Here is a 131,720-nt window from a genome sequence, read left to right as displayed (position 1 = left end):
AGATAAGATTTGCCTCTTTCCGGATGATACAAAAATCTGCAATAGAATAGACACCCCGGATGGTGTGAATAACATGAAGAAAGATCTAGCAAAACTTGAAGAATGGTCTGAAATTTGTCAGCTAAAATTTAATGCTAAGAAATGCAAGGTCATGGAATGTTAGGAAAGATGTATTGCTTGAGTATTTTTCCTCTTATTTGATATTCAGTTAAACCTTGATTCCCACAAGGTGATTTCTTGATGCTTTTTCTCCCCCCACAGATGGACTATATTAAAGAATTCTCTTCTTTCTATGTTTCATATTCATTTATTATTTGATGAATTGAAGAGATATATTCAGTATTTCCTGTACAATTGTGCATGTAATTATTTGAAATGATAAAGAAAAAAAAAGAAATGCAAGGTCATGCATTTAGGCTGCAAAAACCAAAAGGAACATTATTGTTTAGAGAGTGAAGAACTTATGTGCACAACAGAAGAGTAGGACTTGGATGTGATTGTATATGATAATCTTAAGGTGACCAAACAGGTTGAAAAGGTGACGGCGAAAGCTAGAAGGATGCTAGGGTGCATAGGAAGAGGTATGGCCAGTAGGAAAAAGAGGTATTGATGCCCCTATATAAGACTCTGGTGAGATCCCATTTAGAATATTGTGTACAATTCTGGAGGCCGCACCTTCAAAAAGATATAAAAAGGATGGAGTCATTCTAGAGGAAGGCTAATAAAATGGTGTGTGGTCTTCGTCATAAGGTATATGGGAACAGACTTAAAGATCTCAATATGTATACTTTAGAGAAAAGAGAGGGAGAGGGGAGGGGAGATATAATAGAGATGTTTAATTACATGCGTGGCGTAAATGTGCATGAGTTGAGTCTCTTTCATTTGAAAGGAAGCTCTGGAATGAGAAGGCATAGGATGAAGTTAAGAGGTGATAGGCTCAGGAGTAATCTAAGGAAATACTTTTATACAGGAAGGGTGGTAGATGCCTAGAACAGTCTACTGGAAGAAGTGGTGGAGACAGAGACTGCGTCTGAATTCAAACAAGGCATGTGAGATCTCTTAGAGAGAGAGAGATAATGGTTACTGTTGATGGGCAGACTGGATGGGCCATTTGGCCTTTATCTGCCATCATAGTTCTATGTTTCTATATGCGCATGATTTGCAGCCCTTCTCTTTGGAATTCTGATATTCCTAAAAGCCAAGAAAAAGTTCCTTTTCTTTTACTTGTCTCTTTCTCAAGTTCCCCTCTCTCTTTTCTGCAAGCATTCTATGCAGGTCTATGGTTATGTTGTCATATTATGATGCAACAGCACATATACAGACAAAAAAATAAGCTAATGGAACTGCTTGGGGTCTCAAGGTGTGGAATCTCAAGACTGGACCAAAGGCCTCACTGCTTATGTTGATTCCTATTATATAAGTGGGTAATGAGCTTATTTATATCTTTCACCAAACTGGGCAGGATCCTATTACAGAGCATATGTCATACCTGCTTTGCGTATTACTCTTCAACCACCCTTAACTTACTCCAGAGTCAAACATGCTTCTGTAACATCCTGTTACTATAACTCATAAGACTGGGATTCATGAAGGTGGAAAGGTAGTCCAGTATACTATTCCCTGCAGCAGGGGACACCTTGTCCTTTAAAACTATTTGTAGACTCTCAAATGTTCTAGAATTGGCCTTTAATGAGACTCTGGAGGACCCAACTCTTAAAGTTAGAACTACACACATTATAATTGTGCTTTAGACTATGACTGTGCTTTAGCAGTCTCAAGAGGGAATCTATAGTCCTATCATCATCATATATAATAAAATGCTAGCCGTGCATGCGCACTCCTATCTGCGTGTTCTGTGATCAGTAGGTCTGTGGCCGCAGGAGTGCGCATGTGCGAGTCCCCAGCCTTCTTCCCAGCACCTACCTTGGCCGTCAGCAGCGGCGGCTCCTCTCACGAGCCCTCAGCACTGCTTTCAGCTCCTGCTGCATTGGGCCCATGCCAAGCCATCCGCCCTTTGCTCTGCCCCTAAACTCCCACGCAGCTGACCTTGGAATCGCTTTTAAAATCTTCAGGCGCAAGCGGCGGCTTGCCATACGCGCCCCAACTTCCCAACGCCAAGCGCCCTTTTAAAATCTTCAGGCGAGAGCAGCGGCTTGCCGCACACGCCCTGACCTCCAAACCCCCCTGCTGGCATCTATTTTTCCTCCTCCTCCCTCTCGCGTGCTCATAGCATTTAAATGAAAAGCGCTGCGCTGTGCTGCCACTGGCCTCACCATCTCCTCTCCACTGCGGCCCGCCCTCTCACAACTTCCTGTTTCCGCTAGGGTTGGCCGCACTGTAGAGAAGACACCGAGGCCAGCAACAGCGTGGTGCAGCGCTTTTCTGTGAGGCAAGTAGATTTCTGTGGTGCATATGCACAGGGGGAGCAGGAAATGAATGCTGTTGGACGGGGAAGGGAAAAGGAAGGGAACAGGGAGAGCAGGCAAGGGGTGGGTGCACACAGGGAAAGGGGGAATGCTGCTGCTGTACAGGGAAGTGTGGGTGAATGCTGCTGTACAGGGAAGGGGGGAATGCTGTTGCTGCTACACAGAGAAGGGGGAATGTTGCTGTTGCTGCACAGGGAAGTGGGGGAGGGGTGGAAAGGGAAAGGGGGCCAGGGAGCAATCTTGGTTTGCTTTGGGGGGAGACAAAAGGGGGCCATGGAGCGAGACAGAAAGATAGGCAGGCAGCGCACGAGAATGAAAAACAGACACACAGAAAGACAGCAGGCAGGGAGAGAGACAGAAAGAAAGATACACAGACAGGCAAAGGGGGCCAAGAAGAGAAACAGAAAGGAAGAAAGACAGACAGTGGGAGGGAGAGAGACAAAGAAAGGAAGAAAGAGACAGGGGCAGGGAGAGACACAGAAAGAAAGAAAGACAGATAGACATATTCTAGCACCCGTTAATGTAACGGGCTTAATGACTAGTACCACTATAAAAGGTCAAGAGAGTTGTACTTACATCCCTGATAAAACTTAAAGTATTGAATAACACATTGGTAAAGCTCAAGAAACTGTAAAAGCTCTACTTGCTGTACCTGAGAATTGGTCCCTGCCTGGCTGGGATCCCTGGGAAATTCAATATTGATGAGAATTGTTCAGATTGGATTTATAATCATTGTTATAGTTTGTATTATTCTCCTTCTCAAATACTCCCTCACTGTCTTGATTAGACTTCTGTGTAAATAATGGAACAAGGAATTGTATGCTCACGTGTATATTTCCCTATCTCCAGTATGCTCATTCTGTTCATGATGATTCAGTGTTAGAGAATGGAGATAATTTCTAACGAGGAATGGTAATACTGCAGGTGCATAGAAGGATGTGCATGTGTCAGATTATGTATGATTATGAAAACTAAGAGATGTATGTATGTAGATTTGTTTGGCATACAGTATCATTCTAGTAGGAATAGGTTTGGGACAGAATTGTTTTTTGTTTTTTTTTACAGGTATGAAAGTTGAAGTTTGGAATGTTACGCATCCTTAGCTTACATCTGCAGCCCTGACTGACCCTTAGGTCGGACCACCGGACCAAAAACCTACCATACTTCAATGACGTACAAACCTACAAAGCTATTTTACCTTATGTTAGGCTATGTCCATACGGAAAATGATGCAATTTAAACCACCATAGGCTATGTCTTTTCGGAAAATGCTGCAATTTTAAAACACCCTATGTCCACTATGTCTATGGGCTCCTTTTACTAAGCTGCAATAGCGTTCTTAGCGCATGCAGGATTTTAGCGTGCGCTAAACCCGTGCTACGCAGCTAGAATTAACGCCAGCTCAATGCTGGCGTTAAGGTCTAGCGCGCGCGCTAAAACCGCTATCGCCACTTAGTAAAAGGAGCCCTATATTTCCAAATCTGTATGTAGCTGAAACCAAGTTTGTTTTTCCCACCAAAGTTTGTCCCGCTTATACTGTGAATGTACTCTTGTCACCCGTTCTGGGCTCCTTTGGGAGGACGGGCTAAATAAATGAATTAATAAATCTTTTGCCCAATTTTCTTGTACTGTGCATGTGCATCACCTTTAGGTATTTACTGCCAAACCATTTGTAGCTGTAATGAGCGCAACATTTATTTATTCAATTTTCTATACCATTCTCCCAGGGGAGCTCAGAACGGTTTACATAAATTTATTCAGGCACTCATGCATTTTTCCCTATCTGTCCCAGAGGGCTCACAATCTATCTAATGTACCTAGGGCAATTTACAAGGGCTATGCAATTAACTAGTATCATACAGTACACTCGTATATGTACTAGTGAACCTTGTATGTATTATCCTGGACTGTGCTTTTGATAATAACAGTAATGTATCAGAATATAAGATGCACTGAAAAGCTATGCAAGATTGGGAGTCAGGAAATCAGATTCTCTATCGCACAGGGCTGCTATAATAAATAATTTTATGTAATATTATCAGAGACAGTTTTCTTCACACTCTGCTGCTGGGAAGTGAAGGTGATTTTCTAAAGAAGAAGTTGTTTATTGCAGAGGTGGAGATATTAGGGAAATTAACTCGAGTGGTTGAGAAGTAGGATGCTGAGTTTGTGCAAATGGTCTGAAGAGAGGATCCTCTTTTAGGAGGAGTTTCAAATTTCAAGTTTATTTTTATTTGATATACTGCCTATCAAAATATCTAAGCGGTTTACAAACAAGGTTAAAATAAGAATACAATAAGTGCAGGAGAAGAGGACAAAGACAGATGTGACCGACAAAGACTGTCACATGATACATAAGGGATGGCAGGGTAAAGATACATTTCTGTCATTAGGAAGAACAAATAAAGGGGAACACAGAAGGGAAAGAGATAGCACCATGCTGTTGTAACAAGATAGTTTATATATCTTTATTATTTTTCAATCACATACAAAATGCAAACCGAAAAAATAAACAATTAATTAATATAACAATCAGCACTTATATAGAATAAATAAAAAGAAGTACAGTAAAACCTTGGATTGCAAGTAACTTGGTTTGCAAGTGTTTTGCAAGACAAGCAAAACATTTTATTAAATTTTAACTTGATATACAAGCAATGTTTTGCAATACAAGTACATACAGTATACATGCGTCACATCATCACAACTGGTTCTTTTCTCTCTGACGCTGCAAGAGTGCAGTGACTGTTCTAAATGAGCGAGATCTTGCAATACCAGTACGTATAGTATTTTGTATTAAAGTTTTGGGGTTGTGGAACTAATCGTCTGAGTTTCCATTATTTCCTATGGGAAAATTTGCTTTGATATATGAATGCTTTGGATTACAAGCATGCTTCTGGAACGAATTATGCTCGCAAACCAAGGTTTTACTGTATATTTAATCTCTCCCTCCCTCCCTTTGGATATGCTAAGGAACCACAAAAATCAAAGGATTCATTCATTCAATCTAATTTTACAAATTCCCCTAATGGGCCCCAGATCTCTTTAAATAACTGATAATGACCTATTTGAGTAGAAAGCATCCATTCATATTTATAAGTTTGACATAGGGATGACCACCAAAAGTTGAAATTCAACCTATCTAATCTAATCTAATCCTTAGGTTTGTATACCGCATCATCTCCACGTTCGTAGATCTCGATGCGGTTTACAGTAGGAGAAATAGGAAGGAACTACAACAGAGGGTTAGAGGTAGAAGTGTGAAGAAAATTTAGAGGACTTGGGATGCCAAGATATAAGAGTTTCCTTGATTCCTAAGTTGGAGGGAGACTTACATTTTTGAGAAAAGCCAGGTTTTCAGATGTTTGCGGAAAACTTGGAGAGAGCTCAAGTTCCAAAGAGGGGAGGCAATGTTGTTCCAGAGCTCAGTGATTTTGAAGTGGAGGGAGGTCCCTAGCTTTCCTGTGTGGGAAATGCCTTTTAGCGAGGGGAAGGATAGTTTTAATTTGTGGGAGGATCTGGTGGTATTAGGGTTTGAGGAATTCCAAGAAAGAGGGATAAAGGGAGGGAGGATACCATATAGGATTTTGAAAGTTAAACAGGCGCATTTATAGTGGACCCTGGCGATTATCGGAAGCCAGTGGAGCTTGGCCAGGAGCGGGGAGACATGGTCAAATTTACTTTTAGCGAAGATGAGCTATCCCAACATTTCCAGTTTTTAGTGATTAACTGTATTGCTATACCTACCATAATAAGAAGTAATTTGTTCTTGCTTGCAGTAATTTGACTTTTTGGTTTGAATAACATCCCGAATAACACAATATCATATGTCAGTGGGATAGCAGATAGCGGATAGACTTCCAAAAATTTAGGGCTCCTTTTACGAAGTTGCGCTAAGCGTTTTAGCGCATGTACCAGATTAGCATGCGCTAGCTGAAAATCTACCGCCTGCTCAAAAGAAGGCAGTAGCGGCTAGCGTGCATGGCAATTTAGCGCACGCTATTCTGCGCGTTAAGGCCCTAACGTGCCTTCGTAAAAGAAGCCCTTAGTATCAAAGGACAATAAAACAACAAATGATCCAGTGTCCCTGCCTCAAGATGACAATGCCAACATCTATTAGACTTTGAATTATCTACCTTGTGTAACCTAATGTGGGTCCAAAAAATTCTATGTAACAGAAAAAAACAAGTTTGTCTCATAGATGCTTACATTGTACATCTCATTCTCCAAGTCCAAATTTGTAACCATTGAGAAGCAGAAATTTGCCGCTTAACTTCAATGCTCCAAATATCTTTTAGACCAGTTTTAGGTTTTTTATTCATATATTCCAATATTAATTTATACCACTTGGCTGCCTGATGTCCTAGCAAATCAGTCTGGAAACATAGGCCCGGCCAACTATATTGGGTTTTTTTTAATTTCGCCATTCAGTTAACCCCTTCCGAATAGCCTGTCTCAACTGCAACCACTTAAATCCTTGAGACTTTGAAATACCAAATGATTGTTGCAATTGTAATAAAGTAAGAAATTTTACATTTTGAATTACATCATCAAGAGTATGTATGCAACCAATGTTTCCAGAGGATCTTAGACTCGCCAATTTGAATCTTGGAGTTCAGCCATAAGGACTGACACGTGGATTGTTCTAGTGGTATAGATGTCAATTTATTAGTAAAATTTAAGGTTTTCCATGTAGCTGAAATAATACTATTGTCCTTGTGTCTTCTAGGTAGTTTGATACTCAAAATGTGGTTTAATCTTAATGGGAATGTGAGATGGCTTTCCAAAATTAACCAATCCAGGAAATCTTCCATGACTTCAGGAAGGATCCAATACATACCCTGATGCATAATAAAAGCTGGTGGTATCTGTAAAAATTTGGAAAATTTACACCATCCGCCGCAATTGGTTTTTGCAAAGATATTAAAGCTATTCTAGCAGTTTTACCCAACCAAATAAATTTAGTGAGAATTTGATTAAATTTTTTATAGAAGGACCCTTGAAAGTAAATTGGTAATGTATTTATTTGGTAGCAAACTACAGGCAAAATCATCATTTTAAGTCTGGACTCTCCCCCAGCAAGAAAGATGTAGTGGGTTCCAATGCTCACACATTTCTTTGATTTTCAGCAATAAAGTTTTTTTCATTTACTGTCATTGTGTCTTCCAATGTTTTCTGAATCATAATTCCCAAATATTTTATACCTTCTTCCTTCCAAAGAAAAGGAAATGGATCAAATAATCCTTTAACACAATGCACATTTAGTGGAAGAATCTCCAATTTACTCCAATTTATTTTGTATCCAGAGAATTTGCCAAATCTATCAATCGATTCCAGTAAATGTGGAATGGTAGATTCAGGATTCTTCAAATGAAGCAAAATATCATCTGCATAGGCCGAAACCTTATATTCTCGACTTGCATATGGAATTCCCTGTATCTCCTTTGCCTGCTGAATAGCCAATAACAAGGGTTCCAAAACAACATCAAAAAGCAAAGGAGATAGGGGACATCCTTGTCTAACTCCCCTCAGCAGACTGAAACGTTCAGAAAATGTATTATTAATATATAATCTAGCCGAAGGGGAACTATACAAAATTTGAACCATTTGAATAAATCCAGTTCCTATACCAAACCAATCCATTGCTTGATACATGAAAGTCCATTCAACACAATCAAAGGCCTTCTCTGCATCCAAAGAAACAGAGAAGGTCAGATCATTTGTTGTTTTTTTGGTTTTTTTTGCTAAATTTAGCATATGTAATACCAGTCTGGTGTTATTTGAAGAATGTCTTTTAGCAACAAAACCCGTTTGATGCATACCAATCATATAAGGAAGAGCCTTAGCTAATCTTAAAGCCAATAGTTTAGCTAAGAGTTTTTCGTCCACATTAATTAAAGAAATAGGTCTGTAGTTTATAACAAGATAAAAAATCTGCCTTATAGAGCCAAGGAGGGACTAGAGGGCAAAAGCAGAGAATTGATAGACAGAGACTGACACTGGGTCACAGTGAAGGCCTTGAGGGCAGCCCTTGATTGGATGGGGAGGATACAATGTACAGTATCTGCCAAGGATTGATCTATCAGAGCCTAGATTGCAAAGAGAATCAGGAAATGACAGTGGAGTGATGAGACTCAGGCTCAGCTTAATATCACCGTTTTATCACCGGCTGCTGCGGCAAAAGCTATGACACTCATAGATTTTGTATGAGTGTCGGAGCTTTTACCACAGCAGCCAGCGATAAAAACCCCTAACCCGGCTTGATAAAAGGGGGCTTAAATAATTTACTTAAATAAAAGTAAAAAAAAAACCTCCACTGTTCTTATAGGCTGTATTCACTAAACAGCAAAATTTAAGATGAGCTGATCCACTGTGTGACAAGGTTTGCAATAGCAAAATCCTGTCCTCTGTTTTGCTATTTAATTTGGTTTACTGAGGAACTATCACATACATCTCCCTTCCAATTTTACTTTTAACTGCAAGCATCAGGTGCAACTGAGTAAAAGTAATAAAACTGATGAAATGACAACTTCAGTAAAAGTAAAAGTTACAAAATGTTTATTTAAGTGCAATAACTAGTTACATTTACTTAGTAGTTGAAAATTACACACTAAGGGCTTCTTTTACTAAGCTGCGTTAGAGCATTAACGAGCGGAATAGCGCGCACTAAAATGCCGCATGCGCTAGATGCACGCGGCATTTTCCACGTAGCGCGGAGGTTAGCATGCTCTAATAACGCTACCGCAGCTTAGTAAAAGGAGCCCTTAATTTCATACTATGTTCTGGCCTCAAACACCTTCTAGGATGATCAATTAAAAAAAAATCCTTGCAAAACATTAGGGGATGCATGAAGCAGTATGTGATTATGCTATGATCCCTATTGACAAGTGGCCTCAGCACTGTTACATCTTCCACCAAGTCTTGCATTCAAATAAGGACTATTGTGGCAATTCAATAAGCTGGCATTTCATGAAGACTGTGCCTGTAACATGAATCAAAGGCACCATTAACTGACAGACATCTATGTGCACCAAAGGCTATGGGCTCCTTTTACGAAGCCGTGTTAGCATTTTAATGCACGTAATAGCGCGCGCTAATTTGCCGGCCGTACTAGCCACTACCGCCTCCTCATGAGCGGGCGGTAATTTTTCGGCTAGCGCGAGAGGTTAGCATGTGCTAAAAATGTGCATGCGATAAAGCCGCTATCGCGGCTTCGTAAAAGGAGCCCTATATTCTATAAATTATACTATAAGGTAGGCGCTGGTAAGCACCTTATTTGCGCCTACCAGTACCTAATGTAATTGCTTTAATTACATAACATACCATAAATGTTTATTTGTATACCGCATTAGCCTTTTGGTTCAAGGCAATGTACAGGGACAGTAATTTTTAACAAATTAGAATAATACTGTTTTACAAATGCATAAAAAACAATAAACGAAAAATTGAGGTTTGTGATGGGGTAAGATGATGAGTGAAAGTTGTCTAGTCTTGGTTCAACAAGTGTTAATTCATAAATGGGTTGTCAGTTTTGGGGAAGAGGTGTGTTTTCAGGAGCTTCCTAAAATGCATGTATGATGTAGAAGAACAGACCAGATGTTTCCATTCTAGATCTTTAGAAGCTGCTTGGTAGGATAAGAATTTATTGTGGAATCTCTTATGCAAGAAACCTTTAACTGATGGAAAAGAAAGGAAAAGAGTGACTGGGGTCGAGAGGTCCACCCAGGTCTGGAAAATAAGAAATGATTGGTGAGTTAATCAAGCAATAAACCATATAGGGCCTTATAGAAGAGACAACCAAATTTAAAAAATACCCAATTCTCAATTTTTAACCAGTAGAGTTTGTTGTATAAAGGGATTAAGAGATCAAATTTTTTCAAGTTAAATATCAGCCTTACTGCAGTGTTTTGAATTATGCTTAAATGATTTTGCTCGCCATTCTCATTTAATAATTTCTGCTTTATTCTTGGTCCATGCTCACTCCAGGCGACGTACTTGGTGTTTTAGCATAAGTAACTCAGGGTCGAACCATTTGTCGGATTTTCTCTAGTGTTTCAGTTTGAGTCGCTGAGGTGCAAGGTGGTTTAAGGTGGAGATACGGAAGGAGTCCCAGTCAGTTCAAAAGTCTTTTGACTAATGGTTGGCAAAGTTGGCGTCATAGCTAGACCAGAAGGCAATCTATAGATCTGCTGGATAATAGGGAGGTAGTAGGTGAGGATTTTTTGATGCTAAACTTGAGCCAGTTGAGATTAAATATGAATTTGTAAAGGTTTGATAAAAGTGATTGATGCCAAGAGTCATCTGATGAGTATATCGGAGAATAGAAAGGGTCTTTTAAGGAAGTGGCTATCAGGTCTAGATGGTGTCCTTTTACATGTGTGGAACAAAAGGGGAGCCATGAATAGTCTAAGTTTTTCAGGAAAGAGAGTAGTTTGATGACCAAATTGTCAGTGCTAATTGGCTCTAATCAGCATTTTTAAAATAAAAAACCTGTAAAAAAAAATATAAAAAAATAGGTGCCACTAGACACCTCCTGGAGTAGTTTGCCTGAATTGTGCCTACACCATGGCAGCTAGCAGCACCTAATGTCAAAGTAGGTGTGGTTAGGGGCAAAGATGACCTTAGGCGCAGCTAGGCCCGATTCTCAAAAAAACTTAGGAGCTTGTAATGTAGGCCTTTAAAACCCTGGCCTACATCACTGGTGCCTACGTTTTTTTCTTAGGTGCCGGTAGTCGCGATTCTGGTCATGGCGTCTAAGTGTGATTGATGTACAGCCGGTGCCATTTTTGTAGGTGCCGGCTGATTTAGGTGCTGATAACAGAATCCAGGCCTAAGTGCTATTCTATGAGGTGTGGACGAAACACAGTGTTCTTGACTTTCCTTTATTTCTTCAATCAGTGGTAAGAAAATGTCCACATCAACCGTATTAAAAACTAACGGACCGACATGGGCCGTGTTTCAGCGAACAAAGCCTTTCTGAAAGGTCCTAAGGCATGAAATGAAACAAAACATAAACAAAAATGTAACATTGGACATTAATGGAGAATGTACAAATGTGAACGGGAAACATATATATATATATATAAAATATAAAGTCTTTAACGTCATGCCTAAAGGCTTTTTATTTTAATTCACCTTGAGTACTGAGTTATCCTAGGTATATATTCACATTGATTTTATATAATAGTTGTATATTTTATTTTGCTTTTTCCCATTTTTAGAAATTTGTTATTGGGAAACCCACTCCAACACATCAGCGTATTATTCTACGACTGGCATGTTCTGTTAGACTTCACTTTTATTTCCTATTCTTTCATTTCTCCTTCATCAGAACCCTTTGCTCATATTATGGGTTTGGGATCCATCTTTCCTTTTAGGGAATCTCAAACTGGCCTTTGGTCTTCACATCTACACTTCATATCACACCCTATGTATAGGCAAGTCCTCTGCTGCCCCAGGTATATTAGTTTGTGAGTCTACCAGGACAGATAGGGAAAATGCTTGAAGTACCTGTATGTAAACTGCTTTGAGTGTGGTTGTAAAACTACAAAAAAGCGGTGTACAAGTTCCAATCCCCTCCCCCCCATATTCTTCATATGTTGTACAGTATCAGTTATTTTACTTATAGGATTATGATGTATTTTATTATTTATTATTTCTATTTTGTAGACTACATTGGACTCCTGATACAGGCTTGTTAGATGAAACATTGTCCATGTATAGTCCTTTTTAGTGTCTCACACATAAGCTTCATTAAAGGTTTTAACCAGCTTGGAGTTTTTGGGTCATCTGATCTCTGCATGAACTGAGCATGTGCAGAACAGAGCATGCAGAGGGGTACCAGTGTGGGAATTCTGCTGCTGATTTTCTAGTAGACTAATCACAAAATATTTAAGGTGCTTTACTAATACATCCTGACTTCTATCTATTCTAACCCATCTACCGTTCTAGTTCTAATTTGTAAAACATTAGTTAAAAATATATCCAATCAATGGTGTGAACATTACATCATCAATGAAATAATAAGCGAGCCTTATTGCTTCGGGGGGGGGGGGGGTTCTTTTCTTTACGTATTAGTTTGAAAAAAGAAAAATCAAATTTGCTATAGACTTTTTTTGCCCCTCTTCCCATTCTTTTGCAGGAAGAGAGCAATAATGCCTGTGAAATCCCACCTTTCAGGGCAGTATGATATCTACGCCTGTAGATGGCGCAACAGGGGACGCTGTTAGGAGCGGTGAAGCAGAAACCCTCTTTCCCCTCCCTGCTACCCTTTCTGGGGGGGCAGTGTCAGGCTTCGGCCCTTCAGCAGCTGTGGCGGGGCGGGGAGAGGGGGTGTATGTGGGATTGTGACAGGACCTAAATGCAAAATGTTATTGGAGGAAGAGCCACAAATGACGAGGCAGCGGTGAGGTGGAGAAGTGTAAGGCCTGAAAGAGCAAATGAGAGAACGAGGCTGCCGAAGCGTTGAATAATGTTCTCTCGTCCTGCACGTGCTGCCTAAGTTTCTTGGTGTGAAGCAGCGGTTTTTAATTTTTAGATTCTCAAGAGCGACCAGGTATGCCAAGGACCTTATTTATGTTCAACTGTTGACTCCTTTAATATAAATTTAAAAGGATGATGTATGAACGGTGCTATGGCCAGCGCAGCAATTTACTTCTGATATAGCGCTATTTTGGGGCGTTGTAATTAGTGCTGATGTAGCAAGTATAGTAACACAGAAAAAAAAATGTTGTTCAAAATGGGGAAATAAACTGCTTTGCTAATCTTAGCATGTATTTCCATGGTAATTTTAGTAATGAGTACACATAAAATTACTTCTGATGCGGGTGGCAAAAGAGGAGGCCTGACATTTCCTTCTTTTTTTTTGTTTATGTATTTATTGTACTTGATACTTGATATACCGCAATGAGTCTGGAAGACATTTGTGGTTTACATGAAAAAATATGGGATAGAGAAAGTGGAGGGGCAGAGGGGAGAGAAATGATGGAAATAGTGGGGAGAGACGGGTCATAGAGCTTATGGTAAAATAACCCATTTTAACAGTAGCTCTAAGTCCCATTTTATACAGTGAGACCTAGTTATTAATAATCTAGGTTTGAAGGAGTCTGGGGTTGGTTTTCCTAAGTGTTGAACTAAGTTTTCTCTTCAATAAAATGCTGAATTATGTTTAGCTGCAGACCTAACTTATCTCATGTTCTTGCCTGCCTGCACTGGGTGTTTTAGCTTGGGCATTCTAGCTTCTTATGGCTATCTCAGCATAAACATATGTAACAGAAAGACTGCAGGGCTTAGATAAGTGACCTACTAGTAATCTGCTAGTGTGAGCTTAGGACCAATGATTGTTAAGAAAAGTAACACGTGAAAAGTTTTTTTCTAGAATTCAGTTGTATATCCAGAAGAATGTATAAATACCTCAGTAACTTCCTGGTTTCAGGACTTCTGAAGCCAGCTTGGGGCTCAGGGGTCCGCATATGCTGAATAAACATCTGTGCTTTCTTCAAGTCTCTAAGTTTTTGTGGCTGCCCAAAGTGACCTTTCAGATTGACTGTAAAATAATTTGTTTTAGCAGTACCACAGGATGATTACTTGCCCCCTAAATGTTTTATAAAAGTTGCTGATATTCATTATATATTTTGTTACAATACAATTATTTTCTGGAGATTACTCCAGAGTAATGTGAATTGGATGGTGTCTAACCCTCCCCCCCCCAATTTTATGAAGCTGCGCTAGAGATTTTTAGCACAGGCCAGTGAGGTAAGTGCTTCAACGCTCATTGGTGTTCTTTGAACATTGGAGCATTTACTGCGCTGGCTTGCGCTAAAAACCTGTAGCACAGTTTGTTAAAAGGATTAAAAGTTTTTGGTGTCCTGTATTGGATTTTTCCTACTTTGTGATATTTCTTGGGTCCCCTCATAACTGTGGGCTTAATAGAGGGTTAATTATACTGAAATTTTTTTATTAGTGATTTGGTTGTCTTTTTGCTTCTCATATACAATGTATGAATAATTTGTGAACTATTTACCAATGTGTGATTTCCCCAATTCTGTCTAAAAATTGATTTTTCTAATGTTCATTAAAATGCAATAAATATTGCATTGGACAAAATGAAAGTAAAAGTTATTTTGAAGGGGGTATTAACAACAACAACAATTTATTTTTCTATAGTGCTACCAGGCACACGCAGCGCTGTACATAGGACATGTAAGAGATGGTCCCAGCTCAAAAGAGCTTACAATCTAATTATGACAAACATACAGGACAAAATGGGGAGTAGGGAATTAGAGGGTGCTGAGGAGGTGGTAGGAGACTATAGAAAGGATGACGGACAGATACGTTGGTAGGGTTAGGATTTAAACGCAGCTTCAAATAAGTGGGCTTTCAGCCTGGATTTGAATACCGCCAGAGACAGAGCCTGACGTAACAAGCCAGGCAGGTTGTTCCAGGCATGCAGTGCAGCAAGGTAGAAGGGACAGAGATGAGAGTTGGCAGTAGAGGAGAAGGGTACCAAAAGGAAGAACTTGTCTAACGAACAGAGTTCCTGGGGGGGGGGGTATAGGGAGTAATAAGAGAGGACAGATATTGAGGAGCTGCATAGCCAAGTACACTTGAATGTCAGTAAGAGGAGTTTGAATTATATATGGAGATAGATAGGGAGCCAGTGAAGCGACCTGAGGACAGGAGTAATGTGGGTACAGTATAACAACCCTGGTGGAATACTAGGTGCACAGCAGCATTTTGAATGGATTGAAGGGAAGAGATATGGCTTAGCGGAAGACCCGCAAAAAAGCACATTGCAGTAATCCAGACGAGAGGTGACGAGAGCGCGGATGAGGGTTTTGGAAGCATGCTCAGAAAGGAAAAAATGGATTTTTAACAATATTATAGAGAAAGAAACGACCTCTCCTTCTGCAGCACCCCCCACTGGCGGTAATAGTAGGCTCAGGGCCGTGACTGGAGGACATCTGTTCATTTCTGGGTGCCCTCCAGCCGCTGCTCCGAGATTAGTGTGCCAGCAGCTTAAAAAGTTTGTGACACACTGTTATATAAGCACTTACAACATTAGACATTACTCTACCCATAAAGGCTTACTAAAAAATTTAAACATTGCATGAATATGCAGCCTCATGCTACATAATTAAAAACTAATCCTTATTTCATGATGAATAACTTTTGGACAATATAAGTTTTCTATTTAAGATACATATCTTTGGATAGTTTTTTCTTCAAAAAAGCATCTTATAAAAAAAAAAAAATCCAATTTAAATTTTTTTAAAAATCCAGTTTACATTAAAGAAATGTTTTTTTATTTATTTGTATACCGCTATTCGATACAACATCAGTGTTTTTTTATCCAGACTGTTTTTAATTACGCTTTACTGCAGATTTTTTACTTTGCTGCTTTGTGCATATGATTATCTTATCACATTAGAAGTAAAGTAAAAACAACAACAAAAAATTAGCAGGGACTGTTACTGCTTTGGCCTGTGCCACATGTCAGTTTATATTTACATTATAGGTGGCTTTACTTTGGATTTTTTTTGTGATACTTTGTATGGTAGCTAAAGAGCCTGTCCTTATCCAAACCCTTGTTTCAAATGATTGTGAATCACACAAAGGCTGATTAAGGAAAACGGTGGGCTTAAAATAAACTGAATCGTGTTCCAAGTTTTTATTGCTAAATAAAGCATTGTCTTTTTGTTTAGTCTGCATGATTCTTTTTTTCTGTGACAATGAGGGAAAAAGGAAAGGAAGTGAAAGATTACATTTTGAACTGCAGGAAGTTGGGCGTGCAAGAGATAATGTGAACGGTCCTCATGAGATATTAATTTTTTGTGGCATGCCTGCATTTTTTGTCCTGGAGCTACTACGAAGTTGTGCCTGGTTGAAAGATATCCTGAAATCAATATGCAATTGGGTGTTCATCACTTAAAAATATGTGAATTATATATTTTTATATGGATTTTAAGCCAATCTATCTGTTTGAGCTACTTCCGTGGAGATGATGCGGTATATAAACTTAAGGCTTAGTTTAGTTTAGTTTAGAAGTTATCAGTTTGACTTAATCTGTATTCTTACTCTTCATTCAGTATGATCATATCAAATTGACTTTGAATTTGGAATCAGAAATAGAATAATTCTAGTTGAATTTGCTGCAGAGAACTTGCTTCTTCCTGTTCAGCCCAGCAGCAGGCCACTTGTAGAGAGGTTCTTGGAAAGTATAACTTTACATTTGCCATGCCAAAGAGATCTGTGGTTGCCTTAAGATTGAAAAATGCTTCATATGGGTAAAAATATTTTTATGAAGTTGGCAAGTTGGCTGAATATTAAAACTGTTTAATATGGCTAATGTGAAACTGTAATTGTGAGGCCTGTTTACTACTGTTTGCACTTATTGGGCATTAAATGCAAAAATTAATGCACAATAGCTACAAAGGTTGAGTGCGCAGTTAGACTTATCAATTAGGAACAATAGGCACACTGCCAAGGGCCCATGGAAATATTTTGATGTCTTTTTTTTTTTCCCCAGAAAGAATAGAAATGAAGATGTTACTTGTAATTTCATGTCTTGCTCGTCAGTCTTGAAAATATACACAATAAATAGAAAACAAATATATAAATACAAATCATATTAAATATATATACAATTCAAATTAAAAGTTCAGTTATATATTAAATGCTAATGAGGAAGGGGCTCATGAAGACAAAAGTGCTTAGGGACCTGTGTGTGCTAACTTTTAGGAGTGTTCCCATCATGATACCATATATACTGTACAGTTACTGCACAGAAAAGTTCTTTACCTTGCATTAAAAGAGAGATTAAAGAAAGAGTGCCAAAATTTAGGCTTCTGGATGATGCACAATAAGTGTGAATACTATAATAGCAGTTTCCCATGGAATTGCTGTTATAGAATACTAGTTCGAGTTTGCAGTTTCACCCTTAACTTTAGGCACAAGCATTTATACTATGTCAAAGGCTGGTGCAACTGCTTGCCCCTAACTGTACAATTAGGCACCTACTCCTGGATTCTATATATGACACCAAAATTTGAGCATGTTTCCAAGATCCACACACACATTAATTGAATAATGAACTCAGAACGAATCAACTAGGTGCTAACAACTAATTCTAGTGCAATGTGTCTAATTGTCCTCAATGTTAGGGTTATGCGACTGAACCTGCAAGTTGCTTGCAAAATGTTGTCAGTTATCATTTGAACTCAGCTCCTGTACTTCAGTTGGTTTTTTTTTCTGCAAGCAAGTTGCCCAGAATTGTTTCTGCTCTGCTGTGAGGTTTTATTATTTCGGGTATTTTTTCTAAGTGTTCAGTTGGAGTCTCGGTGCCCAGCAGTTCCCACTGGTTGAAACTTCTGCCTGGGAGAAGATGCAGACTTGTGCTGTGAAAGCCTACTGCTAGCCAGATCAGCCCTCGGGAACACCTAGCCAGCCTACTTTTGTATTTTTTGAGCTCAGGCCATCCCCTGCATAGCTGCTCGCATCCCTGATTTATCAGGAGTTTGAATGCAGGTTGTTTGGCTTCTTCCTAGCTTGGCTGGGATTAATTGTGGGCTGGCTGCCTGGTCCTTTCTCCCTTCACAGTGCAAGGTTTTCCAGGGGTTGAGACTCGATCTGACTTCCATTCGACTGAAAGTCCAAAGACCAAGTTTGCCCGGCGAACCTGAGAGGCAGAGTTCTTCTTATTATCCCAGGACAAGCAGGCAGCATATTCCCACACATGGGTGACATCACCAACGGAGCCCGCAGCGGACAGCCTCGAAAGCAACTTGCTTGAAGATCTCGAGCTTTCGAGTGCTGCATCGCGCATGCGCGCGTGCCTTCCCGCCCGAACTAGGGGGCGCATCTCCTGTGAGGATCCTCAGTTCAATGTTTTCCACGGAGCTGAGAAGACTTGTCGACTTAGTTCCCGTAGCGTTGTGCCTTCTCTTCACCGCGGCTGAGTAGTATTTGTTACTCTGTTCGGTCGCTGTGTTTTTTGTTTTGTTTCTGATTGTAAAAGTTTAAAAAAAAACAAAACAATTTCTGTTTTTGTTTTTTTGCGTCGGGTTGGGAGATTGAGGCCTAGGCCTCTCTCCCTCGTTCTCGACACGGACTTTGTCCTTTCTATGTCCCGGCCTGTTACCGGGTTCAAACGGTGTTATCAGTGTGGCAGGACTATTTCCATAACTGATCCCCATAGTCGGTGTATGCTCTGCTTGGGGACGACCCATCGTCCAGAAGACTGCCTTCGCTGCCTCACTCTTCAACCTCGTGCCTTTAAGCGCCGCTGCAACAGGTTCTTCGAGCTTTTTCCTCGAATGGAGCCAGAAAAAGCGGTGGCCTCGGCCGAGGCATCTGTGAAACCCTCCACTTCAGGACAAGCCTCGAGTGCGAAGACTTCGACTTCGCCTCCTCTGCAGGCCTCGGCCTCGAAGACCTCCTCGGTGTCCTCGAAGCCTGGATTGGGGGGTAAGTCTCCTGCTTCCTTTTCAGGTACCATTCCTAAGAAGCCAACGGAGTCTAGTACCTCGCAACCTGGGGCTCCAGGTTCGGCTCCGTCTTTTAGACCGTCCTCCAAACGTGCTTCCAAATCGAGGGAATACTCTCCTCCGAGGTCACCCTCATTGGAACGCACGAGGCCTCTGGTGACTCAGAGTCCCTTGGTCTCTGTCCCCATGTTTGAGGACATGCTTAAGTCAATTTTAACGACGCAAATTTCCTCAATTGTGGCTCAGTTGGTCCCGACCTCGACCTTGCCTTCACAAGTCCAGCCTGAGCAGCAGTCTCTGCCTCGTTGGCGGTCTCCTCGTCGCAGGTCTCGGTGTCGGGTCTTTTCCTCGGACTCTTCACCTGACCGAGCTTCTAAGAAGTCTTTACCTCGATCGAAGCACCGCTCTAAGTCTTCGAAGATTCCTTCCTCGAGGAGCTCGAGGCCTTTGGATCTCCATTCGAAGCATGTGCCTCGCTCCCAGAGTACTGTTGCCTCCTCTGTTTCATCGAGGCATTCCAGGTCGAGGACTCCACCTTCGAGACTTTTGCCTCGGGATCTGTCTCCTCTTGCAAAGCCTCGCACTCCGCGTACTTCTCTGTCTCGGAGTCTTAAGCAGAAACATTCTACCACTCCGCCTCTGACTGGTAGTGCGGCGTCCTCCATTACTCTGCGTCTTGGTTCAGAGCCTGTTTCTCAGTATTCACGCGAGGCTTCCCCATCTTTTTCAGTGGCACCTCGTTCTCGTTCTGCCTCGCCTCAGGAAGCCTCTACATCGAAGTCTTCTTCCTTTGCGAAGTTTGTTTTCGATATGGGCCAGGCCCTCAATATCGATTTGTATTCGGATTCCAAGTACACACCTGAATACTTGGCAGATATGGAGCTTTCCCATCCTCCAAAGGAGACTTTGCGTCTGCCCATGACACCGGTGCTGAAGCAGACTTTCCTGCGGAATATGGAAACTCCTTATTCTGTGACGGCGATTCCGTCTAAATTGGAGTCTCGATATCGCACTGTGCCTTGCAAAGGTTTTGAGAAATCACAACTTTCTCACCAATCTTTAGTGGTGGAATCATCCCTGAAGAAGGCTCATCCTTCTAAGGTGTCTGCGACAGTTCTTTCAGGGCGCGAAGGTCGCACTATGGATAAGTTTGGGCGAAGACTTTATCAAAATTCGATGATGACTAACCGAATTCTAAATTACAACTATATCTTCACTTCTTATTTTAATTACTTTCTGAAGCAGTTGTCATCCTTTTGCCCAGACTGGCCCAGAGAACGCCTTGCTGAATATAAACAAATTCTTCAATCTCTCTCGCAATTGCGTCTCTTCATGTTGCAGGCATCTTATGATGTATTTGAGCTTTCTTTTCGGGTCTCGGCGTTTGCAGTGGCCATGCGCCGTCTCGCATGGCTCAGAATTGTGGACATGGATCCCAACTTACAGGATCGTTTGGCGAACCTGCCGTGCCAAGGTTCTGAGCTTTTTGATGACTCAATTGAGGCGGCTACTAAACGGCTCTCTGAGCATGAACGCTCCTTTGCCTCTCTTATTCGCCCTAAGCCGAAACCTCCTGCGACTAGGGCGTACAAGACTCCAGCTCGTCGCTACCCTATGAAGTCCACGCCAGCTTTCTCTAGGCCTCCACCTAGACGGCCCCAGCATCAACGTCCTCAGAAGTCTCAGACGCCTGCTCCATCCAAACCCGCTCCGTCTTTTTGACGGTCCAGTGGTGAGCATTCCAACCTCCTTGCATCCGAACTCCTCCCTACCCATCAGAGGTCGCCTTTCCCTTTTTACATCTGTCTGGGAAACCATTACATCGGACCTCTGGGTCCTCACAGTCATCCGCGAGGGATACTCTCTGCGCCTGCTTCAGGTGCCTTCAGATCACCCTCCAGGAGAGTGTCTTTCCAGTTTCTCGCAACTCCCCCTTCTTCTTCAGGAGGCTGAGGCGCTTCTTCGCCTTCGAGCGGTGGAGGAGATTCCTCCTTCCGAACACAACCTGGGGTTTTACTCCAGATACTTCCTGGTTCCAAAGAAGACGGGGGATTTGCGACCCATTCTGGATCTCCGAGCTCTCAACAAATTTCTAGTCAAAGAAAAATTTCGCATGCTCTCTCTTCCAGTCTTGTACTCTCTCATGGATCAGGGGGATTGGATGTGCTCACTGGACCTCAAAGAGGCTTATACTCACATTCCTGTCCATCCGAATTTTCGCAGATATCTCCGATTCAAGGTGGGGAACCTTCATCTTCAGTACAGGGTTCTTCCGTTTGGCTTGGCGACCTCTCCCAGGGTCTTCACCAAGTGTCTAGTCGTGGTGGCTACAGCCCTCCGTGCTCGGGAACTTCAGGTTTTTCCTTACCTCGACGATTGGCTTATCAAAGCCCCTTCTCTTCCAGGGGTTATTCAAGTGACCCTTCAGACTATTTCTTTTCTTCAAAGTCTGGGGTTCCATATCAATTTTCCAAAATCTCAGTTGGTTCCAACTCAATCTATCCAATTTATTGGCGCCGTGTTGGATTCTGTTCACATGAGAGCTTTTAATCCCCTCAATCGACAAGGAACTCTCTTTCGCCTTTGTCATTGCGTAGCTTCCTTGTCGACTCTCACGGCTCGCCAAATGATGGTCCTCCTCGGACATATGGCATCTACGGTTCATGTGACTCCCTTTGCAAGACTCCACCTTCGCATCCCTCAGTGGCAACAGGCCCTAGATCCGCCTTCTCGACGTATAGCGGTGATACCTTTATTGAAGAAGTCTCTCCGCTGGTGGATGCTCTCTTCCAATCTTTCCAGAGGTTTGCAGTTTCTCCATCTTCCTCATCAAAAAGTGCTCACAACAGATTCGTCCGAATACGCCTGGGGAGCCCACATAGATGGTCTCTGTACTCGAGGGTTGTGGACGACCACAGATCGTCGATGTCACATAAATCTGTTGGAACTCAGAGCTACACCTCCTTCACGACCAAGTAGTCCTGGTTCGGACAGACAATCAAGTAGCCATGTATTATGTCAACAAACAAGGCGGAACGGGATCTCTTTCCCTTTGTCAGGAAGCTCTGAGGTTGTGGCGTTGGGCGATTTCTCACAACATTCTTCTTCGCGCTGTCTATATTCAAATTCAACAGAATTGTCTTGCAGACAAACTGAGTCGTCTGCTTCAACCTCACGAATGGACGCTCAACTCCCCCACGCTTCGTCAAGTATTTCTTCGTTGGGGAACTCCTCGGGTGGACCTCTTTGCGTCACCCGACAACTTCAAACTGCCTCTGTTTTGCTCCCGCATTTTCTCGCCTCTTCGTCTCGAGGCGGATGCTTTTCTTCTGGACTGGAGGGGTCAGTTTCTTTATGCCTTCCCTCCGTTTCCTCTAATTCTCAAAACTCTTGTCAAACTAAAGTCGGACCATGCCACGATGATTCTCATAGCGCCTCGGTGGCCCCGACAACCTTGGTTCTCTCTTCTTCTTCAACTCAGCATCAGGGAACCTCTTCTTCTACCGGTTTTTCCTTCTCTGCTCACTCAGAGTCAGGGGTCTTTACTTCATCCCAACCTGCAGTCTCTTCACTTGACGGCATGGTTCCTTTCTGCATAACAGATCCTTCTCAAGTCTCTCAGTCTGTTCAAGATGGTTTTTCTGGCTTCCAGGAAGCCGTCCACTCGTCAATGTTATGGCCAGAAGTGGACTAGATTTTCGACTTGGTGTTCCGGTCGTCATCTTCAGCCGAAATCTTCTTCTTTGGCTTCAGTTCTGGATTATTTGCTTCATCTATCTCAGTCAAGGCTTCAATCCACATCTATTAGAGTTCATCTTAGTGCGATTGCTGCTTTTCATCAATCTTTGGATGGGAAACCGCTCTCGGCACATCCTCTGGTCTCTCGTTTTAGGAAGGGCCTTTTTAACCTTCATCCCCCTATCAAACCACCTCCTGTTGTATGGGATCTTAATGTTGTTCTAGCTCAACTGATGAAACCTCCATTTGAACCTATTGATTCAGCTCTTTTTAAATATCTCACTTGGAAAGCTGTATTCTTGATTGCCCTCACTTCTGCCCGTCGAGTCAGTGAGTTGCAAGCGTTAGTCTCGGACCCACCTTTCACAGTTTTTCACCATGATAAGGTGGTTCTCCGTACACATCCAAAATTCTTACCTAAAGTAGTATCAGATTTTCATATCAATCAATCTATTGTTCTACCGGTATTTTTTCCTAAGCCGCATTCTCATCCCGGTGAGGCGTCTCTGCATACTTTGGACTGTAAACGTGCGTTGGCGTTTTACCTTCAACGTACTCAACCGCACAGATCATCTCCTCAACTTTTCATCTCTTTTGATCCGAATAGGTTGGGACGCCCTGAATCTAAGCGTACCATCTCCAACTGGATGGCTGCTTGTATTTCTTTCTGCTATGCTCAGGCTGGTCTTCCTCTGCAGGGTCGAGTGACGGGCCACAAAGTTAGAGCTATGGCGGCATCTGTCGCTTTCCTCAGATCAACACCTATTGAGGAAATTTGCAAGGCTGCCACTTGGTCCTCGGTTCATACTTTCACCTCTCATTACTGTCTGGATACTTTATCCAGGAGGGATGGCCATTTTGGCCAATCTGTTTTGCAAAATCTTTTTTCGTAAATTGCCAACTTCCCTCCTCCCTTTTTATTTAGCTTGGAGGTCACCCATGTGTGGGAATATGCTGCCTGCTTGTCCTGGGATAAAGCACAGTTACTTACCGTAACATTTGTTATCCAGGGACAGCAGGCAGATATTCCCACAACCCACCCACCTCCCCTGGTTGGCTTCTTAGCTTGGTATCTGAACTGAGGATCCTCACAGGAGATGCGCCTCCTAGTTCGGGCGGGAAGGCACGCGCGCATGCACGATGCAGCACTCGAAAGCTCGAGATGTTCAAGCAAGTTGCTTTCGAGGCTGTCCGCTGCGGGCTCCGTTGGTGATGTCACCCATGTGTGGGAATATCTGCCTGCTGTCCCTGGATAACAACTATTACGGTAAGTAACTGTGCTATTTGTTCCTACTGAATTCTTATGCTGAAGCAGGTAGACACCACCACATGGCACAGTGAGTAAGGCTATTTATTCTAGCCTATGGGGAAAATTGGGGTAAGGGGTGGGAGTTGTCCTCCAAAACTGAAATTTAAAGGGTTTTGCAGCCAGAGCCAAGGTCCCCCACCTCTAAAATCCCTTTGCCTGCAATTTTTGTACTTCAGGGAAGTCCCCAATAGGCTGTTTTTAGCGTGATTTTACTGGTGGTGGCCATATTGGATCTTAAATTATCTCTCTTTTTTTTTTTTCCTAAAGCTTCCATCTGCCTAAAAAGCCTTCGATTTTGCTTAAAATTGATAGAGATAGGCCTCTCAGGCCTTCCTACCCCTATATCATGCCAGGTTTGTGCTGGATGGCTGGTTGAGGAACATCTGTGGCTCGTGTGGGGGAGGGTCAGGAGCCTTGGACTCAACCTCCTCCAAGTCCTCCAGGGCAGGAGGCATGTTCCCAAATGGAAGAGATCCTTTCCAGAGCCCTCCGAAGGTGCTTTGGCCAAGAACAGATGCGTGGTGACTGTGGAGTCCAGGAGGACTGGCAGGGGGTCCTCGAGACCCCCAGTACAAGGCTTCACCCTGGATTTCATGAGCCTTGTGTGGAATGCCTATTTGAACTGCTGAGGGTGCTCAGCATTTGCATTCAGTGTGACATAGGTGGTTATGCAGGGGCACTCCCCTCAGCATTTTTCCTGACCAGGCGAGTACACAGTTCTGGACCAGGAGGTTCAGTCTGACATAGACTGTGAGAATGAAAAGTTTGATTCCATATTGCTATTGTCCCAGGAGCAGTTTATCTGGCAGAGCCTGGTTCTCTGCATAAGAACAGCAGTCAAGAAGTAGTGGCCCTGGACCGGGGTAAGACCCCACGGTGCACCATTTGTTCAAAGGCTCTGATCTCTTGGGCCTTATTTCTACCTCTCTACAAGAACTGAAACCGGAAGTTCCTCCAGCCCCCTCATTGCAGTGCTCAATTATGAGCAGCTCAGTTGCTCTGACTGCATTCTTTCACTCATAATCCGGAAATTACAGTGCTGGTCACTGACCACTGGGAGTCACCAGAAGAGTCTCTGCGAGTGGCTAAGACTATGGCCAAGATTTACCTGATGGCTCCAGTTTCCATCAGCTGTTTGTAAAGCAGACGTGGTCCTCAAGAGGCAATTTGAAGCTTTGGCCCTAGGGATTAAGGCAGCAGCTGTGGCTTCCTTTGTGGCATGTTGTGATGGGGTAGAATCGCTATCACCCTAATCACCTCGGCGAGAAAGCTGCATGGTGAAGCCCCATGTTAAAACCTGCTGGGTATAGGTACTTCCCAGCAGGCCAAGTAAAGCAAGCTCATTTGCATGTTGTCAAGTTGGAATAGATCTCATCCCAAGAGAAGTGGGAGCTTACAATGAAGACCGGGAGCCCAGAAGAACAAGTGAGGGGGAATTCCCGGCAACAGGAATTCCTAAGAGCTCAAAGCCGAATTAACTGGGGACCAGCGGGTCCGCGGGAACCAAGATACCAGAAGAGCCAAATTGACCGGTGACCAGTGGGTCCATGGGGGCCCAATGTACCAGAAGTGACTGGTGGTTACCAGAAGAGATCCAACTGACCAGTAGTGACTGGAAGAAACCAAAGAGAGAGAGAGAGAGAGACCAGAGATGCCTGAGTGACCAGGCGGCAGTCTCTGCCAACAGCAATTACATTACATTGCATTAGTGATTTCTATTCTGCCGTTACCTTGCGGTTCAAGGCGGATTACATAAAGATATATCTGGCCATTTCCAGAGGAATTTGAGAATAGTGAGGTTGGTTCAAAGAGGTGAGGTGGTTCTTGTGGCGTTAGATTGTTTTGAGAATAGTGTTGGTGTTAGGTTGATTTCAAGAAATTGTTGGGTAGTAGGGTTTTTTTTGAATAGGATTGTTTTTTTTCTTTTCTGAAGCAATGAAGTGACTCTTGACGTATGCGTTTGCCACACCTGTCTGTCCCAAGGAAGACGAAGACCTCCAAATGCTCATAATCTGAAGTGAATTATATAGTGGATGCTCTGTATGATATCAGAATTATGAGCAAGGTATCAGCCTATGCTATCTCTGCCCAACGGATGCTCTGGATCAGACTGGGCAGGAGATTCAGCCTCTAAAGCCACTCTGAGCAGGATTCCCTTTCAAGGGCAGATAATTTGGCAGGGGTTTGGATGACCTGATGGCCAGCTTTATGGACTGTCGGCCTAAGACATTGCTGGACAGTGGACCCCGGATGACGGGTTCCAGGATGTGGCAATTTGAGGATGTCGAAGATTCTGTCCTTATTCAAATTCTGTCCTATTCAAATTCGCCTGCTTCTGTTACAAAACTGTTTTTGGCCTATTACCTAGATACCTCAATCACCATTTCACTCTGAACCTCACCAACAAGAAATCCCGCAGAATACAGCTGTTTGTCTTCCCATCCCTAAAATTATGTCATTTCAAAAGATTTCTCGACAAAACCTTTGCTTACCAGGCAGCCAAGCTGAACCCTTGGCTTGCCCAAATGATACTCGAGGCCCCCTCTTACCTTAGCTTCAGAAAACTTCTCAAAACGCACCTTTTCCGTGAACAGACCTTTTAATCCCCCTTGCCCCCTATTTTCTCCCCTTTCCCTCTCTACCCCGCCCCTTCGGCTGTCCCTCTCTCCCCCCCCTCCCGATTTTATCTCTCTCTCGCTATATCATATCTTACAACCCTCCCTTCTGTAATACCGTTACCTCGACCTAATCTCTTCAAAGAGTTCCCCCCCCCACACTTCATTGCCTGTATCTTTGTCAAAATTTTGTAAATCCGTGTGTTATCACGGACCTTAATTAATGGATGTGAACCGCCTAGAACTTTACGGGTATGGCGGTATACAAGAATAAAATTATTATTATTAAAATTATTATTATTATTATTATTATTATTCGGGAAGCAAAGCGACATAGAGTTCCTTTTCAGGGGTTATGGCAGAGGTTCATTGGGAACAGGAGACAGCAAGCTTTGAGCTCTTGCCCCCCCTTATTCTCCAAGAAAGCACAATGACTCCTGGATATGGGCAGTCTGTTGGCCTTTGGTTGATCTGAACTCAGATAGGTGTAGATTGTTAGGTCCTAGAAATTGTTTGAGAAGGTAACAAATCGATTTTTGTGCCTCCCTTCCAGATCTCTTTGTAGATTCTCCAGCTGGTTGACCGGAGAGAGTCCTCAGAGTCCAGGCAACAGAACAAAGGCTAGTGAATCTTCTTGCCATAGAGCTGGTACAGGATGAAGAATCGGGCTCAGGCAGATACTCCATATACTTCATCATATCAAAGAAATGCTCAGATGACTTGGAGACCAGTTGGTCAGTACTGCACTAAAAATGCTGCATTTCCACATGGAGACCATTCGGTTGGTCATTGCGGCAGCAGCACCGGGGGAGTTTCTTGCTTCCCTCAATTTCATGGAGGCCTATCTCTACATTCCCATTTTTCTGGCCTAGAGGAGGTACTTGCAGTTTCATGTGCTGGAACACCATTTCCAGTACTCTGTGCTCCCCTTCAGCCTTGTAATGGCATATCACACTTTTACCAAGGTGATGGTGGTGGTGGCAGTGTACCTTCGCAAGGCAGGGGTCCAGATATTTGGATGATTGGCTAATCAGAGCTCCATCCAAGGAGGAAGGCGAACTGGCAGTTTCAAGAGTGGTCCAACTTTTCTAGGATTTGAGATGGATCATGAACTTCAAGAAGAGCCAGCTGGAGCTGACCCAGCACCTGGAGTACCTGGGAATTTTGTTCGACATGGTCTTAAACCATGCATATCTTCCAGACTCGCACAGACTGAAGCTCTGTCAGCAGATTTCGGACCTGCTATAGAGTCCAACTCCCATGGCATGGCATCATCTTCAGGTCCTGTGGTCGATGGCGGCAGCCATAGAGGTGATTCCTTGGGCAAGAACGCATAGAGGCCTCCCCAAGACTTTCTCCTTTCTTGATGGTCTCCTCAGATGGACTCACACAGCAACTGCTTACCTGGTTATTGGAAGCGAAGAGCAGTCTGTGGTAGCGCTGCCCGATTTCCGATTCAAATCAATTCATCGATTCACTTTGGGTGAATCGATTACTTATTTTAAAAAAATCGGCCTCCCAATTCGGTACCCTGCTCCCTGTGCCTTCATGTAATTTTGCTTCAATCCCCCCTTTTTCTCTGCCTACAATTCGGCTGATAGTTTTGGCACAGTCCCTTACTCTCTCACACAGCTCATCACATGGTATTGTTCTCCTCCAATCATGTGCCTCCATGTCACATTCCCCTAGCATATCCTTGCTTTCTTTTTCCCGTGGCGTCTTTTTACACTGCATATCTTGTGCCCTTTTGCGGCTCTGTTTGGGTAAGTCCTATTTATTTATTCACTTTTTATTCGGTTTATATCTTCTCTTGTTTGGATAGTTTCTAGCATATCAGTGCTAACACTACCTTGTTTTACATTTATATTCATTGTTAGATTTCCAGCACGGTCCTTATTATCTTTCTAGCCTCTTGTGTGCATGCTGTGTCCTGCCTCCTTTCACATATCCGCCATTGTCAGTATGTATCCTAATTCTGCTTGTTAGGAGCGGCTTGTCACTTGAGTTCCTGTGCACACGTTTGTGCTTTTACTCTCTTGTGGCAGTGCCCTATATTATCGTGTTTCCTGCGCTCAGATTCTGTGCTACTTGGTGGCCAGATTAGGTTTAGACCATTTTTATTTAGGTTTCCCTTCATATCACTCAGATCGCTCTAGCACAGGGGTCTCAAAGTCTCTCCTTGAGGGCCTCAATCTAGTTGAGTTTTCAGGATTTCCCCAATGAATATGCATGAGATCTATGTGCATGCACTGCTTTCAATGCATATTCATTGGGGAAATCCTGAAAACCAGACTGGATTGCGGCCCTCAAGGAGGGACTTTGAGATCCCTGCTCTAGCACATTGGTGCTTGTATATAAAAATAAATTATTATTATTATATTTACAGGTTGATCTCTGCACGTCCATCTGTGGACTTTGTTTCTTTGCTGTCGTGTTTTTGCCCCTTAATTAATTCTCTATTCACTTATTCATAACTATTATTTTTCCATACAGCTCATCAGGAGCGTATTGTTCCGCACACATGTTTTTATAAGATTTTATTTTATATTTTATGCTATATTAGTACTGTTGTTTTAAACCATGCTAAGCTGTATACTATAATTACGTTTTAATGTCAGGGTATTTTATTTTTTAGTTATATGATTGGTTTTCCATTTATCTGGTTTAAATTGGGTTCATTTTGGTAATCCCTTGTGCTTGAGGCTCTTCCTTTTATCACTTTGTGGTAGTACGTGGTGCTCCACTTTTTTGAGTCACTGTTTTCTCACCTAATTTTTACTTTTATTGCACCATATATCTATTTCTATTTTTTACTTTTTAGTTATTTTTTACTTTTGTTTCCCTTTTTGATGCAGCCTTACACTTTTTTTTTTTAGTTTTTGTTAGCTTTCTAAAGGCTAACCTAGCCTTTGAGGTTATCCCACATTTGTAAGATCACGTTATCATCATTTCAGTAGGTTCATTTTATCTTGTCTAATTCCTCTTATAATCCTACATGATTAGCAATCTTTTACTGCACTATATCACGCATACACCCTTGTGATTACAATATGTCAGATTTGAAATGTGTATCCTGCCAGAGCTGGTGTTAGACTGCGAACATGAGCTAGGATTTAACAGAGAAAGAAGTATTTTTTGTTTATTTTGTTTACACCACAGTACCAGTGTGGGTAGGAGAGGGCAAAGTGTGTGAAGAGGCTATAAAGTAAACCCACCAGGATGTTTGAAAAAAACACCCAATTGGGCAGGAAAATCAAATCAAATAAAAAAATTGATTCAATAGGCTGAATCGAATCAAAAAATTTTTCCTGAATTGGACAGCACTAGTCTGCGGTGGTGGCTGCAGACGGCTGTCCTCTCAATGGGCATGCCTCTCTGAATTTGTTCTTGGGAGATTCTAATGACCGAAGGATTCCAACATTTTATGGTTTGGGGGGGAGGTCATTGCAGTGGACCCCCAGTTCAGGGTCATTGGACACTGGCTCAGCATAAGTGGTTCATAAATTGACTAGAACTTAGACTCGTTTGACTAGCGCTTCAGGCACTGGAGAAGTCTTTGGAAGGCAAAGCAGTCAGAGTCTTCTCGGAAAAATCAACAGCAATAGCCTACGTCTACAGGGAAGGAGGCACCAGAAGCACCCCTTACGCCAGTGGTCTCAAACTCAAACCCTTTGCAGGGCCACATTTTAGATTTGTAAGTACTTGGAGGGCCGCAGAAAAAATAGTTAATGTCTTATTAAAGAAATGGCAATTTTGCATAAGGTAAAACTCTTTATAGTTTTATAAATCTTCTCAACCCCCCTCCCCCTGAAGGCCTGCATGTTCCCCCCCAGCTTCCCCCCTGGCCTCCCGGTCTTAGTTTCAGCTAATTACCATGTTTTATGTTTTATTAAGAATTTTATATACCGCCTATCAAGGTTTTCTAAGCGGTTTTACAATCGGGTACTCAAGCATTATCCCTATCTGTCCCGGCAGGCTCACAGTCTATCTAACGTACCTGGGGCTATGGAGGACTGAGTGACTTTTCTAGGGTCACAAGGAGCAGCGCGGGGTTTGAACCCAGAACCCCAGGGTGCTGAGGCTGTAGCTTTAACCACCACGCCACACACTCCTCCTCCTCCACAGTCTGCAGAGAGGATCACCGGTGCTGTAGTGTTCCTTGCAGACTGCCATCGGCCTCCACAGCACATTCCCTCTGCCGTGGTCCCAACCCTCCTCTGACGTCAGGGGCAGGATCGTGGCAGAGTGAACGTGTTGCTGAGGACGATGGCAGCCTGCAAGGATTACTACAGCATTGGCAATCCTCTCTGCAGGCTGCGGTAATTAGCTGAAGGTAAGAGCGGGAGGCCAGGGGGTAGCCGGAGGACGCTGCAAAGAGCAGACAGCACTAGTAGAGACCGTGGGCCGCAAAATAGTACCTGGCGGGCCGCATGTGGCCCCTGGGCTGCGAGTTTGAGACCACTGCCTTACGCTTAGAAGCTTAACTCATCTTTTGGTTGGCAGAAGCTTATTTGTATGCACTCGGCCGTGCATGTTGCACGAGTGGAAAATGTGTAGGCCAACTTTCTCAGTCAGACTCTCGACCCAGTAAAATGGTCTCTGGCCCCCCCAGGTTCTCACTTCCATAGTTCGGCGGTGGGGGTGTTCACAGATGGATCTGATGGCTTTTACAGCCAAAGATACGAGCCTAGAAGCATGGGATTGGACACGGTTCAACCGTGGCCGGAGAAGGGGCTGTTGTACATGTTTCCCCTGTGCCCCATGCTAGGGTGAGTCATCCGGGCTTGGTAGTCCTAGTGGCGCCCTCTGGAAAAGGAAATAAGGACAAATGCTAATTGGTTCCAATTAGTGCCAGTTAACATTACTGTGAGATGATAACTGTTAAATCCAATTAAGTCAATTAAGTTGGCTGTGCAACTGTATTTATTCTTTAAACTTATAAATTTGGACATGCAAGTTTATAGAAGCTGAGAGTAAGTGTATTTTGCAATTAACAGTAATGCCTTTACCACCCTCTGCTTAGGAGGCAGTAAGTATACTTGTGTTAACTATACAGGTTACAGCACATGGTAAAATACAGTGTTCCAGCTGCAATAGGCAATCCATACCATTCTTCACCTGTAACGTACTCATTTCCTGCCCTATAAGATAGCATATACAGTAAGTTACATTCCTTGTTCATATGCTGTTGGCATGCTTTAGTACTGTATTGTATACAGACCCCTTATATCCAGTATGTCAAAATTTTAAAATTTCACTGTGATAATGTGTCAGCTGGCCATCTAATGTTTATTTAATGTTTTAGCATACAGAAATATTTTTAAAAGGACAGTTCCTTTAAAATATTTGGCATCACTTTGTATAATTGGTTGCAGATCAGATTTTCAAATAGTTATATGACTGATGTCTAAAGTTGATATCTGGATTAAATGGATGTTTTGTCACCTTTTCAAATAGGCTATTCCTGTATATAATCAAACATACAACTTTAAGAAGCCTTTTCCTAGAGACATTGCTATGCATTTAGATGTTTAAATCTGCCATTTGAATTGCAGGGCACGTAGTATAATTCCATAGCACATGTTAAAGCATGTAATTAGGAAGTATTTTGACTGGGAATGTTTTATCTTGTTTTTTCCATTATATGTGAACAGTTTACATCCATTTTGACTTGAGATAAATTAATAAAAATATTAGCATTTTTGACTGAATTTATTCCATGTGAAAATCATTTTTATTAAGAACCCAATACAATGCAACATTATAGCTTTCAAATATTTGAAAATAAATATAAACATCCACCCACATATTGACGCATACAATTTTTATGTGAATTTTTATCTCCTCACTCCCACCCAGATCCTCCTTCCTCTCCTAAATTAAACTTTAACATGTTAAGGAAAATGTTTCAAAGTAATTTAATCAGAGCCTAAAGAGGTTCCCACACAGCCAGAAATCACTTTTTCACCTTCTCTCCCACCCTCATCATTGTCAGTTGCTTTCTCCGCAGCAGTTCATTCAAGTATTTATTTAAAAATGTATATACCGTGTATACAGTTTGCATATTCACAATCATAAATGTTAGACAAACTATACCATAAAATTTGATCATTAATCAGGTAATATATTAGCAGGTACTTACTTTATGTAAGATCTCAGTTCAAAAAGGCACCTACAAACAATTGTGTCTTCAACATTTTCTTAAAACCCAATCTGGCAGTACAAGTAGATGTGGGCATCTCTGGTTGTATTCAAAGGAGCAACATACATTTCTTGGATAAAACACAAACTGTACCTACAAACAAATGCTGTGCAGGTGATTTTAGTTCCAGTTCATCTGTGATATCCAGTATGCACAGCTCTAAAGTTCTGGATATTGACTAACCTATCGTATGCATTTGGCCAATTCCTCACAGTATTGCTGGATCTTTGGACATTTCTACAGATAATGTACAGAGACTATGCCTTTTACACTAACACACTCTATACATACCTCTGCAATCTCCAGCCAAACTTTATGGGCCCATACAGAATGCAGTATTTTATAATACACCGCTTTTAAGTTGTGCACTATTTACCAATGTGTCTCCTCCTTGAATCCCTTCTCAACATTCTATTTCTGCATACTCCTCTCTAGTCACCTGCACCCATTTCTACTGTGTTTTCCCAAAAATAAGACACTGGCTTATATTAATTTTGGGCCCCAAAAAGGCACTAGGTCTTATTTTTGGGGCGATCTTATTTTTTCATATACAATGATTATCTCTCCCTTCCTCTCCTCCACCCTAATTCTTCCTATTTCCTTTCAATCCCCCACATGTGCAGCATTTTTCCTCCCCCTCGTACCTATCTCCTTGTGCGGTTTCTTTCTATCCCGCCCTCCTCCCTCCCATCCTCCTGTGCAGCAGAACCCTTGCAGCTTCTTTCCCTCCCATCCCCCTGTGGAGCTATTTTTAATCCCTCTCATTCCCCCCCCTGATGACATCATCAGCAACGTGGCAGAGGAACGCCCGGATGTGAGAAAGCCACGATGGGGCCTGTGCTGCCAACGATGCAATTTGTTATAAGGTGCTGTATCTTGGTCACGCGGTTGGGGTTCGGATGGGTGGAAGAGATGGAAGGGTTGCTGGGGGAGCGCTGCTGTCTCCAGCAACTAGGGCTTATTTTCAGGGGTAGGGCTTATATTAAGACTTACCCTGAAAATCATGCTAGGGCTTATTTTCAGGGTAGGTCTTATTTTCAGGGAAACAAGGTATATGGTTTTCTGATGGGAGTAGTGCTGCCCGATTCACGATTCAAATCGATTCATCGATTCAAAAACAAAAAAAATCAGCCTCCCAATTCGGTGACTGACCTTACCCCCTTGCCCCCGAAAGCAGGATTGGCAACGCTGCCTCTTGCTGGCCGGCTACTGCCGCTCCTGCTTTAGAGGGCGACGGGGGAGGGTCAGTCGGGAAGTGCTGCGGTGTCCAGCTTCCCCTATGGCCTCCCGCGCAGCCTGCAGAGAGGATCGCCAGTACTTTAGCAATCCTTGGAGGTTGCCATAGGCTTCAGGAGCTGTCTTCCCTCTGCCGTGATCCTGCCTTTGACGTCAGAAGAGGAGCGGGACCTCGGCAGAGGGACGACAGTTCCTGAGGCCTATGGAAACCTGCAAGGATCGCTAAAGAAACGGCGATCCTCTGCAGGCTGATCCACTGCTGGCATTAGGTAAATGGATGTGCGGGAGGTCAGGGAGGAACACGCAGGCCTTCCGGGGGGAACAGTCCTTCAGGAAGAGGTACAGGCCTTCGGGGTGGTGGTACAGGCCTTCAGGAAGGTGCAGTCCTTTGAGGGGGACAGGCCTTCAGGGGTGGTGGTACAGGCCTTTGGGGGGTAGTGTAGGCCTTTGGGGGACAGGCCTTCAGGGGGGGACAGGCCTTCGGGCGAGGGGGCCCTGGTATAGGAGTACACGGAGGGAGGGAGGGGGGTTCAAAGAGACGTGCATATGCCGAACTTTAGGGGGAGGAAATAATGGGTCTAAAAACAGAGGAGAAGGAGAGATATAGTGGACAATGGGATTTAGGGAGGGAAGGAACAGAAAGGGAGAGAAGTTGGACACAAGGGATGGTGTAGAGGCGGAAATAGAGATACTGGATAGAAGGGTAGTTGGGAAGAGAAAGGGAGAGATGGTGGACCTTGGGGTGGTGGGGAAAGAGGGAGACATGAAGGATGAAAGGGTAGTTCAGAAAAGGTGGATCTGAGGATGCAGGCGAAAAAAAGATGCTAGACTTCCGGAGGAGGGAAGGGAAACGGAAGGGAACGACAGAGATGGAAGAGGGATGGTTAGCATGGAGGAAGAAGAAAACGACAAATGGGCAGGAGACCCTGGTAAGCGAGTTATCAGAAGACAACCAGAGCCTGGGACCAAAATGATTTTAATAATGACCAGACAACAAAAGGTAGAAAAAATAAATTTATTTTCTATTTTTTGATTACAATATGTCAGATTTGAAATGTGTATCCTGCCAGAGGTGGTATTAGACTGCGAACATGAGCTAGGATTTAAGAGCGAGAGGAAAAGTCTTTTTTGTTTATTTTGTTTACACCACAGTGCCAGTGTGGGTAGGAGAGGGCAAAGGGGTGAAGAGGCTATAAAATAAACCCACCAGGATGTTTAAAAAAAACAACAAAACACCCACTTGGGTGGGAAAATCAAATCGAAAAATCGATTCAATAGGCTGAATTGAATCGAAATTTTTTTTCCTGAATCGGGCAGCAGTAGTGGGGAGGATTGATATTGATGCACAATATTCCCCGATAATAGTCACCTATAAGTCCTTTATCTACCCCTCCTGTGGTCCCACTCTATCTAAATCTGTTCATTCCCTTGCCCTCTGCTGCTGCCTTAGCAACCCTGCTACATAGTGATGAACATATGAATAGCGTTATCTAACTTCTTAACTCATTTCTGATTTTTACTACTACTACTATTAATTATTTTTAGAGTGCTACCAGATGTACGCAGCGCTGTGTAGAGTCATGAATGAGACATTTTCTTCTTGAAAAAACTTACAATCAAACAGACAAGACAGACAAACAGGATGGAGATACAGTTAGGGGGGGATGGTTAATCTGCTGGCTAGGTTGGTGAGCAGTGGACAGTGGGGAGTAGGGTCTTAATGTCTCAAATGAAAGTATCTCCTTTGATTCATTATCTGGCAAATGTATCCTTAGACTGCCCTTGTCTTGCCATTTGTGAAATCTGATACCTTCCATCTATGGCCTAAAGCCTCCATTCCCCACAATTGGTAGATAAAAGGAATAATGAGGTTGTGCCTTGAACCCTTTATGCCTCAGTTTCCATGCCCACTTGACTGAAGGTATTAATAAGTTCTATATCTTTGATGGCAGGTCAATTTCCTTGGCAGGTAGTATGTATAATAAATGATAGGGACTAGTAATCTGATTTTCCAGTTCTAAAATGCAATATATGTGTGTGAGGGTGTTGCCAGTGTTTGTGGTGTTGGGTGATTTGGGGGGTGTTGCCAGTACTGTCGGGGGTGTCGGGTGATGTGGGTTTGTGTGTGTTACAAGTCCTGTCGGGGGTGTCAGGTGATGGGGATGTCGAGGGATGTTGGGTAGAGGGGGGGGTAGTGTGGGGGACTCTGTGGAGGGGAGTGGGGGATCGGTGCCTATGAAGGAGGGAGGTAGGGAGGGAGAAAAGAATCTCCCTGCCAGTTCAGCTGATGGAGGAATTCCCAAAACTGACTCAGCTGATGGGGCAAGCCCTCAATATAGTGTTTTTCCCCCATCTCGGGGTAGTGTGAGGGGGGTCAGTGACCACTGGGGGAGTAAGGGGGATCATGCCTTAATCTCTCCAGTGGTCATCTGGTCAGTTTGGGCAGCTTTGCGGCACTTATGTGCAACTAAAATGGGTCTAACTGCCAGCATCTAAGTTCCCTCTAGAAAAGCTTTGATTATCGCTGCAGTATGTCCAAGTTTAAGCCCGCCTGATTCCCGCCCATAACACACCTCCCAACATGCCCCTTTGAGTTCTAGATGCACAGCAGCTTAGAAGTGCTGCTGCACATCCAGAAAGTTGGTTTTGATTATCGGCACTTGGACATCCCTGCTATTAGGATATCCAAGTGCCGATATAGGCTTGTTTTTGGATGTTTCAGATTTTTGAACATGAGCCTCATAGTGTATAAGAGACATTTTATGTCTCCCTCCATATTTGCGGATTCGACATTCACGACTCTCCCCCTGGAACTGCTTATGTGCAGGGTAGAAGCGCTTTAGAGGTCGCTGGGAGGAGTCTGGGTGGTTGATCAGCCTCTTCCTGCCATGGGTGACTGTCTCTCAGTAAACCTGAGAAAAGTCAGGAAGTGCCAGGCCCAGGGTTCACCACCAACATAAAGAGAAACCAGGATGGGAAAGGCGGGGGAGTGTTGTTTTTAGATACTGTAACTTTATTTTTTAGGATGTGCCTAGTTCCCCTTCAGCAGACCTTTACACATGAATTAGTTCTGGTTTCTACCTATTCCCTGATTTCTTCAGGGTAGATGTAAGATGTCGGTGCTCATAGTAAGGTTGGGGAGTATCTGTATAAAGTCTATTTGAAGAAACAGACTTTTCACCACTCTAATCCAAGCTGAATGCTCGTCCCATAGTGGAGCGTTTGTGCCTGTCAGCCAGCGGAGGGCAGGCCAGCTTGGGAGCTGCAGGGAAAGGAGAGGATTGCTGGGTCCTTCCCTCAGCAACCGGGCTTGTGCTCTGTGCCTGAAAGCAGAAGTAATAGAGAGAAGGAATGTGTATGTGAGGGGGTGGCAGCACTTGCTGCTCCGGCACTGCTGGAGTTGCTGCTGCACATGACAGCAGGGAATTAAGGTTGGGGGGGCTCTAAAGCTATTTGTAAATTTATTGTATTCGCAAGAGGACTGCGCCCCTAAATCCTTCAAATATGGAGGGTGACCTGTATTGTCACATACATGCTAAAATAGCTTTATAAAATTACATAAGAATTGCCACTGCTGGGTCAGACCAGTGGTCCATCGTGCCCAGCAGTCCGCTCATGCAGTGGCCCCTAGGTCAAAGACCAGTGCTCTAAATGAGCCCAGCCTCACCTGCGTACTTTCCAGTTTAGCAGGAACTTGTCCAACTTTGTCTTGAATCCCTGGAGGATGTTTTCCCCCTACGACAGACTCCGGAAGAGCGTTCCAGTTTTCTACCACTCTCTGGGTGAAGAACTTCCTTACGTTCGTACGGAATCTATCCCCTTTCAACTTTAGAGAGTGCCCTCTCGTTCTCCCTTCCTTGGAGAGGGTGAACAATCTGTCTTTATCTACTAAGTCTATTCCCTTCAGTATCTTGAATGTTTTGATTATGTCTCCTCTCAATCTCCTCTTTTTGAGGGAGAAGAGGCCCAGTTTCTCTAATCTCTCACTATACGGCAATTCCTCCAGCCCCTTAACCATTTTAGTCACTCTTTTCTGGACCCTTTCGAATAGTTCCGAGTCCTTCTTCATGTACGGCGACCAGTCCTGGATGCAGTACTCCAGGTAAGGGCGCACCATGGCCCGGTACAGCGGCATAATAACCTTTTCCGATCTGCTTGTGATCCCTTTCTTTATCATTCCTAGCATTCTGTTTGCCCTTTTTGCCGCTGCTGCGCTTTGCATGGACGGCTTCATCGACTTGTTGATCAGAACTCCCAAGTCTCTTTCCTGGGAGGTGTCCAAGTACTGCCCCGGACATCCTGTATTCGTGCATGAGATTTTTGTTACCGACATGCATCACTTTACACTTATCCACGTTGAACCTAATCTGCCATGTTGATGCCCATTCCTCGAGCCTGATTATGTCACGTTGCAGATCTTCGCAATCCTGTGTCTTCACTACTCTGAATAACTTCATATTGTCCTCAAATTTAATCACCTCACTCGTCATACCAGTGTCCAGATCGTTTATAAAGATGTTGAAGAGCACGGGTCCAAGCACCGAGCCCTGCGGCACTCCACTGGTGACGCTCTTCCAGTCTGAGTATTATCCATTTACCCCCACTCTCTGTTTCCTATGCTCCAGCCAGTTTTTAATCCACGTGAGTATTTCACCCTCGATTCCATGGCTCCCAGTTTTCCGAAGTAGTCATTCGTGTGGAACCTTGTCGCCCTTGTCTGTCTGTTTACTCCCTCAAAGAAGTGCAGCAAGTTCGTCAAACAAGATCTGTCTTTGCTGAAACCGTGCTGGTGGTCCTCATCAGCCCATGTCTGTCAAGGTGATCAATGATGCGGTCCTTTATCAGTGCCTCTACCATCTTTCCTGGTACTGAGGTCAGACTCACCGGTCTGTAGTTTCCCAGGTCCCCCTTCGAACCTTTTTTGAAGATCGGCGTAACATTCGCCACCTTCCAGTCCTCCGGAATCTTTCCCAATTTGATCGACAGGTTAGCTACTAGTTGAAGCAGTTCAGCTATAGTCCCTTTCAGTTCCTGGATGACCCTCTGATGGATGCCAGATTTCAGATACTTGTAATGGGTTCTAGAAGTGGTTATGGTCCATGGCTCCTGGCCAAGGACTATTGCTCTGGTTGACTTTCTGTCTTGTTTTAGCTCACATCTTTACAAGCACTCAGTTCTAGTAGTGTTATAGAGCAGGGGTGCCCACACTTTTTGGGCTTGCGAGCTACTTTTAAAATGACCAAGTCAAAATGATCTACCAACAATAAAAATGCTAAACATATATATATATATATATTTATTTATTTATTTATTTATTTATTTATTTATATATATATATATATATATATATATATATATATATATATATATATATATATATATATATATACACACATATATATATACACAGCGAGTGTACTTTGTATTTATGTTCAAATATTTTTTTATTATACAGCCCCCCTCCCCCGAAGGCCTGACCCCCCCTGAAGGTCTGCACATTCCCCCTCAAAGGTTGACTCCCCCCCTGAAGGCCTGCACTACCCCTTGAAGGACTGCACTCCCCCCCCCCCCCCCCCGAAGGCCTACCCTCCCCACATCCATTTACCTAATTCCAGCAGGGAGCAGTCTGCAGAGAGGATCGCTGGTACTTTAGCGATCCTTACAGGTTGCCATAGGCCTCAGGAGCTGTCTTCCCTCTGCCCCAAGCCTGTCTCTGAATTAGAGGAGGGGCAGGACCACGGCAGAGGGAAGACAGCTCCTGAGGCCTATGGCAACCTGTAAGAATTGCTAAAGTACCACCTGCCACCGGCCGTCTCCCATTCGTCCCCTTTGGAGATCCCCACAGGAATAAGGAAGTTAAATTAATAGAATACTTAGGCACAGAAAAACAAAGAAATACTTCCAAGAACTGCCCCATAAGAACTGCCTGTCACAATGCTCATTAGTGGAACTGAATAAAAGACAAGTACAATGGATTTAGAAGGGGGACGATCCGCCCGGGTGCACGGCTTGGAGGGGTGCACAGCCGGCCAGGTCCGGGTCATCCTGCCTTTCTTTTCCCCCGGTCCGCGCTCGGGGCTTGCGCCTGCCTGGTTCCGCGCCGATGCTCGAATGGTGCCGTCAACTCCCGCGAGTCTCGCGATAACCAACAGCAGCATTTGGGCGGTGGGTGCGAGCCCCGTGCGCAGACCGGTGGAAAGGAAGGGCAGGAGGACCCGGACGGCTGTGCATCCCTCCAAACCGTGAACCCAGGGCGGGGGCGGACCGCCCCACCTCGGTACGCCACTGATTGGGAGGCCGATTTTGGGGTTTTTAAAATTGTATATCGGGCAGCATTAGGTCTCGCTCTTACCTCAATCATTACAGGCGCTTCTATTTCTTGTGATGCGCTGAGCTCCGTCCCCCACCGACCTTCACCCCGCCCTTCCAGCACTCTGATTGGCCAGCGTTCTTTAAGAGGCGGGCCAGTCAGGAGGGGAAAAAAAGAGAAGGGAAGAAGGGAACCTGCTGTGCGATCGACTGGGGTCGCCTGAGCGAACGACCTGTCGATCGCGATCGACGCGTTGGGCACCCCTGTTATAGAGGGTAGGTTATTCAATACTACTTTTTTCACACACATCCCCTATGTATCTTCCAAGACCTCGGCGAATACCATTGTGCAAAACACAAGTTTTGTATACACAGGAGTTGGGACACAAATCGTCACTGAAGACGAGTGACGATTTGTTTTAGCTCAGACATATATACATGTGTAAGTATACAAAAGATCCATCCCCTTCCTCCTTATTTTTGTTTTTAATCAGTGTTGTAAGCCTATTCTTTTCTCCCATACTCTGAATTTACTTTGCATCCTCCACAATGCAAAAGGGGGGGAGGAATTCCATGTGTTTTTCACTGATAAGTCCCTCTTTTTAGAATAAACTCCCTCTCCCTATTCTGAAATCCAAAACAGTAACCTCTTCCCTTTTCATGTAAATAGAATTTTATCGCTTCTGCATTGCAAGTCCTAACTCCTTAGCCCTTATCTTTGACCATTTTTCTGTTTCCTCTGTATGTATCATTTTTAATTTTGTCCTACTTCTTGTAGAAACATGACAGCAGATAAAGGCCAAGTGGCCCATCCAGTCTGCCCATCCACAGCATCCACTATAGTAAGGCACCCTTACCCTAAGTAGAGTGCAGAATAAAACAGAAATGATTGTATATTTCCTAGGGCAGAGCACGGTACTGGGGTTCAAGAAAGGATTGGACAATTTCCTACTGGAAAAAGGGATAGAGGGGTATAGTTAGAGGATTACTACACAGGTCCTGGACCTGTTGGGCCGCCACGTGAGCGGACTGCTGGGCACGATGGACCTTAGGTCTGACCCAGCAGAGGCATTGCTTATGTTCTTATGTTCTTAGATGCTGTTTAGAAAGATGATGGCAGTGGTTTCTTTCTAGCTCACAGTTTGCATCAAACATAGTCCATTATTTCTCTGTCTTGCTGCATTTGGCATTAGCATGTAGGTACATCTTGGATGCTTACTTAAAAAGAAGAACAAAATCATAAATGAACATTAATAGGTAAAAAAACTACATGAACCACCTGATTTTATAACAGGTTGCTTATATGAGAAGTCTGAAAGGTGCCTATTTTATTAAAGGGGATGGGATTTTGGTTATATATTACAGTATATAGTATAAGTATTACGGTATATGAATTAAAATTATAGCAGATAAAAAGACCATCAGAGTGGGCATGAGGAAAATCATTCTTACTCAACTATTTTCCCACAATTCAGTTGCTCCCAACAACCATGTCATTCAATTGTGCAGGTTCATAATTTTTTTTTATTTTTTATTCGCTACTTAACTTGAGAGCTTTCAGCAACAAGCACTGATGCAATTATGTTTCAAGCCCCAAGTTCATGACACTCTCAAAGGAGTTTCAGGGTATGACACTCTCAAAGGAAATTCACTTGCATCAAAAATAATATACATGAGAAATTTAAAAAAAAAAATCACTTTTTTACTCATGCTATCAAATATTCAAATTTCTTCAGTAAAATATTTCAAACTCCACTCAGTTTGGAATAAAGAAATAAAACATAGGTTTGAGTTTGGTGATCTCCTCTGAAAGTTTTTGTATTTAATCAAATCACAAACATGTGACATGGCCATCCAATCAGATAACAGATTACCATTCAATGTTCCCAGTAGGTCAAACTGTATGAAGTCTATGTAATCAAAACTGTTCATGGCAGGCTAAATAAACGCTGCCTATAATTCCCATCCTGAATCCTTGGGGAGATCGTATCAATAATTCTCCATCTGAGTCATCAGGCGGGCTGCCAACATCCGTGAGATTACCAGTAAATATTATGTTCTTATGATCGTTAAACCACAGATCAGAGCGAAGGGAAATATAATAAATGCCAATTCACAGTTCATAATGAATTTAGAGCTTTATGGAATAGCATATTTTACTATTGAGCCAAATACAAATAATGAATATGATTCAGCTGAATATGAATACAGGGTATCGAGCTTTAATATAACAAATAATAAAAGAAACATTGTGAAATCAGAGACCAACCCTCTCGTTTACCAACACATAGTGCTGGTTTTAGTGCTGGCAGCAGCGGTAACTACTCCGATGCTCATAGGAATTCTATGAGCGTCGGAGCAGTTACTGCTACTGCCGGTGCAAAAACCCACATTATGCATTGGTAAAAGAGGGGGCAAATGTTTGTCAGTAGGATTTAGCACAATAGAGTCCTGGATTATTTCTGTTTGAATTTAAGGGCTCCTTTTACTAAGCTGCGTTGGTGTTTTTAGCACATGCTGCAGATTATCGCGCGCTAACCCCCGCACTATGTGGAAAAACTAACGCCAGCTCAATGGAGGCGTTGGTGTCTAGCGCGTGCTAAAACCGCTAGCGCAGCTTAGTAAAAGGAGCCCTAAATCATTATTTGGTTGAATATGAATAATTTATTAGGAGCACTATTCAGGGCTAAATCAAATTAAACAAGTATATTCGGTACATCCCTAATTGAATTTATCTGTAATCTGAAAATTCTATGAGGGAGGGGAACATTGCAAACCAATTTTATTTAGTATTTATATACCTCTTATAGCCTAAGTGATTTTACATTCAGGTACTTAAGCATTTTTCCCTGTCTGTCCTGGTGGGCTCACACTGTACCTAATGTACCTGTGCAATCCAATGATTGTAGAGTCCTACCAAGAGAAGTGAGAGCAGGGTGGATGTCCATGCATCCGTGTTTTCAACTTCTTCATTATGCCTTGGTCAATAGTTGGCATAAATTCCTTCCTTTTTGATATGTAATCATTGAAAACTTAGGAAAAAAGTCTGTTGTGACTCTTGTGAGGACAAAAGATGCCAAAACATCTTAAGAAATTATACCACTTGACATGTGGTATTCCCACTAGCCATTCTCTGAGTGAATTCAGAAACATAAACATAAGAATTGCCATACTGGGATAGACCAAAGGTCCATCAAGCCCAGAATCTTGTTTTCAACAGTGGCCAACCCAGGTCTCAAGCACCTAGATAGATCCCAAGTAGCAAAAAAGATTCTATGCTGCTTATCCTAGGAATAAGCAGTGAATTTCCCCAAGCCATCTCAATAATGGCTTATGGTCTTCTCTTTTAGGAAATTGTCCAAACCTTTTTAAAACCATGCTAAGCTAACTGATTTCACCACATTTCTCTGACAATGAATTCCAGAGTTTAATTATATGTTGTGTGAAGAAATATTTTCTCTAGTTTGTTTTAAATCTACTACTTTAGCTTCATCGGATGTCCCCTAGTCCTAGTATTTTTGGAAAGAGTGAACAAGTGATTAACATCTACTGTTTCCACTCCACTCATTATTTTATAGACCTCTATCATATCATCTCTGAGCCGGGTCTTTTCCAAGCTGAAGAGCCCTAGCCACTTTAACCTTTCCTCATAGGGAAGTTGTTCCATCCCTTTTATCATTTTTGTCTCCTTTCTCTGTTCCTTTTCTAATTCCGCTATATCTTTTTTGAGATATGGCGACCAGAACAGCACACAGTATTTGAGGCGCGGCCGTACCATAGAGCGATACAAGGGCATTATAACATTATCTCTGTTTTCTATTCCTTTCCTGATAATTCCTAAGAACATAAGAACATAAGCAGTGCCTCCGCCGGGTCAGACCATAGGTCCATCCTGCCCAGCAGTCCGCATCACCAGAAGGGGCCCCCTTGCCACCTTGGTTTCTCATTGAAGTCCTATCTTCCTATCAAAGTCCTAACCCTCCGGTCTTGCACATGCACGACCTGGTTGGCTTTCTATACTTATTACCTGGTTAGCTTTCTATACTTGTGTTACATCCCAGCACCTCTCTCAGTATCCCACGATCCCTTTATCCCTCAGGAATCCGTCCAATCCCTGTTTGAATCCCTGTACCGTACTCTGCCTGATCACTTCCTCCGGTAGCGCATTCCAAGTGTCCACGACCCTTTGGGTGAAGAAAAACTTCCTTGCATTTGTTTTGAACCTATCTCCTTTCAGTTTCTCCGAATGCCCCCTCGTACCTGTTGTCCCCCTCAGTCTGAATAATCTGTCCCTATCCACCCTCTCTATGCCCCTCATGATCTTGAAGGTCTCTATCATATCTCCCCTGAGCCGCCTCTTTTCCAGAGAGAAGAGCCCCAGCCTATCCAACCTCTCGGCGTATGGGCAGTGTTCCAGCCCTCTTACCAGTTTCGTTGTTCTCCTTTGGACTCTCTCAAGTACCGCCATGTCCTTCTTGAGGTTCGGCGACCAATACTGAACGCAGTATTCCAGATGTGGACGCACCATCGCTCGATACAATGGCATGATGACTTCCCGCGTCCTGGTTGTTATGCCCCTCTTTATGATGCCCAGCATCCTGTTGGCTTTTTTCGAGGCTGCTGCGCACTGTGCAGAAGGCTTCAGTGATGCATCCACCAGCACACCCAAGTCTCTCTCAAGTCTGCTGTCTCCCAACAATGCCCCCCCCAATTTGTAGTTGAACAACGGGTTCTTTTTCCCTATATGCATGACCTTGCATTTGTCCACGTTGAAGCGCATTTGCCATTTGTTTGCCCAGTCTTCCAGCTTGTCCAGGTCCCTTTGCAGGTCCTCACACTCCTCCCTGGACCTAACTCTGCCGCACAGTTTGGTATCGTCTGCAAATTTTATAACTTCGCATTTTGCCTCCTTTTCCAGGTCATTGATAAATATGTTGAAGAGTAACGGCCCCAGCACCGATCCCTGTGGCACACCGCTCGTGACTCCCCGCCAGTCAAAATATTGGCCCTTTACTCCGATCCTATGCAGTCTACCTGACAACCAGTGCTTGATCCATCTGTGCACATCCCCTCCCACCCCGTGGTTCCACAGCTTCCTAAGTAGCCTTTCATGTGGCACCTTGTCGAAAGCCTTTTGAAAATCAAGGTAAATGATGTATATGGGTTCCCCATTGTCTACCCGACTGCTTATTCCCTCAAAGAAGTACAGAAGGTTTGTTAGGCACGACCTTCCCTTACAGAATCCGTGCTGGCTTGTTCTCAGTAGGCCATTCCTCTCGATGTGCTCGCAAATGCCTTCTTTGATCATAGCTTCCACCATCTTCCCTATAATTGAAGTCAGGCTCACTGGCCTGTAGTTCCCGGGGTCACCCTTCGATCCCTTCTTGAAGATAGGTGTGACATTTGCCAATTTCCAGTCCTCTGGTACTTCTCCAGTTTTCAAGGATAGGTTGCAAACATGCTGGATTGTGCCCGCTATTTCTTGTCTTAGTTCCTTCAGAACCCTTGGGTGGATCCCGTACGGGCCCGGTGATTTGCCGCATTTTAACCTGTCTATCTGTTTGAGGACATCCTCCTTACTTACCTCTATGTGCTCCAATTTTTCGGCCTGTTCCCCACTCATGAGCTCCTCTGAGTCCGGTATATTAGATGTGTCTTCGCTCATGAAAACCGACGAGAAGAACGTGTTCAACCTCTCAGCTACCTCTTTATCCTCCTTAATTACTCCCTTCCTATCCCCATCGTCCAACGGCCCCACCTCCTCTCTCGCTGGTCGCTTCCCCTTTACGTAACTGAAGAATGCCTTGAAGTTTTTCGCCTCCCTGGCCAGCCCCTCTTCATATTCCCCTTTTGCTTTTCTAACCTCTCGGTGGCATTCCTTTTGGCATTTCCTGTGCGCCTGGTGATTTTCCTCCGTTGGGTCCTTTTTCCATCTCCGGAAGGATACTTTTTTGTCATTTATTGCCCTCTTTACTTCAGTTGACATCCAAACCGGGTCCTTTGACCGCTTGTTCTTGCAGCCTTTCCTGAAACTGGGGACGTACATTCTTTGTGCTTCCTGCAGGGTGTCCCTGAATAGGGTCCAGGCGCTTCCTACAGTCTCCATCCTAAAGATGTTTCTGAGCTTCCTCCCCACCATTTCCCTCATAGCAACATAGTTCCCTTTCCTGAAGTTGAGCGCAGTTGTTGCGGTCCTCCTTACTATGGGTATCCCCCTTTCTAATGTGAATCTGATCGCATTGTGATCACTGTTGCCTAGTGGTCCTCCCACTTCTACCCCTCTTGCAGGCCCCCCTAATCCGTTTAGGATGAGGTCAAGAGTAGCACCCCCTCGCGTCGGTTCCTTGACTAGTTGCTCCATGAAGCAGTCCCTCACAGCTTCTACAAATCCTGTTTCCCTAGTGCAGTTGGAGTGACCCGTACTCCAGTCTATCCCCGGATAGTTGAAGTCCGCCATCACTGTTATACTTCCAGTCCTGCATTCCTGTCTCAGTTCAGCTTCCAAGTCGTGTCCGACTCCTTCTGGCGTACCAGGTGGGCGATAGTACAGCCCCAGTTTTATGTCTGCACCCTTGTTTCTCGGCAATTTGACCCATAGCGATTCCAGCCCCTCTGCCTTCGTTGCCATATCCATCCCGACCGCACTTAGCAGCCACCGCACTTTGAGCTGAGGGTTTCAATGTATCCTCAACAATGACACCTAGATCCTTTTCCTGGGCAGTGACTCCTAACACAAACCCAGAATCACATAGCTATAGTTCGGGTTCCTCTTTCTCACATGCATCACTTTGCACTTGCTCACATTCAACATCATGTGGCATTTTGATGCCCAGTCTTCCAGTTTCAGAAGGTCCTCGTGATTTTTCACAATCCTCTTGTGATTGAACAACTTTGTGTCATCAGCAAATTTAATTATCTCACTAGTTATTCCCATTTCTAAATCATTGATAAATATATTAATAAGCAGCAGTCCCAGCACAGACCTCTGGGGAGCTCCACTATTTATACCAATTCAATTCTTAAACACTTTAATAAATGTCATCTAATGAAGCACTCCAGCTGCAAATGCTAAAGCAAGGAGGAAAAAGCCTCAGAACCCCGTCTTCAGACAGATGAAATCTTGCTGAGAGACTAGATAGGGTAAGCCAATGTCAGACTCGGTGGTCTATAATTTCCCAGATCACCTCTGGAACCCTTTTTAAAAATCGGCGTCATGTTGGCCTCTCTCTAATCTGGTTTTTAAAGAAAAATTGCAAATTACTAACAATAGCTCTGCAAGTTCATTTTTCAATTCAATCAGCATAGATGAATATTCAAAGTTGTTAAAATACATGCGGACCATGAAAAAGTGCAGGAAGACCTTAAGAAATTTGAAGACTTGGCATCCAAATGACAGATGAAATTTAAAGTGGGCAAATGCAAAGTGATGCACATTGGGAAGAATAATCCAAATCATAGTTACTGGATGGTAGGGTCTACCTTAAGTGTCATCACCCAATAAAAAGATCTAGGTTTCTTCATAAACGATAATGCTGAAATCCTCCACCCAATGTGCAGGGGTGGCCAATAAAACAAACAGGATGCTAGGAATTAGTAAGAAAGGGATGACAAATAAAACCAAGAATATTATAATGCCTCTTTAGCGTTCTATGATACAACCTTACCTTTAGTATTGTGTTCAATTCTGGTCAACTTATCTCAGAAAAAGATTTAGCAGAATCAGAAAAGGTTCAAAGAAGAGCAACCAAAATGATAAACTCCTCTCGTGAGGAAATACTAAAGAGGTTGGGGCTCTTCAGCTTGAAAAAGAGACAGCTGAAGGGGGATGTGATTGAGGTCTGCAAAATCCTTAGTGGTGTAGAATGGGTAAAAGTGAATTGATATTTTACTTTTTCAAAAATTATAAAGACTAAGGGACACTAAGGGCTCCTTTTACTAAGCTGCGATAGTGTTTTTAGCGCACACAGAATTTTAGTGTGCGCTAAACCCACGCTATGCTGGCGTTAGCATCTAGCACAAGCGACAATTTAGTGCATGCTAAGCGTGCGCTATAATCGCTATCGCGGCTTAGTAAAAGTAGACCTAAATGAAGTTACATGGACATACCTTTAAAACAAATAGAAGGGAATATTTTTTTTTCACTCAGCAAATAGTTAAGCTCTGGAATGCATTGCCAGAGGTTGTGGTAAGAGCGGATAGAGTAGCTGGTTTTAAGAAGGGTTTGGATAATTTCCTGGAAGAAAAGTGCATAGTCTGTTATTGAGAAAGATATGGGGCAAGCCACTGCTTGCACTGGATCGGTACCATGGAATGCTGCTACTCTTTAGGTTTTGGCCAGGTACTAGTGACCTGGATTGGCCACCGTGAGAACAGGGTACTGGGCTTTATGGACCTTTGATCTGACCCAGTAAGGCTATTCTTATGTTCTTATGATTTAAGAAAGGTTTGGACAAGTTCCTGGAGGAGAAGTCCATAGTCTGTTGAGACAGACATAAGGGAAGCCACTGCTTGCCCTGGGGTTGGTAGCATAGAATGTGCTACTATTTGGGTTTCTGCCAGGTACTTTGTGATCTGAAGTGGCCACTGTTGATTTTTCTTGTTACATAGAGCGTGTTGGACTCCAGTTAGTCTAATAGATGCTGGCACTGTCATCTTGAACCTGGGACATTGGATCATTTATTATATTATTGTCCCTTGATACATCAATTTTGGAGTTCCATTTGGGATCAGGTAAACAAAGTAATGGAAAATCCAGTGGCACTAACATATGACACTGTGCTATTTGGCACTATGATGAGAGCTAAAAGCCAAATATCATCTTAGAATAATAAACTTATTTTTATTATGACAGGGGTTGCCATACAGATTATTTTAAGGAATTGGAAAAACTGGGATAGATTGAACTATATCTTTTGGTGGGAGTCACTTTTTCACATTTTAAAAATGGAGCATATTATGGCTATACAACAGGAACATTACAAAAAGTTTCTGAAGATTTGGGAGCCATTGACAAAATTTTGCAAAGAGTAATGGTTGAGTTTGCTCTTTGGTCATACACATCCAGGGTGGGTGGGAACATATTTTTTAATTTTTTAATTTAAGTGTACTTTTTGAATATAATTATGGGGTGGGGTGATATATCTACTTGTCATAGATTACAATTTTAATTGTATTTAAGTGCTTATATAGTGTAATATGATTGTATTATATATTGCACTTACTTATGGCTTCAAAATGAATAAAGATATTTAAAATAAATAAATAAATAAATAAATAAATAATACAAGAGATTAGAACAGAAAAAAAAAGAAAACAGGATACTGGTCTAGATGGACTATTGATCTGACCCAGTATGGCTATTCTTATGTTCTCAATTATGATCAGTAGGTTTCCATAGAGGGAAGTAGTAATCATAGCTATACTTCTTCCAGAGCTGTAAATCCAAAAATGAAATCAATGATTGACTACATTGTATAGTAAATTTCAATTTCTGTTTAATCCTATTTGGGGAAAATACTTGAAGTACCTGTATGTAAACCACTTTCAGTGTGGTTGTAAAACTACAAAAAGGCGGTATACAAGTCCCAATCCCTTTCCCTAAATATGCTAGAAACCCAGGTAACATTTCAAAAGAATCCAGCCAAAAAAAAAAAAATCATCCAAAAATTCATAACAGTGTGTACATAAATTATTCTTCAAAATGCTCCATGTACAGTAAAGCCACAGAAGGAGCACCCTGTATCTTATAGTAAAACATATCCTCAAAAGTGAAATAATTCTGCTAATGATATGAAAAACCCATGAGAGAATCCTGAGGCTTGTACACTGTAAAACGTGCCAGTAATGAAGTATTACAAACCAAGACTGTAAAAATATTTTTTAATCTGGCCCATGGTGATGCAAGTGAGATCTTTACTATATGATCTCACTTGCATCACCATGGGTCTCTAAAGGTAGTCAAATTTAGATAATGGCTCCTAAATAGATACTCTTAGGGGGGGGGAGACAGTGGGTCTACTTGGAGGTTGATACAAATCTTTGTGTACTTTAGGCAAAAACCAAATTGAAGGAATTTTAAGATGAGTTTCAATCAAAAATTATTTTGGGACCAATGACTGAATTGTAGAAAAATAGTTGAGAGTAAGACTCTGATTCTCCTCATGCTTGTTTTGATGGACAGTAATCACGAAGCTGGGAGCCATTGTGGTTGCCGGGGGGGGGAGGGGCGGCGGCATCCTGGCTTTCTCCTCACTCTCCCTCATTGGCTCCCAGTGTTGTGATGTACTGGGTTACTTGGCATTTGTATATCATCAGGCTGGGGTGAATAAGGGAGGGTGCTGGCCACCTGCACTTTCCTTTCCACCTGAGGGATTAACAGTGTTTGACACACAAAAAGACACAGGGTGGGCTGGTTGATTGATAGACTGTGCACCTAAGCAGAGTGATGTTGCCGATGGAGCCAATCAATAGATTGCATTTAAACAGAGCATGTGATTCAAGTTTCAAGTTTAAGTAAATTTTGATTTGATCGCAAAATCTTACTTCAATGCGATTTGCAAAAAGATTCTCGTAGATGGTGCACCAAAAGTCATCATTGAAATTAATGGGGAAAAAAATTGGGACTGGAGCATGATCATGCAGGTAATTGTTTAAAATGGAGTGTACTGTATTCAGCCCATGGCAGTAAATGGCTGGTAAGCTGCTTCTGGCCATGAGTGAACTAACATCATATATTCAATACTGGGGCAAGCACAACTCTTGGTATTAAATATCTGGGTATAATCTCTGACTTGGTAGTTAATCAGGCACACGCTGATAATCAGGCACCGATCTGAATAACTTGTTACTTAAAGGTAGGACAGCGGCTGTGCTGTCCTAACTTTATGCAGTTACTTAGCTGGTTAGCAGACTGAAAATTGCTGCTAACTGGAAATTTCTGCACTACTTTAACTCTGTTTCCAGACCAGCCACAAACTAAGTGCCATTGAATATCCCTGGGTAGCCCTGCACAAGCTTTGTAGATTGACCCCTTTATTGACCCCTTCTTTTCTTTCCTGTATCTAGACTGAATTTGTGCACTGAGCTGTGACTTTTTCCTTATAACAGAGGGGGGTCCACCAGCTCCATAGGACAATACAGGCTTCCAGGACTATCAGCCTTATAGATAGCCACCTCAACTGCAGATGTGGAGTGTTAATGAGTGGGTTCAGGTAAGTTGCATGCATTTTGCAGTGACATTCAAATGCTCATGTGCTCATGAGTTTATAGCATTTTTGGAATCTAGTCATAGTTAGAATAATTAACTTCATTGTGTTTGCATTTAAGGAATGTATTTCCTGCAGACAAGCTGAGAAATATATAAAGCCGGCTTTGCACGTAAGAAATAATTTTTAACCTGAGAAAAACAATAGCTTTGGCCATTTCCCCAAAGCCAACCCTTCCATGATGGGAGATTAGTATCATTATGCATTCATTAGGAGTATTAGAACTAGATCTCTTAATCTATTACACAATTGGGCAGCCATTTATTCTTTCAGAATTTTCTCATACATCTTATTTTTTAGCAGCCGAGAGGTTTCTGTTGGGTATATTATCAGATTTGGTTTTGACTTTGTGGTGTGTGTCACTATATGACAGGTGCCTTAGGTTGTGTAAGATGGGGAAGGGAACAGATTTCAGACTGTGTTAAATATAGAGTTCTGTCTGTGACTGACTAATTGTAGTTGCCTAATGTACCCAAATACTTAAATAATGGTAATGGCAAATTGCTTTTTTCTTGAGAAATAATGTGTTTTCATCTTTTTTTTCTAGCAAGAAAGAGCACCAGCACAAGCTCCATCTCTGCCACAAGCAGCATCACCACTGCCATTTCTGTCCCACCTCCCACTATCTCCCTTCTAGTTCAACAGCTCCAGGGAGATGAGCACACAGATCCTATCATGGACATCTCCCAGGGATTGTTGGGATTTTCTCCAGGCCAAGCCGAGAGGAGCAGCGTCCAGAACTGGTTGCACTGATGGGGGAGCAAGGCTTCCACCTACAATGCCTCAGGGCAGAAAGTGGCAATCTGTTCTACATTCAAAACATGGTGTGTATGTATATGGGTATGTGTAGGTGGGTGAGGCATACATGAAAAAGGCACATCTTGTTTAGAGGCAGAAAAGACAGGGCAGCGGCATGGTATCTTATCAGTTCTCATACCACTGACATAGTTTCAGGCAAACCCAAAAGAGGAAGGTTAATTTTAAGGAACATTACTTGTTCTATCATCTCAGTTGCCATCCGTGAATGATACAGATTAAGGATGCCCCCCACCCCGCCATAGAAAAAAAACCTCATTCACTTGGAACACTAGTTGGTGGACATGAATCATACCATGGCCTTCTGTGTCTGATATGTTAAGGAGTCTGTGTGCTCAGAAAGGGAATGCCTGGCCACTTTATACTACTATCTTATCTGGGTGATGCTGATGTTGGCGTGTCAACAAATTGAAGAAGCAATGACCTTGGTCAAAATTGTATGTCCTGTGTTAGCAAAGGTAAAGTGGTAGCTGAATGAGATAAAGAGGAAGTAGCTGACATTGTTGGGGATAGGATACAACTCTTGATTCTGCTACTGACAGCTAAGAAGGCTAGCATTTTCTCTTGTTCATTCTTGCACCTCTTTTCCCATTCCTGTCTTAACACAAACAGTAGGCTTCCTTTTCCAGGAAGAAAACTTATTCAACTGGAGTGCAATACTCCTTTCAGCATTGGATCAAATATGGTAGCCAATTTGTACCATTCTAGCTAAGTGAGAGATTGTAGACAACTTTCGCATGCCCCTTTAAGCACTCTACTAATATCAGCACCATCTCTAACAAGTCCTACTTCTGCAGAAATTCCAACACTGTCTTTTCCAGAAAGTGCACTAAAGCAATAAGCTTACCCAAGATAGTAGTCACTGAACTAAGGGCCTCTGCAGCTTTCTTAAATGGCTGCAGCACATATACACCATTTGTGCTATGGGATCCAGTCCTGATGCCCAAGGGGGCAATCTAGTAAATTGGTAGCCTGCAGATACAGTTCATGCAGAGCAGTCTGCTGCTCAACTAAGCTATGCATTTGGTACGTTGAGTTTCACCTTGAAATTGCATTTTGCAGCAGTTTATGCTGAGGTTCACCAACTGATTGGCTGCATGCCCCTTAGCTGCTTTCTTGCTTTCACTCTCTTGAAGGAATCTATGGTAAAACTTCAACAGAATGTGAGTTTGAGCAGAAAGGCACAATATTTCCGAAAGGGCCTCCTGGCTTTTGTTAGTAAGACCGGTCCTTGGAACAGACCGCATGTAGGAAGCCATCTGATAATACGCCAACCAGTCAGTAGGATTCCAGTTGTAATCAGTTTGCATCACTGCAAAGGACAGCAGGGAGCCCAGGGAAGTAACCACCTGGAATAGATATTGCTTATTTGTAGTTCTCCACACTGAAAAAGGAAATTTTGAAGTCTCCGGTGGAAAGTCCTTGTTATCCAAAAAGGGCAAATAAGCCGTTGCTGTAGGTGGTATGTGCAATTGTTTACATAATCTCCTCCAGACCTGACGGAGTGGTTTAAAAAGTAGATCTCCCACAGGTGATGGGTGGCCGGGAAGATGCTGCGTATATAAAAGGTAGCTGAAATGGTACGGGTCACAAAGAGTAAGTTCAGAAGTAGTGGCTGAAAAATGGTGTGTTACTTAGAACCTGTGATAAGCAAATTAATGTAAACGCTTTTAAACCAGAGAATGGTAAAGTTTCTGGAATCCAGTGAATTACAGGACCAGAGGCAAAATGGATTCACAAGAAAAATCTGATCAATTTCTTTTTTTTAAATTGATTTATTTGTTTTCATTATTTATCAAGTATTTAACATCTTGTACTGAAAAGATAATAAAGTCAAACAGCTTAAAGACTTACAATAATAAACAAAAATAGGAAAAAAAAATTTGACTTATCCCTCTCAAGTCCTCAATTTAGGATCCAGATTAACACTAAGCAGTTTAAAGAAATTATGAAAGATTTAAAATAAGAGGAAACATATTGTCTGAAGTCTGAACAAGAAAGTCATAATCTATTCATAAGAGCTTTAACATTCATTCTCCCTCAAGGCACTTCAAAGATAGGAAATCTGTCAGTTGAGCTGGTTCAAAGAAAACATTTTACAGAACAATACTTTACTATGCATTTACAAGGGTATCTAAGGAAAAAAAAGTTCCACCTATCAAAGTGACTCCAGATTTTAACAACAAAAATTGACGCCTCCACTTCTGAGTTTCATGGGACACATCATGAAATATTTGAGTCTTTAGTCCCCAAAATCCTTTATGTTTTTTTTTTTTTTTAATAGTTTCAAAATCCACTGTTTGTCCAGTAACAATGCCACCATTGCCATTAGGATTGCCAGCTACAACCCATTGGTTCACACAGTGAAAACCAATTGCGCACAATTAGCCACTATTCTCAATCACCAAACCCCAAGCCTGTTTCCTTCCATGATCCTACACCCACTTTTATACTCCTAATCCAAACCACATCTGTTATACTTACACAGTCATGAATATCAGTCACATGAAAACAGTGACATTCATTTGATCAGATCCAGGTAAGTTCAGAATGCTTTATTCACCTCTGAGTTGTAGCAACTGCGCTAGGCAAACAAAAAAAAAAAAATTTTATGGCCTCTTTCAGAGAGCTGTGCTAGCAGTTGCCACGCGGCAACAGCCCCGAAGCCCTTTAAATCTCTATGGGCTTCGGGGCTGTTAGCACAGCACAGCCGCTAATGTGGCTTTGTAAAAGAGGCCGTTAGTCATTGTAGGGCCTGTCATTTGAGTATCCGTCCTCTCTTGTGTACCCAATGTCATCTCAGAGTAAGTGCTGGGGTCAGTGGCTCCCCTTGATCCACTTAACCAACCTCCTTCCATAGTTCCAAATTTTTTCATGGCAAAGCATGCTTCATGTAGAGTCTTAAACCTATAATTGGTGCTAATTATCTTAAAAAAAAAAATCCAAATGGCTAAAACCACCTATACCAGACTATGGGCTATATTCACTAAGCAAACCGATCGTGTACCGATCGGTTTGCAACCACTTAACTATCAAATTTCCATCCGGCCTGATCCACTCACCTCCCCTGCAAAAACCGTGCATGCAAATTGGACAGCAACCCAATTCACTTCCCAAAATTTCAGATCCGACTGGGCTGGCTGCTCAACCCAAGAACGACTGCTGGAGACCAGTTGAAAACGTCTTTTTGACTCTCCAGCTCCATAGAAGCCCTGCTCTGTCCCGTGTCTGCTGCCTTCTCGCTAGAGGTCTGCACAGGAACAGGGATAGCGGGAATCCCCCCATAACCCACGGGACTCCCATGGGGACCCCCCTCTAGCCAATGGGACTCCCACGGGGATGGAAGGCTTTGGAAGAAGGGTTCGTCCTTATAATATAATGGACACATCAGTCTTAGTAAAAGAGGGGGTTTATAAGTTAATTATCTGAACAGAAAACAAAAAAAGGGTTCCACCAAAGAGATTCCACAAGGCCTCGGTGCAGCCCCACTTTAAACCCGCAGGCTTGCACTACATGGAAGGCGGCAGAAAGCAGGAGAGTCTGGGTGGCAAAATTGCCTGGAAGGGGGGAGCAGGCGAGCCAGCCTGTGCGGAAGAAAAGTTTTGTTGTTTTTTTTAAAGTCGCGGCTGCTCACCACAACACCCCCTCTCCGGTACTAAAAGTTGGGAGCAGGAGGGATGCGAAGTCCTTCCTGCTCCTTAGGCCTCCCTCCTGCTGGCACGGCCCACCCCAGACTGGGCCACCGCACCCGACCGGTCCACCCATGGTCGGGCAGGGCCGGCCAGAGCCACCCCCCTCCCTCACGGTACCTTTAAAAATGTTGAGAGTAGGAGGGGTGCTCAGTCCCTCCTGCTCCTAGGCCCACCCCAGGTCAGGCCAGGCTATCTGGACCAGCCCACCCCAATACCTGTTAAATTGTTGGGAGCCCGGTCCCTCTTGCTCCTTGGGCAAAGCTCCCCAACATCTTCGGGAGCAGGAGGGGTGCCTGGATCCTCCTCCTGCTACGCACCGGCAAAACAATGGCCAATCAGGGACTTCCTTAGACTCCTCCCTAAGGAAGTCACTGATTGGCTGAGGTGCCCTGGCTCCTCCAAAGGGAGGAGCCTCAGGCGCCTCAGCCAATCAGTGCCTTAGGCCTCTCCCTGTGCATCAGATGATGCGCCGGGGTGGGGCCTAAGGCCCTATTGGGGCGGTGGCTGGCCGGAAAACAGGAGAAGGAGGACTTTCCTCCTCCTGAAGATTTTGCCGGTGCATAGGAGCAGGAGGAGGGTCCAGGCACCCCTTATGCTCCCGAAGATGTTGCGGAGCCTTGCCCAAGGAGCAGGAGGGACCGGGCACCCCTCCTGCTCCCAACAATTTAACAGGTACCGGAGTGGGTCGGGCTGGTTGGGAGGCTTATGATCAGGAGGGACCAACTGGGGTCGGGTTGGGCATTCTGTGTCGGGGGTGGGCCTTGCAGGGGCGGGGGGGAGTGCCGCACTGTTGGTTTTTTTTTTTCTGTTTTAACATTATTGATGGCAGGAGGGAGTTGGCATCCCTCCTGCTTTTTTCTTCGGGGGGGAGGGGGCGCAGCTGAGCAGGGCAGGCAGGCAGGCAGGAGAGGCTCGCTTTAAAACCACGGGCTTGCACTGCAGGGAACTGCGGCAGAGAGCAGGCGAGTCCAGGAACAGACAAGAAAGATCTGTGCTGGGCTGAACCCTGACAGCAGTGACAGGAGGCTGCTTCTCCTGTCACTACTGTCAGGGTTGTGCATGAGTGGGGATCGCTCTGGCCGTGGGTAGGGGGCATGCTAACGATCGTCTCCATTTGCGAGACCTTTACTGAATCAGTTGGCCAGCATGCAAATGGATTGTGCACGATTTAGAGGTTTAGTGAATCCTGCCCTATCTCATTCTTCAATATCAGAGTGACCATCTCTCCAACTGTGTGCTATGTCTTACAACTGTAAAAGCTTTTCCTTCACAGTGTAAGTTTGCAGACAGGCTGTAATATCTTGAGGTCTGTTAGGAGCCCTATTTGAGCCAGAAGCCTGATGTACCCTCTCCATCTTCATTGTTACTTCCGAGGCATCATGGTTTGAAATCTCAGAATCAGGATATATGTCTGAGTTAAAATATGCCCGTCTTGTAAAATGGTATGTGAACAAATAAACTCTTGAAAAAATGAGATAATGGAGTCATCTTGCTTTCATATGCCAAGCATTTTCATAATATTTGCAGGTTAATATTATTCATAATTTATCATTAAATTTACCATATTAGTCTTTGAAGCAGGACATATTGTTTGATTAAAAGTGCTCAGTTTTGTTCTGTGTTAAGAACCCTAATCTTCTGTTTGATTTGTTTAATTTGGGAAACATTTTACTTCTGCATGTTCTGTATCGGATAACAGACCTTGAACATGTTCTCATCATTGTGTATAATCTTTTCAAAAATATTGTAAACATGGGCCTGCACACAGTAATGTAACTTGAGTGAATCACTGCACTGTGAACGTTAATAACATTTCAAATAACACTGAAGATATATTACAATTTCTCCCTGTCCAATCTGTGAAACCTAGCATTACAAGCTAGATTAATTAAGCTATTTTTCTTTACAAGGCACTAATCGGGTCACATGAAAATCTGGTTTTCAGTTTTGGTTCCTGAACCCTTTAAAGCAGGGGTGTCAAACTCAATCACATTAAGGGCCCAATTTCCGCCCAGACCCCGCCCCCATAATAGTACTAATTGTAACACCATTTTTTCCATTCATTTTTCATATACACACACAATATAATCTTATCAACAACACATAATGGTTAACCATAAAATTAAACTACACAAAGCACACTGTATGCTTCTCAACATTCATTCCTACCAGAACACAGATAACCCCTATGCAGATATGGGACCAAAAGCTAAAAGGGTGTCAGGTCAAAAGCGCGCCGGGACAAAGGCGCGCCCAGACAATTGAGTGCATCGCGCGCCGCCGCGCCGCTCTAAATTACTGTTTTTAGTGCTCCGACGGGGGGACGTGGGGGGGAACCCCCCCACTTTACTTAATAGACATCGCGCCGCGTTGTGGGGGGTTGTAACCCCCCACATTTTACTGAAAACTTAACTTTTTCCCTGTTTTTAGTGAAAAAGTTCAGTTTACAGTAAAATGTGGAGGGTTACAACCCCCCCAAACCCCCCCATAACACTGGCGTGATGTCTATTAAGTAAACTGGGGGGGTTCCCCAACAATACCCCCCGTCGGAGCCCCTAAAAACTGTAATTTAGAGTGGTGCGGCGGCGCGCGCTGTGCTCAATTGTCGGCGCGCACTTTTGTCTTTCGCGCCGTTGTCTATGAACCGCTAAAAGTACTAATATATACAAACAGAACCCTAAGATTCAAGACTCTGCATGCAGTACAACTCCAGAGAAAAAGAAACAAATGCATTTCTTCCTGAACAGTGCAAAATATAGACAGCAGATGTAAATTCTCAAAATTGACACAATTCAGTCACTAAATTCAAAATAAAATCATTCACCCTACCTTTGCTGTCTCCTTCCCGCCATGCTGTGCCTCCCTCTGGTGGGTATCTTACTTTCTGGCCTGCTCCCGCCTGGCCATTTTAGGAAGCCTACAGTGTGATGCCCCCGTTATCTTCTGGCCGGCTCCCTCCTCCTCACTGCTATAATGTGCTCAAAGCCATGGGCAGCGGCTTCTCTCGCGTCCTGTGCCTGAACCAGAAGCCTTCTCTCTGATGTCGCAATGCCAGAGGGAATGCTTCTGGATGAGGCGCAAGGAGCCGTCTGCATCGCCCGCGGCTTTGAGCACATTGCGGCAGTGAGGAGGAGGGAGCCAGCTGGAAGATAACACCGGGGGCATTGCACTGCGGGCCGCATAAAATAGCTGGCGGGCTGGATTCAGCCCGCGGGCCTTGAGTTTGACACCTGTGCTTTAAAGGGATATTGAAAAACTTGAAAATATGTACAGTAACTGACTTCATAATTCAGTAGAAGTTTTGAATATGTTGTGAACAGGCCGAGTGGTCACCCATCACTCCATCACCTCCAGGCACTTCTGGTCTTCTTTTTGTTCTTCTCCACACTTCACTAACATTGCTAAAAACATGATCAGGTTCCTCCAAACACTTCCCTGGTCTCTCTGGCTGCCAAAGATTGCTCCACCCTCCACCGGTCCCTCTGGTCACCACTGATCACTACCGGTCATTTCTGGATATTCAGGTAGCCAGTCTCTCTGGTCATTCACTCTGGGGCCACTACCAGTCACTCTGGTTGCTGGCCTCTCGGGTCCCAACCGGTCACTCTGATTCCTCTGCTGGTCACCTCTGGTCTTCCCCACTGGTCTCTCCACCAGCCATTGTCAGCCTGGACTCCACCAGTACACTGATTCCTCCACAGGCCCTCCAGTCACTTCTGAGGACTCTCCTGGTCACTCAGTCTTCACACACCCTGAGAACTCTCCCAGTCGCTCAGTCTTCATACACCCTGAGGACTCTCCCGGTTGCTTAGTCTCTCTCCACCAGGCCCTCTGCTAGTCATCAAGCTTGGCCTTCTCTGGTCACCCTAAGCTCTATCGGCCTAAATCATCTTACCAAGGGTTAGGCCGAAGCCAGCATTCCTCCCTTCGAGAGTCGCCCAGTCTCCCGAAGAAGCTCTTGTTTTCCCCAGCTTTCTGTGTTGTAACTGTTATTTTCAGCACCCTTTTCCATTCAGGGTGAGTGGACAGCTCCCAGGTGCCTTTGCAAGACCTTATATGCAAATGAGCCCTATTTCCACTTCTGTGCTTCTCTCTGCTGGCCAGTGACAGGATCTTCAGTTGTCATTTGTAAAAATACAGCTAGGATTACCATATTAGGAGACAAAATTCAATATTAATAATAATAACTTTATTCTTGTATACCGCATAACCATGGAAGTTCTATGCGGTTAACAGAAGAAGAGACTGTACAATTACAGCGAAGATACAATTTCGTTAATGTTACATTAACATTTTGGACAATGCATTTTTCAATCAAGTTAAATTTACAAATTTACAAATTTCAATCAAGTTAAATTTACATTTTAGACGATATATTTACGGAGAAGTTAATTTTTGCAGGTAGGTAATATATTCGGAGTGGTTATGTTTGCTATGAGTTACTACAGCAGAGTTACAAATGGAAGAGTTACATACGGCGGTAAAGAGTCTGGGGAGGGTCGAGGTCAGAGGAGGAGGAGGGAGGGGAGGAGAACGTACAGAGGAATTTGTCAAAGAGGTAGGTTTTAGTTAACTTCCTGAAAGTTTGATAGAGGGGGGGAATTGGAGATGAGAGTGGAGAGGCATTTGCTCCATTTGCCCACTTGGAATGCTAGGGATCGGTCGAGGAATTTTTTGTAGAGGCAGCCCTTCGGGGAGGGAAAAGAAAACAGGTAGGTATTTCGAGTACGAGAGGGGCCTGCAATTTTGAGGTGCTCAGATAGGTAAGTTGGAGAAGTAAGTACAACTTTAAGGGGAATTGCTGAGAGTGTCTCTCTGTGGTCAGTCCTTCGTGGCCATCTTAGATCTCGGAGCTCTCTAGGTGTTATCATAGGGACTTTTGGAAAGTTAATCAATCTCAAGTTATTATTCCTAGAAAAATTCTCCAGTGATTCAATTTTTCTTCTTAAGTTTGTATTATCTTTAATCAATGTCTCTTGGAGTTTCTTTGATAGCTCCATATCTTCTTGTAAATTATTTATTAAAGATTTTGAAACTTCTAGTTCTTTTTTCAAATTCCCAGTTTCACTATCATGATTTTTAATTTTCCCTTCTATTTGTTGGAACTGAGAATTAAAGGTTTTTCCCCAAATTAGATATCAAGTCCCAAAGGGATTCTAGTGTGACTTCATGGGGTTTTTGTGGCAAGAAAGGTTGTAAAGTTAATTAAAACTGCTCACCAGCTGCTAATTCTTCCTGCCTCTGTATCGTCTGGGATGATCTTGCTCCAGTTGATGTTAAGTCCTTATTTTCCAAGTTCAGGCTCTCTTGGAGAAAATGAGAGCCTGAACTTCTGCTCTCCGGATAGATTTCTCTGGCCTCTGGAGTAGAGTGTCCTCCGTCTCCCGGCAACACCCCCTTCCGCGGAGAGGTTGTTTGGGCGGTGCTCTAGCGTCGAGGCTAAGTGTTGTTTCGAGCCCCAAGGAGACTGCCTGCACCTCGCTTCGTTGCCGTGCCTCCAGCAGGGAATCTACCAACGCCGCTGTCATGTCCTGCATACGCCGCAGGAGTTCATCAATATTGCCGAATGCAGCCGGCCCGAAGCGCTGCAAGGCACCAGCTGTGCTCCTACCTCTTCTCTTCGGCATGCTCAGGAAAGGTTATTCTTCAGTAAGAAGGAAAAAAAAGGTAAATTGTTGATGAGTTCCCAGGCGTCCTCTCGTCGAGCTCAGACGAACGCCATCTTGGATCTGATTGCTTGCTCTTTTCCAAGACTTGCTTTTGAATTACATCTTGAATCAATTTGAGGACTTGAGAAGATTTATGTTAATATATTAAAGTTTATTTAGTATTGGTGTTATAGTTAATTTTCTTGTCATGAATCTTCTTTCTGTACAAGTTTATCTTGATTGTATAACTGAAAATTTATAAATAAATAAAAAATAAAAAGAGTGCAGATAAAATACCCACTAACAGGCAAGAAAATGATACATATAATCCAAATAAAATGTCAGCTGAATCTAAACTAGTTAAGAGTTTAAGAAAGAATGCAGTTAAAAACTAACCTAACCAACAAGTTGATGCATATAGTACAGATACAGTGTTCTCCTCAGAAAATTTTTCCAGCTGGGTGGTATGAAAAAGTAGCCGGGCGGGACGGGGAGATTTGGTGGTGGTGAAAATTAAATGTACACTATTTTTATTAGTTAATTATTATTATTTTCCAATGCTCAGGTATCGGGTATTGTTGGCTGTTTTCTTTTAGCCTCTTGATCACAATTTAGGGGAAGTGAAAAAAGGTGGTTACAGCACAAGTAGTGAATTATGTGCCGACAAAGCAGCATTATCAACATCAGATGTTGATAATATTGCTTTGTTCACGTTATTCAGTGTGGAGAGGTCTGGGAAGCAGGAGGGAGGCAGGGGTGGGTCAGTCAGCCCTAAAATTTGCAATTTTTTTTCCATATTGGCAGGCAGGCTCTGTCCCTAATTCCAGCAAATATTGAGGGAGAAGTGTACTATGGGATGTATACTAGCTTGTCCAGGTGATTTGCTGCTTGACAGTGATTTGCGGCTTGACAGTGAACCGAGATTAGGCCTCAATTCAGTAAAGAGAGGAGGGTTGGGAAAGTTAAGAGACCTTCTTCTCAGCCTCATTGCTCCCAGGGCCGCCGAAAAATGTGCCTGCGGACAGTCCACTGACTTGGAAGGCACACTTACAGTTTAACTTATTTGGTCTACCAGAAACGGGACAAGTCTCGGGGAAGACAACGCGACTCCATCTTCCCCTGTTGAAGTGGTCTTGCTTGGAGCGCCCACTTAATCCAAAACCAGACAAAAGCAATCGAATTATACATAAACAATAGATAAAACCCGAACATATTGACAAATTAAAAGCCTAAAATACAAACTGTGCCAGTATGTATTGCCACGAGAATGTATAATAAAAAATGGGGAGTTAGCAAAGTGAAACTGAATGTGTCAAAGGCTAGCCTAGGAGCAAATGCCTAAAAGTGAACAATGAGGTTGGCCTCCCTGAGGGACCACGGCCAGACTGCCAAGACTAGGGCGAGTACTAGATAACTATAGATAAGACTGCAAAAATGTAAAATCAAAAATCTATGCTAAAAGAAAAGATTTAAAAATTGAACCAGTTGGTCTCAAAATAAAACAGCTAGGCTAAAAATGAAAAATATAATTAAAAAATGAGAAATAAAAACTGCCAGATCTCTTATGGTGAGACACCAGAGAAATCAGTCAAGAAGGGTTAAGAAGGCTAGCGTGAGAAATACGTCAGAGGAAAAGTGCATTGAAGAAATTGGTTAAAATGCAAAAAGCACAAAACAGGATGCCGGTCTAAAATCAGAGGCGTGGAGTGGCAAAGGCTAACGGACCGCCGAAGGGAAGCAAAATGAACAAACCTCAACTACCGAAAAACCAAAATTATAAACAAATTATGAACAGGAGAAACTCTTGACAAGCACGGAGGAACAAGGTCTACAACCCCCCCCCCCAAATATAAATGCATTAAGAAAAGTACTTACTAAATATAGTACTGACAGCAGTTCTGAGTGAATGGAAGACGCCGCGGGAAAGTAAAAGTATAAAAAAACGGGTGGATGACGTGGATGATTCTCATTGGTCCAAACACGTGCACTGCTTTCTAAGGGTGAATGTAGTGAAAAACTGCTAACTAAAGAAAGCCTATAGATCGTGGGAAGAAACGTAAGAGGCACTGAAGGAGGATATGAGGATGAATCTCATTAGTCTAAAATCTTAAACTTACTGAGAGAGCCATTGAAGATAATGTATATGAATTAGAACATTATGTATATGAATTAGAACATTGGCTCTCTCAGTATATTCAAGTACTTTCCTCTGTTTCTATGTTCTTATTTTCTGGCCGGCTCCCTTGCTGCAGTTGTGTGCGAGCGGTGTCGCCTCCTCGCGCGTGATTCAGAAGCCTTCTCTCTTGACGTCGTTATGTCAGAGGGAATGCTTCAGAATCAGCTGTGAATCATGCGTGAGGTGCCGATAGTGCCCGGAGACGACTGCAGCAAGGGAACTGGCCAGAAAACTACCTGCTGGAGGAAGGGAAAAGCTGGGCCGCCTAAAACAACTTGTTGGGCAGCGTGTTGGACACCCCTGGAGTAGGGGCAGGAAAGAGGATTGGTGCACGGCTTCGATGCTGGTGGTGCGATGAGCGGGACTGTTTGTAGATCTGCAGATGCAAGATGACAACCGGGCACTCACCTAAATTAGCTGGGCGGAGCGCCCGGCTAAAACACGCTAGGGAGAATACTGAGATAGAAATACATAAGATAGATCTAAAAAGTCTCGTTAAAAAATAGCAATACGTTAAGATAACAACCTATCAAAAAGTTGTGTTTTTAACAATTTTCTAAAAGCAAAGTAAGAGACCTCTGGAATAATTTTTCCAAGCCATGAATTCAGTTTGGCGGCTTGAAATGAGAGGGTTCTCTCCAGGAACCTTTTATAACAACAGGATTTTATGGAAGGATAGGTAAACAAATGTACTCCACGTGTGATCTTGTTAGTGTGACTCATGGAGAAATGAGGCACAAGATAGCCTGGTAACAGACCAGAAACTGATTTATAGCAAATACAAGAAAATTTAAACAAAATTCTAGATTCCATCAGTAACCAATGGAGTTTCAAATAAAACGGAGTGATGTGCTCCCATTTTTTAAACCAAAAATGAGACGACTAGTTTTTTAAGAATTTTCTTGTAAGCACCTAAATATATAATGTTACAATAATCAAAAATGCTTAAAATAGAAGACTGTACCAATAAACGAAATGAGGTTGCATCAAAATACTTGTTAATGGTACGAAGCTTCCAAAGCACAGAGATGCATTTCTTAAACAATAAATTGGTATGTTGTTCCAATGTAAGATGTTCATCAAAGGTCACACCTAATATTTTTATGTATTGTTCTATAGTGTAGTCCAAACCATTCACCTGTATTGATGTTTCCTTGATCTTATCATTAGGAGAAGCTAAAAAGAATTTCGTTTTTTCCGCATTTAATTTCAGTTTAAAAGCAGTCATCCAGAGTTCAATCTGACTTAAAATAATCGCTAAAAAATTTAAGAACTCGGGTGATAGACAAGTTAACAGGATAGCAATTGTAATGTCATCCGCATAAATATAAAGCTTGAGTTTTAAACTTTGTAGCAAATTTCCCAAGGAAACAAGATAAATGTTAAACAAAGTGAGGGACTGGGGTGAGCCCTGTGGTACCCCACAAAAATTTTCCCAGCGATAGGACAAGGAATCATCCTTAAACACTTGGTACGATCTTTTACCCAGGAATCCACGGAACCAATTTAAGATGTTAATAACGCAGTCACGGGCATAAAGTTCAAACTTCACTTTATTGGTGGTAGCACTGCAAAGACTCGATAATTGATTCCTTTGTGGTTCTGTAGCGTTGAGACCAAAAGTTCCATTATGATCTGTCACAAAATATTGTCCCACATGTGTGCAATGTTGCTGAAGTATTTCTTTGAAACTGAGTAACACATCATGTCTCTTTCTTTATGTCCTTGGTTCCCATCCATAAATAGTAAGTGACGGCAGATAAAGATCTACTTAATCCATACAGTCTGCCCAATAGTCTCATTCATTAACAAGCTAATATTGAACAAGCAATCCAGTACTCGTAGTTATTACATTTTACTTGCTAAGTTCCACTGCAAGATGTTATCCCCTCCCCCACTCCCTGGTCTCAACTTGGTAGCTTGAGCTGGATGCTTATTACACTGGAACAATATCTTGCAGGCAGCTCAGAACCCAGTGGCTTAGTATGAGTGCATGCTCCTATGCCTTGGGTTGCTAGAACATGTTCTCCCACTCAGCATGAAATCTTTGATCCTTGCTGGGCTTCTAGAGCTTAGGCTAAGCATGCAGCAAAGAATCCAATGTGGACTCTGCGGACAGAAAGTGGTTATTGGCCTGGAATCTATAAGTACTAGGCGAAGTGCTTCAGTACTAAAGATGATGGGGAGTCAGTCCCAGAAAACAGAAATGTGTCTGGAGCCAGGGAGAGCAGAGCAGGGAAATAATTCAAGCCTGGGGTCAGTGGGAAGCCACAAATTGAAGATGAATTAAACCATACAGTTTCTTATATCCTGAAGTTTTCAACATGGAATCATTGCGGCTTACAGTAAGATTTGGGATCCGTCATTACATTAACAATTAGATTCTAGTGAGCATATTGGACAGTGATCAGTTATTATAAGGAGAAAAGCTAAGTCTTTAACATTCTCCTGAAGCTGTAATAAGGAGGAAATCTGATGTAAGTATAGGGGTAGTCTATTCCAGACTCGGGCACACGATGAGGGGAGCTTAAGACGTGCCTTTCTTGTGTTATGGAAGGAAACCTACAAACAAAAGAAAGTTTCACCTGTAGAGGATAGTGTGAAATGGGAATCAGTAAAGGGATGGGTGAGCCAAACCTGCATAGAACTATTACTAGCTAGGGGAAAATGTATTAGAGCTTGTTGGGGAGCTGATGGAAATAGAAAGCTAAGTAAAGGGAAAGTAATAAACAGATCAGGTTAAAAAGTTAGGGTTCTGCCACTCTCTCCTCCCCTTAGAAGCTTATCAGCATCATACTCACCCTCTCCATTCAAGCCATTCATAGCACTTTTCTCCAAACAGTCCCTCTCTTCCCTAAGTCCTCTACCACACTCTATTGCTGGGAAAATTCTTGTGGGGTACCACAGGGCTCACCCAGTCCCTCACTTTGTGTGACAAGACGGTAGCTGTTGCCAGAAGGATACTAGGCTGTATAGAGAGAGGTGTTACCAGTAGAAGAAATAAGGCCCCACTTGGAGTATTGTGCTCTATTTTGGAGACCATATCTGACAAATGACATAATAAGACTTGAAGCAGTCCAGAGAAAGGTGATGAAAATGGTAGGAGGTTTGCACCAAAAAAATGTGTGAGGAGAGGCTGGAAGTCTTGAATTTGCATACCCTAGAGCAGGGGTAGGCAATTCCGGTCCTCGAGAGCCGGAGCCAGGTCAGGTTTTCAGGATATCCACAATGAATATGCATGAGATAGATTTGCATCTCAAGGAGGCAGTGCATGCAAATCCATCTCATACATATTCATTGTGGATATCCTGAAAACCTGATCTGGCTTTGGCTCTCGAGGACCGGAATTGCCTACCCCTGCCCTAGAGCAATGGTCTCAAACTCTCAGCCCAGGAGCCACATGCGGCCTGCCAGGTCCTATTTTGAGGCCCTCGGTATGGTTATCATAATCACAAAAGTAAAATAAAGCAGTTTCTTGATCATATGTCTCTTTAGCTATAAATGACAATATTATTATTATTAAGACTTAGCCAAAAGGAAAGATTTATAAACTATAAAGAGTTTTACCTCATGCAAAATTGTCATTTCTTTAATAAGACATTAATTATTTTTTCTGAGGCCCTCCAAGTACCTACAAATCCAAAATGTGGCCCTTCAAAGGGTTTGAGTTTGAGACCACTGCCCTAGAGGAAAGAAGGGACAGAGGAGATATGATTCAGATGTTCAAATATTTGAAAGGTATTAACATAGAACAAAATCATTCCCAGGGGAAAAAAAATGGTAAAACCAGAGGGCATAATTTGAGTTTGAGGGGTGGTAGACTCAAGAGCAGGGATGCCCACACTTTTTTGGCTTGCGAGCTACTTTTAAAATGACCAAGTCAAAATGATCTACCAGCAATAAAATTTTAAAAAACACAAAGCACACTGTACGCACAGAAAATGTTAATTATCATTTATATTTGGTTTGTTTTTTTTTCAAAGAGGTCAAGGCAGATGACTTTAAAATATGCAATGCCACCTCAGTAGCAACTATACAAAAATAAACAAATATACCCTCTCCCTTTTTACTAAACCGCGATAGCAGGTTTTAGCGCAGGGAACTGTGCTGAATGCCCTGCGCTGCTCTTGACGCTAATAGGCTTCTTGCACCTGCGGTTTAGTAAAAGGGGGCCATAGTGCAAAATATAGACAGCAGATATAAATTCTCAAAATGGACACATTTTGATCACTAAATTGAAAATAAAATCATTTTTCCTACCTTTGTTGTCTGGTGATTTCATGAGTCTCTGGTTGCACTTTCTTCTGACTGTGCATGCAATATTTCTTCCCTCCTTTCTGCCTCCTGCATGCTTCGTCTCCTCCAGACCTTATTCCATTCCCCAACCAACATCTCTGTCCTTCCATGAGTCCAACTTTTTCTTCCTCTCTCCCTGCCTGCCACTTGACACACTCCATTCCCTCCCCCTTTTCCTTCCTCTCTCCCTGCCCCCTCCCCTTTCTTCCTTTCTGTCTCCCTGCCCCCCTTCTTACTTTCTTTCTCTCTGCTGTCTTTCTTTCTTTGTCTCCATGCCCACCTTTCTTTCCTTTTGCTTCCATGCCCCCCTTTCATTCTTTCTGTCTCCCCTTTTTTTTTCTCCCCAAAGCACCATCCGGGCTGTCATCTGGAAACAGGCCCCCAAACCACCGCCGATGTCTGGGAACAGGCCCCAAACCACCGCCGACGTTGCCACCAAGTTCTCCTTGTTTCCCGACGCCGCAACAGGCCAGCAGCCTTCCCCTTGATGTCAATTCTGACGTGGGGGGGGGGGGGGGAAGAGGCTGGCCTGTTGTGGCATTGGGGAACAGAGAGAATGCAAAGGCAACGCGAGTCAATTGCGGAGCCCGGGATGGGATCTGCGATTGACTCACGTTGCCTTTGGGATCGACCTTTTGGGCACTCCTGCTCAAGAGTAATGTTAGGAAATTCTTTTTTACTGAGAGGGTGGTTGATGCCTGGAATGTGCTCCAGGAAGGCGGTGAAGAGGAAAACGGTGACAAAGTTTAAAAAAAAGCATGGGATTAACACACAGGATCTCTAACCAGAAAGAACTAAGGCCAGTACTGGGCAGACTTGCCCAGTGTATGTCCAGTATATGGCCATTCAGTTTAGGATGAGCTGGGGAAGACTTTGACAGCTGGGATGGTTTAGATGGGCTGGAGTGAGCTTTGATGGAGACTCCAGTAGATGGAACCTAAGTACAGTATCGGGCAGAGCTCTGGGTTTCTGGCCCAGAAATATCTAAGAGAAAGGACAATTTAAGTTAAATCATTAACTTATAGAGTGTGTATAGACTGGATGGACCATTTGGGTCTTTATCTGCTGTCATTTACTATGTTGATATGTGGATGGGCAGACTGGTGGATGGGCCATATGGCCTATATCTGCCTTCATTTTCTATGTTTCTGTATATGACAGGAATAATATACAGATACTGAGCACCTTTCATATAGTCTTATTTAGGTAAGTAACAGTTAATACAGTAGTTTCTCATGCAGCATATCTTAGGTCCAAAGTTTCTGGACAGCTAATAATAATCAAGTGTACACAGTGGTAGGAAATAATTCTGCTACTTCAGTAACGAATCCAGATCTATATTTATATGCTGCTACACAGAACTGGTCAAAGTCAAAAAAGCTGAATCTCAATTCTATGAGACTTTTGTAGCTCCTTGTATATTAATCTCAAGAGAGAAATATAGAAGACTCAAGTAATTTCATAATATAGCTTTCTAGTGCAATAGGAATAGTTTGCTGAACTGTAGGGTTATCCATGCATGCTCACAAGCATACTGTAGAAGGTGTTAATCACATCTTTTCAGCTCCTCCTCCACTCCCTTCAGTCCTTTCTGCAGGTGAGCATGAAGGTGTCATTCTGATCTGCTCCCTTCATCCTTTAACCAAATTCTATAGAGTGGACGTATCAGCACGGGAGGATGCCTTTGGGTCCTCAGTACTACGAGCAGGCTCCTCTATCCCACCCGAGAACTGGGGGACTGATTAGGTACATTCCTACGACTCAGCATACCATTCCTATTCCACTGGAAAAAGGATTAGGGAGCAGATGCACTAAAGCCAGCGATTGTCACTAAACCAGTTTTAACAGCTTTAGCAACGATCACATTTGCCGACCCAATTGAGGAAATGGCTCACTGCCTGGTTTTCTGCACAATCGCTCATTCCCCAATCTGACCATACAAATAAGCTAATTATTATTAAAATGCCATGTAAAATAGTAGAGCAATTGATGCTCTAACATGGCTTCCCAATGCACCAACAAAGTGATTGCTTAGTGATCCAAAAAAAAGTGACTGGTCAAGACCAGTCGCTTACATGTCTAATCTTTTTTTTTTTTTTAATGGGCACAGACACTGTGCATATTACACATGCACAATATTTGCCCCATTAGAAAAAAAAAAGAAAAAAACCCTCCCCCCCCCCGTCAATGATGGCTCTCCCCAAGGAACCGGCACCGGGAACTGACCACCATGAAAACAGCAGGAGGAATGCCCACCCAATCTCCCCCATGTGAGAAAAAATGGAAGAAGGGATGGCTACTTCATCCTGCCATTGCGATGCCACCCCCCCCCTCCCCCCGCAGCAGCAAAATGACAGGAAGGATGCCCATTCCCTTCTGCCACCAAAGGCCCACTCCTGCACCAGGTGTCACCCCAAATATCCCCTTCCCTCCCCCCTTTCCCTCCTGAAAAAAAAGGTAGGAGGGATACCCACTCCTTCCTGCCACCAGAGGTTCCCCAAAACCCCACCCTCCAAACTCCCCTGTACCTTTTTAGAGAAGTTGGAGTGTGAGGGAGAAGCTCGGTCCGTTCTGCTGTAGGCCCACCAGTTCAAAATGGCAGACCTTTCCCTTGGCCCCTTGGGAGGGGCCTTAGGCATCTGAGCCAATCAGGGCCTTAGGCCTCTCCCTCTATTGTGGGATACATGTGGGAGGAGCCTAAGGCTCTGAGCCAGTCAGGGCCTTAGGCCCCTCCCTGTGCATCACATGATGCACTGGGGAGGGAAAGGCCCACCAGTTTGAACTGGCGGGCCTACGAACGAGACAGACTGAGCTTCCCTCCTTCAACTTCTCTAAAAAGGTATGAGGGGGCTTCAGAGTGGGGGGGGGGTTGGGAAATTTCCAGTTGTAGAAGGGAGTGGACATCTCTCCTGCCTTTTTTTTTAGGGGGGGGAAGGGGAGGAGAGGGGATGTTTGGGTGGTGGGCCTTAGGCATGGCAGGAGGAAGTGGGTATTCCTCCTGCCATTTTCACAGGCATGGGAGGGGGTGGTTCATTGTGCCAGTTTGTGGTGCTGGTTTGTCGGGGAGAGCTGTCATCAGGGGGGGATATTTTTTTATGGGTCAAAAGAAAATCGAAAATGCAGATTTTCCCGGACAAAGCAGTAACACCAACTGGCCCGATGGACGCTTTTGTGGACTGCAGCTCACGAACCCTATAACCGGAGGTTTCCATGGCTGGAGAGAACACACAAGCTGAGGTGCGGGACTTCTCCGCCTAGCTGCCCTGCTGTGATGGAGGAGTTGTTTTTCGATGTACCGGTTCAGGATGCCCTCTTGCTGGCCTCTCAAGAGTGGGAGGACTGACCCTGGAAGGGGGGAAGGAGGAGCTTTCAAGATCGCAGCAGTCGGTGGTGAAATTACAGCAAGCCCAAGAAGTTCCCTCGATTACTGAGGTACTTTGGTAGCTACAGGGAATTCTAGAACTGAGATTGTTCTCTTACATAGGCCTAAGGTCTTTACTATGGAATCCATATGGGAGGCCATATTGAATATGCAAACTTCATTGGGGAACCAAATTAAACAACTTTCCACGCATTACTGTGCTTTCAGAAAATTTGGAACTTAAAAATAAAAGTATCAAGTTTGGAGAATAAAATGGGTGACTTTGAGACCAAAATAAAAACTTTGGAACTACAAGCTCTGACTTGGGCTAAGGACAGTGCTAGTTTGCAGTTTAACAAGAAATGATGGAAAATTCTATTAGGAGATGTAATCTCTGGAATATTAATTTCACGAAAGTTCCTTAGCAATATTTAAAAGATATTTGAATGAAATTTTGAAAGTACCAGAAACCTCATATCCACCTCTCTCAAAAAATTATATACTATCTCCCTATGAAAGTTAAATCTCAAAATCCTAACTAGCAGAATCTATCTGCTAATAGTCGGGATCCGACACTGATGTTCCGGTTTCTGTCATATTAATTGTACAGTTTGCCATTGATTCTGATAGGGAATGGATGCTTAAGATATTTTTTAAACATAAAGATGTTCCCTTTTTGACAAATATTATAAGAATGTATCCTGACGTATCTCATTCAACCCAGAGGAGAAGAAAGTTTCTTATATTGCGACCTCAGGCTGTACAGTTAGGGGCAACTTTTGTTCTAAGATATCCTTGTAAGTGTGTTATGATATTCAGAAGTAACAGATATGTGTTTTATGAGCCACAGCAGTTGTCTTAAGTTTATTTCGGATAGAGAGAAATCTTTGCCTGCTACATGAGTCTTGCTGTTTTCAAGATAGCTCATAAAAGAAATGTTCATGAGCAGTCAGGCCTCATCTTTAGTTGCCTGATATTTAATTTTCTTGATGTTTTATTTCAGTTTTTCTTCATCTACGTCTCTGATTATTGAGGACTAATTATATGTTGTAATAAGGAGATATTCTTTAAGTAATTGGAAATGTTATTTTGATTTTCAACCTACATCGTATTTTTTCTTATTATTGACTTGTAAAGTTTGTCAATTGTTAAAACTATAAATAAAGAATTAATCAATATCTATATCTATCTATCTGTCTATCTATACACAGTGGAACCTTTGTTTCCGAGCATGATTCGTTCCAGAAACATGCTCGTAAACCAGAGCACTCGCATATCAAAGCAACTTTCCCCATAAGAATTAATGGAAACGCGGACAATTCGTTCCACATCCCAAAAACTTACCATTAGCGATGCCTCCACCGCTGCTCATATAGCTCTGGGAACTGGAGAGGGGGCTGTACTGTAGTGCACTCATGTTGTGACGGTGCATGTCATAATGGTGGTACAGGTGATGATGGTGCGCCCTGGCTCCAGGGTGCTGGCTGCGCTTCTTGTATCATGGCCGTGGCTGCTGCCGCCAACCCCGGATAGCACCGTTGGCCCAGTTTATGTGCACATAGCCCCCGGACGCCACCGCTACCCCGTTGGTATTCTCCAGGCGCTGGCCCACCCCTGCCAGACTCACCCCGACTCCCATGCTGACCCCGGGGCATCTGCATCAGCTGCCAGCAGCCTGCTGTTGGCTCAGTTCATGTGTGCATAGCCGCCGGATGCCACCGCCGCCCCGCTGGTACTCTCCAGGCGCTGGCCCACCCCTGCCAGACTCACCCTAACTCCCATGCTGACCCCAGGGCCTCCGTGCCAGTAGCCCGCCAGCCTTGGTTATACGTCCAGAGCCCAGCCCGCCATTCCATCCATGCTGTCATCCAAACTCCACCCCCTTTTGATCGCACTTCCTGTTTCCGGCGGAGCTGGATGTGGCATGGTCAAAGCAGTGGTGTCCGCTGGAGGTAAGGGTTTGAGGGTGGGCCGCACTAGTTGGTGGTATCCACTGGAGGCACTCATTGGTGGTGTCTGCTGGAGGTAAGGGTTTGGGGGTGGGCTCTGCTCACTTATTGTTTTGCGAGTTAAAGTTTGCTTGAGTGTTTTGCTCGTCTTGCAAAACATTCGCAAACTGCGTTACTCGCAAACCGAGGTTTGACTGTGCTTAAAAGGGAGGAATTTTTGAGCTCCATAAATGTTCATGCTGTTACGTTCTTGTTTAACTTGTATTTTCCTTATATTCATTGTTCCTCTTAGAGGCTTGTTAATGTTTTACTTGCTTTACTGTTCATTCAGTGATTGTTTTACATTTATCTAAGCAGATCAGATGCTTGGTTGTGGGGAGTTCCCCGTACCCCTCCTTATCCTTTCTCCTTCTATAGGGCTGTCACTGGTTTTGAAACAAATTGAAGGGGGCAGCAGAGACCAAGGAGGAGCTGGAAAGCTGTGTATGCTTGTGAACATGCATGGATAGATAACCTTACAGTTTAGCATACCATTCCTATATACTGGAAAAGATATTTTCAAGGAACGAACCTAATATTTGTCTATAGTTGTCAGAGTAAGTCAAGGTGCCTATGTCATCTCTTTATTTTTATTTTTAATAAGAAGACAAAGGGAAGACAAATTTAACATATGAGTCACCCAAGTATAGTATTGGTTATGTAAGAGTTAATTAAACAAGAAAAATCAGGAATTAACATAATGTTAAGTGGAAAAGGAAGTCTAATCAGCTACATGCCAAAAATGAAATCTGGTTTAACTGGTTAGACATCTTTAAGTGGAACCATCCATGTTAATGAATTAATATACCCTTAATATGGATTTCTTTAATATATAAGCTGTTTATTTTTAGTTGCAGCACAGACTTTGTAGTAAATATATTGGTCCCTGAAGACAGCTGGAATCTTTGAGGTACCTTTTATTGAACAAACAAGAAAAAGAGAAGGTTGTACATGATCTTTTGAGACTGCAGAGATCCTTTCAGTTGTGACCTTTACCTTCAAATGAGTATTTACTTCAAAATTATTATGTCTGATTTTCTGTATTTTTAGCACTTTGTGCAGTCTTTTTATCACTAAAAAAGGTTGACATTGAAACTGGAGTTTGTTCCCAGACTGATCAAGAAAAAAAAAATAACTTCATAGACACACACAAAAACAAAAGGAAATTGGAGATCTATAATAAAATCTGAGTTTTGTAAAACATGTTTTCTCACAGAATAAATTGGCTTAGGATCATTTTTTATGTAAATAGAATAGGTTAATACATTTTATGTAAGAAAAAAACTTCTTTCAGGATTAAATCCTCATAATTTCATTGGGCCTCATCTGTCCTTTCTTTTTGGTTCAATTTGTATGTGCCATGGCATTTCCAGTTTTTTCTTTTAAGATTCAGTTTTGAGTTCTCCCATTCTCAGTATTTTGTTCTTTGACTATGCCTCCGTAGCCAGTAAAGATGGTGGTGACAAGGACATTATCTGAATTCAAGAAAGCAAGGGACAGATACAGAGGATCTATGAGGAAGGGACCATAAAATTGAGCAGCAGTGACCAAATGTCAGAGTATTTTTTGGAAGGATTATAAGAACTTCAGGCATGATGTGCCAAGTGTGTTGAACTTAGGGGTAAATATGTGGAATAACTTGTAAGTTTCATAGCTCCATGTCATTCTCTTTTTAGTTGGGCTGAGAACTTTTCAGTACCTCCTCATATGTATTGGGATCTATATAGGTACTTGGAACCTGGGTTGGCCACTGTTGGAAACAAGATACTGGGCTTGATGGACCTTTGGTCTGTCCTAGTATGGAAATTCTTATGTTCTTATATATGCTAGAGGCAAAAATTGTGGGAAAACACCTAGCATTTTAGGCATTATTCTTAAAAACTAAACTAAACTAAACCTTGGGTTTATATACCGCACCATCTCCATAGTTGTGGAGCTCGGCACGGTTTACAGGAATTGTAATGAGAAAGGAACTCCAAGGAAGGGCTAGATGAAGATCAGAGGGGAGAAGAATGTTAGAGGGCTAGGATGTCAGAAGAGGGAGGAGTGTTAGGTTTTGGAGAAGAGCCAGGTTTTCAGATGTTTACGGAAGGGTTGAAGAGCACTCAGGTTTAGAAGAGGGGAGGTAAGGTTGTTCCAGAGCTCGATGAATCTGAAGGAGAGGGAAGTCCCCAGTTTTCCTGGGTGGGAAATGCCTTTTAATGAGGGGAAGGATAATTTCAATTTTTGGGTAGATCTGGTGGTATTAAGATTTGAGGAATTCCAAGAAAGTGGAATTAAAGGAGGAAGGATGCCGTGGAGGATCTTGAAAGTTAGGCAGATGCATTTGAAGTGAACTCTGGAAATTATCGGGAGCCAATGAAGCTTGGAAAGGAGCGGTGAGATGTGATCGAATTTACTTTTTGCAAAGATAAGCTTGGACGCGGCATTTTGGATCCGTTGGAGTCTGTGAAGGTTTTTCTTTCTTAGGCTTATGAAGATAGAATTGCAGTAGTCCAGTCTGGAGAGGATGATGGCTTGGACGAGAACGGCAAAATGTTTTTGGTGGAAGCAGGATCTTACTTTCCTCTGCATGTGTAGGCTGAAGTAGCATTTTTTTACCAGGGAGTTGAGGTGGTCATTGAAGGACAATGTAGAGTCAATGATGACGCCCAGGACCTTGCTGGAGAATTCGAGCTGCAGAGTGGAGCCAGAGGGCAGTGGGATTGAGGTGGGTAGCTGAGCTAAATTTGGGCCAAGCCAGAGTAGTTTAGTCTTGGATTCATTCAATTTCATTTGGACGGTGTGGGCCCAGGATTGGAGGTTCAAGATACAAGAGGATATGTTCACATGGCTATAACAACTTAATTGTATTTCCAGTGCAATAGGTGAGTCATTCTAGACAAGCAGGTTCTGTCCCATTGGCCACTAGCCATCTGTAGAAGGAATCCACTTTGACTCTCCCCTACTTTACAGTGAGCTCTACTGCTAGCTGAAGCTTTTCCCTTCTGCACGTGAGCCGGAAGGAGTGTTTTTGTTCTGCTCTCTGTTTTCTTATTTACTTCATTGCTTTTCCGGAAGGAGTGTTTTTGTTCTGCTCTCTGTTTTCTTATTTACTTCACTGCTTTTCTAAGCTTCTCGGTGTTTCTGTGCTCTGAGCTTTCCCATTTAGCTCTGCCTGAGGAGAGAAATGGCAGACTACGATCTGCAGCTGACAGGCCAGTCTCTGATGGTACCTGTTGACCAGACTGCATAAGTATCTCTGGAGCTTGGGGCCATCTCCGCTTTTCCTCACTCACTTCCGAGCAGGGGTTTGAGCGCAGGATGTTAGGCGATATCTCGCTGGGTGCTGAGTGCATTTTTCGCCTTCCCACCCTTCTGAGTGGCACATCCATTGGTCCACAGGGATGGAGGTACGGTTAGGCTTTATGTCTGAGATCGATGTTGAGGAGGCATTCCCAGATTGAGGCGGTGATTCTTCTTTCTCCATCTACTGTTCAGAGCTGAGGCAGGCTGCAGCACATTTCCAGCACAGGTCATAGTGAGTAAGGTTGTTATATCCTGTTAGGTGATTTTTTTTGTGGGGGAGGAGATCTGAAATTTGAAGTTTTGCATCTTTTCTGCATGTTCCCCACCTGAAAAATCCTAAAATCACTTTGCTAAGATTGTTTAAATCACAATTTTTGGCACGAAAATTTTAGCAGTGGCCATCTTGGATTTTAGCAATCTTTTTTTCAAAAGTTTCCTGCATTTCTAAAATTGCAATTTTTGCTTCAAAACTTGTTGGGATGGAGTTCTTGGGCTCTGATAACTCGAATTCATGTTAGTAATGCACAAAATTTGCTCCTTAGGAGCATCCTTATGCCAAGTACTGTGTGGTGCACCCAGGAAAGGCCTCACCCCTGACTAAGCAGGTGACAAAATGGGAAGCCAGCCTGTTCGGATGACCTTTTTTATTTTTGGGGCCTGGTAAATCTGACAGACCCGCTTGAAAGAACAAAGATGCCCTGCAGCCCAAGAAACATAAAATTAAGTCATCTGGGGGTGACACTGTGCTCCAGGGTCAGGAGACTTTCTCGGATTTTATGAAATTTTTGTGGCATGCCTTTGATGAGAGCTGGGCTTTGCTTGCACAGTCTTGGCTTGTCTTCCAGCAGCTTTGCCTCATAGGGCACGTCTTCTTCATAGTCTGTCACTATTCCTGATTTGGGAGACCCTGCTCAGGCAGATATCAATGATGATGATCATTATGCATATCCCTTGTATTCGGGGGATGTTCTTCCTGTGGCTGGGGACCCGGGCATGTATGCTGGCTCTCAGGATCCTGCTCTAGCCTTTGAACCAGAGGAAGACCCTTCGGTTCTGCGCTTCTTTAAATCTGTGGCCTTGACAAATCTTATCTCGGAGTCCCTGCTTGAGTTGCGATTGTGACTGCCAGCTCCTTCTACCTCACCTTCTTTCATGTGTGGATTGAGAGCTCAGTCTGCAGCGTTTCCCTGGTATCCTGATATTAACATCCTGATATCGGAGCAGTGGGATGCTCCAGAGGGGGCTCTCAAGGTAGCAAGAGCCATGTCCCATTTGCACTTTATGGTACAGGAATGCCAGCATCTTTTCAGTCAGCCTCAAATAGATTTCCTGGTGGCTCAAGTCACCAAGTGTACTTCCCTTCTGAGTGAAGGCGGCATGGCGCTTAAGGACATGCAGGACCTCTGACTTGATGTTGTCCTCATAAAGCTTTTCAAGCCAGTGGCTCTGGAAGTCAAGGCAGCCTCGATGGCATCCTTTATCACTCGCATTTGTTTATCTAGACTGCACATTTTGGAATCTGAGGCGGTCGAACTCCTTCACAACTTTTGTCATCTGGCATGGATTATGTGGCTGACGCTCTGTATGACATTCTTTGTGTCTTGTGTAATGCGTCTGCTTATTCGATCTCTGCTTGCAGAATGTTCTGGATCACACAGTGGGCTGCTCATGCCAGACTTCCCTTTAAGAGGCAGTTGTTTGGCAAGGGCCTGAATGATTTTATGAATTATGTGGTGGACAGGTGCCCAAAGATCTTGCCTGATAGCATACCCAGACCCTCTCAGGGCTCTGGGAGATTTAATTTTCATGGTTCTAGGCATTATTGACATTATTCCAGCTCCACGTCACAGAGGACTTCTCAGGACCCAGATGTAACCAGTCCTCTGTTGCCTGAGCAGCTCCCTTGGCCAGAAAGTCACAATGATGCCAGATCGATGGCTGCCCTGCTTCATATAGGGTGCAGACTCTCAGCATTCCTAGAGGCTTGGGCCTGCTTTTCATTAGACTGGTAGGTCCTGGACATAATCCAGTTCGGCTACCAACTGGAATTTGCAGGAGGGAGTGGGCATTCTTCATGTTTATTTTTGCTTGGGGGGGGGGTTAGTCCTGGGTGCCGTGTTCATCGGGGAGGGGCTTACTTGGAATGGGCAGACTTGGTGGGCTATAGCCCTTTTCTGCCGCTTTTTTCTATGTTTCTATGTTTCTATGTTTTTTGTTTTTTTTTATGGGACAGATATAACACACACAGCATCTATGCCCATTAAAAAAAAGGTTTCCTGCCATGAACAGCTCAGTGGCAGGAGGCTGCTTTGGGGCTTCTCTTGCCTCTCAGCTGTTTGGAGGAAGGGAGGGCTTTGCTTAAGCCCTCCCTCCGACGTCAGCGCTGACATCGGGAAGACTTCCGTTCGGCTATGTGCTGCGGCAGGGCAGGTAAGGAGAAGGAGACTAGCCTCGCGGCTCGAGTGCCATCCAACCCCGCAACCTAGGGGGCGTCCCCACAGGATCCCCATGACCCTAGGGGGCGTCCCCACGGGATCCCCGCGACCCTAAGGGGCATCCCCACGGGATCCCCGTGACCCAAAGGGGGAACCCGCAGGATCCCCGCGGGTCCCACGGGATTCCCGTCATCCCCGTTCCCGTGCAGCTCTCTACACCCAAGTCCCGCTCTTCTGTTGTGCACATAAGTTCTTCACCCCCTAAACTGTATCGTTCGTTCAGGTTTTTGCAGTCCAAATGCATGACCTTGCTTTTTTAGCATTAAATTTTAGCTGTCAAATTTCAGACCAGACCATTCTTCAAACTTCACCAGCTCTTTCTTCATATTGTTCACACCATCCTTGGGGGTCTACTCTATTGAAGATTTTTGTATTATCCTCAAAGAGGCAAATCTTACCCGACAGTCCTGCGGTAATATTGTTTATAAAAATGTTAAAAAGAACATGCCCAAGAACAGAACCTTGAGGCACACCACTGGTAATAGAAAATGACACGGTAGCTGTTACCCGCTGAAATGGTGAGGGGGATAAAGTGCTCACTGCGGGTGCGGGGACAAAGCCATCTACCGCCCCTTGCAGCGGGGAATGGCCTTATCCCCGCAGTTAAAAGAGGGAATGCACGTGGTCAATAATTGTGTGTGGCCCCCTCCTTCCTACCTACCCGAATCTATCTATCTATCTCCCTCCCTTCCTCTTACTTTTGCGGTACGTTTTGAGTAACTTCTTCACAAAGCTGTCGGAGCATGCAAGCAGTAGCTTGCATGTGTGGGCGGAAGCTTCTCCTCTGACATGACTTCTGGTTGCGTCAGAAGAGAAGTTTCCACCCACACAGGCACGCTGCTGCTTGCAGGCTCCGACGGCTTTGAAGAAATTACTCAAAACGCGCTGTGAAGGTAAAGGGGAGGGAGGGAGATAGATTCAGGTAGGTAGGAAGGAAGGAAGGAGGCCATGCGAGGGGTGCCAATGGGGGGGTGAGGTGGCGAGAGGGAAGGGTGATGGAGGAAAGGAGCAGACGCTGAAGGGGGGTGGAGATGAACAGATGCTGAAAGGAAATGGGGAAGACAGAGTGGGGAGAAGACGCTGAAGGGAAATGGGGAAGAGAGATTGGGAGAAGATGCTGAAAGGAAATGGGGAACAGAGAGTGGGGAGAAAACGCTGGAAGAGAAGCATCCAATGCCTCCATCACTCGAGGGGTCCAGGAGGACATTCTTTATGCTTACTTGATGGCAGGGAAGCGGTTGTCGGAAGACCTTCATGTCCATTCAACTGGCACAGTGGCGGCTACTTGAACATAGCCCAGAGCTTTTTTCCTTGGAGGAGTTTTATCCTGCGACTACTTGGTCTTCCAAGATTACTTTATCTCCGCATTACCAGTTGGATGTGGGGGTGCATGCGGAGGCAGCGTTTAGTGCTTCGATTGTTGCGGAAGTGGCGTTTGCTTCCCACCCTGATTGAGGATTGCTTTGCTACATCCCATTGGTCTCTAGATTCATCTGCTGCTGTTGCTAAGGAAGGAAAAATTATGTTCTTACCTGTTAATTTTCTTTCCTTTAGACGCAGCAGATGAATCCAGAGTCCCACCCTTTCTGGATATTGTCTGTTGGTTTTTTCTTTTGCAACTTTCGAAGTCCGTTGTTATTGATCATTGTATTCTGTATTATTACTTTTGACATTTGTTATGGGAAATAAATTTTTTACATGCTAAGCATATTGATGATTACGGATGCTTGGGCAAGGAGCTATACTGAAGATGCAGGAGGCGTGCCAGCCAATAGGACCACCTGTTAATCAGTTTCTCTATGTCTGCCTGCTGGTCTCTGGATTCATCTGCTGTGTCTAAAGGAAAGAAAATTAACAGGTAAGAACATAATTTTTCCTTATGTTTCGGATAGTATTGCTGCTTTACAATGCATTTGAACACTTTTAATTTGAACACTTTTATAAACTTATGGAAAGGGATCAGAATTAAAGTCCTGGGTAAGTAGGTGGGAAAGGAAGGGGGATTTGTAAAATGTTTTGGGGTTGCATAGAAGAAAAACTGTACACTGGCACTGGTATGCTAATCTTTGTTTTGAATTTTAAAATAAAAGAAAAAAGAAATATAAGTGGAATTAATAAATAAGAAAACAGGTAAATGGGGGTGGGGCAGGGGTAGGGTGTGGGTGGGGCAGGGACAGGGTGTGGGGCAGAATTAATCCTGCCCTGATTGCCAGTGACAGTTATCTTCAGAATTCTCACAACCTCCTCACACTTTTGCTTGTGCAGATCAGTAAACTGTTTGGGAGCCCATCGTGCACAGACTTTCCTGTATCCTAAGTCATCGGGCATTATGGCAAGTGCAGATCCATAGCAGATATCCAAATTTGCAGCCAATTGACACCATTATTCGTTGGTCTTCTCTAATCAAATCATCGGCCCTGTCGATGTGCTCTTGTGTGCGTGATGTTAATGAACGACCAGAACGATCTTCAGCAGTTACACCTGTTCTTCCTGTTTTAACCTTTTAATCCACTCGTAAATCTTTTGTTGATTCATGGTGCTATGTCCATACTGAGTCAATATCAGATTCTGAATTTTCATAGGTTTCACTCCCTTTGCCCAAAGAAAGCGCACTACTTCACATTGTTCTTCAATGGTGCAATCTTGCAATGGAGTGTCCATGTTTCTAACCTCATGGCTACACGACTAAAGGCCGAGCACTGCACTGTGCGTGGACAAACTATCCAACAGGCAATGTACGAGTGCATATATTGCATTTAGCTAGCTCTGTTCCAGTTATCGCGTAATTTAACAATTGCCTTTAATTTTTGATTCACCCTCATATATCTCACTTACTGTAGTTTGAATCACATTCTGATTGAAAGATATCAGCATTTCGAATATAAGGGAGACTAATCTGAATAAATTTTATCTTACTTTTGTTTAGACGTAACTGATGAGAGGGAGGGATTCTGACCAGAGGTGTGAGAAGGAGAGATGCTGGACCAGGTAGTAGAGAAGAGAAAGAGAGAGAGAGAGATGTTGAATGGGGGAGGAGAAATGATTGATCTGGGGGAGGCAAAAGAGAGGAGATGATGGAATTGGGGGAAGAAAGGAGAAATGCTGGAGAGGGAGGGAGAGAGAGATGTGGAGAGGGGTGAAGTTTAGAACATTTGTGGCAGGGCTGTGAAAAAGATAGTTCTTTTTTTTTTTTTTTTTTTTTGGTGGGGTGGGGGGATGGAATAACAGAAAATTATGGGCTCAGGATTGGAGGAATAACCATGAAGCATGTTTATTGGATATATACTTTGGTGGGAAGGTTACATAGAAATCTTGGGAGAAATAATTATTTCGTTATTTTTAGCAGCTAAAATGACAATAGATCTGAAGCAGAAAGACCTGAAAGTTCCTTTAGTGTAATATTGGAAAGGGAGTGTGTGGGAAAATGTAAAGGTACAAAAAAATTACATGTGAACTTACCATGAAGATGAATATCATAACTGAAGGGCCTCGGTCATCTTGGTCTTGGTCTTGTAAGAGGTATGATTCATGAATGGTAGGGCAGATGAGGGGAGGAAGGTAAGAAACGGGAAGGGGAGATGAAATTTGGTGAACAAGTATCTGATAGATGGATGGCAGAGTAAAACTACTGGGGAGGATTGGGCGAAAAGCTATATCTACAAATATGTTGATTAGTAGTTTGTTTATAATTATATATGTTAATATTTCAGTAAGATATTTAAAGAAGATGTTGAAACACAAACTATTGCAATAAATATAATGTAAAATAAACCCCAAACTTTGAGATTCTCAGACTTGCCCTTAGTGAAAATAAGGATAAAAGCCATTATTGATTCACCCTGTGTCCTTTGTGTCTGTCATAATTAGATTGTAAGTTCTTTCGAGCAGGGAACGTCTCTTGTATGTTTAATATTCAGTGCTGTGTATAGAAATAATAAATAGTAGTAGTAACCTTGGTTGGTGAATGTTCTTAATTGTTGTAGGTGAAATCTGTCAATGGAAGTTTCTGGGTCCAGTTGTATTGATGATAGTTGCAGAAACAATGTAGATATTGTTCCAAGGTCTGATTTGGTTGTTCTGTTTGCCCTTTATATTTCAGGTGATAAACTGAAGGCAAGCAGACCTGAATGCCTAAAAGTGTGGTCAGCTTTCATCAGAATTGCACAGTAAACTGAATTGCCTCAGTTAAAGACTATATGAGAAGGTAATCCATGAAGGTGAACCTCTCCTAGACAGTATAATCGATGTTTAACATGCTGAAGGCTACCATGATGAAGTCAGCCATCTTCAAAAAGGGATCTATTACTACTAGGATTGTAGATGTGCCTTGTAACACAGGTAGGTCTTTAATGAAGTCTCTAAAAATCCACTCCTAGGATTAGGTGGCATGGGCACAGACACCAGAAGTCATTGAGGGCTTTATTGTGGTATCATATTTTCAATGCAGACTTCATAGGACATACTCCTTTATATCCTGACCCCACCTTGGCCACAAAAAATTATGTCTAATTAATTCTCTAGTCCTATGTTTGCCAGGGTGACCTGTCAATAAGGCTGGGCTTGATGAATCCCAGGTTCCAGGTCACCATGGCATCTAGAAATGGCACCTGGAATTTCATACCCCTGAAAATCTTACCCCTGATGGCCATACTGCCTGAAACACCTTCGTTCTCCTGCATAGCAATCAGGCTGTCTATATACTTGAGCTAAACTAAACCTTAAGTTTATATACCGCATCATCTCCACGGATGTGGAGCTCGGCACGGTTTACAAGAACTTAAAATATAGGAAGAAAAGGGAAAAATAAGGTTTACATGAACTTATATATAGAAGAGAAGAGTAAGGGGGGATAGAATTACATTTTAGTGAAAAGCCAGGTTTTCAGTTGCTTGCGGAATAATTGGAGGGAGCCCAGGTTCCGCAGCGGGGTAGTAAGGTCGTTCCAAAGACCTGTGATTCTGAAGAGAAGGGATTTTCCTAGTTTGCCTGCATAGCTGCGTAGTTCAGAAAGTTTGGGAAGTCTCGTGGTTTCGAGTCCCACAAGACTTCTGAATCCCCTGCACTGTGTGGCTTAAATAGATAGAGAGCCCGATCACTGTGCAGGAGAAAAGCTGTTTTAGGCAGCTGTGAATGAGGCAAAAGCAGAAGAAACAGATAAAGGCTGGCTGGGGGTACAGGAGAGCCTGGAGGAAAGCTAGAGAGGGACACAAGGGAGACTGGGGGAAGGCTGGAGAGGAGCACAAGAGTGACAGAGGGAGTTGAAGGCTGTGAGAAGGAGATATAAGAGAGAAACTAATGGAGTCTGAGGCTTCGATGATAGGTGAAACAAAGAGGCAATTGCCTTTGATTTATTAGTTTCTTTACCTACAAGCACAAAAGAGGAGAAAAAAAATCATAGTGTCAGTTTTTAAAGGAGCTACTGCTAATCTGTGATGGGATTCTAAACCTTTCCTCTGCAAACTTCACCGGGGACAATGGTGGAAAAGGAGAAGTAAGAAAGGTCTTAGATGCTTACTGCTAAGCAGTGGCATACCTAGCATATGTGACACCCGGGGCCCATCATTTTTTGACCCCCCATCTGTATGAAAAACATGATTTTTAGTAACAAGCCACACGTCACACATGAGTACCTAGGAAAAGGCAGCATCTTACATATGCAGTAAGCAGTACTACATCAATGTACCCATTGTAAAACTAAACAAGCCAGACTAGTACAGATCAATCCTGCAGTCAGTCCTAACAAAAAACCATGTCTTTCGAACACACAGAAAACACCTTCGCCTAGTATGGAATATGTCATCACAAACTAACCCCTCCCCCTTTTACAAAACTGTAGTGTGGATTTTAGTCACGGTGGTAACAGCTCTGACGCTCATAGAATTCTGAGCATCAGAGCTGCTATCACCACGGCTGGCGCTAAAAAACGCTCCACAGTTTTAAAAAAGGGGGGATAAAATAGAAATACATAGACAAAGGTTAAATTGAACCAGTAAGAAGCTGGACTCTGCATACAGTGCACCACAGAAACAGTGGCACATGTCTCCATGGTGCCCCCAGTGCCTCCGTCCCGTCTCCATGGTGCCCCCAGTGCCTCCGTCCCGTGTCCATGGTGCCCCAGTGCCTCCGTCCCGTGTCCATAGTGCCCCCAGTGCCTCTGTCCCGTGTCCATGGTGCCCCCAGTGCCTCCTTCCCGTGTCCATAGTGCCCCCAGTGCCTTATTCCCTCCTCATGTCCTTAGTGCCTCCATCCCATTTCCATGGTGCCTCCAGTGCCTCCGTCCCGTGTCCATGGTGCCCCCAGTGCTTCCGTCCCATGTCCATGGTGCCCCCAGTGCCTCCTTCCCGTGTCCTTAGTGCCCCCAGTGCCTCCTTCTTATGTCCCCCCACTACCTTCCAGATTTTGACCACCCCCAAAGCCAGCCTGCCTGTCTACCTATCTCCCTCCCTCCCTGCCGTGCTAAAGCCAGCCAGCTTGCCTGCCTACATCCTCCCTGCCGCGGAAAAAAAAAAAATGCGCCTCTTCTCTTCCTTTCCCCCAGTCCGCGCCTGCAATCTTACCTCCCCCGCCAACAAGAAGTCTTTCCGACGTCAATTCTGACGTCGGAGAGGACGTTCCGGGCCAGCCAATCACTGCCTGGCTGGCCTGGAACGTCTTCTCCGATGTCAGAATTGAAGTCGGAAAGACTTCTTGTCAGCGGGGGGAGGTAGGATTGTAGCGGCGCAGCCGGAGGAAAGGAAGGGCAGGAGGACCTGGACCTGTCTGGCTGTGCACCCCCCAAGCTGTGCACCTGGGGCAGATCGCCCCCCCCCTCCACCCCCACCCCCTTCGTATACCACTGCTGCTAAGTTTTGGGGATATGTCTCCTAGATTAATGAAAATTTGTTGAGGCCTGCAATAAGAAATCATAGTTGCTGTGGAATACTTTTTCACACAATACTCTTGAAAATATGAAGTTAGCCCTTCTTATAAAGGCATCACTGACCTAATTCCAGACTTTTTTTTTTTTTAATCTTTATACATTTAACTTTCAACAAGTGTAACATAAGATGCAGTCATTTTATACTTTAACATCACTTAATATACCATCAAAGTTTAACTCGCATCAAATATTCCCCCCTTATACCCATCAATTGTACTTAAGCATAATAAATCATAAAATATTCCCTCCCCATTCCCCACCCTGGACGTATATGAACAAAGGGAGAAAATAATATTCATTCTGTATAATATTTTGTTAATGGCTCCCATTCAGAAACCAGAATGGAATTGTCCAGATCAGAATGATGTGCACTAAAAAAATGTCCTCCAATTCATCTGATAATATAAAAAAACTTTATTTCTCCAATGTCACAATGATGCATACAATGACTCAGTGACTCGACATGTACATGTTTCGGCCAATAGGCCTGCCTCAGGAGTCTTTAAGAGTCACAAATGTAGACATTTGAAGTGTACTGCCGCTCAGATAGATTTTATACAGAATTAAACCATACCAGAATGTCATTCCAGTGAAAGAACCAGTTCCTGCTCAAAAAGACTAGCACAGCACTCTGCCTGTGTAACGCAGAGTGCTGTGCTAGTCTTTTTGAGGAGGAACTGGCTCTTTCACTGGAATGACATTCTGGTATGGTTGAATTCTGTATAAAATCTGTTTGAGCGGCAGTACACTTCAAATGTCTACATTTGTGACTCTTAAGACTCCTGAGGCAGGCCTATTGGCCGAAACATGTACATGTCGAGTCACTGAGTCATTGTATGCATCATTGTGACATTGGAGAAATAAAGTTTTTTTATATTATCAGATGAATTGGAGGACACTTTTTTAGTGCACATCATTCTGATTTGGACAATTCCATTCTGGTTTCTGCATATTAGGTTTTGTGGTTTTGTTTTTTCCCCTGTTTTTTTCTTCGTTAATGGCTTCCAAACATCCCTAAATTTCTTAAAATGCTCCTGCTGTATAGCTATTACCCGTTCCATTTTAAAGATTTGGCATAACGAATTCCACCAAAAATTATAATTCAGTCAATCCCAATTCTTCCAATTCTTCATAATTTGCTCTATGGCAACCCTTGTCATGATGAGCAAAAGTTTATTATTATTACTAGAAGAGATTTGACTCTTTGCTCTCATGGAAATACCAAATAACAGTGTCATATGATAATGCCAACGGATTTTCCAGTAGGTTATTCACTTGGCCCAAATGGATTTCCAAAAACTAAGTATCAATGGACAATAGAATAGTAAATGATCTGATGTCCCAGTTTCGATATGACAGTGCCAGCATCTATTAGACTTAGAGCTATCTAATTTCTGTAAACGAACTGGGGTCCAAACTGCTCTATGTAACAAAAAAAACCCAACAAGTTTGCTGTGGAATACTTTGTCACACAAAACTTTTGAAAATATGAAGTTAGCCCTTCTTATAAAGGCATCACTGACCTAATTCCAGACTTCATGATTCCTCACTTTGAGTCTTTTATATTATTTTATGTTTATTACAAATAGTGTCACAAGGAGTCCAGCAGAGAGCAAACCCACAAAGCCAGCAGATATTCAGCAAAAAGTGGGATGAGACAAATGGACTTTCCATAATAATTAGAGCCAATAGGATGATGTAAAACAGTTTATTATGTCCAAATCACATCCTATTGGCTCTAATTATTATGGAAAGTCCATTTGTCCCATTCCACTGATACAAATAGTACCATATTCAAAGGAAATATAGTGGAACAGAAATATAATGAGATAAAATGCAGAACATTTTTACTACTTAATATCCATTTATCAACTATAGAGAAAAGCAAGGGAACAGTGCCTAAAAGAAAATTAAAACCTAGACCTTTGTAGCAACTCACAAAGGCAGGCTAAGAGATCAAATTAAACCATAAATAAAGGTGTTCTTTTAATGGGGTGATGTAACAATACTGGAATCTGGCAGCCTGGCCAGAAGGGACCTGACATTCAGAAAAGTGGTTAATTAGGCAGACCTTAAACTTTAAAAAGGGAAGATACAATAGCCTGAGAGCCATGGTGAAACAACGGCTCGAAGAAAAAGATGGACAAAGTTAAAACGGTAGATCATGCATGGTCCCTTCTGAAAAATACTATCACGGAAGCACAAAATCTCTACATTCCGTGGATTTCCAAAGAAAGGAAAACTAAAGGCAAAGGAGAAACGGCATGGCTTACTAGAGAGGTGAAGGAAGCCATAAAAGAAAAGAAGGACTCCTTTAAAAAAAATGGAAAGGCACGAAAACAACTGAAGCCTGGAACAAACACAAAGATGATCAGAAGAAATGTCACAAGGCGGTGAGGGATGCCAAAAAGGACTATGAGGAGAAAATAGCGCAAGAGGCCAAAAATTTTAAGCCCTTCTTTAGATACGTAAAAGGAAAAAAACCCTGCAAAAGAGGCGGTGGGACTGCTGGATGACCAGGGAAGGAAAGGGTACATCAAGGAAGACAAACAAATTGCAGACAGACTAAATTCCTTCTTTGCATCTGTCTTTACGAAGGAGGACACCGCAACAATGCCAGAAGTAGTGAAAGTGTTCAAAGGAGTAATAGAGGACAGCCTCACCACAGTAGAAGTGGACTTGGACCAGATATACTACCAGATCGACAATCTTAAAAGCAACAAATCCCCTGGACCTGATGGAATTCACCCGAGAGTCTTAAAAGAACTGAAGGTTGAAATGGGAGAGCTTTTGCAAAAACTTGCCAATCTGTCAATTAGAACTGGACAGATACCGGACGATTGGAAGATAGCGAACATCACGCCAATTTTCAAAACAGGATCAAGAGGAGAACCGTGCAACTACAGACCTGTGAGTCTTACGTCTGTCTCTGGAAAGATGGTTGAAGCAATGATTAAAGATAGCATAGTCCGGCACTTGGATACACACGACCTGATGAGAGCCAGTCAACATGGCTTCAGGAAAGGGAAATCATGTTTGACGAATTTACTTCAATTTTTTGAGACCGTGAACAAACAAATTGATACTGGAGAATGGGTGGATATAATATACTTGGACTTCCAGAAAGCTTTCAAAAAGGTTCCACATGAAAGACTTCTCAGGAAATTACAAAGCCATGGAATAGAGGAAGATATACTAAGATGGATAGGCAAATGGCTGGAGAACAGAAAGCAGAGAGTGGGCATAAATGGGAAGTTCTCAGGCTGGGAGAAAGTGACTAGCGGTGTGCCCCAGGGCTCGGTACTTGGGCCCATCTTATTTAATATTTTCATCAATGACCTAGAAGAAGGAACATCCAGTGAGATCATCAAGTTTGCAGACGACACAAAGCTATGCCGGGCAATCAGATCGCAGATGGATAGCGAGGAACTCCAGAGTGACTTGTGTCAGTTAGAGAAATGGGTGGAGAAATAGCAGATGAAGTTTAATGTGGAAAAGTGCAAAGTAGTGAATTTAGGCAGAAAGAACAAGGAACACAAGTATAGAATGTCAGGTGCAAATCTGAGTAAGAGTGAACAAGAAAAGGACCTGGGTGTACTGATAGAGAGGACCCTGAAACCATCGGCACAATGCGCGGCAGCGGCAAAGAAAGCAAATAGAATGTTAGGCATGATAAAGAAAGGAATCACGAGTAGATCAGAGAAAGTTATAATGACACTTTATAGAGCAATGGTCAGACGACACTTGGAATACTGTGTCCAACATTGGTCTCCCAACCTAAAGAAGGATATAAAACTGCTGGAGAGGGTGCAGAGACGAGCAATGAAGCTAATAAAAGGTATGGAGAACTTGGAATACAAGGAATGACTTAAGAGACTGGGATTGTTCTCCCTTGAGAAAAGGAGACTGTGAGGGGATATGATCGAGACTTTCAAAATACTGAAAGAAATTGACAAAATAGAGCAGGAAAAAAAAATTATTTACAATGTCCAATGTGACACTGACAAGAGGACATGGAGGACAAGGGGGGACAAGTCCAGGACAAATATCAGGAAGTTCTGCTTCATGCAACGAGTGGTGGACACCTGGAATGCTCTCCCAGAGGAGGTTATTGCAGAATCCACCGTTCTAGGATTTAAAAGCAAACTAGATGCACATCTCCTTACGATAGGCATAGAGGGATATGGGTGACTAAAATTATGCCAGGTGTACACCTGGCTGGGCCTCCGCATGTGCGGATCGCTGGACTTGATGGACCGAAGGTCTGATCTGGAGATGGCAGTTCTTATGTTCATAAAATATACACTTATGGGATTGCATTTACTAAAGGGGTAATTGAGTCAAAATAATACACCTGATTACCAAACTGGAGCCCTTGATTCTCAGAATCTAATCTCTATTAGGCTCAAGAAGAAAATTAACAATTATCATCAAAAGTATCAATTTGTTTTCATCTGTCTCCGTAGTCTGCAATTTTTTTCCATTTATATAGGGATGCCGGTAATGTCCTATTATGGATTAAGAACTGGTTGAAAGACAGAAAACAACAGAGTAGGTTTAAATGGTCAATATTCTCAACGGAGAAGGATAAATAGTAAGGTTCCCTTGTAATATCAAAGATATGATATCAGTAGTGTCTGTGAGAAAAAAAGGTTTATCAGTTTTGATGATTACTTCAAAAAATTGATTCTAGGAAGACTCCAACCTGCTGAAACATACTTTTTGCAAGCAGATCCTTTAAACGAAAGGAGCAACTTCATCAGCAGAAAAACCTCCTCACCTTCAAACAAAAATGTCTCTTATGTGTTCATCAAAATTGATATAAGGTTTACCTTATTAATGCAGATATTACCAGTGGTGCGCCTCAAGGTTCTGTTCCTTGGCTTGTTCTTTTTTAAGATTTTTATAAGTGATATTGCTGAAGGGCTGTCGGGTAAGATTTGCCTCTTTGTGGATGATACTAAAATCTGCAATAGAGTAGACACCCCGGATGGTGTGATTAACATAAAGAAAGACCTAGTAAAGCTTGAAGAATGGTCTGAAATTTGTCAGCTAAAATTTAATGCTAAGAATTGCAAGGTCATGCATTTGTGCTGAAAACCCCAAAGGAGCAGTTTAGGGAGTGAAGAACTTATGTGTACAACAGAAGAATGGGACTTGGGTGTGATTGTGTGATGATCTTATGGTGGCCAAGCAGGTTGAAAAGGTGACCGTGAAAACGAGAAGGATGTTAGGGTACATAGGAAGAAGTATGGCCAGTAGGAAAAAGGATGGAAAAAAATTTAATAATAATAATAGCTAACAATAATAACTAAAATAGAGAGAAATAGGTGAGTCTTGACCAAGTGTTTAAAAAAAAAAAATCAGATTGACTGAGGAGCTTGCTTCGTGGCACCAGCTTTTTTTTTTTAGCTGTCAACCCTTTTCAATTTTAGCGCCGCTGTTTTAACGGGAGGGTGTTAGGATCGCAAAGTCTCTTTTTCTCACTTCCTCTTCAGAGCCGCGATGGACAGCGGCTCACAGTTAATTGGTGCCAGAATTTCTCCTCAGGCAAGTCAGCAACAAACGCCAACACCGCCGCTTGCTTCCTCCCCTCAAGGCCCATTTTGGTACTGCATGGAGAGAGAGCAGCCAACGTATGCCGATTCCGCATGATAACAAAAAAACGCCAATATCAGCAGGAGGACACAAGAAGCAGCTCCCGACATGGGACAGAAATTTAACCCCTTCTCCTCTGTCGGAGTCATCCTTATCATGGAGCTCCTCTTCAAAAGCGGCTTCTACTTCAAAACATTTAAAGGCTCCTGCGGCCTTGGCCTCAGTTTCATGTTCCTTTCCTGTGCTACAGCCTGCTCCTTCAAAGAATACAGGTACCACTTTAAAATCTTCTAAAAGTGCTAAAAGAAAGGGGGAGCCTTCTCCTATGCTAGAACTGGAGACTATTCCAGTTCTCTGCCTGCTGTGCAAACAGAAACGCCTTCACATGGAATAGAGACTTTTCAGGCTGTCTGTTTTTTTTCTCTTTGTGTCAAAAGTTTATACTGGATAGTGCTTCTTGTTTGCAGCCTTCTCACCAGCTTCCTTCTGTTCACATTTAATTCAGCAGGTCACCCCTGAAGAACCTTTACTTTCCATTTCAGTGCCATCTTCACCTCTTCTGTCATGTGCTCTAGGTACACAGGTATGCTCTTCTTTGAGATAGGAACTTCACTCTACTCCTGCCTGGTCAGAATCCAGCATCCTACCAAAGTCTGACCCTCAGCCGGAGCAGCCTATTCAGCCGAGCTCTTCTGAAGAGTATGCGTATCCAAAGTTTAAACAAAAAGTTTCTTCCTTACTCAGCCTGAGTGAGGCAGCTATTCCTACTGGTAGAAAAGATTTTCAAGCTATTCTGCAATCTAGAACTGCAGCAGGCGCTATAGCATCCAGACACTCATTGTGGATGCGAACGTCTGATCTCTGGGAAGACCTGCATGAAAGATGAGCAGATGCTCCCTGCTTGGGTGATATTCTTTTCGGTGAAAAGGTCAAAGCAACAGTTTCCCTGTTGAAAGAAGATTCTTCTACTAGTAGGGAACTCTCAGCACATTCTTCTGAGCAGTCTCACCAATTTCAACGGCCCTTGATGTTTCAATGGTACTGCTGATGTTTTGGCTGACTTTTTCAATATGAAAATAAAAATTTGAGAACTTCTCTAGTAGTTCTCGTTAATAATCATTCGTATTTTCCAGTCCTTCAGTATTTAGCGGATTCCTAGAGTTGACATGTATTGGAACAATTTTACAGCTTTTAACTGGTAAACTTTCTGCAAGTTTTATACTAAGTATATCAACTCTTACTGTAGGCTTGATAGCTGTCCTCCGAATGTCATGAAAGTTGCCCCTGTCACTTTTAAGGCCAAATTGTTTAATTGGGCCAACTTATTATTAGCTAGTGGGATTTTCCCAGAGGAATTAGGTCAGATTCTGATCATACCGATTATTAAAAATTCTAAAGAATCTTCTACCTTCCCTTCCAACTACAGACCTATTGCTAGTATTCCTTTGTTTACTAAATTGTTGGAGGGTCTTGTTAACTTAGAATTAACTACTTACTTGGATAAGTTTAATATGTCAATCTGGGTTTCGGTCAGGTTTCAGTACTAAAACTATCTTAGCCTCTCTGCTGGATAATCTTCATTTGTTGTTCAGTCAAGGTACAAGTGCTTTGATTTTGCAGTTAGATCTGAGCAGTGCTTTTGATCTGGTGGATCATATTATTCTTATTGACTGTTAGAATCTATTGGTATCTCGGGAAAGGTCTTAAATTGGTTTCGAGGATTTTTGGGTAACAGATCATACCAGGTATTTAAAAATGACAGCCTTTCTTATCGTTGGAAAAGCCAATATGGGATTCCACAAGATTTGCCTTTATCCACCACTTTGTTTAATATTTACTTGGCTTCACTGGGAAATCTTAAATCGCACAATTTAAATCTTAAATTTTACATTTATGCGGATGACATTACAATAATTATACTGCTAACTTGTCTGACAGTAAAGATCATAAATTATTTAGCGACCATCCTGAATCAGATTGAGTGTTGGATGGTTGCTTTTAAATTGAAACTAAATCCAGAAAAAACTAAATTTTTTCTTGCAACCCCCAGTGACAAGATTAAAGAAACATCAATTCACTTGAATGGTCTTGACTATAATATAGAACACTCTATAAAAATATTAGGAGTGACTGTAGATAAACATCTCACTTTAGAACATCATATTGATCTATTATTAAAGAAATGCTTTGCTGAGCTCTGGAAACTTTGCACTATTAAGAAATACTTTGATGAATTATTGCATTCACATGAAAAGGATAGAGGCAGACCAATGATTTAAACCAGTGTTTTTCAACCGCTGTTCCGCGGCACACTAGTGTGCCGCGAGATGTTGCCTGGTGTGCCGTACGGTGCAGACACTGATTAGGCCTCAGGCCGGGTCCCGCACGCGCTCCCATGAGACTCCCCCGGTCCCCGCTGCTGTTCAGTTTCGATCTTCTGCTCTGACACAACCGGAAACAGGAAGTTGCAGCAGAGCAGAAGATTGAACACTGAGCAGCCGCGCGTGCACGGCTCTTTGGGAAAGCGTGCATGTCGCCGAAAAACAAAACCTACAAACTAAGGTGAGGCGAAGGGAGAGAGCTGGCTAAACAGTAGGATCGATTGGGCAGGCGAGTGGTGGCTGAGGGGACCGTGCGATCGCTCGTGTTCCCGGCTCAAATTGGAAGGAGGGAGTGAAAGGGAAAAGGATTCTGGGCCAAGGGGATGAAGACGGAAAGAAAAACCCACAGCAGGAAAGAAAGGGAAGGACAGGCAGGTGAGCCAGATGCTAGAAGCAGGGGGGGAGGAAGAAAGAGGGAAAAAAGCTAGATGGGGTTGAAAAGAAGAGACACACTGGTATGGAAGAGGAAGATAGGGGAAATCTGGACACAGGAAGGTAACAGAAAGAGGGGAAATTATGTGCATGGGGCATAGGGACAGAGACATAAAGGGGACATGCCATGGGGATGGTATATGGACACGGGGGGGGGGCAATGACAGATACATAGGGGAGATATTAGAAATGGAGAAAATAGGAGCACAGAAGCGAGATGGTTTGTGGGGATGGGACAGGCACCGAGCTCGCAGGCTCCAGTGGCTTGCACAAATTACATTGTAACGTGCCATGAAAATAAGAGGGAGGAAGGTAGATAGATAAGCCACGTGAGAGGAGCTGAAGGGTAGTAGAAAGGAACAGATGGTAAAGGAGGGAGGGAAGGGTGGTGGTGGAAAGGAATAGGACAGACATTGAAGGAGGGTGGAGAGGAACAGACCCCCAAGGGAAATGTGGAAGACTGAGTGGGAAGAAGACAGATGCCAGACTATGGGGGAGCGGAGGGAAGAAGATGGGTGCTAGACCAATTGGGGGGGGGGGGGTGAAGGGAGAGGCACAGTAACAGCAAATGGAAGACGTAGAGAGAAGACACACAGTGGATGGAAGGAATTGAATGAGAAGATGTGGAAAGCAGAAACCAGACAACAAAGGTAGAAAAAAAAATTATATTTATTTATTTATTTTTTGCTTTAGGATAAAATAGTATATTAGTTGTGTTGATAAAAATTTATAAACAAAGCCCTGCCAGCTGAACATCTCTTTCTCTAGTTCAGCAGCAGGAACTTTGATTTATAAGAAAGGAATAAGCTAAATATTACAGTACTAAGGCTTATATGGATGCAGCGGGGACGGTGACGGGGCGGTGAATGGGATGGCAGTGGCGGTGACGGGGCGGTGAAGGGAACGGCTGTTGACGAAGAGCTACGTGTGTGTCTTTCTTCGATTCCAGCCAGAATATCAGCTTTGTGTTCAGCCAAACAGGCCCAGGTTTCGCACTGAATAAAGTATTTTATAATTTTTCACTATTCTGTTTACTTAATATTTCATAATAAAGTAATTATAAAATACTTTCTTTGTGTTTATTTGATTCCTATTCAAGAGAATTACTTTATATATAGTCAATATAGGCACAGAGTTAAATTTTTTAACATTTTCTAATGGTGGTGTGCCTCGTGATTTTTTCATGAAACAAGTGTGCCTTTGCCCAAAAAAGGTTGAAAAACACTGATTTAAACCATAATATTGCATTTGTCAATAGCCTTTGGCTGTTATGAGACATAGCAATACGGTCTGCGGTTTTGCCTTCTTCCATTTACAATCTATCAGTGCAATTGAATTGACAAAGTTAATTTTTGTTTCATTCCACTTTCTTTGGGTATTTGTTATTTGGTTGTGGAATTACTGCTTTTTTGTTTTGTAGATTAGTAAGGCAAAATTTCCCATGTTAGCTGTGTTTCATTAATCCATACTTATGTATATGTTCTGTCATTTTGTTCTTTATAATAGTCTCTAGTATTTTGCTTGGCACCGATGTCAGACTCACTGGTCTATAATTCCCCAGATCACCTCTGGAATTCTTTTTAAAAATCGGCATCATGTTGGCCACCCTCCAGTCTTCTGGTACCATGCTGGATTTTAAAGATAAATTATTAACAATAGCTCTGCAAGTTAATTTTTCAATTCTATCAGCACTCTAGGATATATACTATCTTGTCCAGACAATTTGTTACTGTTCAGTTTCTTAAATTGACCCATTACATCTTCCAGTGTTACAGAGATTTTAGTTTCTCTTACTCATCAGCACTGAATACCATTACTGGCATCGGTATCTCGCTCACATCTTCCTCGGTGAAGAATGAAGTACACTTCTCCCTCCGAATCCGCGGTTTCAGTATCTGCGGATTTGGTTATTTGCGATTTAGGGGGGGGGATGAAAAGAAATGCTGCATCCCGGACCTCCCCGGACCTTACCTGGTGGTCTAGTGGGCTTTCGGTATAGGAGCGATCTTAAATGTAATTGTAAACTCAAAAGACTCCAGACGAAAAGCAGACTATAGAAAGCAAACCAGAAAAGACCAAACCCATAGTACTAAGATCCAAATGCTAAAATCGGACATGTGCATTATGAAGAGACGTTTGGATCACCGCTAATTATAATGAGTGAGTCTTAAAAATATGAGAAGGTAACGGATAGCCAGACCTTGTGGACGGAAGTGACAAATACTGGAGCCATAACCAAAGCACCATGATGAAACTTGAATGGAAATATGGATACCTATTTATACTTTTGAGTAAAATTGTGATGCGAACATGTCATAGAAAAGAATAAATAATGTGTAAACTAAAAACCAAGAACAATATATTGTAACACCGAACTCAGAATTAATGAAATAACATGCTAAAAGAACTTAACCCCCCCCTAAAATAGGGCATATACATACTTAAAATGATGGCTGGTTACAAACAGTATGCCTAGACTATATAGACCTAAACAGGGCAAAAGTAAACGTAAGGGGAAATGAACAGCTGATAATACAGTGTATCCTGAAAACATAAGCCGATAGAAACATAGAAAGATGACAGCAGATAAGGGCTACAGCCCATCAAGTCTGCCCATACCATTGACCCCCTTTTAAGTCTACTAGCCCCCTTAACTCTACTGACCTGCTCTATTAAGTCTATATCCTAGCGACCCTATTCATTGGTAGGACTCTCGCAGTGATCCCACATAGGTATCCCATTTATTCTTGAAGTCTGGGATACTGCGGGCCTCGATCACCTGTACTGGAAGCTTGTTCCAATGCTCTATCACTCGTTCCGTGAAGAAGTACTTCCTGACGTCTCCACGAAACTTCCCTCCCCTGAGTTTGAGCGGATGTCCTCTTGTGTTCGAGGGTCCTTTGAGAAGAAAGATATCATCTTCCACCTCGACCCGTCCCGTGATGTAGACAAGCCAACCGGGTATATGAAAAGTGAAACCTGGGAAAGATCTAAATTATTGTTCAAATGAGGTTCTATTAAAACCAAAGAATAAAACCACTTTTGAAAGTAAAAAAGGGAGAGTAAAATGGACTTACCGAAAAGGTCTCTGCACTGATGAGATAAACTCGCACGCAGAATAAATGTGAACACGCGACAGTGGGGCTATGATATTTGATCCGTTGAAAGAGGCGCCAAAAAAGTGTCGGCAGTGGATTGGATGCATGCTGATAGGGGAGGGGCATCGGGCTTTTAAAAAAGGCTTCTTTAATAAATAAATGAAAATACTGGTGAAAAACTAAATAAAAAACCAAAACTATAATAAAATGCCAAACCTGACTGCAAGTGGTAGTGAAAGTAGCATAAGGCACCCATAGTACTTTTAGTACCAGAGCTGCTTAGAATAAAGAACCATGCTGTACATGAGGAGATAAGATGTAAAGTGCTGGCCCCTCACTTCACCACTTGATAAAACTAAGGAGCGATGTTCTAGAGCAGTGGTGCCCACACTTTTTAGGCTTGCGAGCTACTTTTAAAATGACCAAGTCAAAATGATCTAAAAAACACAAAGCACATTGTACGCATAGAAAATGTTAATTATCATTCCTATTCTGGGGTTTTTTCAAAGATGACTCTATGCAGCCTCTGGCAAAATGGGTACTCCCTGTTGGGTATGAAGAACTGTGGTGTGATGTAAACTGGAGGGGAAGTGAAGCCTGCAGGAGCAGTGGTTGGTTGTTCAGTGAGTGGTGAAGTTGACACAGTAAAGCAAAAGACTGGAAACACAGCTAAGTTCATATCATTCACGTCTACATTAGTTTGACTTAATGCATGAGTTGGAGAATTTTCATTATATATATGGAGTAAAAAAGCTCTGGAGCGTATACCATATATACTCGAATACAAGATGAGATTTTTGAGCCAAAAAAGGCCCAAAAATGAGGGTCTTGTCTTATATTCGGGTCAATGCCTCCCTTCCCAGACTTGTTGCAGGCCTCCACTAGCCTGCCTTATGACCTGGTGGGCCGGGACAGGAGGGATCCCTGACTCTGACAATTTTTTTCCTCCCGCCTATCTCCCCCCGCGCACCTTTTTAAATCCCTGGTGGTCTAGTGGTGTACTGCTTTCTGCTCTCCTGTCCCACCCTGAGCCCCTCTGAATGGCTGCTATGAGTTTTTGCGGCCCAGTGGTGTACTGGGCATGACTGAGCTTTTTGCACTCCTGCTTGGCGCTGAGCCACTTGCTGAATGGCTGCCACCAGTTCTCATAGGACTTATGAGAACTGGCGGCAATAGTATAATGGGTACACCTCATGTCAAAATGATTGACAGCTGTCAAAGATAAGGATCGACCAATCAGTGTTCACTTCTGAGTTAAGCCTCACCTACTCTTCGCCCACACCACACCCACTCTCTGCCCAAACCCGCCCACTCTCCGCCCACTTTTACCCAAACCCCGACCATGCCCCACCCACTCCACACCCACTTTTTCCTCGGCCCCGCCCATACCACACCCACTTTCCTCATAGCCTCGCCCAGGCCCTGCCCACACCACGGCAATAGATATCCTGCCAAAATATGCATGTTCTCTGACCCCTGTTTAAAACATCTTTTATTATAAATATCTCATCTGTCCATGTTTGCTCATAACTTTCTCAAATTTTCCTTTAACTTTTGACAGCCTCAGATTGTCTCCTTTCTTTAAGAGATCCTTGATGTTACTGCCGTAGACTGTTTTCCAAATCTGCAAAGAGTTTGAGGGTGTCACATCTACAGGCCTCGCCTGTATCGTTCTGTGAAAACTATAATTATAGCTGTGCACTATAGTAAAGGGGTTGTGAGATGTCAAAATAGCGCCATAGTTTGAATTTTAAAGTCCTGTTAAATTTTTCCACTACAGCTGCTTTAATATCATTATGGGTCACAATATGGCGAACACCTTTTTGTTTTAATAAATTCTTCAGAGACTTATTTAAAAATTCTTTACCCTTGTCTGTTTGAAGTTTTTCAGGTGCACGCCCTAAATTAAATATTGTTTCAAAGGCTTTGGTAACTTCGTGACTGAAGGATCCCTAGCTAGCTGACATAGCTGGGTCACGGTGTAGATGAAGAAACTCCATCTTAGATCAGTGGGTTATAATTGGTACAAATAACAACCTGTGACTCCATTTTATTGCTCTGAGAAATCACGTATGCATGCAGGCCTGTTCTATGTATCTGCCTTGGTGCCAGGCACGGCCAGGGAGCAACAGGATGCTGCTGTTAGCTAGCTTTGATGTATAGATTGTAGGATGGATTTATGGTTTTGTTTTTCTCTCTGCTCTTACCTTTTGGCCAGAGCTGGTTATACCGGTTTGGACTAGCCGGGACCCTATATAACCTTTGTGTCCGAAACTCTCGGGGTCTTCTGTTTATGCAGCCAGTTCTGCCCAGAAGTCCAGCATATATGCTTGTTTAATAAAAGCCTTTTTACATCTCTTCAGTCTCTGGCTCAAGTCTCTGCACTACTGACGGAGGGCCTTATCCAAAAAGGCACCTTCATTTGGCGCAGCCGAACAGGGACTTGATCTACAGACTTGAGCCTGTTTGGCACGATCGTCTCCCTCGGAGGATTTCAAACCTTGCCTCCTACGAGACCCGTAATAGCCGGCATTAGCCTGATGGTTGATCAGGAACGGTTTCTCGTCGAAGAAAACGGATTGCACCTCGAGAAGGAACGAATCGGTGGAGATTTCTGGCTCCTGGTTTTGTTGTGCCGGTACCGGACCTGTCTTGGTAAGTGAGAAGTTGATTCCTTCTCTATCCTGTCTCTACCTCTTCTGTCTAGTAACTTCTTAATCCGTTGTGAAGCACAGAGAGGTATATAGGATTCTGGTTTCTGGAAATTGGAACTTTTGTTGGGTGTATAATATGGGTCAGAGCACCCTTCAGATCATGCTTAAACATTTTACAACTGCCTTTTCTGGCAATTATGGCGACCCTAAGATGACAAAGTCTACACTCACTAAATTTTGTGTATATGAATGGCCCACTTTCGGCGTAGGATGGCCCCCCCCCCGAGGGTACTCTGGACTTGAATATTATACGTCAGGTATATATCCGTGTCACCAGTCCCACTGAGGGACATCCTGATCAGTTCCCTTATATAGATAGTTGGTTGGATACGGTCCGACTAAAACCTTCCTGGCTTAAATCCCAATTGGACAAAGCTACCTTAGTGCATGTAATGGCCCTCCGGCGGAAGGTCCAGGAAAACTGCCCTGTTTTATCCGAGCCAATAGATAGTGGACCGGATCCGTTGGAACCCTCAGCGCCCCCACCTTCATATACCCCTCGACCCGATTTGAACGTTCCTGTCGGTCTTGATGACCATGATATTCAGGATAACACAGTGGTATACATTATTTTAAACAGAATGGGTCTAGAGATAATAAGGAAAGTGTTTGCTTTCTTTTATTATTTTTTTTTTTTTGTTGTTGTTGACTGACCCTCTTTTTCTTCTTACAAGAGGGGGAAATACATAGCGTACATAGTCCTGCTTTTCATCATGAGATGTAACATCTCAACCCTGCCAGTTATGGCAGGCTTGCAGAAGATGATATAATACAATGCAATTTTTATTTGGGTAATTATGGAGAATCAATGTTAACTGAGTTTGATTACTAATAAAACAAAACACTTAGTTAGCTAGACACAGTCATGCTTGGACTGGATTAACTCTCCTAATCTTATGGTTTAGCACCATTTAGATAAATTCAAAGCAACAAAACAAACACCCAAACATTTTTCCTTTGCCCTATTGCTTTTCTTCCATCTATGTCCTCTTTCCTTTCCTCCTTGAAGTTCTTTTTTTTTCATTGTTTCTTATATGTTTAATTCTGGGTTTGTAGAGGATTTTTTGTAATTTTGTAATTTTTATTGTTTTCTTCACCCTTATTTTTATTGTTATCAGAGGCTTAGTATTTGGAATTTAATCAACTTTTTGCCATACTTGTCAAATTGATAAAACAAAATCTCTGGGGACACCTGACAAGACACAGAGAACGAGAAATTGGTGATGTTGAGAAATTACCCGGGGAGATGGAAATAGCATTTAGGTTGGAAACCTGGGAAAGGTTGGTAAAGCAAGCCAGCATGATTGTTTTGCTGAAAGTTGCAGACAGGATAGAGTAAGTTGCTTAACAGGGTAAAATGCATGTGGCTAAGAATGTGAGTTCGCACTGATGAACGAGAATAAGGATTGTGATTTTAGATATATGTTGCGTACAGTGGATTTGTTACAGACAGTGAGTAATTTAAAGAAAGTTGAGCCAGATAGTTTACGTGTTCTTGCAGTTGTCAAAGTGTGTCTGCTGGTAAGAAAAAAAAAAGCGACCATTTGTCAGACATGTGGGGTTTGTGTTGGGCACATCCCTGCCTTTGTATCCCAGTGTTGGGGGATTTAAAGTACAAGACTAACAATGATAGAGGTTAAGTATCCATATTTTTCTGAAAATTGAAATATTTGCTAAACATGGGCTTGATAATTCAAGTTCAAGTTTCAAGTTTTATTATTATTTGATGAATCGCCTATACAAACATTCTAAGCGCTGAACAATTTAAAAAAAAACAAAAAAAACAAACAACATTTTAGAGGACAAACAATTTTAAGACACAAGTACAAAGTTAAATAACAAAGTTTTTAAGAGTTTTTTTTAAAAACAGATAAGATCTTTTTCTTTTCTGATGTAAAGTGGCAGTGCATTCCACGTTTGTGGCGCTGTAACAGAAAACATGTCATTTCTTCTTGTACCCACAATTTTTAAGGAAGGGACAGTTAATAAGTCTTGTGATGATGATCGTAGAGAACGAGGGGCATAATAAGGAATGATCCTTCTAGACATGAATTGAGGCTCATTGAAAGCTAGAACTTTAAAAACCAAGAATAATATCTTAAAAGTAATTCGGTGGCTAATAGGTAGCCAATGGGACTTAATCAATAGCGGTGTAACGTGGTCAACTTTTTTTTTCCCTTTATGAATGAGTTTTATTGATAACGGATGGATTGAGAATAATTCTTTTGTGCTTACAGTCTCCCTTGCTTTCCCGTATTGTGTCTTTATCCTGGTGTTCTTTATGAATTCTTTCTTCCCATGCACGTTTGTATAAAGTGTTATTATCAATCAGATTCTAAATACAATTGGAAACAGAAATATCTTTAAAATAAACTTGGTAGTTCAAACTCCAGAGGAAGGGGGTACTTATTATGTAAGGACAGTGCAGACTAAAGTAGCTACATCTAGTCTGCAGCAGTGCCCACTCCTCAGAGTGTAGCGGGACCCAGATGGCAGACAAGAGTTCCAGGTCTGCCTGCAGGGAACATGGCTAAGTGACCTCAGGGGTGGTGTCAAGTTAAAATGTCTCTTCTTTGTCTTCGCAGTCATACATACAGAGCTGTTCTGGACCTGTTACAATGAGCCTTTTTCTAACCCAGAGAAGGAGGACAATGTTCTGCTTTCAGTAACCTTGAAATGACCTTGCACTTAACATTTAACACGTTTCTTTTTTTTTTTCCCTTTGAATTGACATTGCCATACTTCAGAATACCTCTATATTTAACATTGTACACTGTATCTTACTTTACCTAGTAAGTTTTGCTTATTTTTCAAGATTAAAGCACACCCTAGCAGTTGCGTCCCTGTCTGCCTTATGAATGAAATAGGCAGGGCACCGAGTCAGAGTGATCACATTCTTACGTTTTCTCTTTCAGAAGTTCCAGTAACCATTTAGATGCCTTTTATGATTATGTGATTATTATGCCATGTGTTATATCGCACTTTACTTTGCCACTGTGTGCACACAATTATGATTCGTGCTATGATGGACGTTTGTTTTTGTATAACTGTGCCTTTCTCTGCAGATCTAAGTTCAGCTCTGAATCCTTGCCAGCTGGAAGAAAAGTTCCACGCCTTTTCTGTTTTCTATGTTTGTTTATGCCCTGTCATCTTTGTGTTGTCTATCTGTTTGGTTTGTGGGGTACCCCGGGGACACCAACTAAACCATTGGCCATTTTTGGAGATTTTTTTCTCCCTTTTTGCATTTTTTTTTTTTTTCCTATCTAAATTGCCTTTCTAGCTGTTCACGCCCATGCTGCCCTCTGGCGCCAGCGCTCCTTCCGCACCTCCTCTGGATCCCCTATCCAACACCACCAACTCATCCTGGACCTTTTGGATGCCATCCTGCTACCCTCCAAAGTTTCTATCATGCACTGCCGGGCCCACCGTCGCCTCCGTGATTTCATCAGCCGCGGTAATGCCTTGGCTGACCGCTCGGCTCGCCAGGCGGCCCTCCAAGGTCCGCCCACACCCCCTCTTCTGTTATCCCTTTCCTCCCCCCAACCTTTCCTTCATTCCCTTTCCCCCCAGTACACTGACCCCTCCCATCCGGATGGATTACTATACCTTCCTCCCACACATCCACCCCCCCTCCTGTACGTCCCTCAACTCCTGGCCCTCCCTGTTGTCCAACGTGCACACAATTTTTCTCATGCCGGTAACCCAGCCCTCCGCACTCTTCTCCGAGAGAATTTCTATATCCCGAATCTCTCTCAACTCATTTCTCATGTTCTGCACCGCTGTGTCATTTGCCTCCGCCACAACCCCTCTTCTAACCCCCCGTCCCTGGCCACCAGCCTATCGGTTCACATCCCATGCAAGTCCTCTCTACAGATTTTACCCACTTGCCCCCCTCCCATGGGTTCCGTTACCTCCTGGTTTTCATTGATTCCCACACTGGGTGGCCAGAGGCCTACCCAGTGTGCACAGAGAAAAGTAGGGAAATAGTAAAGGTTTTACTCCATGACATCATCCCTGACATCATCCATGACATCATCCTTAGTGATTGGCAGCGATAATGGCCCCGCATACATATCACAAGTCACACAAGCAGTCTCTCGGGCCCTGCAAATCACCTGGAAATTACATACGGCCTATCACCCCCAGAGCTCTGGCCAAGTTGAACGCATCAATAGAACTATTAAAACCCTCCTCGGCAAAGCGGCAGAAGAAAGCCGCCTTCCATAGCCCAAACTGATCCCTTCTGTTCTATTTCGCATCCGTTGTACCCCAGGTAAACGCAATCAGTTGTCCCCATTTGAGCTCATGTATGGCCGACCCCCGCCGATAGTCAGTCTAGACCCCGAGTCTCTTGAACAGATAGGGAACGCTATCACAGACGCAGAGATAAAGCAGCTAGGAAAGACCATTATGAAATTACAGAACTGGGTCATTTCTAGAGCCCCGCTACCAATTACAACCCCTGTTCACCTCTACAAACCTGGGGATCAAGTGTGGCTAAAAGGATGGAAGAAAGAACCGCTGAAACTCCTTTGGACAGGGCCTTTCACTGTCTTACTTGCTTCCCCCACAGCTGTCAAATTGTCCCGCCACAAGTCTTGGATTCACTACAGCTGTGTGAAGCCCGCTGCTGAGTATATTTGTGAAAAAGGGCCCACTGACCTTCAACTGAAAATCACGCGGCTGCCCCACACTCTGGAAGAGTAATCACGCACGTCTGATCCGGAGATCTGACAAGATATTTAACATGAACTCTGTTGTATATTTACTGCTTGTGATTTACGTCTTGCCAACATTGTCCATGTCCCCTACCCCTCCCACGCCTGGGTGTGCCCCTTGTGTGGCACTAGTGGACAATGGGGGCAAAACGGAAAATGTTATTAGATTTCAAACTAATTATGAGTGTAAGGGTCAACTAGTGACCCCTGTATGTATATATAACAAGGTTGAATATTCTATATGTAATAATGGAGATTCACAGATCTGTTTCGACCCCAGAGCAACTAATAGGGATACTTGGATAGAGGTCAGTTCAGTCTGGGATCAGGGCCCCCTGATTCAACAAACCCTGGTCACTAATCCCCATGTCCCGGCCTCAGTCCTCTTTGATGCTTGCCATGCCATGGACCAGAACCCCACCTTCCTTGGACGTTGTGGTGCCCTAGCATGGAGGAGGGAATATATGCACAACGATAAATACATGTGCCTGGCGGGACAGAAGCCGTCCCACTGTGAAGGGTCTTCCAAACACTACTACTGTAACTACTGGAAATGTGTATCCTAGGCTACTTGGGGTATGACCCGACTGCCCACCACCCGAGCCATATTATCCAAAGGGGTGACTACCTCTGACTGTGGCCTCCAGAACTGTAACCCACTTAACTTCACTATTCTACAGCCGTTTACATGGAACCTCGATGATAGCCTCCGGAAAGCTCGCTATCTTGTGGGCCTACAGATATACGGTAAGGGCACTGACCCTGGTACTGTCTTGCACATCAAACTCGTTGAGAGACACCGAATCCCTGAACAATACAGCATTGTGTTCCCAGACTTTTATGAACATATGAAACTTGACCAACAAGACTTTGTGCCCTCTGCCACCACCCACAACCTTTTCATACAGTTCGCTGAAGCCATAGGAGCCACCTTAAATCTGACAAACTGTTATGTCTGCGGGGGCACCCAGCTGGCCCCTGAAAAACTCCATTCTGGCAAAACACTGCATACAGCGTCTCGGACCATCCTTTACCACTCGTGTTGGACACCTGCAGTGCCAATCCTTATGGACTAAAAACAGCACCTCTCAGCCCGGTTGGACTTATTGGACCGGGGATCCTAAGTTAAATCTACCCAGACGATGGAATACTACTGGCAATGCTACCACATTAAATGTCTACCTCAACCTGCCTGCTTCTGCCCCTTGGGCTGCACCGGAAGGATACTACTGGATCTGTGGAAAAACGGCGTACCCCACTCTACCCTCAAATTGGACTGGCACTTGTGTTCTGGGCACTATCAAACCAGCCTTCTTCCTCCTCCCGTTATCCGAAGGAGAACATCTGGCTGTCCCAGTATTCGATCAACGGGCCCGTTCTGAAAGAAGCCTGGAGATTGGTAAATGGGGAGACACTTGGCCCCCGGAGCGCATCATTGCTGTCTACGGTCCTGCTACTTGGGCTGATGATGGTATGTTTGGGTACCGGACCCCAATCTACATGCTTAACCGCCTCATACGTCTGCAGGCGGTCTTAGAAGTTATCACCAATGAAACAGCTAGGGCCCTGGGAGCCCTGGCCAAAGCGAACACTATGATGCGTACTAGAGAATGACACGGTGAAAAAATTGGTCCCCGTCACCGCCCCGTCCCCGTCTCACCATCCCCGTCACCGCCCCGTCCCCGTCTCACCATCCCCGTCACCGCCCCGTCCCCGTCTCACCATCCTCTTCACCGCCCCGTCACCGCCCCTGCCACCCCATTCACCGCCCCGTCACCGCCACTGCAATCCCATTCACTTTTCTTTATTTACGTATAAAGGAAACATTCTTTAAAACTTTAAAACTTAGTTAAATATTAGTTAATAACTATACAAAAACAAAACACGCAGAGAAAAAATTAATTAATAAAAATTCTCAAAACTGACACATTTTGATCACTAAATTTAAAATAGTTATTTTTTATACAGTTTTTCAATCACTAATCTTCCACCACCCCTGGGGCTAGCAATGCAAAAACAAACACGACATGTACTTTAAATGCTGCCGTGATTAGCATAGTGACCGCGGCTACGGCTGCAAGTCTCCCCTCCCCCCCAGCGATCACGGCAGGAGGGCACCCAACCCCTCCTGTAGACCCCCCCAACGGCCCTCCCGACAATCGCAGCAGAAGGGTACCCAACCCCTCCTGCCGGTCCTCCCAATGGCCTCCCCTAAGATCGCCGGCAGGAGGGTACCCAACCCCTCCTGCTGGACCCCCCCCCAACGAACCCTCCCACCCCGGAACCCCCTTAGTCTTACTTTCCAAGTTGGACCGGACGGCTCCTCACACGTATGGCCAGCAGGCTTGCCTCCATCCAAATGAGGCGGGCCCGCCCCTACCCTGCCCAACCCACAGGATCCTAGGGCCTGATTGGTCTAGGCACCTAAAGCCACTCCCGCTATAGGAGGGGCCTTAGGTGCTTGGGCCAATCAGGCCCTAGGATCCTGTGGGTTAGGCAGGGGAGGGGAGGGGCGGGCCCGCCTCATTTGGACGGAGGCAGGCCTGCTGGCCAGACGAGCGAGGAGCTGTCCGGTCCAACTTGGAAAGTAAGACTAAGGGGGTTCCGGGGTGGGAGGGTTCGTTGGGGGGGGGGGTCCAGCAGGAGGGGTTGGGTACCCTCCTGCCGGCGATCTTAGGGGAGGCCATTGGGAGGACCGGCAGGAGGGGTTGGGTACCCTTCTGCTGCGATTGGCAGGAAGGGTTGATCTGACAAATGAGGAGCACGGTGAAACACAGGTAAATAGCGGTTCCTAGAAGGGGGTACATTGGCCCGCGGGGACAAACCTGTTCACCGTTTCCGTGGTCGGTGAATGGCCTTGTCCCCGTCACCGCAGCGACTGCTAGTTTTCTTCCCCGTTTTCGGCGGTGACCCGCGGCTTAAATGCGGTGGCCGCGGGTAAACCGTCACCGTGTCATTCTCTAATGCGTACCGCCATCTATCAGAACCGACTGCCTTAGACTATCTATTGGCCGCTGAAGGAGGGGTATGTGGCAAATTCAATCTCTCCAGCTGCTGTCTACAACTGGATGATGAAGGATTTGTGGTTGAAGAGGTCATAGACAAGATTACCAGATTAGCTCACGTTCCTGCCCAGACTTGGAAGGGTTTTTCTGCTGATATGTTTGGACTCAACTCACTGACTGATTGGGCCTCCAAACCGGGACTCTTTAAAGCCCTCACCATAATTTTCCTGGTATCCTCTGTCATATTTTGTGTCCTTCCTTGCCTGTTACCATGTTTATTGAAAACCCTCAAACGTACTATTAGGACTACGATTGACAAAAGTACCACCGCACTAGTCCTGGCCCTCTCCTCCTATCACCCTGTCCCTACCTCTGATACAGATGGCCCTGACCTCCCGTGACCCAGCTAGTCAGCTGGCCTACAGAAGAAAAGTTGGGAATGAAGGATCCCTAGGTAGCTGACATAGCTGGGTCACGGTGTAGATGAAGAAACTCCATCTTAGATCAGTGGGTTATAATTGGTACAAATAACAACCTGTGACTCCATTTTATTGCTCTGAGAAATCACGTATGCATGCAGGCCTGTTCTATGTATCTGCCTTGGTGCCAGGCACGGCCAGGGAGCAACAGGATGCTGCTGTTAGCTAGCTTTGATGTATAGATTGTAGGATGGATTTATGGTTTTGTTTTTCTCTCTGTTTTTACCTTTTGGCCAGAGCTGGTTATACCGGTTTGGACTAGCCGGGACCCTATATAACCTTTGTGTCCGAAACTCTGCCCAGAAGTCCAGCATATATGCTTGTTTAATAAAAGCCTTTTTACATCTCTTCAGTCTCTGGCTCAAGTCTCTGCACTACTGACGGAGGGCCTTATCCAAAAAGGCACCTTCAGTGACCGTTTTTTGTTTTTAAACTCACGGCCCATGCATATTTTGACAGGATATCTATTACCGTTAAGATGTATTTGTAACCGTTGTTATAACAGGCAAAGGCTGACATGTTGACTAAGTCACTTTGCCATTGGCTGTCAACTTCTGACATCATTGTTTTATTTCTTTTAAAATGGATTCTAGCCGGTCTGTGTAAATTGTATGTGTTTTGACCTGTGACCCAGTCCACTACGTCTTTTCTCCGGACTGTAATATCGCTCTTTTTAGCCGCTTGAAGTAGAGGGTTAATGCCTCCATAGCTTCCTGCCACGTATGGACCATAATAAATTTGCTTCAATAAAGATTCTTTCATGTTCCGTTCAGCTCTGTCAACTTAGCTCTAAATAAAAAAATAGGTCTTAAAACTCTGCCTTTTAACAGACGCTGTTAGGTGACTGTTTTTTTTTTTTTTTCAGATTGTTAGAGAGACAGGGCATATGTCACTATGACAACACCAGGGGGCCAGGGCATGTTCAGACATGTTTAAACACACCTCCCCCTTGGCTTTATCAGGGGCTGCAAGGGGCTTATCAGCTGTCACCATGAAAATCTGGGAGTTGCCCATCCCCACAACCATTAACTCAGAATTCCTACTGAAAGTGTTTGTTAAAAACCAGGAAAGAAAAAAAAATGCAGCCTATTCTAAGCTGTTTCTGCACTGCTTTTAAAACCTGCCATGTGTTTTTAAAAAACAGGAAATAAAACAAAAACAGCTGTAAATGTCTTTTCTTTTGTGATCTGTATGTGCATTGCTCTAACCATGAGATCTTAAAACCTGTTAAAATAAAGACACTTCTTTTTCTGGCCACATCATTTCTGGGGGTTTTGACTAAGTCTGTTTCCGGTAAAATCATCAGAAAATGGATTTCCGTCTCATCAGAAAAGCGCATTTCTGGTGCTTCATTTACCCTATTTCTGCCTACGTAATCAGAATGTAAACTTCCGGTAGGGCAGGTACTCCCATTTCCGGTGATGTCATCAGAAAGCATATTTCCAGGGTCAAACACGCCCCCATTTCCAGTAACATCATCAGAAAGTACATTTCTGGTGATGTGGCATGGGGTGGGGCATGGGCAAGGCCACCACCATTCATTCCTATGGGGGCAGAGCTACCAACATTCATTCCTGTGGGAGGGAAGGGGCATGGGCGGAGAACAGGTGGGGCATGGGTGGGAGGAGGTGTGAGTGGGGCCTGGGTGGGGCTATGGGGAAAGTGGGTGTGGTGTGGGCAGGGCCTGAGCGAGGCTAAAGAAAAAGTGGGTGGGGCATGGGCGGAGTTTGGATAAAAGTGGCTGGAGAGTGAGCGGGGTTTCGGCGGAGAGTGGGCGTGACCTAACCCAGAAGTAAATGCTGATTGGTCAATCCTTATCTTTGACAGCTGTCAATCATTTTGACAAGGGAGGAGGTGGGACCTCTGGACGAGGGGGACAGAAAAGTAGTAGTAAAGAAGGAAAAAGAAGTAGCGGACAGATTAAACACGTTCTTCTCGTCGGTCTTCACGAAGGAGGACACATCCAATGTACCGGAACTGGAAAAATACTTCAAGGGGGACCAAGAGGATAAATTACCGTGCATGGAGGTAAGCCTTGTAGATGTACTCAAACAGATAGATAAGCTAAAAACTGACATATCTCCAGGCCCGGACGTAATCCACCCAAGAATACTAAAAGAACTTAGAGACGAAATAGCGGAGTTACTGCAGCAGATTTGCAACCTATCCTTGAAAATGGGGGTAATACTGGAGGACTGGAGGATAGCAAATATTACACCTATCTTCAAGAAGGGATCCAGAGGCGACCTGGGGAATTATAGACCGGTCAGCTTAACCTCAGTTCCGGGGAAGTTGGCTGAATCACTAATCAAGAATAGTATCAATGAGCATATAGAAAGAAATAAGCTGATGAGAACAAGCCAGCATGGTTTCTGTACTGGAAGATCTTGCCAAACGAACCTGCTTCACTTCTTCGAGGGGATAAGCGATCATTTGGACAAAGGTGACCCCATAGACATAGTATACCTAGACTTCCAGAAAGCCTTTGACAAAGTACCTCACGAGCGCCTACTAAGGAAACTGTGGAACCACGGGGTGGAAGGGGACATACACAGATGGATCAGAAACTGGCTGGCGAACAGGAAACAGAGGGTAGGAGTAAAGGGACACTATTCTGACTGGAAAGGGGTCACGAGTGGGGTCCCACAAGGGTCAGTGCTGGGACCACTGCTATTCAATATATTTATCAATGACCTGGAAAAAGGGACAAAGTGTGAAGTTATAAAGTTTGTGGATGACACAAAACTCTCAGGTAAGGTTAGATCTGTAGAGGAATGTAAAGAACTTCAAAGGGACCTGAACAAACTGACTGAGTGGGCAAATAAATGGCAGATGAGCTTCAATGTAGAGAAATGTAAAGTTATGCACATAGGGACATCCATGGAGAATCAAGGGCGGTAAATTGCACGGCGACACCAGGAAATACTTTTTCACCGAAAGAGTGGTTGATCGCTGGAATAAACTTCCACTTCAGGTGATCGAAGCAAGCAGCGTACCTGATTTTAAGAAGAAATGGGATCGTCACGTGGGATCTCTACACAGAGTTAAATAGGGGAGGGTCATTAGGGTGGGCAGACTGGATGGGCCGCAGCCCTTATCTGATGTCTTTTTCTATGTTTCTAGGGAAGAGGAACCCAATGTACAACTACACGATGGGGGGGATGGTACTGGAGGAAGGCAACCTAGAAAAGGACTTGGGGTTTTGGTGGATAGAACAATGAAGCCGGCGGCACAGTGCGCAGCAGCCTCAAAAAAGGTGAACAGAATGCTGGGCATCATCAAAAAAGGTATCACTACCAGAACCAAGGAAGTTATCCTCCCGCTGTATAGGGCGATGGTGCGACCGCATCTGGAGTACTGCGTTCAGTACTGGTCGCCGTACCTTAAGAAGGATATGGCGATTCTCGAGAGGGTCCAGAGGAGAGCGACAAAAATGATAAAGGGCATGGAAAACCTCTTATATGCTGAAAGGCTGGAGAAGCTGGGGCTCTTTTCCCTGGAAAAGCGGAGACTTAGAGGGGATATGATAGAAACTTATAAGATCATGAAGGGTATAGTGAAGGTAGAGAGGGCCAGATTCTTCAGACTGGCAGGGGCAACAAAAACTAGAGGGCACTCAAAAAAATTGAAGGGAGATAGGTTTAGAACAAATGCTAGGAAGTTCTTCACACAGAGGGTGGTGGACACCTGGAATGTGCTTTCAGAGGAGGTGGTAGAGCAGAGTACGACTTTGGGGTTCAAAAGGGGATTGGACGAATTCCTGAGGGAAAAGGAGATCCAGGGGTACAACTAGAGGGTTACTATACAGTACAAAAGGCTGTAAAGTAATAGAGTAGTAGAGTAATAGATCACTACAGGTCATTGACCTGGGGGGCCGCCGCGGAAGCAGACTGCTGGGCATGATGGACCTATGGTCTGACTTGGCAGAGGCAGTGCTTATGTGCTTATGTACATGAGGTGTACCCATTATGCTACTGGTGGCAGCCGTTTAGGGAGTGACTCGGGTCCAGGCAGGAGCACAAAAAACTCGCTGGTACACCGCTGGGTCATGAGAACTTGAGTAAGCCATTCAGGGAGGGGCTCAGCATGGGGCAGGAGTGCAGAAAGCTTGCTCCTGCCCGGTATACTGCTGGACCTCCAGGGAATCATAAATGTACATGGGGGAGGCGAAAGGGCGGTAAAAAAATATTGTCAGAGTCAGCTGGGACAGGAGACCAGAGGGATCCCTCCTGTCCTGATATACCACTGGACCACCAGGTCATACGGCAGGCTTGGTGGAGGCCTGCAGGACATCAGGAGAGAGGGGGGACAGGATACAAGGCAGGGAGGTGGGACAGGGTGGAGAGCCTTGCAGGGGGCTGGATGCAGATCCTGGCAGGGCACATGAATATAAATTCCCCCGGCTTATATTTGAGTCAACCTTTTTTCCTCCTTTTTTGGGGAAAAGGATACCCTGACTTATATTAGGATCATCTTATATTCGAGTATATATGGTAAGTTAATAGTTGAAAATCTGGATCTTTTTTGAAAAGAGGGAAGATTGACTAAGATATTAAGGAAAAGGAAGAGATGATTTAAGTTTTGTAATAAGAATTTTGCAAGTAGATATTGAAACAAGAATATTGTACAATTTTTAGGCTGAAGAAATATGATCATGCAACACCCTTCTATCGAGTACTGCATTGGCTGCAAATTGAGGCGCGGGTGAAGTTTAAGTTTGGTTGCTTCTGTTTTAAGGCTTTGTTTGGTTTAGAAATATATAATTGAGCTTTTCTCTTGTGTAACCAACAGACATAAGAGAAACTCGCATCTGAATTTTGTTTTTCCGCCTGTTAGAGAATGTAAACTTAAAAACATCATCAAAATCTTTTTTTATATCAAGCAGCATTATGGGGTAAGGATTTAGAACAATTGCTTTTGCTTACTGACACTTATGGGGAATTTAGGAGATATCTAAAAATATATCTGTTTTCAAAGTATTTAGGCAGCTAATTTGTAAAAATTTTATTATGCACTATTTTGATCATTTTAGTGTCTAATTATTGGCTTTTAACTTTTTTAGTTCTGTTCAACTTCTTTTATTGTTTTTTAACTATTGTAAACCGCATAGAACTTTACGGCCTTGCGGTATATAAACTGATTATTATTATTATTGCAAGTTGGATATTTTGGACATATGTGAAGACCCATGAAGCTTAACTGAGGTCTTTTACTCTACTTTTTTTCTTTTTTGCTTCCTTTTTCCTTTGGATTTGCTTATGGTTCTCCTTTTTCCTTTGGATTGACATATGGTTCTCTCATATCAGTGCCTAAATGCATTTTTGGATCATAATTTATGTTGTTGGTAAATATGTTTTCTCTTTTATTAATGTAGTTGAAATCACTCATTATTATTGTGTTACCTAGTTTGTTAGCTTCCCTAATTTCTGATAACATTTCAGCATATGTTTGTTCATCCTGGTCAGGCGGATGGTAGTACATTCCTATCACTATCCGTTTGCCATTTACACATGGAATTTCTACCCATAGGTATATTCTTCCAAAGTAATTATAATCTGCAAAGAATTGTTGGATATGCGGAATATACATTTTTTTTAATAAATATAAACATAACTAAATAAATAAACAGTGTGTTTTGGTTCCTGTAGAATTTTTAGTCCATTTAATTTATGGACTTTCAAACTTTCAGAACATAAAAAAACAAGAGGGCATTCGGAAAAGTTGAAAGGGGACAGATTCAAAACGAATGCTAGGAAGTTCTTCTTTACCCAACGTGTGGTGGACACCTGGAATGTGCTTCCAGAGGACGTTATAGGGCAGCGAACGGTACTGGGGTTTAAGAAAGGATTGGACAATTTCCTGCTGGAAAAGGGGATAGAGGGGTATAGATAAAAGATTACTGCACAGGTCCTGGACCTGATGGGCTGCCGCGTGAGCGGACTGCTGGGCGCGATGGACCTCAGGTCTGACCCAGCGGAGGCATTTCTTATGTTCTTATGGACATATTTCCACCAATCTGATCCACCCTATCCCGCACCCCCACATACAGAGACCCACATATGGGGCCTCATGCCTACTTCCCCCCCCCTTGCCCTTGTCTTGGTCTCTCCCTCTCCCATGTCCTCTCTGAGATCTCCCTAACCACCCTGTGCCACTTCAGAAGCTGAGGAGGTTGCCTTTCCAGCCTTAGAGCCACTGTTTATCATCTCCTATGCTACTGTCATTGGTCCTGCAGGGTTCTGATGCTGCTGTAGAATTGTCTTTCTTGCTGAAATTGGGCCATCTCATTGTTCCTGGTGATGGCTGATGAGATACTGACCCCAGAATTGGTCCCAGCCCTGGCCCCACCTGGCTCTATTTGGCTGGGGATGGCCCTTATCAGTTGCTGCAGTATTGGAGGTGGAAGGTGCAGATTGTGGCCCAGGAGCTTCTGGGCCAGGAAGATAAGCTGCCACTTGTGTTGCTGGGCAGGCTGGCCTCCCTATCTTGATCTGAGAATGTGGTGGTGGGGGGGGGGGGAGAGAATAAGGTGCTGCTGCTTTGACTGGTTGGCCTCCCTCATGACTTGCTGCCTATTCTTCCTCTGCAGGTGCTCCACAGAGCTCCTGCCCATCTTCTCTGTCTGGCTCACTTCCAGTTGCAGGGGGACTCTTCGCACCTGCATCCCCTGCTTTAGGTTGAGCCTGTATCCTGGCAACATGAAGTCCAGTGATTTCCAGTTCTGGCTCTTGAGTTGTCATCATTTGCATGGGGAAAGGGGAGGAGATGTGGTTCTTGGCCATCTCTCTATCCTGCCACAGCTCACCAGCATTCCTGTCCTTGCCCCTCCAAGTACCCTTCCAGTCCTCAGCTGAGAAAGAATGCCAGGGTAGTGCAACCCAAGGATGTCTGCCCCTATAAGCATGCCTACCAGAACCAAATGTGAAGGTGAACTGTGTCCCTCAGATGCCAAGATGCCTGACAGCAACATATCAAAGAGAGGAAAAATAGAAAGAATGTGGTAGGGCTTCTGGGAACTCAGACTTGTGAGATGACGGTGTGCATACTGTTTGGGGAGGGAGGAGATGTTGGCCACTGGCGGGTACAGGGGCACACTAGTTGCCTGGACTCGGGTCAATAAGCTGCCACAGACTCCCACCCCCTGTTGTACCCATCCCATGAACTACTTGCCCTGCTATGCTGCTACCCTAGCACCTCCCCCCCAACTCCCCAGGGACTCTGCCCCTCACACGGGTGCCTTGGGAGTAAGATACCCCTTTTTCCCTGGCTGGGGGAGTGGGTACTGAGGAGGGGACACAAAGCATGGCTTCCATCCCCTAAATGTACCTGACTCTCCCATGCTGCAGCTGAGGTGTCTTAAATGCCAAGCCTATGGATGCTTACCTGGGGGAGGAGGCTGTGAACCATCTGCTTCAATGGGGTGAGATCTAAATGTCTGCCTCTGGAGACCTGTTCCCAGCTTTGTGGTAGGCATCTTTCTTCAGCTGCCTTCATTTACACTTGTAGTTCAGTGTGTCCCATTTGTTATGGTGGACTGCATTCAGGCATTCACAAATGGCACCCCGCTCTTTTCCCTTTGTGTAAGCACAAAGTCTTTGCCCACTGGGAGCAAACAGGTCTGTATGATGAGCCTGTACCTCCTATACTAGCATCTCAATCTCTGGGTCAGATAAGTTACCTTTGGCTGAGAACTTGCACCTACTTTTTTGGGACCATCTCCAATGAAGCCTAACAAGGTTTGAAAATCCCTTATAGGGTGTTTATCTAACCTTTTCTGGATATTTCAGCTGCTGGTATTTGGATTTTTGGAAGATAGACACCTCAGGTTTTGATTATGGCCCAGTCAGTAAAACGTCTAGCAGAGATCCTGCCCCTTAATCACTATTTTAAATTCTTCCACTCAGCTGAATGTCCAAATCCTGGGAGGGACCCTCCATAGTTTTCAATCTGCTATACGTAGAACATGAACTATCTTACTCTCTATTCTGTCTTCACAGGACAGCTACCTGTTGCTGGGGAAGCCTTGAGTCTGCTGGACCTCCCTACTGTTCCTGTCTTCAGACAAGCTACCACCCCTGATCCTGATCTGTCCCTCTGTGCTTTGAAGAGGAACTGGTACTGCTCTGTGCTAACAGTGGACTCCTTGCTGTATTGCAGGACCTGGCCTCTGGATAAGAGACACTACAGCCACAAGGGACAGAAGGGAAACTGTTGACTCCAAGACCTGTGCTTTCTCCCTTGTCTGTCTTGTGCCCCTCCTGTTCAGCAGAGCCAGAGCAAGGGCTCCATCCTCTGATACCAGGACCATCCCCACAGAACTATGGGGGCTTGTGGACTGCTGCACCTCCAGCTGCTGCAGTTTCCTCTTGCAGTTCTTGTTATGGTGGACTGGGTTGAGGTGCTCACAGATGGGCACCCACTCTTTTCCCATGCTGCAGGGGCATCCTGGCTGCTGCTTACTCTATTTCCTTGTTCTCTGGCACCCTAAATACACAGCAAATTCTAGTCTCTCCATGGGCTGAGCAAACTTGCTGGTCCATGCCAGACAGTTGCTATGGTGGGCAACAGATGTATATAGATGTTTCCTGCCCTCCTTGTGTATGTTTCCTCTATCTGTGTCCATCCTCTCCCCTTTCCTGCCCAGGTGTATAATCTTTTAGATCTGTTAGCATAACCTTTTAAAAAAATGTTACATTGTTCTTATCTGTATTTATTTACTGAAAGTGGCATCTGTTAGAATCACCTTTGACATGTGATTTGATGTCAGTTTTATCATCTGTATGTGATCTTTTCACAGCTGTATATTTCACGACACTTACAACCTGATGTCATGAGTATTAAACATTAATTAACATTGCCCTTTTGTCACATGTCCTTCATTGTAACTTGTCGCTGGGAAGCAGCTGTTTGTGCATCTTCTAAAGGCCTCAGCCGTGTAGATTGGGACATAGGATGCATGCTGGACAGAGAGCAAATTCTACTGTATGCACTCTGTTTCCAAATTTGGAGTGTTTGTCCTTCATAGGTTGCTAGTGCGAGTCCAAGATCTTTGCATTGACCATTTCTCCCTCTGTGGTGTGTGTGACCAAAGGGTAGGACTGCTAGGTTTTTTGGGTTCTGGACAAGCCCTTTTGATGCATGCAGCGAGGGTCAGGCAGTGATACTCATCCAGGAAGTGATAAGTGGGCGACAGTCAGGGATGTGGGACCCCATCTGGGCCCAGCAGGCCAACATACTACCTCGCCTATGTGGCCAGCAAGTCCCATGTTTAAACTATGGCTACAGGCCCCAGCATAGAATTGGCCTGGGGGAGCAGCAGACTAGCTATGCAGCACAGCTGCTGTCACATACCATACAGCCCCATCATCCTTGCTTTTCCCTCAGTATCTTCTGCCTGCATGGGCTTTGGCTTCAGGCCTGAGTGTGTCCCCTCCAGGGGTCTGATATCTGCAGAATGCACTGCTCATATAGGTGGGTGTTCTACTTGCTACCCTTGCCCACAATGCTGTGTCAGAGACCTGCTCTGTAGTGTTAGGTCCAGGTCATTGAAGCAACATCAGTGCACATTCTCCCATGCACCCTTCCCCCATTCCTTGGAGGCAGCCTGGGGGAGCACTGAATGGGTTGGTGAAGGGAGCGTAGGCCTTCCAGAGCAGGAGTTAGAGCCCATCAATCAGCCTTGCCTTTCAGTATGTGCAGACATTGATTCACAGAGGAGATGCACACATTGGTAGGCAGAGCACTGACATTTCTATATGTCCCTAGACACCCCTATTGTCAGTAGTATGTCAACATGTAAATGAACTCTGGCATCCATTGCCAGAGCATGTGGTGACAGCACTTAGTACAGCAGACATTAAAAGAAGAATATGAATAATGTCGGTGCATCACGGTTAATAAGAATTTGGGACAAACACCAATCCAGCCTCTGATATTCAACATATATCTGTTGTAACCTTTGCAATCTTGACAGGTATCTGTGAAATGGATTGGCGACTTTTGAGACAGGATACTGGGCTGTATGGATGGTCTGTCTGTCCAGGTATGGCCATTCTTGTGGTCATCTGGCTATGGCCCTCAGTTTGGGTACAGGGTCTTTAGCAGGCCCACCATTTGCACCAAGACATACCATTGTGTCCTGAGGTCCTGCATCAAGTGTGGGCATGATGGACACTTGCTGAAGGATGGGTTCAAAGTGGCTAGGCCCAGCACTAGGGGCTGCCAGAGCAGCTGGTCCTTAAGCCATCGCTGTGATGCTCCTCCATCTCTCTTCGCCCTCTAGGGCAGGTGTGTCGCTCCATAGGGTCCTCATCCTGCTGGATATCTGCCCTTGGAGTGGCACTTTCCAGGCTCTTCACGTTTCAAGTTTATTGTATATTTGATTAATCGCTTACTCAAGTTTCTAAGCGATGAACATATCATTAAAATTATATAAAATTAAGGGGACAACAAAACAGCAAAAACTAAACATACGTAACATGTCAAAGACTAACATTACAAACATGTAAAAATGAGAGGAAAGGATGGGTAGAGAAATACAAATTGCTGATAGAAAAGAAGACAATTATGGTAAAAACAATGCCATCTCTTCTGGGCTTCAGCCCTGTTTGTCCTGAACCTCCTGTGGGGTGGCAGACTGTTCCAGGAGCTGCTGGGGGTAGACTGGCTGCTCCTGGGCTGCCTCCTGCTGCTGTTCAAGTTGGCCTGTGCGTGAAAGGTTCACAATAGGGTCTGAACATCATATATGGGTTGCATAGTTGTACAGATGAGTGGCAGAGGGCAGGGATGGGGACAGGTGTATAGCCTGGTTTGGGGACCAGGGAAACGGGTATACGGGTTGATAACAATGAGATGACATAGCAGGAAATCTTGGAGAGGGATGGGGTATTTCAGGGTCACTGGAAGGGTGAGACTTATGTGGACAGGGCTGTGGGTGTGCATTACCATGTATGTGTCCTCAGGCTGGCTATTAGCCACCAGTGGAGCTTATGGTACTGCAAGACTCTTCTGGCCCATGGTGAGGGGCACCCAGGAGGATGGTGTATTTGGAATTTGAGGGTAAGTCAGCTAGTTATGTTCGGGGTCATGCATTGTGAGGTAAGCATGACTGCTGTTGGGGAGCTGAGTGGTGGTATTGGCTATGCATAGGGTCCTATAGCTATACTTTGGGAGTGCAGGGGAACAGAGGACATATAGACATAGGTTGGGGTTCTCAGGGTAGGAAGGGAGAGAGAGAAGTAGAGTGGATTTGGTGAGGTCCTATGCTGTGGACCGTTCAGGTTTTTATCTGCTATCATTTACTATGTTACTATGTTTATCAGCGAACAGCGATACTGTCTTTAGATGCCGATTTCCCAGATGTTTATCTTGCCAATTTTCTTTTTTTTTTTTTTTTTAATCTTTATTCATTATAAAGCTAACAGTAAGTGCAACATATTATACAGACAATTACACTTTAAACTTCAATCAAATTATATTTCATATCAAATACATCTCTTTCGCCCCTTTTATACACACAAAAATTGCAATAAATTAAAGGTATTTTCCCACCCCCCTTCCACCTACCTGGATGTGTATAACCAAAGAGCAAAATCAATAATCATTCCTTACATAATTTTGTCAATAGTTCCCAAACATCCTTAAATTTCCTATAATGTCCCAGTTGTACGGCAATCATATGTTCCAGTTTAAAAGTGTCAACCTCTGGCACTATTTCAACACTACTTAAATGAAGAGCTGTCTATAACTTGGATTAAAATGTTAGAATTAATCCAACATTTGTATTGCACTTCATACCGATAGTATTTTACAGTCTCGTTTATCCTCAGCCAGGCCACCAAGCACTCAAATATCTTTCATTGTGCTTGGCTTTACGCTTCAAATCGTCATCGGATCCTTGAATTTTAATAATTTATTTATTTTTACTTTGTAAGTCTTTTAAATATTTTTAAATAAATATGCACTAAAAAGTACTTAGCTTATAAAGTGACGCTTCGTATGGGGGTAGATTCACCAACATGTTTCACCCCTGTCATTCTAAGGGTTTTTTCAAGGCTACCACTCCCTACTTCCACCATTCAACCCGACCAGTTTAAAAGTGTGGCATAAAGATTCCCACCAGAAATTAAAATTTAACCAGTCCCAGTTTTCCCAGTTCTGCTAAATAAATTGTATGACAACTCCTGTCATGATAAAGAGAAGTTTGTTGTTATGGGACGTTATTGGGCTTTTAGCCATCAATACCATGCCAAATAGCACTGCATCATATGTCAATTTCAATGGGACATCCAGTATTCTATTAATTTGACCCCAAATGGATCGCCAAAATTTAAGTATCAAGGGACAAAAGAAGACCAGTGTCCCTATGTCTAGATGACAGTGCCAGCATCTATTAGATTTTGAACTATCTAACTTTTGTAATCTAACAGGGTGCAAAAACTTCTGTGCAACAAAAAAAACCCATGTTTGTCTCATAGATGCTGATACTGTACGTCTCATCCTCCAAGTCCAAATTCGTGGCCACTGAGATGCAGAATCTGCTGCTTTATCTCAATGCTCCAAATGTCTCTAAGACTAGTTTTTGGTTTCTTATTCATATAACCAGATATTAATTTATACTACTGGGAGGCCTGATGTCCTAAGAAATCTGTCTAGAAGCATAAGACTGGCAAGCTATACTGAGTTTTTAGAGTTCACCAATCAGGGAACCCATTCTGAATGGCTTGCTTCAACTGCAACCACTTATAATTTTGAGACTTTGAAATACCGAATGATTGCTGCAGTCGTGAAAATCAAGCATTTTCCCATTTGAAAAAACATCATCTAGTGTACGTATATCTGCCTGCATCCAATGCTCACACATTTCTGAGACCTTTAGCAATAAAGATTTTTCATTCACATTCATCGTGTCTTCCAATGTTCCTTGAATCCAAATACCTAAATATTTTATACCTTCTTCTTTCCAAAGAAAAGGGAATGAGTCAAATAATCTTTTTGGACAGTGTACATTTAGCGGAAGAACCTCCAATTTATTTTATACCCAGAAAATTTACCAAATCTATCAATCAATTCCAGTAATTGCGGAATGGTAGATTCAGGATTTCTCAAATGAAGCAAAATATCATCTGCATAAGCAGAGACTTTATATTCCCGACCTGAATAAGGAATACCCTGAATCTCCTTTGCCTATTGAATAGCCAATAGCAAGGGTTCCAGAACAATATCAAACAGTAAAGGAGATAATGGACACCCTTGTCTAACTCCCCTCTCCTGACAGAAGCATTCTGAAAAAGTATTATTAATATATAATCTGGCAGAAGGGGAACTATACAAGGTTTGAATCATTTGTATAAATCCAGAACTAATGCCAAACCAATCTATTGCTTGATACATAAAGGTCCATTCCACACGATCAAAGGCCTTCTCTGCATCCAAGGATACAGAGAAGGCCGGATCTTCCATGGCTTTTGTTAAATTTAACTTATGAAAAGCCAGTCTGGTGTTGTTTGAAGAATATCTTTGTGCAACAAACCCTGTTTGGTGCATACCGATAATATAAGGGAGAGCCTTGGCTAAGCGTAAAGCCAATAACTTAGCCAGTAGTTTTCCATCAACATTAATCAAAGAAATAGGCCTGTAATTTGAAACCAACATGGGATCTTTATTTGGCTTCGGTAAAACAATAGTTAAAGATTCTGCCATAGTAACTGTAATGCAACCTTTAGTCAATTGAGCCTGATATAAATTTCATAGATGAGGTAATAGGGTAATTTGGAATGATTTGTAAAACTCTACAGTGAAACCATCACCACCTGGAGCAGATCCAGCTCTAAGGGAATTCAACTCTGCTTGAAGTTCTTTCAGTGAAATAGGCACCTCAAGATTTCCTTTTATATGCTCAGGAATTTTTGGCCCCTTAATTAACTTCAAGAACTCTAAACCCTCAAGTTCTTTATCTGAATAAAGCTCAGAAGAATACAAAGCTTTATAATATTTCAAAAATTGTTTTAAGATATTTCCAATTTGAGAATGAGTTTCCCCCTTCTCATTTGTGATAGCCACAATTTTTACTTTTCTTTTTTTAGCTTTGAGGTAATTAGCTAATACTCTTCCTACTTTGTTCGAGTTTCCATAATATAGAGCCTGTTGAGAAAACAAATCTTTCCTAGCCAGTTGAGAGAAAATCTCATTGTATTTATATTTAGCTTTTAAGAGGGCCTGTAAAGTAGTTTGTTCCCATTTCAAGGCCAATTGAGACTCCAAATCCTTAATATTTTGTTTCAAATTAGAATATTCCATTTTAAGTTGTTTCCTAACTTACGCTGAATATGAGATTATTTGCCCTCTCATGGTAGCTTTGAAAGCATCCCAAAATGTTTCTAAAGAGATTTCCTCTGAGGCATTACGTTGAAAATATTCATTCATGTTTAATTGAAATTCCTCAAGAAAGCTTGAATCTGCAAGCAATGTATTATTGAATCTTCAGACAGGTCTACTACCCTCTTGTTCAGCAGTTTTAAACTCAATCCAAACCCCACCATGATCTGACAAAATAATTGGATCTATGGTGGCTTTTGTGACCTGCTGTACTAATTTATCTGATACAAAACATAATCTATTCATGAGAATGATTTATGAGCATGGGAGCAGAAAGAAAATTCCCGATCATTAAAATGAAGAGTCAGCCATATATCTTTCAATCCACAAGATTGTACCAAGTTATCTAACCCCAATGACTTTAGTATTTTACTGAGTTTTTTTTGTCCAACAATGGATCCATAACAGCATTAAAGTCCCCTGCCACTACTAAATTAGAAGCAGCCAGTAGTAGAATCAACTGCTGAAGAGTTTTGAAAAATTCAGCTTGATTTGAATTAGATATGTATTAAAGGATGACCTCCTTCTGGACACCCTTAAAACACCTTCAATCAAGAAATGTTCTTGTACAAACCCTCAGAAATGCCACCACGTGTTCAATATCTTTTCATAACACCTGGATTTACACATTGAATCCTCACCGGGTCACTCCTAATATTATTCTTTATGTGTGTTTTTTTATATATAACTTCAACCTTCAGTGTATAAAGTTAATAAAGCATAATTGCTACTGTACTTAACTTTCGGTGGTGGTGGTAAGGGCCAAGTATACCGACATGTTTCACCCTTAGGGGGTTTCCTCAGGGCTACAGTCCCTACAATAAAAGGAAAACCATCTTAGCACTGATACAATGTATTCCCATTATAACCCACAAGGTTTAAAATCTCTAAATACTCAAAAAGTTTCTCATGTTACCTTGGTTTTGTTCACACGCTGCTAGACCACCCGAAATGCTGCTATCAAGATGGTTGCAGTGTTCAACAGTACTCATTAAATACTCCCAAAACCAGCTGCCGGTAACGGGGTGGGAGGAGCTTAGTTCTACTAGCATCCACTGTGAAGAAACCATCGCAAAACCCATACTGGCAAACTAGACGGGAAGGATTCAAAACAAATGTTTAAATATATCAAAATGGTAACTTGCACACCAACTTTAAATAAATGAAAGAGGGGAAACCACCCCCGGGGAGGCATTACAGAAGGGATAGCCATTCTAACTCTAAATTTAATCCATAGGGAACGATGGAATTAAGGCGATAAATCCACCTCTGCTCTAGATCAGTGGTTCCCAACCCTGTCCTGGAGGAACACCAGGCCAATTGGGTTTTCAGGCTAGCCCTAATGAATATGCATGAAGCAAATTTGCATGCCTATCACTTCCATCATATGCAAATCTCTCTCATGCATATTCATTAGGGCTAGCCTGAAAACCCGATTGGCCTGGTGTTCCTCCAGGACAGGGTTGGGAATCACTGCTCTAGATAGTTTAACCTAGCTTCCTGATTTCCTTCCCCTCCCTGAATAGTCAAACTGTCAATAACCCTCCATCTAATCTGGTCCCAAGTATGTTTCTTGGAGATCCAGTGCTGTACTAGAGGGGCAGTTGTGTTTTCAGTGACAATACGGGATTTATGTTCATTCAGCCTTAGCTGGACCGGGCGTTTTGTGCGGCCCACATAGATCAAAAAGCAGGGAAACTTATAATTTAGATTACCCAATCCGTTTTGCAGTTAGTGTGTTTACGGGCCTGGATAGTGCGTCCAGTCTGGGGGTCTTGCCATGATGTCCCTTCTATAGTTTTGTCACACCATTGGCAGTGAGAGCATTTCAAATGGGAACCCTGAGTATGGGCTGGGGCCCCCCCTTTTTTAACATCTGACCTATTGTCCGCCCTTTAGTGTAAGCAAACATCGGGTACTCCTCCAGTCCTTTTAGGGTCCTCAAAATTGACCAATGTTGTCTGATGTATGATACTATAGCTTTCGCTGTGTCAGAATATGGTAAGACACAGACTAGTCTGGCTTCTTCCCCCCCGAACGATTTTGTCTACTATTATCTTGCAATAATAGTACCCTGACATAGGCTTGGCGGATAGACTTCTCTGGGTAACCCCTCAAACGAAACCTTTGTCCGATGTCATCTGCTGCCCGCTTGAATTCTGTAAGGTTGGAGCATATCCTTCTAGCTCTTAAAAATTGGCTTATGGGAAGACTGTACTTCAATTTATATGGATGGAAGCTGGAGAAGTGAAGCAGGGTGTTTCTCGCTACATTTTTTCTATATAGAGTGGTTTCCAATTTATCTGCCACCCTATAGACTAGAATGTCCAAAAATTCTATCTTTATCCTGTTGAATGTAGCCGTGAATTGTAAATTCCCATCAATAGTATTGATCTAGTCAGTAAACAGCTTAAGCTCAATTTCTGTACCGTTCCAAAGGAAGAATATGTCGTCCAGAAATCGTTTCCACAATGGAATCTTAGTTAGATATTGGGTGGAAGGGTATATGATTTCTTCTTCGAATTTGCCAACATACAGGGTGGCCAACGAGGGGGCTAAAGTCGCCCCCATTGCTATTCCCTGGACTTGTTTATAATATTTACCTTCATGTATGAAATAGCTCTCTTCAATGACCCATTTTGCTAAAGTCATTAAAAACTCCGTGGTTATCCTCAGAGGACCCTGTCTAGCCTCCAAAGTTTCTCGAATTATGTCTAAAGCTCCTTTTTGTGGAATTTTCGTATACAAGGAAACAATATCTAAGGTCACCATCCAGCACTGTGTTGGTAAATGGGGAATTGTTTCCAAGTCTCTCAAAAAATGGGAGGAATCCTTCAGGTATGAGCGTACCTGAAGGGCTGCTTTCTTCAAAAAATATCGAGAAATTTCGATAAGGACTCCAGCAGACTTTCTTTGGTGTTCACTACAGGCCTGCCGGGAGGGGTCTGAAGGTTCTTATGGATCTTCGGAACGAACTGAATTTTTTGAGTTTTTGGAAACTTCTCCAACAGAAATCTATACTCATTTTTAGTAAGTTGACCACCTTCATAAACAGATGTTATGTAATTAAAGATATCCATGCTTAATCTTTCTCCTGGATTGAGGGAAATCTGGACATACGATGTTCTGTCCCTTAGTTGTCTATTGGCTTCTTCCATATACTGAGAATGCTTTTGGACATTTATCGCTCCCCCCTTATCTGCTTTCTTTATGATGATATCATCGTTAGCAGATAACTCCTTTATCGCCTTATATTGTGCATATGACAGATTATATTTCTGATTCTTGGGATTGTATTTTTTCTCATATTTAGAAATGTCTGTTATGACCAGATCTTTAAAGGTGGCGATAGTGGGATCCATGGGGGTGGGGAGAGGGGGGAGGAGTCCATGTGGACTTGACCCTACAGATAGATGTGTCCGGCTCAGTCTAGGAATGAACTTCCTCCTGTTCTGTCTGGAAAAACACTCTAATCTGAATTTTACGTATAAACTTATAAAAGGCTATTTTTAACCGAAAAAAAATCAGACTTCTCTTGCACCACAAACCCTAGTCCCAACTGTAAAACTTGTTCTTGTATGGTGGTGAGTTGAAAGGGAGAAAAATATTAATCACTAAAGACGTCATTTGGGTTTGGATATTGTTCCTGTTCTGGAGGTGCCCCGGCCCCTGGCTCTGGGTCTTAAGATTTTTGGATTTGAATCTCCCACTATCTTCGTACGGGAACTATCTGTAGATTCCCCACTTGTGATATCGGATTCATCAGATGTTGCCTCAAAAGCTACTCGGCGCTTAATGGTGGATGTTATTTTTTTTTTAATTCCAAGTATACATTCTTCCCATCTGATAATCACGTTCATCTCTTTTTAACTTTTTTATTTTGGTCTGTTTGATGGAATACTTCTTCCATTTCTTTCATCTTCTTTTCATATTCTTCCGTAGGATATTTAGTTTGTATTTCAACTATTTTCACTTTAAGGTCTTGTTCTATTTCGGTGGTATTTTCAACTAACAGAATCATTAGGTCTCGGGAGCAACGATTCAAAATAGCATTCCATTTATCCATAAAGGATTTGTTAGATGACATCACCTTAGGTTCTTTCACTATTCTTAAGCCCCGGGGTATCATAGCCTTCTTCAAATATTGTACCAGGGTGCTGTTATGCAATTCAGCTCTGATCAGCCGTTTATATGTTGATTCCCATTCAACCCATGATGTCTCACCGGGAGGGTCTCCCCCATCATCATCTAGGAGTACTGGTCTAGACAGGATGGAATTGAAAATGTTCATCCGAATAGCCCATAAACTCTGTATCTTCTTCTAAAGCCATATCAGAATAATAAATTGATGACTTGGTTTAAAGATCGATGTTGATATAGAAGGTTTGATATTAAAGGATGACCTCCTTCTGGACACCCTTAAAACACTTGGTGGCATTTCTGAGGGTCTGTACAAGAACATTTCTTGATTGAAGGTGTTTTAAGGGTGTCCAGAAGGAGGTCATCCTTTAATACATGTTTAGACTTATACCTTCTATATCAACATCGATCTTTAAACCAAGTCATCAATTGATTTGAATTAGAGGCATAGATGTTTAAAAGCGCCAGGATATCTTTCTCCAAGCTCATATCCACATGGATCCATCTGCCTGAGGGATTGTTAGAAATCAAATTAAATGCAGCTGAGCATTTCCTATGTGCTAAGATAGCCACCCTAGCCTTCTTTCTCGCAGCAGGAGCAAAAAAACAATGCTTAACCTACCCCCCTTCCAACTTCATCGATTCTATAGTGGATAAGTGTGTTTCCTGGATATAATATATATCCGTATCCTGTTGTTTTAGAAAGTTAAGGGGTCCTTTTATCAAGCCACGTTAGTGGGATTAGCGCGTCGGACATTTCATCATGCGCTAACCCCCGCGGCCGGCTAAAAAGCTAACACCTGTTCAATGCAGGTGTTATAGGCTAGAGTGGCAGGCGGTTTAATGTGCAGTATTACGCATGTTAAACCCCTACCGCGGCTTGATAAAAGGACCCCTAAATGGTTTTTTCCCTCTTAATAGGATGACTGAGCCCATTGACATTTAAGGGAAACAGTTTCAAATTCATTGTACCACTTAAAAAAAATGAAACCATAAGGAATAAACCAAAAATCCATTTATCCCTAATAACACCCTTTGATCAATACATGTCCAAAACCCATTATTAAAGCTCCCCTGTTCACCCCCCTCCTCCCAATCCACAAGATAACACAAATGCTTGAAAGCGCTCATATAGACTAGTAGTCAGAGTCTCTCTCCAGGCAGCATAAATATTTCCCCATAAAAACCAAGTACTGTACTACCCCATCATGAATCAATAATAAATAAATAATGTACTAATTAAATACCTTAATAATGAAATAGATTCATTTATAATTAATAAATAATAATAGACAATTGCTGCATTATAATAAAGATATATAGATAATATTTATGAAATTGCATGAATGTGAAATAATATATATACTTTAATTAATTAAAAAAATGAAATCGATCAACCCAATGCATTACTAGTAAATAACCACAATGAACTAATATTTAAGTTTATCTCCCAGTGTCTCAAGATAAGACAAAGTAATTTCTCATTATATAACTCCTTTTTAAAAAAAAATATGTAAATCAATTAATTTAAAACAATGACCCCCTAGGTCATAACCTTTAGAACAAAAACAACAAAGAATTATACAATATTAAGTACTGCTAAATATCTGGCCCTCAAAGATAAATAGAAGGATATATAATATATTTCAATAAAATATTTACACCCATAAATATTTAAATAGGCGTACTTACTGCGCTCCCAAGCTTTCAAGAATTACCTGATGTCCATAAGCCCCACAAACTCCAAAAAATGTTCCCATAAGCAAACCCAAACAAAACACACAAGATTAAAAAAAATTACTATTCAAAAGAGTAATAAAATGTGTGCTCAGGTTCCTCAGTTCATTGGTGCCGTTTGTTGAAACAGGAATTCTTTTAGTTTAGCAGGGTCATCAAACTGAACAGATTTCTTATTATGAGTCACCCGCATTATCACCGAGTTTTGTTCTCTTAAAAATGTTCAACACAGTTCTTGTGCTTGATGGGACATTGTTGTTTGGTTGTTACTTTTTCAGGAGATTGGGATCCTTGTGGTTTTCTTGTTTCCTATCTGTGTTTAAATAAAGAATGATTTAAAAAAACAAAAAACATCAACGGGCTGAGGAACTGGGAGTTAGACACCAGCAGCAGTAGCCCTTCAGGAGAAGGCAGAGAGGGCTGGGGGCAGTAGTGAAGGAGACAGAATGAAAGGAAAGATAGAGGGGAGCATGAGCAATAAGATGGAAGAATGGAGGGAGTGAAGGAAAGAGATGCAGAGGTGAGGGAGATAATAGAAAGGGAAAATTGGGTGTCTGAGAGAGGGAAAGAGATGGTGCAATTGGGGAGAGAAAAGGGGAAAAACATACTGGGCCGAGGAAGCCTCCTGGACTTTTTTTTTAAGTACAGAGGAGGAGGGTATTAAAAGAAGTGCTAGATTGGGTGTGGGGAGAGAGCTTATAGGGCCAGAAACAGATGACAGAGAGATGATTGCCAGAAATGGGTGGGCCATAGTCTGAAGGGAGAAAAGTTGGACCTGGGGTGGTGTGGAGGAAGAGGGAAAGAGATACTTGCAGAGAGAACTGTTGGGAAGAGAAAGGGAGAAATGGTGGACCGGGGAAGGCAGGCAGGGGGAGAGATGGGATGGGGGCAGTTGGAAAGAGAAAGGGAGAGAAGTTGGATTTGGGGATGAAAGGGAGGGAGGGAGAAATATTAGGCCTGTGGATGGAAGGCAGAGAGATGCAGCATCTCTCTTTTTTTCCCCTCCATTTCATTGTTCAGCATCAAGGAGGGGGAGGAAAGAAGAAAAACTAAACAGAGGGAGCAAAATGTTGGATCATGGGGATAAAGGAGCAGAGATGGACCCATAGGATGGCAGGAGGGAAGAGAGCTGGGATAAGAAGATGCTAGGAGATGGAAAGAAAAGGACAGGGAATTATAGCCTGACCAGAGGTGAGATGGAGGGGGATTCTTAAAGTGGATGAAGTCAAATGGGAGATGACAAGATGAGTGAGAGAGCAGTGAGTACAGTGGTAGAAATGTGGTAATGGAGAGTAGAAAGCAGAAAATAGGAGGCTGGGAAAGGAGTGAGATGGGAAATGGGAGAGTTAGGAACTGAGAGAAGATGGAGAATTAAGAGGAAGCTGAGCATTTAAAAAGAAGAAGGGTGAGAAAGAAGGCAAGATTTGTGTATATAGAGGCAAAAAAGAAAAGAAAAAGTTAAGAAAGCTGAAAAGGAAATATCAATACATTGGAGACAGGCATAAGAAGGAAATGGAACGAGAGAAGAGGAGAAAAAAATGGACAGCAGACACTGGAAAGAGAATTAGTTGAAGAAAGAGAAACTGGGACCAAGATGATGGAATAACAAAACATCCAGTCAACAAGGTAGAAAAAATGGTTTTATTTTGAATTTATTAACTGGAATATGTTAGCTTTGGGATATGTGCATCACAATTATTTTTGTATTCAGTGGCTTAGTCATATACAGCTGATTTGGGGGAGGGACGAGCCCAAAATTAGTGGATGGGCACCAAAGTTTCTCCCTGCCTGAGTGCAATTTATAAATACTTGAGCTAGTGGGGATTCCCAAGCCCTGCCAAATGAAGAGATCTTCCTCCAGTCTGGCAACTCAAAATCTCCAAGCTTTGCAGCCAATAGCAATATCCTCAAGCTGCCCCTGCTTTCATGCATGCATGAAAGCCAAAGGGGAGGGGGCAGGGAGGAGGGAAGGCAGCAGCTCTGCAATATTGCTGCCAGCTGCAGAACTTGGGAAGTTGGCGGGGGAGGAGGTGGCTGTCAGTTGGTGAGGTTTGGGGATCCCTACTAGCTACAGCAGGGGAGATGTTCATTTTGAGGGAGCCTAAGCTCAAAGTGGGAGGCCCAAAAAAGCAGTAATATTTACCATGATTAAACGATCCTCCATGTGCGCTCCTGACAGCTGATTCAGCATCCCCACTCTTATGAGGCTCACCTCTGAAGAGGCTCACTATAATAGAAGTATACTATAATAGAGTAACTATAATAGAAGTGAATGGGAGAACCAGGAGCGTGCATCCCTGCTCATCAGAGTGGGGATGCGGAAGCCTGTGGCTGCTCCCACTGTCAGCGGTGCACATGGAGGGATCACTCAGTCAGGGTTCGTATTACTGCTTTTTTGGGTCCCTTTCCACAGTGTCCCTTTAATGAAGGTTTATTATTAGATATATACATCTTCTATATTAGTGATTGCAGATTTGGGACCTGCTCAACCTTTTTTTTTTTTTTTTTGCTCATCGGCTAGTGTTAGTGTTTGTGTGGCCCCAGAAAAAAATTTTTCGGCCAATGCGGCCCAGGGAAGCCAAAAGATTGGACACCCCTGCCTTAGATGGAGAATAATTGACACAGTACAAGTAGGGTGGCAGGGTGGTAATGTAGAGCGCATCTTAAATCTTAAAGAACTATGCTGGATGTTTGAATTAAACACAATGTTTCCTCAGGGCTTGAATGAAACTAGCAATTGGATGACGTTAGCTGCTTAATCCTTTTTGTGGGCAGAGAGA

At 43.2% G+C, this 131,720-nt stretch overlaps 1 long non-coding RNA gene across 1 annotated transcript; it reads left to right on the top strand.

The window, feature by feature from the left end:
* Window positions 1-12,703: 12,703 nt before the first annotated feature.
* Window positions 12,704-117,543, top strand: LOC117364186. The gene is made up of 5 exons (XR_004540193.1): window positions 12,704-12,981; window positions 51,426-51,529; window positions 52,131-52,407; window positions 83,443-83,681; window positions 116,685-117,543. It is a non-coding gene; the product is annotated as an uncharacterized LOC117364186 (long non-coding RNA).
* Window positions 117,544-131,720: the final 14,177 nt, after the last annotated feature.

The sequence above is a fragment of the Geotrypetes seraphini genome, chromosome 1 (genome assembly GCF_902459505.1).
Source record: "Geotrypetes seraphini chromosome 1, aGeoSer1.1, whole genome shotgun sequence".
Taxonomy (NCBI): Eukaryota; Metazoa; Chordata; class Amphibia; order Gymnophiona; family Dermophiidae; genus Geotrypetes; species Geotrypetes seraphini.
Note: the sequence above shows the minus strand (reverse complement) of the source record. Positions and strands in the feature narration are given on the sequence as shown.